At 33.3% G+C, this 134,008-nt stretch overlaps 8 protein-coding genes across 16 annotated transcripts in view; 3 read left to right on the plus strand and 5 right to left on the minus strand.

Moving 5' to 3' along the window:
- LOC108338085 (F-box/LRR-repeat protein 15) overlaps window positions 1-6,233 on the plus strand; it is a 10,231-nt gene extending 3,998 nt beyond the window's left edge. Inside the window, exons 11-17 of the mRNA XM_017574779.2 lie at window positions 160-312; window positions 605-765; window positions 837-1,035; window positions 4,492-4,949; window positions 5,229-5,292; window positions 5,700-5,786; window positions 5,908-6,233. Coding sequence (XP_017430268.1) covers window positions 160-312; window positions 605-765; window positions 837-1,035; window positions 4,492-4,949; window positions 5,229-5,292; window positions 5,700-5,786; window positions 5,908-5,988 — 1,203 coding nt within the window. The 3' untranslated portion in view covers window positions 5,989-6,233. The remainder of the gene's footprint in view (window positions 1-159; window positions 313-604; window positions 766-836; window positions 1,036-4,491; window positions 4,950-5,228; window positions 5,293-5,699; window positions 5,787-5,907) is intronic.
- Window positions 6,234-7,737: 1,504 nt separating this feature from the next.
- LOC108336996 (uncharacterized) lies at window positions 7,738-8,181 on the minus strand. The gene has a single exon (XM_017573434.2). The coding sequence runs from the start codon at window positions 8,167-8,169 to the stop codon at window positions 7,837-7,839; it is 333 nt and encodes a 110-aa protein (XP_017428923.1). The 5' UTR covers window positions 8,170-8,181; the 3' UTR covers window positions 7,738-7,836.
- A 1,210-nt stretch (window positions 8,182-9,391) lies between these two features.
- Window positions 9,392-9,900, minus strand: LOC108337896 (uncharacterized). Its single transcript, XM_017574490.2, has one exon. The coding sequence runs from the start codon at window positions 9,825-9,827 to the stop codon at window positions 9,522-9,524; it is 306 nt and encodes a 101-aa protein (XP_017429979.1). The 5' UTR covers window positions 9,828-9,900; the 3' UTR covers window positions 9,392-9,521.
- A 21,682-nt stretch (window positions 9,901-31,582) lies between these two features.
- Window positions 31,583-40,019, plus strand: LOC108338441 (LRR receptor-like serine/threonine-protein kinase ERECTA). Its single transcript, XM_052880416.1, has 27 exons — window positions 31,583-32,285; window positions 32,937-33,075; window positions 33,152-33,223; window positions 33,319-33,390; window positions 33,477-33,548; window positions 33,642-33,713; window positions 33,804-33,875; window positions 33,965-34,036; window positions 34,112-34,183; window positions 34,268-34,336; window positions 34,438-34,509; window positions 34,624-34,695; window positions 34,826-34,897; window positions 35,120-35,191; window positions 35,269-35,340; window positions 35,423-35,494; window positions 35,700-35,771; window positions 35,848-35,919; window positions 35,994-36,065; window positions 36,142-36,213; window positions 36,625-36,693; window positions 36,790-36,861; window positions 36,953-37,026; window positions 37,201-37,326; window positions 37,638-37,985; window positions 38,392-38,762; window positions 39,010-40,019. The coding sequence occupies exons 1-27, from the start codon at window positions 32,210-32,212 to the stop codon at window positions 39,379-39,381; spliced, it is 2,940 nt and encodes a 979-aa protein (XP_052736376.1). The 5' UTR covers window positions 31,583-32,209; the 3' UTR covers window positions 39,382-40,019.
- An 8,344-nt stretch (window positions 40,020-48,363) lies between these two features.
- On the plus strand, window positions 48,364-88,763 carry LOC108337462 (myosin-15). Of its 4 annotated transcripts, XM_017573994.2 has the most exons (38): window positions 48,368-48,714; window positions 48,790-48,936; window positions 49,832-49,977; window positions 50,083-50,239; window positions 50,349-50,407; window positions 53,997-54,153; window positions 54,321-54,470; window positions 54,589-54,725; window positions 63,631-63,777; window positions 63,869-63,970; window positions 64,784-64,841; window positions 64,964-65,065; window positions 65,590-65,627; window positions 65,712-65,838; window positions 65,926-66,099; window positions 66,252-66,383; window positions 66,749-66,858; window positions 67,913-67,973; window positions 68,073-68,250; window positions 73,879-74,084; window positions 75,296-75,415; window positions 75,505-75,603; window positions 76,024-76,245; window positions 77,364-77,503; window positions 77,612-77,723; window positions 77,848-77,895; window positions 77,977-78,066; window positions 78,993-79,163; window positions 79,337-79,489; window positions 80,462-80,638; window positions 81,969-82,109; window positions 84,654-84,724; window positions 84,833-84,932; window positions 85,001-85,057; window positions 85,146-85,202; window positions 87,182-87,262; window positions 87,350-87,432; window positions 88,219-88,763. In XM_017573994.2, the coding sequence occupies exons 1-38, from the start codon at window positions 48,595-48,597 to the stop codon at window positions 88,340-88,342; spliced, it is 4,554 nt and encodes a 1,517-aa protein (XP_017429483.1). In that variant the 5' UTR covers window positions 48,368-48,594; the 3' UTR covers window positions 88,343-88,763. The 4 variants fall into 4 exon arrangements, with proteins under 4 accessions (XP_052736282.1, XP_017429483.1, XP_017429484.1 ...); XM_017573995.2 differs by lacking the exons at window positions 48,368-48,714; window positions 48,790-48,936 and having other exon boundaries at window positions 49,840-49,977; window positions 50,100-50,239; XM_052880322.1 differs by lacking the exons at window positions 85,001-85,057; window positions 85,146-85,202; window positions 87,182-87,262; window positions 87,350-87,432; window positions 88,219-88,763 and having other exon boundaries at window positions 48,364-48,714; window positions 84,796-84,930.
- An 851-nt stretch (window positions 88,764-89,614) lies between these two features.
- On the minus strand, window positions 89,615-91,438 carry LOC108337464 (protein OXIDATIVE STRESS 3 LIKE 1). The gene is made up of 2 exons (XM_017573996.2): window positions 91,098-91,438; window positions 89,615-90,295 (listed from the first exon to the last, which is right to left on the minus strand). The coding sequence occupies exons 1-2, from the start codon at window positions 91,301-91,303 to the stop codon at window positions 89,776-89,778; spliced, it is 726 nt and encodes a 241-aa protein (XP_017429485.1). The 5' UTR covers window positions 91,304-91,438; the 3' UTR covers window positions 89,615-89,775.
- A 9,671-nt stretch (window positions 91,439-101,109) lies between these two features.
- LOC108336391 (fatty-acid-binding protein 2) lies at window positions 101,110-107,175 on the minus strand. 3 transcript variants are annotated; one of them, XR_001832857.2, is made up of 11 exons: window positions 106,428-107,175; window positions 105,901-106,123; window positions 104,275-104,350; window positions 104,076-104,178; window positions 103,700-103,768; window positions 103,037-103,073; window positions 102,867-102,941; window positions 102,728-102,779; window positions 101,852-101,896; window positions 101,493-101,748; window positions 101,110-101,247 (listed from the first exon to the last, which is right to left on the minus strand). XR_001832857.2 is itself a non-coding variant. In XM_017572830.2 (10 exons), the coding sequence occupies exons 1-10, from the start codon at window positions 106,895-106,897 to the stop codon at window positions 101,651-101,653; spliced, it is 1,248 nt and encodes a 415-aa protein (XP_017428319.1). In that variant the 5' UTR covers window positions 106,898-107,175; the 3' UTR covers window positions 101,306-101,650. The 3 variants fall into 3 exon arrangements, 2 of the variants coding, with proteins under 2 accessions (XP_017428319.1, XP_017428320.1); XM_017572830.2 differs by lacking the exon at window positions 101,110-101,247 and having other exon boundaries at window positions 101,306-101,748; XM_017572831.2 differs by lacking the exons at window positions 101,110-101,247; window positions 102,728-102,779 and having other exon boundaries at window positions 101,306-101,748.
- A 2,962-nt stretch (window positions 107,176-110,137) lies between these two features.
- Window positions 110,138-117,639, minus strand: LOC108338451 (guanine nucleotide-binding protein alpha-2 subunit). 4 transcript variants are annotated; one of them, XM_052880772.1, is made up of 15 exons: window positions 117,053-117,639; window positions 116,656-116,716; window positions 115,860-116,034; window positions 115,695-115,767; window positions 114,914-114,951; window positions 114,738-114,827; window positions 114,496-114,573; window positions 113,605-113,712; window positions 113,397-113,498; window positions 112,810-112,865; window positions 111,714-111,848; window positions 111,288-111,381; window positions 111,073-111,132; window positions 110,912-110,991; window positions 110,138-110,641 (listed from the first exon to the last, which is right to left on the minus strand). In XM_052880772.1, the coding sequence occupies exons 3-15, from the start codon at window positions 115,944-115,946 to the stop codon at window positions 110,464-110,466; spliced, it is 1,179 nt and encodes a 392-aa protein (XP_052736732.1). In that variant the 5' UTR covers window positions 115,947-116,034; window positions 116,656-116,716; window positions 117,053-117,639; the 3' UTR covers window positions 110,138-110,463. The 4 variants fall into 4 exon arrangements, with proteins under 4 accessions (XP_052736732.1, XP_017430833.1, XP_017430834.1 ...); XM_017575344.2 differs by lacking the exon at window positions 116,656-116,716; XM_017575345.2 differs by lacking the exons at window positions 116,656-116,716; window positions 117,053-117,639 and adding an exon at window positions 116,909-117,024.
- Window positions 117,640-134,008: the final 16,369 nt, after the last annotated feature.

Below are 134,008 nucleotides of genomic sequence, written 5' to 3' on the forward strand. Positions count from 1 at the left end.
TTTCATGTCAAATTATGCCTTTCAACTTTTCTGCTGGTTGCACTTGTGAGAGATTAGTTTCCTTTGAATTCCTTCTTTTGCTTATAGCTGATTTTATTGGTGAAATGTTTGATTTTCTTTTTCCTTTTTTACTGAACTTTGGTGTTTTACTGGATTTAGAGCTTGACTTCGGTTCGGTTCTTCAGCACCTCTTTGGTCAGTCTTTCCCTTGCTGATTGTCGGGCAATCACTACTCTGGAGCTCACATGCCCCAACCTTGAGAAAGTCATTTTGGATGGTTGTGATCATTTAGAAAGAGCATCCTTTTGTCCTGTAAGTTGTATTGATTTCTTAGTTACTTCATAGATTTTGGGAGTTGAATTTTTTTAATTATGCTTTTTTAATTTGATCATTTAACTATATATGTTAAATCTATAATTGAATATGAACTTTAACATTAAATTTGCATGTGGATTTTGCTGTTTCATGCTTTAAGAACAAGTCAAGTTTGTGCACATTCCAGTCAAAGGGGATGCTTTTGGTTTAAGGCTTGGGACTAGATGCACATAGTAATGTTTGTGGTATGTGTGATATAGTTGCTAAATTCATTACTTTATCTGCTTAGGTTGGTCTTCGATCTCTCAATTTAGGAATATGTCCAAAATTAAATATACTCAGCATAGAAGCCACGGCTATGGTCTCACTTGAGTTGAAAGGATGTGGTGTACTGTCTGAAGCATCAGTTAATTGTCCTCTCTTGACATCTTTGGATGCTTCATTTTGCAGGTGAGGTTTCACTTGTTATTTGCTTTGGCATTCTGCTTGTATGTGGACTGATGTTTATGTTTTTGACACAGCCAACTCACTAATGAATGCTTGTCTGCAACAACTGCCTCTTGCCCAATGATTGAATCATTAATATTGATGTCATGCTCATCAATTGGTTTGGATGGACTGTGTTCTTTGCAGCGGCTCCCAAATTTGACCCTACTTGATTTGTCGTATACCTTTTTGGTCAATTTGCAGCCTGTTTTTGAGTCTTGTACACAGCTAAAGGTTAGAGTTGCTATTTATTTTCGTGCTTGTAATTTTAGCTGTATTTGATTTGTTAGAAGTGTAGTGAGAGTAGAGTGGCACCACAATGCACATGCTGAGGGAAAGGATAGCCAATTTATAAACATCTAATGAAAATGCAGTGCAGAGTGTGCGCATGTGTCCTTTGTCCTTGAATGTTTATGAAATAATTAGTTGGGCTCATTGTCCTCTTCCTTAAATGTGAATCTATTTTTATTTACAAGACAATTTTGTGACTTTAAGTTGGACTTAAAATTCCCCTTTTTAATATGGTACTGAAACCTATTTTGGCAAGTTTTGTTGGGCCTATCATGCTATTCAATATTGGACCACCTATAAATATTTATTCTTATGCTTGAGGAGTGTAGTCCTTGGCATTGATGTTAGACATGTCACATCAACACGTGGTCAAATTATAGTATATAAAGGCATCTCCATTGCAAGGGTTATATTCAGGCTCATAAGTTTAAGACTTGGGTATTACAAGACCTCCTTGTTGACATATAATTTAAGATCCTGAGTTATTATAAGAATAAAACAATATATTTGTGTTGGAAATATTAACCACAACATAAAATATTAGTTAAAGTGTTGGTTTTACAGGACTCTTCCATTAGAATAAAAGTTACAAGGGGTCTTAAAAGTGATGAGACACAATAAGACCCACGAAAAGTAAGTTAGAACCTCTTATAATGACTCTTGCAACAGAGATGACCTAAGTAAATGCTAATCTCATCTTACAAACCAAATATTTTTGTCAAGTTGAGTTAAGCTTAAAGTTTACCTTCTAATAGTAATAATGAATTCAGTTCATTGTCTTTATACTAAAATGTAATTTCATTTATTAATAATAAAACAAAAGTGTGATATTATTCTGGTTTACTTGCAAGTTGCAAGTATAAAATAGTTGATATTTTGGGTGCTGGGTATATTTTAGAAACCAGATTACTGTATGATCATTAAGTTTTTATTCTTGTTAAGATGTCCAACATTGGATTGGAATATAAGAGGATGCTCCTCTTAAATCAAGTGCAATCCTTTTCCCTTAATCTATCTTTTGTGAATGAGTCAGATTTGGTCCATTTGAAATTAGTGTATCCTCATTTTATATTGTTAGAAAAGTTCACTTGTGTCTGGTTTCAGGAAAAGTCTTCAAAGTATTATGTAAGTTATTTTTATGTATTATGAAAAGCCTATGTATGACCAAGTTATCCTAGTCGGATCCTGCAGTTTTATCCTTCTTTTGTACATCATTTTGTTGAAATGTATAATCTACAGTTGCCAAGTGAATATAAGCTCAAGCCTTTTCTTTTATTCAAATATTCAAGTTGGTACTAAAGCAAGTTTGATACTATTGTCATTGTCCTCCAATGACTTTTTTCTGGCAAACATCAGTTCTTGCTAGTCAGCACCCTGACAAACCTATTCATGTGCCACCTTTGCATAGACTCTTTGTGGCGTGTGCATCACTGCAGGTGTTGCGTTGTCATCAGAGCTTCGACATGCTGCCACAAGCAGTCCCATTGCTTATCTCTGGTCTTCTCTGGTCCTATTTCAAGCCTCCTTGCATTTTTTCCTTTCTTAGGGTACCTGTTTGGGATTTGTGACTTGAAGAATATCCTTTCTGTTTTTTGTGTTACAAAATTACCTCAACTGGCCCAGTCTTCATTTTTGGAAGCCCCACCATTATTGTAGGGAAACTAAATGGCAAAAGTCATTTGTCATAGTTTTTCCTTCGTAAAATTATGATTCCTTTGGTCAGGCTTAACATGACCATTTTAAAATAGAATTTAACGAATTATGAATTAGGAACAAGCTCAATGGAAGGAACATTACTTTCAATTATGTGTTGTATTGTGGAAACAAATATTAAAGACTTTCTTACCCATCCAAACGTGTTTATTTTGGAATGAAGGCTCAATATTTTGTCTAATGACATTCTGTTTATATGATTTTGTTCAAAAACTGGCCTCATTCAAAAAGATTAATCATATTAACGTCTGTTTCTCAAGACTAATCAGTCATTGTAGAGCTAAAGATGTTTCAAGAAGCTAAGAGAGTAGTTTTACATGGTGCTTTTGATGGTTTGAATTCAAAATGTTATCATGTTCATGATCACATTTTTACCATTGAAGGTGTTCCTTTCATGGAAAATTTAGTATCAAGGATTCTTAATGTTTCTACTTATAAAAAAGGGTGGATGAATCTTGAATCTGTTAAATCTTTGGCAATGGTGTCCACTTTGTGGAAGGGGGGGAGGTTGTGGAAATTGAGGAGGACATGGTGGTAGATATGGTTGTCCTTAGCTCCCGTATGTAAGAGAAAGGGTCATACTTGGAAAAGCCGTTGCTCCTCACACGACTTTCCTAGGATGGCAACAAATGTTTCCAAGTTAAAGAAATCTAAGCAGCAGTTTTCTGAAAATGAATATCAGAAATATCTTCTCTTGAAGTCCGACAGCTAAGTCCAACCATCTTCAGCCCTTGGTGTTTCACCATGTATTTGTCAATCTATGGGTTGTCAAGGTCCATGGATAATTGGCTTAGTTTTTTCTAGTCACATTTCTGGCAATGGTTCTCTGTTCACCTTTGTATCTTCCCCGTCTTATTCCTTGAGCAAATGGATCCAAGGTTGTTTCCCAAGGAGTTGGAAGTCTCCTTTTTACCTAATTACATTTGAAGTACGTCCTCTTTATTCCTAATTGTCCCTTCAATATTGCTGGTGTAGTACGTATCTAAACTTGTCTATTTTCATGTCCTTTTTCAATGAGATCAAGAATCAATTTGGAAAAATAAATTAATTTTCTTGGAGTGACAATGATAATGAGTATTTTATTTTGTACTCTTTTTTTATCCTCAGAAGGGATCTTGCATCAAACCCCCCGTGTCTTCATATACAGCAGCAGAATAGAAATATGAGAAAGGAAAAATGGACATTTAGTTAACATTGCACGAGCCTTGTTACTTAATGCAACTCTCCCAGTGCCCCATTTGGGTGATGCAGTTCTCATTGTCTACTTCATCGTCTCTTGAAAATAAGATTCCTCATTCAATCATTTTTCTAAATGAACCATTACTCCATGTACCTCCTGTGTTTTTGGTCGTACTAGTTTTATTCATGATGTTTCTCCAGGTATAGCTAAACTTTATGCAAGGGCAATGAAATGTGTTTTCCTTGGATACTACAAGTTTGCTGATGATGCAAGTATGAGACTAGAGGAATAATTAAGCCTAATTTGTTTTATTTTGTTTTGTTGCAACCTGCTAATTAAATAATAGAAATTGCATAAAATAATTATGTTGTTGAATCAAATTTAATGTTATTGTAAATACAATATCTTCACTGACTGTATTTAGTTGGCAATAAAATTGTTAAGTTACCTTTGTGTATTTATTCTCTTTGCCATTTTCTGATTGTATGATTCCTTATTTCTTGAAGGTATTAAAGTTGCAGGCATGCAAATATCTCACTGACTCATCACTTGAACCCCTCTACAAGAGGGGAGCTTTACCAGCACTTCAGGAGTTAGACTTGTCTTATGCTACACTGTGTCAGTCTGCTATAGAGGAGCTTCTTTCTTGCTGCACACACCTTACACATGTCAACTTGACTGGCTGTGCCAATATGCACGACTTAAATTGGGGATGTAGTCGTGGGCATATTGCTGGTGTAAATGTGCTATCTATTACAAGTTCTTATGAAAATGTCCATGAGCTAAGTGAGCAACCCACTCGACTACTGCAGAACTTAAACTGCGTGGGATGTCTGAACATTCGGAAAGTTTTCATTCCATTAACGGCACATTGTTCCTGTTTGTTGTTTTTAAACCTTTCTCTATCAACGAATTTGAAAGAGGTTGATGTTGCATGTCTCAACCTAAGCTGGCTTAATCTAAGGTATGGTTGGCTTTAATAAATGGGTTGATTTCTATCCTTCTCATTATCGAATGTGTGTGAGTGAGTAGATATATATGAGTATTTCCTTCTCTTGAAAAATACTCTCTTGTGTATATGGGATTGCCGTGGACCCAGGATCTCTTGTAGACTGTATATAGATAGACCTCTGTGAAACTGTAATATAATTATGTTTCAATAAGCGGTCATGCTTTTCTTTCGTATCTGTAGATATATTATATCTCTCCTAACAGTTATTAATGTTTAAACTTTTCTATTCAGCAATTGTTACTCTTTGGAAGTTTTGAAGCTAGATTGTACAAGATTGACCAGTCTATTCCTCCAGGTAATTGTTTTTCTCTTCCAATTGAAATAGACTGTTGCACTCATTATATATTTAGTTCTTGCTGGGAAATTTTATTCCAGCCGTGCTTGAGTATGTTTAGGTAATGTATCTTAGGTTTTATGCATTACAGCTGTCACAAACTATCATGTGAATATTTTCCGTTGTGTGGGATCTGTTTTTAGACTGCAAGCATTTTCAAAATGTTTGCATGCAGGGTTGGCCCTAGTCCACTTGAAATTAGGCACGAATGGAAGTGTTTGGGCGGAGTGACATGACAAATGAAAATTCATCTTAAATTTATATTAATTCTAGCAACACATCTATTGATTCATTACTGTAAACCATAAGTTGCTTGCTTTATTAAATGTACTAACTTTTTTTGATGGAGTGGTGCTTCGATGTTTTAGTCTTGCAACATTGACGAAGAAGCAGTAGAGACTGCTATATCCAAATGCACTATGCTGGAGACTCTTGATGTTCGCTTCTGTCCAAAGGTGATAGCGATCAGCAGTAGCGTGTGCACTAATCCTTAATTAGTTTTATCCTATTACCCATTTCATACATGATGGAATATGTTTCACTTTTATTCATTGTTATATTTATTGTGCTTTACAGATTAGCTCAATGAGCATGGGAAGATTGCGTGCAGCATGTCCTAGTTTGAAGCGTATATTCAGCAGCTTGTCAGCTTCATAAACATAACCGAGGATCTTCTATTTTACTAGTGGTTTTCACTTGAAGTGAAGACACACTTGGTAATAATAAATCTGGTTATTTCCTCAATGTGTTGTAAATGGTCAACTTATTATTGTTTCTGTATGTTTGTCATATATAGAAATCAGGTTATATTTTTCGGATTGTTGTAATAAGCTGTCGTTCCTATACATGAGCTCTTGTAAATTTTACATTTCAATTTTGTTGATACATATTTTACTCTAAAATAGTCTAACCTTTTTTCTTGGTTGTAAATAGGTGATCTGATCCTTTGCCATAGTATTTCATCGATTATGCTGTAAATTGTTCTTTCATTTACTGACATTTGTATTTGGAAATACGCATGTTTTTTTTCTGGACCTTGCCTTAGACAACTGATGTAACCCCTCCCCTTTCCCCAAATAAAAGGATATTGATTGTGCCGTGTATTCTCTTAAGTTTAAAGTTAGTGTAAATGCGAGATATGCATTTTTCTTCTGGACTTGGTCTTAGACAAATGGTGTAATCCCTCCCCATTCCCCTAATGAACGGATATTTGTTGTGTTGGGTATTCTATCAAATTTAAAGTCAGTGTAAATATGGATAATCATCTGTATAGATTATTAACGGATGTCACAAACAAGTGCTTATCTGAAAGGGCAATTGAGCTCCATAACCACCGAGGCCTAAACCCCAACGCGAGGATCATTCTTTTTATCTTCAAATTCTATCCATGTGAAAGTAAAGGTGGCTTGAGAAACTGGCAGTGATATCTGACAATACGAAGCCCTCCCTCACCGTGTAATCAAATTCCCTTCAGATTACATAATTTATGATGGTACTTCTGACAATACTCTAAGTTCTCCTTTCGCCCCGTCTATGGTTCAGAAATAGCAGGTATGCATTTTCTTGATGTAATTCTCGATTGTTTGGGATGCTTATTGTGTGTTCGCTATGTATTTTATCAATTCTCCTCTATGAAATAATTAATGAGAACATGCGTTGAAGGTGGATCAACTGGCTGCTGGTTTGTGTATTCTTTAGCGGTAGTGTTGCCTTTTTGGAGTGGTGCGGTTAAAATAACAAAACATAGTTATTTTTGTGGAGCTAATGATAAGTGCAGCTATGCTCATGATTGACCAACACTAGGTAGTAGTATGTGGGTGGTAGGATGTAGCTATTTCATACTTTAGTTATGGTTGCATTTAATTTTTAGTTTGTCGTTATAATTTTACTGAAATTGGATAGATTACTACCTAAGGAGAATATTTTCCTTATTGAAAAAGAAATTGTCAGGACATTCAAGCCAATTGCTTCATATAATTTGTGTGTACGAAATTTATGATATGGACTTTTTGCAATTCAACCTTGCAAACCTTTTGCAGATATCATGCACGTAGGTGGATATGTCAACACTAGTAAGATTAATTTATACTTTAGTTTTGGTGTTTTGAGGTTCATTCATGGATATCTCCATTATTTCTTCCTTTTCACTCGAGCGTCACTTGTCCAAAAATGAAGAGGATGATGGGTCAACTAGGTGTTGTTGGAGACTCGGCCCGTTAAGAAAAAGAAAAGTGTATCATTATCTTTTAAGAACAAGCCGTTAATGAAAAATTTGAGTAGTTATAATCTTAGTTATTGAACACAAATATGCTTTGGCTCCTCCTGTACATTCTTTTTAGTGTATTGAGGTTCATTCATGGAATATATCTCCATTCGTGAATGTACTAAATAGTAAACACAGGATGATTACTCGCCAAATATTAAGCGGTTTCGTATATTTTTTCATAAACACGACACAAAGACGTTGCTGCATATCTAACTACATAGTTGGTTCATGGTATCTTGTTACACAGACGCTTTACACTTCAACACTAGAAATAGGACTACAAGAATTAAGACAATACCTCCAGAAGAACCACCAACTCTATGAATCCAGTGGCGATCAAACCTGGTGAAGTTGCGATCAAGAAAAGCCGATAAAGCTGTGGCTAAAATCAATACAAAGAGCAGCAAGGGCAACAAAAACGCAAAGTTTATGGATTGCTCATCATCTAATTCACTCTCTGCTCTGTGGTCTATATAGAGAGGAGAAGCCACTGCTAGAACCACCAAGCTTATGGCTGCCACTCTCTCATAAGACGAAAGTCTGCTCCTTCTCCTGCTTTCTCCATCTTCCATTCCGAAGGTAGATGATGAATATATCACCTTGGTTCTCTCGGGGCTTACCTTTCTTATGCTAAAATGTGAATGTGGTGAAGGGAATCCTGCTTTTCAAAGTAAACATTAAATGGCATTGGATGCGCTCAACTATTCCTTTTTCATTCGATTAGCCGAACCAAAATATGTCCTGTTGCGTCTCTAGTTTTTAAATTTACCACATCTACAGACCGTTTTGCCATGCTCTGTTTCTATTTATTAACAGTTCAATCAACGCGTATCTGTATCCTGTATCGTGTTATTTCAAAAGGAAAGGATTATAATGTGCACTCTTCATTCATTTATATGCCATCTGGAATGAGTACATATCATAAGTTATATACTTATTTGATGCATGAGAATAGAAGATAGATTTTTGTGAAAAGCGAGGGAGACTCTTACCTGCACGAAGGAACCTCTTAACTCTAGAAAGAGTGCGTGTCTTGCGAAAGACACAAGACAAGGATTACAGTGTATGGATGTGAACAAGATTCTCCACTGTAAAAGCTCAATATTAGGTGGGGCTGCAATATTTTGTGGAATCTGATACTCTTTGGAAAAAAACATAGTTATTCAAACTGAACTTTACATAATTATATTTATATATTTGGTCAAAAGAGTTTAACAAAGTTGGAGGGGATGCTTGAGGTGTTGTAAATATCCTGATGTGTGTTGAATTCCAACAGATAAAAAATATATATTCGTGCATCTTTCTAAAAATATTATACTCACGCCTTTAATAAGATGTTGATTGAAACTTTCTATTCAACTCTTGCAGAGAAATGTATTATAATATAACACGGAGAAATATAAAAAAAAAAAATGATTTTCACATGAACGATCTTTTGGTGGGAAAAAGGTGTTTTTTTATGAAAAAAGTTTTTCATTTTCATTTTAAAATTATTCTTTCTAACCAATAAATAACACTTAGATATTTTTTGCAAGCTTTTTTTAGTTTTGAACATTTTTATTTAAAAGGGTCTTTCTTTTCTTTAATAAACAAAAAAAAACCCTTAAATATTATTGTTACGCAATCATTCCACTCTATCATGGTAGGGTTTTGCACAATTTTCCTCATTTACAGGGACGATCCCTGACAAACAAAATCAAGCATCAGAGTTAACTTTGCATGAAAAGAATGATAACTTAGAAGTAGCTCCTCGGGTAGTTTTGTCACACTTCCCTATCAAAATTGAAATTCCACAATACTTTACATTACAACAAGTAGCATTAAATTATAACTATTACAGTTAAAGAACAACACCAAAAAGAAACATTTATTAAGGAAGTACATGAAAGTTTTATGTTTGACAGTAACATCTGAGTATGACATATCAGTCACCACCAGCATCTGCCCCAGATTCCCCCATATGCCCATTTCCACATCCATCTTCATTGCCACTCATTGACATATGAGCTGCACTTATCACAGCAACACTAACTCCTGTATCATTGCTACCAACCATGCTACCTCCATGAACATTGCTGTCACCACCATCACCAACAAAACTTCTTGGATCACACCCCTTTGTTTTCACCTTGTAATTAGGCTTCACATGTTTCTCCAAATCTTCCACTTTGCTTTCCTTTCTCTTGCTGTGCCGCCCTCTGATGCAGAAACAGATGCTTTTGCTTTTCATGTTTGGAGAAAAAGTTTAATTGATAATGGTTTTGAGAAAAATAAAAGAAACGAAAACAGACCATGCTGCCAACTTTCCTTCTTCCTCTTTCTTATAACAAAAACGGTGCCTAACAACCATTATTCGGTCTTATAATAATACTTTTTGATAGTTCTGCTTTTCATGATCCGAAAGTCACCAAACTAACTACCATTGATTATTACAGAATCTAACTATCTTCAATTTAAAAATTTACATCATTCAATCAGTAATCAATTCTTAAATTTAAAATTTCAGTTTTATTTCATATGAATTTAAAAAGTATATATAATATGCTAAACTAATTTCTAAATTATAAAAATAAAGCAGAAAAATTATAAAAATGTAATTTTTTAAGATTTCCATGTTGACAAAAAACTTACAAAACTAGTTTAAAAAAATACCATTAGAATTAGACATCACAAAGAATCTTCTGAATCATTATATTAAAATATTCTTAGTTCTTCTTTACGTGTACATTGTTAACCAGTTACACTCTATTTTAATCTATGAATTTTATCTTTTAAGAAATTCTTATTCTGCATTAATACTGATATTGGTATTTTTTACATATTTGGCATTTTTAATGTATAAGAATTTTTTTCTCAAAAGTTTTTAAACAATCTATTCATCTAGAATGTTTTAAGGGTTAATTTTTCGAGCACGTTTTAAGGGCTATTCATTCTAGCTTACGAGTTTCGGCCGAAAGTTTTTTTTTTTTAAATAATGATAATTTTTTGACATCCATTAAAATAAAATAATTATTTAATAATTTATTATATTCATATTTTAATTATATATTTTCTATTTTTAAAATTAAATTTATATATTTTTAAAATAAAACTGTCAAATATTTATTTTATTTTAATTAATGTTAATGTGTCATTTTTCACTGTTTGACATCTATCTAAAGCCATGTGGATAAAAAAAATGCTTTGTTTTCTTAATCCCTGCGAACACCAAACACTATATCATTGAAGATAGAAATCGCATACCATATTTTGCGTTAAAAGTTTACAAAAACACGTGAAGCACGTGTATTAATATAATAAAAAAAAATGCTAGTTGACATATTTTGAGTTCATTTTTTTTTAATTACAAAATTCATATGAAACTCAAAATACTTTATTATTAGTTAAAACTTTTTTAAATTTATAAAATTATGTTAGCCTCTTTTGTCTTATTTACTAATCATATAGTTTCCAACAAATTTTAATCGATATTTTTAACACTCTCTTTTAGTTTGTCTATTTTACCATAAGTTTCTTCAAATTCGTTGAGTCTGTAATAACTTATTTAGCCTCATTTATCTAACAAGCTTTAAAATAAGGTAGAAATTAAACATTTATTTTTTGAAAGAAAGAAGATGCAAGAAAGAAAAAAAAAAGAATATTACGTAAACCTTTGATCTGGTGCTAAACGCTGCGTTGCATGGTGCATGGTGCATGGTCTTGGTATAAAAATGAACATTATGATACCATCACTTAAAAGTTTTTATTTAGATAATTTATTGTAAATAGTTTTTATTTATTTTGTAGTAATTTTTTAATTAAAAGAGTAGTTAAGTTTAAAAAATGATTAAATTAAAAAATATGGTTAAATTTGAGAAAACAATCACTTAAAAAATAATATTGGTAAAATAATTATTTTAATTTTAAAAAATATGTAAAGAATAAAATTGAAAAATAAATGCGTATATTAAAAAGAGTAATCTTCTTTATATAGGTATAGATATAAATGTATTATGTATTACTTTTATCTACGGTAAAATACTAAAAAAATTTATTTTAAAATAAATAACTAAATTTCATTAAAAACTGAAAATACAAATTTCAATATTTTTTCAAAAAGATAAAAGTGCAGAAAGAAGATTGTTATTACATTTTGTCTTGGTATAAAAAATGAACATTTTGTCTTGGTATATACTCATAAATATGCACATTTTTTTGTTTTCCAAAACTATATCAATGAAAGTGAACCATTGACATAGATGTTTTATTTTACACTCTGGAACTATCATGGGTGTTTGTAATGCAATGTTTCAAGGTTAAGACAATGATTAACATATATATTTGTAATAATTATACTTTAAATTTCTTTGTTTTCATGATACTTTGAATTCTTCATTTTTTAAATGGAATAATTTACAGTTTAAATTTCCAAAACTTAATATTTCAATTATTAGTTGTACTAGATCACGTGGTTTGTTTTTGCTTTTCTTATTAAGTACAACAACTTGTTTGATTGTTCAATGGTGTTATAAAAACCTTATAAAACTATAACGTATCATACGTATCATGCTATTATTCAATTGAGGTGATTTTATTAGAGATTTTGTATCTTAAAATTCTTGAAAATGATTACTATTTATGATGATTTTGGTATTTTTTATTTTTGTTATGGTAGTAAATTTTGTAATTGGTAATGTTAGGTTACATTCTGTATTTATTATATGTCTAAAAGTTGTCTCATTTAACTTAAATAGAGATAGTTTTTTTTTAAATAAAAAGAATATAAAAAAGTAGATGGTGGACTATGTCGAAATTTTGAAAATTGGTTTCTGAAATATGATTCTTTGTTTGACAGTTAAAATATTTGATTGAAAATTTATGGTTAAAAAACCAGTCCCACATTACTCTTTTATTTTAGTTTATTTTTTTCTTTGTTTTCTATATTTAAGAACATTATTATTTTGATGTATTGATTTATTATAAATTCTTGTTTGCATATTTGGTTTGACTCTTATGTATCGTTATATAATTTTAATGGGGTTTAATTGAATAACTTTGGTAGGTTTTTACTTCTCATGCTAAGAATTATTCCTCAATATTTTAATATTGGTATTTTGTCTTGTGATTATTGTTGTTACTTTTTATTATTATTGCTTGTCACGAATTCTTAAAAGTTTAGGAAAATTATTTTCACTAAATACTTTGGTATTTTTAGTTATTGCATCATTATTTCTAGTAATAGATAAAAACATATAATGAAACATTTTAGAGATACAATAGATGAACATAATAAAATAAATGAAAAGATTTTGTTCAAATTGTTCTTTTTGGGAAATTTTTTAAAAGGTCGTTATGCTTATTACTAAACTTATTGAAGAGATAAAATAGAATCAAAAGTGGTATCAAGGCACTTGGTTTGAGATTATATTTATTTGCTCAAATGACAGTAACAAATAAAATATAAGTAATTTAAATGGTACAAATTATCGTTTATGAAAAGACGGAACGAAAAACTTGTTGTTTGTGGAGAAAGTAAATTTTTTAATCTTTATTAGTGATAAAGAATGAGATTTGGAACACTAACATTTGTATGATTTTATTCAACACCATGTAAAAGATAATATTTATAATCGTATTGTTTATAAAAGATAGATCTTTATATTATAAAATTTATCTATTCATCTTTGTTTAAAGCCTTGTAATATTTTTTTCATGTTTTTATTTATTTTGAAATAGTCCCTTTGAAAAAAAGTGAAAAAGAAATTACTTAAAAATATCAGCAATGAAAAAGTTATTTCAGGAACCCAAAATATCAGCAATGAGAAGTTTTATAAGGATAATTTTATAGACTAACAGCTGGATAAGTCAATTCAAGAAGTTTTTCTTGTCAAAAGAAAATGGCTTTGAACAACTTTATCAGGACCTGTGTTGTACGCAAACGAAGGCAAAAGCAAAGTTACAGTGAATCCAACAAGAAATATTAAGTGAAATGCATCTGAATTGGAAGAAATAGAGTGATTAAACAGCCTTGCTAGAAAATAGAAACTCTTAAGTACAGTGAAGAATCATGGCACAAAAATCTAATTAATATAAGTCAGAAAAGAGTTGCATCCTATAGGGACTAGGGGACCACTCTTGCTTAAATGTGTTTCTTGCAGAATCAGCCAACACTTCAAAAGCAGAATTCTTCCACCAATGTATTTCTGCCTTTCAAGAGCTTATATTTATGGATATGTTCTCATTAAGATTCAAAGATGGCATAAAGTATCCATCTAGTCATGAATTCGCAGCATGTTTTGTTTCTTCAAGCCATTACAAATTTAATACACATCACATACACTCAAGTTTTAATGAGCTCAACCTGCAGCCTCAGGAGACACACAGTTAAGTTTCTCTTCTATTTTAATTGAGTTAAATCTTACTTTAACTAGATAAAATCAAAGAGATTTATATTTCAAAGAGAAATTACTGAAAAATTAAAGTATAAATCTAAGTATATATTGAGTAGAAATGAAAAAGTTAAGTAACATGTAATAGAGAAAGTAGTATCAATCTTTTATTTATATATTTTCATTAGTGTTGTAAGACATGTCACACTCCTACATTTCAGACACCATTCATGCAATGTCGGATTGCCCTTTTGTTAATTGTTCCAGAAACTGGTGCCTCAACTGTGAAAGCTGTGTTTAAACACTTTTTAACAGAGAAAAAAATGAAAAGAAAAACTTTTAAATACAAATTTATCAGAAAAATAAAAAAGGATATTTTACTTTTGTTCTAGTTCTATTCTCTTAATCGGCACGAGAGAAAAAATAGAAAAATGGAAATGAAAGAAAAGGTGAGATAATATCAGAGCAATACAATGATAATATAACCTGCAGTTCCAATTTTAAACAGCTAGCTTCTGTACTGATATTTAAAGATGATCTGGTGGAGCACCAAGTATGAAATTGCCTTAAATGTATCAGTCATTGCATGTTGCTGAATTAACTCTCTCAATACTACAGCAACTTCCTGAGCCTAGAGCAAGGTAGCAGAAAAATTCTCAGTACAGAAAAGGTTCATTCATTGCTTAGTGTTTGATGAAAAGTCCCCACACACTTCATGGTACCAAGTCTACTCTGAAAAGTTCTGCACTTAGGGTTGTTCAGAAAAGTATTAATGGTCCAAATTCAACCAAGAATCTATTATAAAATCTCAACCATTTTCAATAATCAGTACTGCAACAAAAACCAAAGAATTAAGGTTTTGGGGTCTTCTGCAACTACACTTGCAGCAATTTATGCACAATTTTATAGGTGTAACAGAAATTTGAGAGATTAAAAACGAGGCAAAACAAGAATGTTAGAATATACCTTAGAACATAGCTACTTGTGCAACAATCAACAACAGCACCTTTCTTCATTATAACATCCTTCATAGCTTTGCTGAGAGATAACACTGTGTTTTTCTCTAACTTGAATCAAATTGTGGTTAAATTTTTAACTGAGATACTGCAGTGTTAAAACAATTCCAAATTCTGCACATGGAATGGTGTAGTTATTAGGATTAGCTCCAAGTTCATGTGTTCACGTGCTCTCATTTACTATCAAATTTTTAGCTAAAACAATCATTCATTATCAAGTATACATTAATATACCTTGAATTTTCTGTTACACTTTTTTTTATGTTGTTCTTGGGACTTTCAAGTATACATTGATATATATTAATTCTAATATTTTTTTAAAAATAATATGTTAAAATTAATGTATACTAAGACATAACATAAGGACAACACCATAAAAAAAACAACCAATAAGAAATCTAGACTTTTTTTAGTCTCATGCATGACAAAAAATCATAAGTGCAATGTATCTTGTCTCCACTACCAACAAAAATGATGTAAAATTAGAAAACCTATATTTTGACACTTAAACAATCAAGAAACGTATTTCAAGAATAATATGATGATTAGAAAAAACAGATCTTTGTAATTATATTATAAATGAAACAAAGAAAGTAAAATAATGGATTTATATTGTAAAATTATTGGCTTGTGTGATTTGTAGCTTGGTAATTGTAATATTTCTGAAATTCGGGTTGGCGGTGGAATCCGAACCCGAAACCAAGCCCGTGCCAGTGAGAAAACGTTGATGTGGCTGGGATAGTGACTAACGTGAAAGACAACGTTAAATTGTCACTCTTGTTTTGGCAAGAGTAGGGCCTGTGGGGCCCGGATGATGTGATTGGGCCGAATGTGATGTTGGGCCTATGAGTACCTCTAACCGCCTGTTCTATTTACTTAGTACCTACCAAGAGAGGTTGTGCAATCAATACAATCAATTATTGTAAAAACTTACGTTTTTATTTTCTTGTTTTCAAAACAAAAAAAAATAAGTATATACTTATAATTTAAATAATACTCCTCCTCCTAAGGTTTTATATCGAGGAACTTGTAATATATGAATTAATTTATCAAATCATTATAACTAAATTAGTTTTAAAAAATTACGTGAATTGGATTTTGTAAGTTCATTTGACATACTCGGGCTAAAAAAGATGCATGAATACATACACAAGACATCTGTATTGATAATTTGAACTCTCACGTTAAACATTGCTAAAGAAAGGAGAAATGTATTAATTTTAATAATTTCTCATCATTTGATATTATTCTCTTTATGTCACGATTTTTCAATATTGCATTTATTGACTTATTTTGTATTAAGATGACATAAGTTGGAGGTAGACATAACTAGTATCTATTTATTATTTGTGTTAAATAAACATTTTATTACTGCTCTAGAAAATGTCTTTTTTAATGAGATATTTATAGATATATAATATTTACTAAATTAGTAAACTTGTAAATAGAATACTATATTCATTATCTATACCAGTGAAACGTGTGCATTTATGTATGCGTGTACCTTTACTCTATGATGATAACAAAATAAAAAATGATTTTCCTAATTATTAAAATAAAAAAAATATTATTTAATTTAAAAAATAGTTACAAAATTTAGAGGATAAAATAATTTATATTAATAAAGATAAAAATGTGTACACCAAACGGTTAGCAAAGAGTTATAAAATACAATTGACTTTTATGAATAGCTATATCATACATACTATAATACATAATTAATATTCATTTAATATCTATTATAGATTTTACCTTGTTTCTATACTAAATAAATCATCATGCAAACTACTATTGCTAAAATAACCATAAATATATCAATTTCTCCAATTCGTAATGCTAAGAAAATATTAGTAATTTTTAATAAGACTAAGAGTGTATTGCTATGTTATACATATTTAATATTCACTTTATTAAAAAGAACTAAGAAATAAAATAAAGATGAAATTGGAAAGAAAGATATAGATCCTTATAAAAAAAGTTGTATGAATGAATTGAGGAAGAAAAGGTTAGGAAGAAAAAGGCAATGGCATGAAGGGTTGGTTGTAAAGGAAAAGAAAGCATAACCTAAGTTGTTGATGTTCCATGTTTCAGAAAAAACTCAATCCCAAAAAACATGCTCTCAAAGTTATTGTCTCGTTAAATGTCTCTCTTTCCTTTCTTCCAAATCTCACTCTTATGTTCTCATACCATAAGAATGAACACACCTTAATTAGAAATGATTTTGGGGTGAATTTATTAGAAATTAAAACTGCATTTGCAGTTGAGAAGGAAGATTATGGGACCCAAAAAACCTTAAATGTTGACATTTAATGGGCACGTGACTAGGAACAATTGTTGTTGAAGGGGCCTTGTGGGAAAACGCTTTGCATGTGATTGTTGGGCCACATTGACAGAATCACAGTGGTATATGATTTTCTTTTTTGATTTTGCTAACCTTAATAATTTATATTGTTTTTAAGAGATTTGAAAAAGTTAATAATAATGATCCTAGGACGTAAGAATAGGTTGTAGGGAGAAGATAAAGTAGAATTGGTATGGTGTTCCCCACCTCATTTATAGGGTTTAACTCTCACCTAGTAGTAAGTCACCATCGTCCATCATTGCCTTTTTAAACATATCTATGCCTATCTTTCAAAAACACCATTTTCAATATTTTTCTACCTCGCAAATTTTTATATTAATTAATACGGTTTATCTTTTATATTAATTAATTTTTCTCCTCTGGTGTTCAATTACCAGTCATGGTGGTTAGGAGATTTATACTTGTATAGGAAGGAATTTTATGTCATTTAGATTCACTCGTTAAGAAGTTAATGACCCTTATTTTTTATTTTTTTTATCCTTTTATTAGTTTAAGATCTTTTTCATAATTGTCGGTTCTTTTGACTTTTCAACATTTTTTATATCTCATATAATTCTTTAGATATTTTTTGGGGTATTGTCAACATTTTCATACTAATTGGTCTAATGTATTCTTTAATATCTTCGTCAACCTTGCATGTTTATAGACTCTCAACACTAGCTTTGACATGGATAATTTTTCCTCTCCTTCATTTTACGATTACTTGTCTTAAGTATATGAAGAGATAAAGTTTAAAGTTTACTATTTTTAAATTACAATTTCTCTAGAACTTAAAATTATCTTTTCGTTTTTGTAATTTGTATTTTCTTTTTCTTTTTCTTGTGGAGTCATATCATACGAGGCACTTAAAATTGTTCAATGTTGTTTTCTTTTTTCTAAAAATAGTGATCGAATAATTCTATACTTTTTCTTTTTTACTTCAAACCTTCTTTTCTTTTTTTATGTGATATAGATTTGTTACATGTACGATCAATTTAAAAAACAACAATATATGTTAGTATAAATACATGGCAGTGTGTTTATTTTTATTAGGTTTTATCTTTATATAATAACATTTAAGAATAAATCCTTAGATGATAGACTCATATTGAATAAATGTTCATCATATAAGGGAAGTTATCTAAATATAACTATTTGCACTCGTGAAAAAATGTTCACTTAAATGGGTAATTTGGTAAATTCAAAACTTTTTTTAGTAAGAATTTAATGTGATTGGATTGAAATGTTGAAATTCTAATGTGTGGAGATGAATGAAAATTTACTTAATTATGCAACTTTAGTTAATTTTTTTTAGAGTTCTTGATATTTTGTTTTGATTTTGAACTAGTAAAGTAATTTTTTTAAGGAACTTAATTTGTATAGAAGAACATATCTAAGTAGAATAGAAGAATTTACATAAAATGATTTTTTTTTCAAGATCGAAAGAAATTACTTTTGGTAATAATGTTATTTTGTATTTTTTTTAATAAATGTATATGAGCAACGAGTGTTCATGAAAGGCACAAGTAATGACATTTAATGTTGTTATAGACGTCTAATGTTTAAATGTTCAATTAGTTTCTAGTATGATGGTGTTAAAGGTTCAAGTAATCTAATGGTAATCTGAGTCTGAAATGTTCAATAATGTGTTATGGCTTCTTTTTTTCACGACAATTATTTGGTTAGCTATTTTGTTCTTCTTCTTAAAAGTATTAAAATTTAAAAGTAATTGTATAATTTGAATAATAATTATAAAAATTAAAGAAAAATCCAATAAATGAAACTATTAAAAGTCTAGATATAGAAAAAAAATACACTTTACAAATAGTAAATTTGTAATTCACAAAAAAATCCTCATAAATCCTTTACTCTCTCTTTATCCCACACATAATTTTTTCACTCAAAACTTTATCTATAAATCATCTCAAGCCGCTCATCAAATACACATAATCCTCACAGATAAACTCAAATAAATAATTTTAAACAATAAAACACTATAAAAATAGTTTTTTGCGTCCAGGTAGAAAATTCATAGTTATTTACAAATTCATCAGTATGTTTCATTTTACCTGGTTGTTCAGTAAAGGTTGCATATGCAAAACCCATCGTAAATTGGCTCTGTTTAAATAGTGAATGAGTTAGTTTATTTATGCTTAAAATTCTTTCAAGTGGTTTCTATATTAGCAGAAATCAAATCAATGCTTGTTTGTTTACAATAAAAAAAAATATTTTCTTAAAATAAAAGTGTTTAATCTGATTTTTTGTTCACATGTGTTAAAAATGGTATAAAAGTTATTGTTTTATTTAAGAAAAGCAGTTTTTACTAGAAGAATATTTAAAGAAATGGAAAGAAAAAGGGGCAAAAATAAAAAATAGGAGTGTGTTTGGGTAAAAGTAGGGATTGGAGGTAGAAAGGGGTAACCTAATGATGAGAGGTTTTGTTCCTAAATAAGGAGCATGACTTATTTCAGGGAACAGTAGAGGGATTAAGAAAGGTCTTTAATGTCCCACTTCACCACCCATGTTACAACTACACAACAAAACACTGTAACTAATACTAATAAATTATTTAAGCCATGTTGTCGTGTTCTTGGATAAGGGAATTTTAGTTGAATATGTGTTTTTCTTGGTAGATATCGGTTTAGGTAAAATGGTTAGGAAGAGAAGGAAAGAGAAAAGCATGGAAACAGGAATCATCATCATCAGAGATATCAGACATTTCACCTTCCCGAGGTCAATGAAAACAAATTGTGTTATTATATTATCATGTCTGTCTTCTGCTACTCCTCTCCCTACTCTGCACTTTTTTCATCACTTCATCATAGCCTTTAAGCTTTTATATTTCAAAACTTCTACCATTACTTTGTATTAATAGATTAATAGATATCGCTTCCAGAATGGTTCCATAACAAAGGGTACAGTAACTTTAATAAATAATAACTTTTTTTTTAAAAAAGGTAAATTTTAAATAATTTTGGTATTGTTTTAAAGTTTCAATTCTTTTCTATTTTATATTTTAATAGGTTTAAGTCCAGATGTTTTGAAACATCATTTAATAAATTAAAAAAAAAATATTATTTTTTTTAAAATGATTATATTAATTATTTTTTTAGTTTAAATATTAAAATATATCAAAATTTAACTTTAAATAACTTTAATAAATAAGAATTAAATAAATAAATAAATAATTATAACCTTATTTTAAAAATAAAATTCCATTTTATTTCATATATTAATAATTATATAATATATATATATATATATTTAAATATATAATATGTTTATAATATCTCATCTTAACATTGTAAAACTATTAAATGAAATATTATAAAGATAACAATTAATAAGAAAATTTAGAGATTTCTTTTGAGGAAGAAATTAATGAAGATTTAACGAAGATTAGTCCGTTAACAATTTATGAACAAAGAACACCAGATCATAGACTATGACCTATTGATATTCTTCACCATATAATCCCCTTCTCTAATTGAGATAAAGTGATTATTTTTAAGCATTAGGATAATTTTCAGTACATCAATACATTACTCTACTTGGAAAAACCATTAAGAATTTCACCTTAGAAACTCTTTTCAAACCATACTTCAATACATATGTATTTGCATGACCATCATAATATTTAATACATATTACCAAACAAACCTTAAAGTATCAATATATCTACCATCCATAAGAAATAAAAAAAAAGGAAGTGAAAACTCAAACTATTAACAGGGCGTTTAACGCCAAAACCTGACGCTCAATGTCATACCTGTAGTATGCAAGTGGCGCTCAACACCCAAATACATTGTTCAGCGCCCAGAACTCAGAGAGCTCACTTACTTTGTGGCGATAGCGCTCAGCGTGCTGGAGCCCAGGGGCTTATGGGTTTGATAGTGTTGAGCATCAAACAGGATTGCTCAGCGCCATACCAAATGACAATAACTTGTGTTTCTAGTTTAGGTACTCCTAAGACATATTCAAATGACCACTATTAAAATATTTCACTAGTGCAGAATTGGCCTTTAACGTCACCCCGTAGACGTCGGACCATAAAATAACCAACATAAATTATTGACCGGTAGCATTTTCGTAAATAAGTTGGGCATATAGACGTCGGTTAGGGGGGTCCCCGACGTATATAATGTTATAGACGTCGGTGCCCCTCCTAACAGACATTTACATGTCTGACAGGTAGATGAAAAGTTCTTTTTTTTTTCCGCTATATAGACGTCTGATCCCGCCATCTCGACGTCTATATACGATTATCGAGTCGGTCCCCTGTCACAGACGTCTATATGCCTGACAGGTAGGTGAAAAGTTGTTTTTTCCGCCATATAGACGTCGGAAGACGTCTAAATGGCCTGACAAGGTAGGTGAAAAGTTGTTTTGGACGTCGGCTCCCCTTACGTCTGACGTCTATATACACCGCGAATATTAATTTTTAAATCGAATGAACGTCATATTAGTGAGGTCTCCGACATCTAGTCGAGAATAGACGTCGGGCACTAGGGGCACCGACGTCGTGATTCCTGTTAAATCAGAAATCGCGAACCCGCGGTTACGCGCACTTCATCATCTTTCTCCTCGCCTTTTCTCTCCGCGACATTGCATTTCCAGGTGCGTTTTATCTCTTTTTAACTGTTTAATCTTACTTTTACTCTGATTAAATTAGTCTTTGATGGATTATCTTCCATTTGAACCGATTAAAATGAGTTTTTGTTGTGTTTTGGTGCAATTTTTCTCGTGTCTTTGGGTAACGTAGTAGCACATTCTCCCTTTGCTAGTTTCCTCGTAAGGAAATCTTGCGTCTTTTGGATGTCTTATAGTATTTCAACCCAAAACCGAACCTGGGTCTGTGCCTAGTTCTCATGTCACCGTATTCGTTTTCATTGCCGGTTGGAATGGAACTAGGCAAGAACCCAGATTCAGTTTTCGGTTGAAATGCCATAAGAGATCCAAAAGACGCAAGCTTTTCTTATGACGAAACTAGCAAAGGAAGAAGGTGCTACTACGCTACCCAAAGACATGAGTTGCAATAGACGTAGGTTAATGCCATGTCCGACGTCTATAGAGCCCTTAGACATCGGTTTTGGTGTAATCCGACGTCTATAAAGACGTCGGACTCTGACGTCCCATTAACGTCACCCATAAAGACATCGGATCGAGATCTGACGTTAAAAGCCCAAAATAATATACGTTTAAAGCCCTTTCTGCACTAGTATTTCCACGTCATTAACTTTAATTTTTAAAATTGAAATTTGACATGTCATTTTATCTCAGCGTGCCATGCAATGAAGAAGCAAACAACTCATTAAGTTTTGGCTAGGGGGCAATTGCACCATTAGATTTTTAACGTCGTAAGCAAAAAGGACTAACTTGAACCATTTTTACACAAATTGAGACATTTGTAAACTTTGTTTAAAAGGTAGGACCACTTTGAACAAACGTCCTCATTCGAGGGACCAAAATAGATATTAAACTTAAAATTTAAAACATTACATATATGATAATAAAATTAATAGATGAAAACAAACATACAAAAGAAGAGAGAAATCTACCTATGTAGAACCATCTAACAACTTATCTGTTTCACCCTCACCATTAGCTAGAACAATTGTAAAGACTGTTTCCCTAAGCTCATATCGGTTAAGATAATCATCGTAAAAGAGAAAACAACATATAAACAAACAACACAAAAAGCAAGGGTAAGCCAGAATACAAAACAATTAATGATATATATATATATGAACACTTAAACATTATACACAAGATAAACATATCACACCAAAACAACCAAACACTTTATGCATGACAATACTTTGATTGGATTGTCCGGACTTAGAATGAATGTCGAGCTATGACGGGCTGTGTACTTGTGGCGGCTTCTACTGCTTTGCAGAGCCACAGTCAATGAGTTTCATCCTACCAGACTCACAATGTTAGTCTGTTCCACATCTTGGATCATATTGGAAGCACCCAAGATTAAGACATTCTGCTACTCTCACCACATGTGTCAATCCTTTTTATTTGAGAATGAATGACCATTAGAGTGTCAAGATAACCCCCAACACTAAACTCCATGCACTCAGACTAATGATACTTGAAACCACACTATGAAGTTCCACCAAGGAACTCACTTCCACACTTTTGAAACCAATATATGAAATCATTGATCATACATTAAAGAACTAGAAACAACCCTACAAGTCATCAAAAATCACATGAAACCATTCCATATACATCAATACACAAGAAACAATCCAAGAAGAATCACTAAACAACACAAAAATCTCTTTAAACTCATACTTACAGAAGTAGCGCTCAACCCCATAAACTAGTGCTCAACGCTACAGCCACTAGAATCCTGACTCTCATCCCCAACGACACTGGAAAGTAGCGCTCAAGTGTCATGATAAAGGCGCTCAACACCATATTAGAACTTGAAACTATATTTTTATGACCTTGGGCACATCCTACACCACTCCAACTAATCCCTAGAACCCTATTGACACTGAGAAAACTCAAAAAACACCATTCTAACTTAAGATTACCACTTCAAACCAAATCAACTTCTCAAAGCTACCCAAATTCACTTTTACTCTTTTTAACACCATTTTCAATCAACCAACGGTACAAACAAGTCATAAATAACTCTATGACAAACCCCAAATCATCTTTTTTACCTAAAACCTTCTAATTCAAAATCTTACCCATCAAAACCCATAAAACTAGTTCCAATTCAAGCCAAATTCAACATACTAAAGAGTCTTACATAAGTTTCCTACCATTTTTAAAGTTCAAACCAGTTTTAAATCAGCTAAGGATGGACCTAAAAGTTTTGTTTTATATCATACTTCCTTTAAACTTTCACCTATTAAAACCTTTAAATTAAACCTAAAACCTACCAAAACCACTACATTGACCCATACCAATTTTTCTATCAGATTTTTACCAACTCAAGGTGCTAACAAGTTATAATTAACATGTAACCAAACATGAAACATCAGATTTCTCAATCCACACCCTATCTTGCAAACTTGCTTATTAAAACCTCCCATTTTCAACCGTAAAACCTATGTATTTGATGACTCCTCATTCCTTAAACCCTGCTACTAATTTCAGACATCAAAACCACATTATAACATACAATTCATGGTCATAAAAACATCCAAATCATATCATATCATAATTAAATCATCTAATAACCAACCACGCATATTGAAATGAACTAACCCTAGCATGTTTATTGAGATTATACTAAAATCAGTTTAACATACATACAAACACCAAACTTACATCATAAACATAATTTAAAGTCAAACATCTAGCTTCCCTTACTTCACAAGAAATTGTCTAACTTTAAAAACGCCTCACCAATTGCTTGAAACACAAGGAAAGTCTAGAAACACCTACGAAACATCAAATTGAAAAAGGAAAGAGTTCTTGGAACCTTAGATTTACCAAGAAGCTCAAAGAAAAACACAATACACACATGCAATGAAAACTTTCATGCATTGACTCGATTAAAGAGCAAAGAGCAAAAAAGAGCTGAAACTTACTTGCTCTATTGCAGAAACTGATTGGATAGAAATGTAGACCTCGATGTCGTGGTCGATTAGGCAGCTCCTGATCGTCAAAGAAATGACTAAGGAGTTAGAACTCTTAAAGAGAATGTAAATAACTCTAGAAAAGTTGTTTATAAAAAGATAATATGTTTTAAAACAATGAAACTCGTTTATAATAAAATTATTTATAAATAAATCATTTAATATTAAAATAACAAAATCTTACTATTTTAAAACTATCATCACTTCTAAAATATATATTTTTTGGGTTTTACAACAAAGAGTTTGGTGAAAGTGATTAGATAATATTATCTGTAATACAATAATATTTTTCGTGTATTTTTTTTATGAACAACATTAGATTTGTTTATGGTTACAGAAAATTGAATTGTAATTATGAAGTTTTCTTAAAATTGATTTGGAAAATAATTATTTTGAATTTAGCTAAATTACTTCTTCGAATTCCTGCAATTTATTTTAAAAATAATCAAAAAATAAATTAATCATGCGAATTGATATTTGATTAATTAGTTCAGTAAATTTTTTTATAAATATAAAAACTTGATTATTCAATTTTTATTTGATAAAAAATCATTTTCTAAAACAAATATATCTTTTTTAAGATTTGACCTCTTATTAATACTGGAAAATAAGACATTTGCAAGTTACTAATGGGATATGTATTTAAAGTTTTATCTTTTTCTTCTATTTAGAATCCTACAATACATGAATTGTGTGCATATAACGATAGATTTTTGTGAAGGATAATGTATTGTTGATAATGAAGATTATGTGTTTGAGTGTGATTTTTTTTTTAAATATAGCTTTTTGATAAATTGTATTAATAAATTTTTTATATCTCGTATTAGTTTATATTTTTTTTTTCATTATAGATATCAAAACTTTATTAAAAGAACAAAATAAAAAATATAAACAATATAATTTTAGTTGAAAACTTGTCATGTATTATATTTGTCCTCCCATAATTATTTATATTTTGTATTTTATTTTTTAATAACATTATTCATGTATTATTTGTTTATGGGTTTGATTTGTTTTCCATTATTGTTTATATTTTGTATTTTATTTTTTAATAACATTTTTCATGTAATATTTATGGAATGAAAGCATCTTTATGTATTTTGGAGTGTGAGCATAAGATGTCAAAACACACAGTGATGTCTAAGATAAACTTTTGAATAAAAAAACTGTTATGTGTGAAAATTCATTTGTTAAATAAAAGTATGAATTTGTTAATATATTTTGGTTTAGTAGAAATAAAAAGTCATATTATTTTGAAAAATCACGATAATTTTGGCTACATCGTTTTAATATAAGTCTTGCATTTTTTTATCATGTTTTTAATATTTTGTATTTTTTTTTGTTCAAGTAATATTTATGGAATGAAAGCATCTTTAAGCAGGTTGATCTTCTCATAATCAAAGTTTTGATGAGAGAATATTGACTTCATTTGGGAGAATAAGAAAAAAAACATAAATAATTTATATTTAATTTAATCAAATGTGAGCTTACATGTATTAAGAGATTTTATTTATAGATGTCTAACCTCTTTACACTTCATAAGACAAAAATGTGAGACTAATGAAGAATGAATATCACTCATATGAGCTTCTAAAACCAATGCCCCAAAGTACATTATTTTTAACTTATTATAAGTAATGTGGAATTTCATGCTCAAAGCCTTATTATAATGTCTATGATAAATTTGACAATGTATTTAAGTTTTTAAGTGAGATCATACTAAATTTATGATAAGTTCGACAAATTATATTTATTTTTTAAAAATTATAAATAAATATATTAAAATAAAATATTAAATTATTTATATTATTTTGTATGAATTTTGCTAAATTAATTAATTTACCAACAACACAGTAATTTTCTTGAAAATATGAAAAATTTTAAATTACGTATATTTACAAAAATAAAATAAAAGACAGTGCAGAATTAATCTTTAACATCACCCCATAGACGTTCGTCCACCAAAATCTCAACGTAAATAATTGACCGGTGGCATAAATGTAAATAATTGAGTGTGTAGACGTCCGTCCTGGAGGGGGCTGGACGTCTATAATATAGTAGACGTCCGGCCCCTCTAACGGACGTTCAAAAGGCTGACGGGAGAGTTGAAGATTCAGCCTTTTGAACGTCCGTCCTGGAGGGGGCCGGACGTCTATATATAGTAAACGTCCGGCCCCCTCAAGGACGGACGTTCAAAAGACTGACGGGTTCAACTACCCTGTCAGCCTCTTGAACATCCCTCCTTGAGGGGGCCGGACGTCTACTATATATAGACGTCCGGCCCCCTCCAGGACGGACGTTCAAAAGGCTGAATCAATCAACTCTTCAACTCCACCAGTCAGCCTTTTGAACATTCGTCCTGGAGGGGGACGGACGTCTATATATAGTAGACGTCCGTCCCCCTCCAGGACGGACGTTCAAGAGGCTGACAGGTTCAACTCCCCATGTCAGCCACTTGAACGTCCGTCCTGGGAGGGCGCAGACGTTTATAATATTATAGACGTCCGTGGGAGGGGGGCGGACGTTCACTAGTGCAGAATTGGCTCGTTTCAACTCCCCATGTCAGCCACTTGAACGTTCGTCCTGGGAGGGCGCACACGTTTATAATATAATAGACGTCTGTGGGATGGGGGCGGACGTTCACTAGTGCAAAATTGGCTCGTTTCAACTCCCCATGTCAGCCACTTGAACGTCCGTCCTGGGAGGGCGCGGACGTCTATAATATTATAGACGTCCGTGGGAGGGGGGCGGACGTTCACTAGGCTGAACACTGAACGTTTCAACTCCCCATGTCATCCACTTGAACGTCCGTCCTGGGAGGGCGCGGACGTCTATAACAGTATTAATATTGTAAACGCGAACCCGCGAGCAGTTACGCTTGTCTTCCCCCCGCGAACGCTGTCTGCGCCATTGATTTTCCAGGTGCGTTTTCTCTCTTTTGGACCGTTTAAATTGACTTTCAATCCGATTACATTGCTCTGTGATGAAATACCTTTGATTTGAACCGATTAAAAATCGTTTTCGGTACGTTTTTTTGCAGTCTCTTGTGTGTTCTTGGGCGGATTCTTTGATTGTTTTTGGGCTACGTTTTATGTCGTTCCCTCCTCGATTTCCCTCTCTTTGACTGTTTTTGGGCTACATTCTTAGGCTGTTCCGGCAGTGCACAAACGGACGTCCAACCCCCCAGCCCCTACCGCTAACAATACAGCCAAGTAGACGTCAAGGGTCGAGGCGCCGGACGTCTATGTGGATGTCTATATAGACGTCCGGCCTGACACAACGGACGTCTATATAAATGTTCGGCCTGATATAACGGACGTTTATATAGACGTCCGGCCTGACACAACGGACGTTTATATAAACGTCCGGCCTGACACAACGGACGTCTACATAGACGTCACCCGCATAGACTTCCGTTGGAGGTCGAACGTCAAAAGTCCTACATAACGGACGTCTATAGCCCGTTCTGCACTAGTGAAAATCTGATGGTAAGATTTCACTACATCATTCATTAATTAAAAAATTATTAAAATAAAGTAACATCAGTATCTAAGTAAAAGAAAAATATATTTAATATCATATGTTTTTGCTTACTTAATTCCCTTTTAAGATTTGAGTTGTGTTAAAGTAGGATTTATATGTGTATATTAAAGAATCGAAAACTATTTTAGATATTACAAATTGAAATGAAAAAAACAAAGTCATTAAAATAATATTTCAACACCTCTTGCTAAGCCAGTTCATTACTTGATTCACTAAAAGGAATTAACTAACTTATTTTATTGGCCTTCAAAACTACCAACTACTATTAACTACAACATATATTAAGAATGTACATGGATTGAAAACAATTAATGATCATTCACAAAATGCAAATGCTACAAAATAGATGTTAGTACGGAAACATTTAACTCAAAAGATAAATCTTTGGTAAACATTCATACTTTATACACAAGTTATGAATAAAATTACTCTTTCCAATTGTACTGATAGGTCCTCCCGGCATAAGACACGCCCGCCCAGTAATCCGGACGTCCGCCAAATAGTCTAGGACCGTCCGTCCTTAGAAACTGGACGACCGTCCAAGGACGTCCGCCCAGGAATGATGACCGAACGAGCGGCCAACCATCTGAGAGGTGGACGTCCGCCCAAGGTTGGCATGTCCGCCAATGTGGAGCGTCCGCCAGTGTGGAGCGTCCGCCCAGTGTGGAGCGTCCGCCAATGTGGAGAGTCCGCCCAATGTGGGGCGTCCGCCCAATGTGGAACGTCCGCCCAAGAGCTGGACGTTCGCCCAAGACGTAGGACGTTCGCCCAAGGACTGGACGTCCGCCCAAGAGCTGGACGTTCGCCCAAGACGTAGGACGTTCGCCCAAGGACTGGACGTCCGCCCAAGAGCTGGACGTTCGCCCAAGACGTAGGACGTTCGCCCAAGGACTGGACGTCCGCCCAAGAGCTGGACGACCGCCCAAGGATTGGACGTCCACCCAAGCAAAGGACGTCCGCCCAAGCAAAGGATCGTCCGCCCAAGAGCTGGACGCCCACCTAGGGTAACATCCCTGACCGACCATCATTCCCAACCGACGCACTTCGCTGATTACACGGTTAAATGCTAATGACACATTAAGTCCTTAATAAAGATTAAGGTATTATTGGGCCGTTTCCAGGCCCCCAAAAGGTAAAAGCCCATTACGATCAGTATAAATAAAGGTCTCAGGTATGATTTCTGGACAGATTGCTTAGAACGCAACTCATGCATGCATTATTCAATGCCCTGTCATATTACTGACTTGAGCGTCGGAGTGCCTTTAGCAGGTACCCGGCCCCTCCCCAACTGGGAGGGTGGAGCAGCGCTAAGGAGAGGAAGGACGCCCGCCCGGTTTGGAGCAGAAAGCGAAGGATCATCCGCCAGGAGGGGAGGACGCCCGTCCAGCTTGGTGCAGAGAGCGAGCGTCCGGATTGGAGGACGTCCGCCCAGTTTGGAGCACAGAGCGATCGTTCATCTTGGTGCCGCCCGCCAGTGAAGCTTGCTTCGGTTCGTGATCGCTCATCCGCCCGGCTCCAGCATTCGCCATCAGTCGCCCGTTCGTTCATCTTCGTCGCCCGCCCGTCCGCCATCGCCAGTAAGTTCGTGAGTTTTAGCATGGTCCGCCCGGATCACAGCCGAAACACCAATTAAACGCCATCTCATATAAAAGTATCATACTGATTATACGAATAACAATCATTCAAAAAATCCTATAAAACACATTTTAAAATTTCAAATTAAAATAAAATAAAATTATCTTAATTTATTAGAGTAAACAGCCTCACCACTTTTATCAATTTTTTAATCTCTGTTATACAAATTCAGAAACAACTCTCCAATTTCAAACATCATAATTAAATTACTAAACATTCAATGAGTCCTTAAAGTCTACTATATATGTAAAGAAGTGTAATAAAAGCAGTTCCGAAAGGGGATTTGTACTGATTACAGTACTTTCTCATATAGAAATAAAAACAGTAAATACAATTATGCAGAAGAAAAAAATATTAGAAAAATAATCATATTATTAAGTGTCAAAGATTATTTTATTACTTGATATGATCAGTGAGTTAAGTAATGTTTATGTGGGGCTATCCAATATCCATATATTTTTGTTGCTGGCTTACAAGAAAAAATCATAATCTTCTTTGTTTCTCTCTCCAAATTGGAACCACAACTAATTAACAAGAAACAAGAACAAGAGTGTGTTTTTAACAGTTGAATGTCACTATTCAGATAATTGTTTGATAGGGACATGCAGTAAATTTTGTCACCTTTTCTTTCAACCTTTACCTCTTCCTACCTTCCCAATGTCAACATACTCTGCTTTTTAGACCAAAATACTTTTATATTTTTTTTATTATATACTTTCTTTTTTCCATTAACTTCAAAATTTGATGAAAACAAAGCACTAGAGAATTCCTCTGAGCAATCACAGAGACAGTGTTAAACCATACACAATTAATACGAGAATGCATAACCACCAAACAAATTAGATAAATAAATAAGACGATAAGAGAGAAAGAGAAAGAGGATTTGAGATAAATAGGAAAATTAAATAAATTGAAGGGAGAAAAAAAAAACATAATATCATGAACTTGAATCCAATGCTAATGAGACTAGCAAAAAAGAAAAATCCAGAAAGAGAAAGATGTCCCTGTCATCTCAAATGGATTGCACTACTCATTGAAAATGACATATTTTATTCATACTATTTATACTAGCTTATTAATTAGAAAATGTAGAAAGAGTTTATCATTAATAGTTTAACCTTTTTATTTTAAAAATTGAACTTTTTGAGTGTAAAAGTTTAGTATTTTAGATTTTAATTGGGCAAATTAATATTTCAAATGTAACGGTCGAATGATTTTAATCTTCCCTATCATTATATGTATGGAGAACTGAGATTATGTAAGCATAGAACATGAATAAAAAGTGTAGTAAAGAAAAAATTTTGAAAGATGCTTTTTTTATTTATTTTGTTAGTTGATAAAAACTATATGAAATAATGTAACAAGAAATCTATATCAGTGTCCCCAGTTCTTACATACATGACCCATTTCCCCATAAACTCTTGCAGATAATGCAATAGCAAAAACCACACAGAAAGTGACCCCTGGGAATCAAAAGTTAAAACCAATGGCACAGCATAGCACAGTCTACAGTGTTTATTTACTATACGGCATAACACTACTGGCATAACAGTTAGGAGGAGAGAGAGAGAAAACGAGTGTAAAAAGAGAGAAAGTTAGGAGGGTGGAGAGAGAGAGTGTGTGTGCAGAGTGTGCAGGTTTGTAGCAGAAATGGTGGCAGATGGTTTTAACTTTATGTGTGAAATAATTTTCTTCTATCTCTCTTTTTTTTTTTTGAGTGATTTTTTTTCTCTCTCTCTTCTCTTTTTCCTCCTGCATCTTGTGTTAGGGAGTGATGTTTGTGGCAGAACGATGTGATTGCACAGCCAAAGCTGTGGACTTGTTCTGTTATATGCAAATCCAATTGTAATTGTAATTGTAATTGCATAAAAAGCTTAAGAAGGGTGCACAGAAGAAGAATACAAGTCTCAAACAAAACCCATCTTACAACTACCTTTTTATCTCTAGCCACAATTAAGTTGAGTGGTGCTCAGTGTCACTAGGCGTAAGACCCTTTTTTGTTTCTGTTCCCTGGTTCCTTGCGTATGAACAAGAGCTTGGTGGTGGTTGTGAGTGATTTCATGGTTAGGCTCGTGTGAAGTTGAAGTCCTGCAGTTGCTGCCATGGCATTTCGATTTGGGGTCCTCATTTTGCCTTTGCTATTTTGTTTGAGTGTTAACTCTGTGCAATCTGATGATGGTGAGTGTTGTTTACAGTTTCAAGTTTCTGTTTGTGTGTTTGGATTCTTTGGCATGGCTATTGCTGTCAGTTTTTATGGGGAGGGAGAATGGGAGCTTAACAATGTTGAAAGTTGTTGTGGTTATGTAGTTCTTAACAGAGAGGTGTATGACTTGTGAGTGCCATTGTTAGTAGCCTATTACCCTTCGTGTGTTCTTCTCTCTCGTTTCATTTTCTTGGTGAAGGGTGTCGGAAAAACAAGTTTTTTTTTTCTTTTTCTCTTCGCAGACAAGCATGGCACTTCCTCTGCTGTTTTCAGTTGGTCCATTTATTTTTAAACGTCATCTTTTGTCCCGCGAATTTTGAGTTTGACTTGGTTGCTTTTGGGATCTTTTGCTTCTTTTAATTCTGTTGTCTATTTTTCTCATTGGTGGAACGAGTATGCTACATCTACTACTTACTTATGCTTGGTTTGCATGTTTCACATTGTAGAAATGAATTTTCGATAAAAATGAGGTTTTGTATAGCATAATATACTAACTTGTGTAGAATTCAGTGTCTAGACAACGAGTTTACTGATGTTATAAGGAAGGACTTGACTCTCCTTGGCTTCAAGCTTCTAACTATGTTCTTCATGGTTTGATGTCTGGACTTTGGATATTTCCATTGCAGGATCAACGATGTTGGAGATAAAGAAGTCATTCAGGGATGTGGACAACGTTCTATACGATTGGACAGACTCACCATCATCAGATTATTGTGCCTGGAGAGGGATAACATGCGACAATGTCACATTTAATGTTGTTGCACTGTGAGTTACTTTGTCCTTGTACATCGTATATACCGGTTTTCTTTTCTCTGATCTCTTACGCTTTTATTTTTTGCAGCAATCTTTCTGGATTGAATCTTGATGGGGAAATTTCACCTGCAATAGGGAAGCTTCAGAGCTTGGTCTCTATGTAATTGTTACTCTCCTTCGTCCGTTTTTGGTACAGTGATGTAGTTTAGGCATTTGTATTGTCTTGCTTATGCTTTCTTCCTTTTTTCTATTTAGTGACCTGAGAGAAAACAGGTTATCGGGGCAGATGCCAGATGAGATTGGTGACTGTTCTTCATTGAAGAACTTGTACGTTCCTCCCTTGAACTGAGTTCAGTTTATATTTATACCACACAGCGACTTACTTGAAACTTTGATATTTATCGTGTTTTCAGGGACTTGTCATTTAATGAAATTAGAGGGGATATCCCGTTTTCTATTTCTAAGTTGAAACAACTAGAGAATCTGTGAGTATTTTATGGCATTTCCATTCAAATGAAATTTTTTATCCTGGGAAGAGGTTATGACAGGTTTTTGATTTTATGTAAATTGTATCTTAGGATTTTGAAGAACAACCAGTTGATTGGACCAATTCCTTCAACTTTGTCTCAGATTCCTAATTTGAAGATTCTGTAAGTCGTTCTTGTATTTCTCATTCCTCATTTCTCTCTTATTTTAGACTCTATAACTGACTTTCTGGACTACTGGAAAATGTTTTATAGAGACCTGGCTCAAAATAATCTTAGTGGGGAAATACCAAGGCTTATATACTGGAACGAAGTTTTGCAGTATATGTGAGTATAAACAATTTGCAAATGAAATTGTTATTTCATAAACTTAGTGTTGACTTTTTTTTTTCCTTCCTTCCTTATCCATTTGATAGGGGCTTGAGAGGGAACAATTTGATTGGTTCACTATCACCAGATATGTGCCAGTTAACTGGGCTGTGGTATTTGTAAGTTGCACAATCACTGTCTTTTATAATCAAAGCTTCAAAAATGTTTATGCTTGTCTTTCTCCTTTTTTGTAGTGATGTGAGAAACAATAGCCTGACAGGAAGTATTCCGGAAAACATTGGCAATTGTACTACCTTCCAGGTTTTGTATGTAATCCAATTGCATGAAAGGCTCTGCCATACTTGGTCTTGTTTTCCTTTTACCTTTCTTATGTCTTCCGTTGATGCCAGGGATTTATCCTACAACCAGCTAACTGGAGAGATACCATTCAATATTGGATTCTTGCAAATAGCCACTTTGTACGTGTTGCATGAATTTTTTGAGTTCTTACAAGCATGAGATTTGGCCTTTCACTTTACTTGTCTAGGAATTTCTTGATAGATTTTCTTAAATTTGGTAGGTCATTGCAAGGCAATAAACTCTCTGGACATATTCCATCGGTGATTGGTCTCATGCAAGCACTTGCTGTCTTGTAAGCATTGTTTGATAGTAATTTCTAGAACGTGACTTGGGAAATTTGATAATTGACTACGTTTTCTCACTGATGCTCCTTTAACATTGGTTTTATTCCAAATTTCCTATGCAGAGACTTGAGTTGTAACATGTTAAGTGGACCAATTCCTCCTATCTTGGGAAATCTGACCTACACAGAAAAACTGTATGCATAAGCTAATGGTTTTACATTTACATCTAATGGATGACTTTGATATAAATTGTTCATATCAACAACTATGTGAAAGCTTCTAGATTCACTTCTGCGTTAAGCACAATTTTTTAATTGTTTGTAGATACTTGCATGGAAACAAGCTGACTGGCTTCATTCCTCCGGAGCTTGGAAATATGACAAAACTTCACTATTTGTAAGTTGCTTGAGCAAGTAGTTGCCACTCAAATTATTTCAGTTGATTTTGAACTTGGAAACCTTATATATGGAATTTATTTTATTGCATGTGACATTATGTTTTACCTAAATTCTCTTTGCAAAATGACATACTGCCTCAAGGCAGTTCTTGTTAGTTCACTGGTCTCAACTGGATGGAATTTTATTCTAGAATTAACCTTCTATGATTTTCCTATTGCAGAGAACTGAATGACAATCATTTAAGTGGACATATTCCCCCTGAGCTTGGAAAACTTACTGATTTGTTTGACTTGTAAGAGTGGTTACCTTGAAGTGTCAATTTTGTTTGCTTTTTCTGTAAGTTTTATGAGTCACCCATCATTCTTGCAGAAATGTTGCTAATAACAATCTCGAAGGAACAATTCCTAGTAATATTAGCTCCTGCAAAAATCTCAACAGCCTGTAAGCAACTAAACTTGCACTAGTACTTTGTTACAATGTAGTTTATCTAATGCGTTAAGGTGACACTTTCATACCCTTTTAGCAATGTGCATGGAAACAAGTTGAATGGAACAATTCCCCCTGCTTTGCAAAGCTTGGAGAGCATGACCTCTTTGTAAGTTTCACCTTTATACATGAGCAACATTTACCTTAATGGACTTGCTATTCTGTTGTTTTCTTCTTTTAATGCTGTCTTTCCTATAAACACGTTGAAGCACACGCCAATTCCTGCAAGCACACTTAACTACCATGCCTCAACCAATTATCCTTTTGTTTAATTGGTTATTATGGCTTCATGACATTGTTATGGTCATCCTCAGGAATCTTTCTTCCAACAATCTTCAGGGTGCAATTCCAATTGAACTGTCACGGATTGGTAATTTGGATACGTTGTGAGTATGAACTATTCAAGTTATCTCTTTGCACCGACATCTTTAAATTTGTACTAAAAAATTATTTCCTCCACAGGGATATTTCAAACAATCATTTAGTTGGATCCATTCCTTCTTCCCTTGGTGACTTGGAACATCTTCTGAAGTTGTGAGTTAACTGCGTAGTCATGTTTGGAATATGGGCTATTTCTTCTTACTGATAGCTGATATTCATTTTGTTAGGAATCTAAGCAGAAACAATTTGACAGGAGTTATTCCAGCAGAATTTGGAAATCTTAGAAGTGTCATGGAAATGTAAGCCATTATAAAGTAAATATTATTTCTTTGTTGTTGTTTTCGTGACTGTTATTCTACGTGATTCTGTCAACAGTGATCTTTCAAATAATGAACTCTCTGGCCTTATTCCTGAAGAACTTAGCCAGCTTCAGAACATGCTATCATTGTAAGCTTCATTTGCATCTTTTCCAATTTTGTTTCATATTCTAAAATGCTTTTGTTAACAAATTATGTATTCTTGATGGTAGTTTTATTGTTATGGGTAATCTCGTGCTGTAATTAAATCTGCCTTTGTATTTAATTGCTCATAAAGATGTCAAGGTTTTGAATCTGCAAATGTGACTTTGGAATTCTCTTTACTTTGGGTTATATTGATTAGTTGATAAATTTCCCAATAATTAGTTATTCATCTTCATCTAACTTAAATATAGACTTTTGTTTTTGTGTAATAGAACTTAATAGCTTCAAATTAACTGTGTTGTTTTTCACATGTCAATATGGTGGATGATTATTGACTTTGGTAATTGTGCTATTAGATTGATATTTATAATTATTTTTGGTTTCAAATGATATGCAGGAGACTTGAAAACAACAAATTAACTGGTGATGTTGCATCACTTTCGAATTGCCTTACTCTCTCTGTGCTGTAAGTTTAGCTTTCAAATTAATGATTTTGTTGAGATTTCTAATAGACAATGTCTCTCTGGCCTAATAAGTTGAAGTTTTCTTGTGAATTTTTTAGTAATGTGTCCTATAACAAACTATTTGGTGTTATCCCCACTAGTAACAACTTTACCAGGTTTCCCCCTGATAGGTGAGTGTCATTCACTGTTTAAATTGTCTTTATCACCTTTTAAGTTCATAGACATGTTCTGGATTCATGAGTACAACCTTTTTTCTTTCAGTTTCATCGGAAACCCTGGTCTTTGTGGTAATTGGCTGAATTTGCCGTGCCATGGTTCTCGACCTGCAGAGCGAGGTGAGCTGTTGCACTTTGCAGGAATTTCCTGTTGCTTTTATCTTTCACAATGCATAGAAAGGAGGTCAAAAAGAGATGCTGTGTTATCTCTCTGATATTCTTTTATTCAATAGATGAAAGGATTTTGGGTTTAAATTATGCAGAATAAGCTAATCTATTTTATTGACTGTGCAGTTACATTATCTAAGGCAGCCATTCTTGGAATTACTCTCGGTGCCCTTGTGATTCTTCTAATGGTATTGCTGGCAGCTTGCCGACCACACAGTCCTCCTTTTCATGATGGATCACTTGACAAACCAGGTACTTATCTTTGTTTCATCCTCACATTGTAAGTTGTAGCCTTCAATCAGCATAGGTTCAAAGAGCAAGCTGGGTTTTTTGTAGATTTGAGCTGTCTATAGATACTTTAGTGTACCTAACCTTAAGCCAGCAGTGCGAAAAAATCTGAAATTGATTGGATTGTGTAATTGTATGCATTAAAGTTTACATGCCAACTTTTAACTCTATTGGATTTTGTAAGGTTTATAATCATCTGGCAGTATTTTATTGCACTCTACCCATTGAAACATAATTTGACGAGTTACTGACTTCACGAACTATGGAATTGACAGTTAATTACTCGCCTCCAAAACTAGTGATTCTTCATATGAATATGGCACTTCATGTGTATGAAGATATCATGAGGATGACAGAAAACTTGAGTGAGAAGTATATAATTGGATATGGTGCGTCAAGTACAGTTTATAAATGTGTTCTCAAGAATTGCAAGCCAGTGGCTATCAAGAGGATCTATTCTCACTATCCCCAATGCATTAAAGAATTTGAAACTGAACTTGAGACTGTTGGCAGCATTAAGCACCGGAATCTGGTCAGTCTCCAAGGCTACTCTTTGTCCCCTTATGGCCACCTTCTGTTTTATGACTACATGGAAAATGGCAGTCTGTGGGATCTTCTTCATGGTAAATACAAGCTATATCTTTTTCTAGTCTTTTGTAATGCATAGAACCCTTCATTAAGAAGTAGTCTCAGCCAGAATCTCCTCTTAAATAGAAAATTACTTTATAAAGAGCATACTGATAGAAGGTGTATGACTAAGTCATTTATTGAAGTTTCTTGTTTCATGTGAGTCTTTCAGCTGTATTCTTTTTGGTTTGCTGCATACAGCTTGTAAATAATGAAATATATAAATACTGTTAGAAGAAGAAACCATTAAGCCATTGTTAGAAGGTATCATAATATCATATAGTGCTATCTTACCCCGTAGTTTTGTTATGGTAAGTAGGTTTCTGCATGCCACATTACTAGCCTGATCACAGCGTCAATGATTCTATTACGTATCTGGCTTACTTGTGTATCTGTTTTCAGGACCTACTAAGAAGAAAAAGCTTGACTGGGATCTGCGTCTAAAAATAGCACTTGGAGCAGCACAAGGGCTTGCATATCTACACCATGATTGCAGTCCTAGAATAATCCACAGGGATGTGAAATCATCCAACATTTTATTGGACGCAGACTTTGAGCCCCATCTCACTGATTTTGGCATTGCCAAAAGCCTCTGCCCCACAAAGTCTCATACTTCTACTTACATAATGGGCACAATTGGCTACATAGACCCTGAGTATGCTAGAACTTCCCGTCTTACTGAGAAGTCTGATGTGTACAGTTACGGCATCGTTTTACTTGAGTTGCTAACTGGAAGGAAAGCTGTTGACAATGAATCCAACCTCCACCATCTGGTGAGTCTACTACACATTTTCATGGGCTTAGGTATATATTTTGGAAATCAATGACAACATTCTATTAAGAAGATTACTTAGTTAAAAATTCAATTTTGATTGAGAACACCAAATACACATCCATGGAACTGCACTTATGATTCAAGATTGCAAAATCTAGTAGCTATAAATAACTGTTAACTTATTGTTAACACTTGATTCTTGTCTGTCTTGTTCACATACATAGCAATGGCTCATGTTTGTGCAGATTTTGTCCAAGGCAGCAACCAATGCTGTAATGGAAACAGTTGATCAAGACATTACTGCCACATGCAAAGACCTTGGAGCTGTGAAGAAGGTGTACCAGCTCGCTCTATTATGCACAAAGAGGCAGCCAGCTGACAGACCTACAATGCACGAAGTGACAAGAGTACTTGGGAGCCTTGTGCCATCAAACACTCCTCCAAAACAACCAGCTGCACCACCTCCTGCTCCAAACCCATCTGCCAAAGTGCCATGCTACATGGACGAGTATGCAAACCTCAAGACTCCACACTTGGTGAACTGCCCCTCAATGAGCACCTCAGATGCACAGCTCTTCCTCAAGTTTGGAGAAGTAATCTCTCAGAACAGTGAGTGAGTGAGTGAGTCATGAAAATCAAGTCCAACAATTAATCATGTATATTAAAACCCAAAAAAGAGAAAAAAAAATGTGGGATGAAGGGTAGGTACAAGGTAATGAAAATGTTTATAAAAGTTTTAGTACTAGCTTTAGCCTTGTTGATTTGAACAGGAAAAAGATATGGATGTATGAGCACCACAATTTGAAAGGTGAAGTGGTAACCAAATACTTGTACTTGTTTGGTAGCACACAAGGTTGCAGAAGTAAAAGTTAAGGTTCTGGGGCCAATGTGCAGAACGTGGGGTAAGCAAAGGTCTTAATGGTAGGGAGAAGAAGCATTACATAATCTGTGAACATCAATAATGCATCGATTCTTAGCTGGCCTGGTATCAGTGATCTGTCTGAGTGCTGCCAGTTTTCTGCAGAGTCCATCCATTACCTCTTTTATTACCTCAGGCCATTTGTTCAGTAAAGTGCCATGAAATTATTTCATCAAATTTTGGGTCATTGGCTTCCTCTGCCAGGGCTCAGATATGCCATTGGTTTCCGTGCCATGTTGACTCAAAAATGTTTAATGCGTTCAGTGTCATCAATTGAACAATTTTCACCGGTTGAAAAATGAATGCAAGCTCTGTAACTTTTTCTTGGTGGTAAAACATTTACAGAACTAAAATAAATAGCATGGTCTCTGGAATATTCAAGTCTTCATTGATGATCTTTGATGGGTTTACCTGAAAATTTAAAATATCGTGAGGCACAATTGATTATGTAAAGAATATTTAATATTAATTAACCTGAGCTTTTAGGTAGCTTGAAAACTTTAGGAAGTTGCACTGTTTCTGTCTCTCAGGTGTTGCCTTTTGAGGTGTCATGAGTTTGAATGCATACATTATCTTATAGTCATGTTTCTGTTTCGGTGAGTTTAAATTATGTTAATTTATTTTTTAAAAAGTGGTATTAATTTATTGTGTACTCATGTTGAACCAGTTTTAATTTTCTTATTTCAGGTAACTTGACACCAATTGTTAAATTGTAATTGTTCTGATATTAGTTCTTTATAATGGGTATTGAAAACTGGGTTTAAGTTGAAATGATTTTAAATTTCGGTGATAGTGTTAGAAGTTTATTAGTAAATAGTTTTTAACTTCTTTACCAACAGATATTTGTATATTGATCCAAACTATTAAATTCTTTTTAACATTTAATTTCCTGAAATAGAAATGCTCGAAACAGAAATTACGTAAAATTAAAACTAATTCTGCAAATGTTCAAAGTCTTAAACACAATTGAAATATGTACTTTATAAATTCCAAATGGCGTGGGCGCTGTGATTGTGATTAATTCTATTCAATGGACAAAAACCAAAAGTGGGTTTTTACTTTCCGAACCTCTATGTTTGCTTGTACACCTTTATGATTGTGAGAGATGTAAAAGCATCCTTCCTTGCTGATTGTAAGAAAGTTTTTTAAATTCAACCATTTAAAATTTAAAAGTTAAATATTGTATTTTGAATTGTATAATTTAAAATGACATTTTTAATATTGTTTCAAAATCTGAATTATGTAATTTAGAATTAATTTTTTTCAATTAAAGATTGTACGATCTAGATTATTAAACAATGTTAAAAGAATAATTTTTTAAATTATACCATATAAAACACAACATTTAATTTTTTAGCTTTCAAATTATGATATCTGGGAATTTTTTAAATAACTCAATACTAAATGTTCCCAACCAAACCGAATCGTATGGAAGAATATTTTTCACATTTCTCATAATTTGTGATAGTGTATGAAGAAAATATAGAAATATAAAAAGTAATAGCCAAAACAATGTCGAACTACTTTTGTGTTTTATTTTTCTTAAAAATTCGTTATACGGTATAAGTTTATAAATAAGATTAATTTAAATAAATTTCATTGAAATTAATTTTACTCAAGTTAAAAATGGGTTTTTTTATTTCTTTATTATATTGGTTACATTCAATTATTACACTTGATTTTCTTATGTTTTGACTTTTTTAAGGAAGGAGAGAAAAGTAAATATAATGGTAAATGATAAATAAGAGAAAGGAAAAACAGTGACCACGATAAATTATAATATTTTGAAAGAAGAAAGTGAAATAAAATAGTATAATGCATAATATTTTTTTTCACGTACTTTTGTCTATGTTTTTCTATAACTTAATACTTTTAATCTTTCACTTTCTTTTTTCCGGTTATTTCAACTTATTTTAAAAACTTGTATCTATTGTATTTCTTATTCCATCACTACCATAAATACTAAATTGGAACACAAAAATTTACTGAAAAATGAAAATATGTTGGCAATGTATCGAGAAAAATTATTGATGAATTTTGATATTTTGCCTATAGAAATTTTTGTTGGTTAGTTATTTGGATAATTGTGGACCAATTATCTTTCAATAAATTTTCCATCGATAAGGTTGTCTCAATTGTTTATTGATGAATGCGAATTGTTGGTAATTGAGTGAGAGAATTCAAATGATTTCTATATTCATAGGATATGTTTCATCCATTTTTGAGTTTGCGAGCATCCCTAGTCTTCCCCTTTCTCAAATTTCCAAAATTCGCCTTAAATTCTTTTTTCCTAATGTCCCAATTTCCCATACTTCATTCCCCCAACTCAATATGGTCTTCAAAATCTCAACTTTGAGTGAGCTTTTGGCTTTTGTCAAGAGTGATTACAAGTGTGGACATTGACGTCTCTATGTTGGATCTTCGGGGATATTTGATGGTGATCTCAACCGAGTAATCTATTCGCAATGCCTTGTCACCCTCGTTGATCATCGTTGTGTTGTTGTAAGGAACAAAGACCGTCAAGGTTGTCCTAGTGTGCACAACAACAGAGTAAGACTTCGTTGACAATAGTGATTTGGTCGTGGCGATAATGGGTGACGTTCTACCCCCACTTTGGAGGATGGTGTGCAAATGTTTTATGGTTTTCTTCATTCCATGTAAACTTTATCATTTTCTTTTTCCATTTTTCAATAATGGTCATCCTTGTTGGATGCCCTTATTTTATTCTTTATTTTTCATTATTGTTCTTGGATCTTCTATAGTTAGAATCATTACATATGTTGTTATCTTTCTTCTTTTCTTTTTTAAATTGACGTTGTTTGTAAAATTTAAATTTTCAAAATTTGCTAAATCTTGACAGTTGTTTTAGGCATGCTTTGGTGGTTGGAACAATAAGGTTTAAGTTGTTATTTATGCTGCTTTTTGGGCTTGAATTCTTAGTCTAGACTACAAGTTTGAGTTGTTGTTTTCATGTCTTTAAATGCTTAAAATGTTGCTTGTTGTGTGTCTTGGTATACTAAGTCATAAAGCTACAAAATCTTGAGTTAAAATGTATGATAACTACATGTTTGAGTGTTTCTATTGATATCTACATCCTGACTATTGATTTAGGCATGCTTTGGTGGTTGGGCAATAAGGTTTGAGTTGTTATTTGTACTACTGTTTGGGTTTGAATTGTTGGTCTGAACTAAAGGTTTAAGTTGTTATATGTGCTGTTGTTTAGGCATGAAATTAAGGTCTAGACAACATGTTTGAGTTGTTGTTTTCATGTCTTTAAATGTGTAAAAAGTTGCTTGTTGTGTGTCATTGTTTATTAAGTCATAAAGCTGCAAAATCTTGAGTTAAAATGTATGATAGCTACATGTTTGAGTATTTCTATTGATAGTTGCAAATGTAATAACGTTGTTATTAAAGCGATCAAATTAATACTACTTATATGTAACAAATTTAGTATTTTTTAAGAAAGTAGCCAAAAGATTACTATAGGTAAAGATAACCCAAAGTCGTCTCCTAACAAACATGAAATTGATTCCTAACAAGTTAGTCGTTATAAACACTATACACTAAAAGCGCTGGTCAAATAAAATAAAAAATAGTATAAAGATATTAAGATAAACAAAATAAATAAGAGATTAGATAAAATAGTAATAAATGAATGAAAGAAATTAAATTTGAAAAAAGATAAAAATAGATAAAAGTAATAATAAAAAAAATAGGTTATTTCCATTGCTTTTTCCAAATAAGATTCATCATTGTTTTTCTAAAGATTATTATTATTGATTTTTTTGTCTAAAATTTCAAATTAATTAATGTCTCGCTTTATAGAATTTGATTGAGCTTTGAGTCTGGTATTTCTGTTGATGAAATCTCTTTTATGATAATGTAATCTTCTGCAATTATCTTCTAAATAACTCATTTTCCTCTTGAGGATATATTTGGTTGTTATGGATATCTAGAAAGATTTAAGAATATCTTGCCATATTAAATAAGATTTGGTAAATAATACTTTTTTATATTTACTTATATAATTAAATAAGATCATTATTTTAAAATATCAACTAAAATATATAAATATATATTTTCGTTAAAGTATCTTTCATCATAAATATTTTTTAATCATCAAAACATATTTTTGAAAAGAAAAAAGAAAACTACATGGTCTAATTTTTGTTGCTCATTCCCTATTCCCGACTTAGCCAAAATTTCTTCACTTTTTCATGTTTTTCTTGCCTTCTTCATGTAATGTTTGGTTTGAAGTTTTTTTGTTTTGATTATTTTTCATTCTTGAATTTACATTTAAGGTGTCATGAATCTTTAATCAATTTATTTTAACACCTCCATGAACTCGACTTATGCCTCAAAATATCAAAAGAACATTTATGCAATTGAAATTTTTTTTTTTATATATTTTTGTATCTCATGCTCAATAAACCTAAATATAATAAATCTTAATTAAAAAATTCTAAAAGCACAAAAACCAATCAAAAACCAATTTTTGTTCACTTCAGCTGATTTAACTGTTGACAAGAGAATAGGAGCGCAGATTTGCGAGACTAAGTGTGTTCGTTTCTATGGATATGCAAAGAAGTAATTGTGTTGATTTGCGGGATATGTGTCTTTTTTATCACTCGCTGATACCATGAGATTTGGAGTGAATTGGTTTGCAATGTCATGTTTGCCCTTCTGAGGGTCGAGTATCCGATTCCAGATTTGATGTATCTGGTTCCAGTGCATTAAAGAAAAATAACATAGCCTTGTATTTGGTTCTCAGCTTTTTGTATTCGGTTCCCGTGCATTCGAAATAGAACACTATGTTTGTATTCGGTTATGGATCCTTTGTATTCGATTCCACTTTTTCGTGGCCATGGTGTACTGGATAGAATATTGTAGTAGTACTTGTGATGGATGATGAATGAAGTGAAGGATGTTAGGGGTAGGTCCTTAGAACATGCATGGAGATTTGGTCATAGGATGACACGCATATGCAGATGTTGACATGTGTTGAAATGAAGAATTAAGGTGGCAGAAGAGAATGAATACGTATACATGTGGTTGTGGTAATGATGAATATTTTTACATTTACTAAATTACAATTTACTAAAAAAAATAATTTCAATTTACTAAATTATAATTATTTTACATTTTTAAAATTAATTTTATTTTATTTTCTTTATAAATATTTTTACAATTAAATATAACATTAACAATTATCATTTTATATTACTTTTATAACTAGGGGTACTTTGGTAATCTTCAATTTTTACCAATTAAACAAAATTTTTTTATCTATCACATCAATCAAATCCTACACTAATTCTCACAAACTTTACTTTCAAATCCACTCTCACTTACCTCCAAATCCACTCAAATAAACAACAAAAAATTTACCCTCAAATCCATACACTCACTCTATCTCAAATCATCTCATCCAAGTGAACACAACATAAAGGATAAATAAGGGCATAAATTTGCATTCATCAAAATGCTTAATCATATTTCTAAGATGTTCATTTGAAGTTTTCATGCATTTGTCTCCAATGCTTGAATGTGTTAGTAACTTGCATGTCTTCATACTTTCATACTAAGAACTCATTATTTGAGTTCTTATTAATTAAGATTGGGGAAAGTAAGACCATGAATGTGTCTAAGATTGATATAGAATACCCTTCTTGCATGTGATCAGTGTCTGAGATTGTTATAGTTTAAAATAAAAAAGTCAATTGCATTTTAATAATGAAAAGTCCTAATAATAAGAGAATTGGACATTTTAATATCTTAATTCGATAAGAATGACATATCAAGTTCACAATGTGTCTACTTGATTAGTTTTATTCGCTCTCTTTGCAACGCCTTTGACATTCACTTATGAACATTACTATGTGCACTTTGAACTCAAGTTACACAATTTATCATTGGACAATGAGTGTTTTCAACATGAGTTTAGAGTGAACATAACATATGCTCGAAAGTGGATGTCAAGGCATTGCAAAGAGAGGGAAAACATTTAATCAAGTACATATATTTGTTCCCTTTCCTATGCATTGTCTTTTTCTTTTTCTTCTTTTACTACAACGGAGGAGCTGAAAAAACTATTACGGATGGAAACATTGGAAACTATTAGAGGAGGAAATTTTGCTTCTCTTATATTACCCTTTGTACGAGGGTGAGGGATGCTGGGGAAAATAAGGTATGATGTTTTAGTGTAAATTAGTCTTGTCGAGGCATAAATACAATATGTATATCGGATACGCCAATACACTTTTTTGAAAATAATAAGATAAGATACATAATATATGCATATTGAAAAATGTAGAAAAACTCCTAAAAACATGATAAGTATATGGTTACTATTGTGTGAATCCAAATTAAAATAAAATGTATTAAATATTTTCAACATAAAAATTTATAAACTTTTGTCGTCATAAATATATTACTAGTTTATATATTTGATACTCCATTGATAAGTATTCTCACAAAGTCGAATATACTCTGCAAAGACTTCAACTCCAAGCACTCCGAGTTCCAACTTGACACTTTAGGCTGAGATGTTTAGGTACTCATCTTTTTTAGGATACTCGTTTTTTTTAAGTTGAATGAGATTTTTTCCTACAGAAGACACTCTAATGCTAAAGTTAGCCAAGTGCATACAATAATAAATGTTGTAATCAATGAATACAATCATTATACCTCGTAAAAGGTGTTATTTGTACTATTGTTTATGGACCCATACTTGTTTTAGGGTTTAGGGTTTTTTAATCTTGTTTTAACCCTTTATTCTTATCATATTTTACTAGTATCAATAGTATGAGAGAGATGGTCTCCTTTTGGTTGAATATATTTGGACTAAATACATGATGGCCTAGGTAACTAAGATGTATTCAGTCATACACATTACTTATGCTAAGATTACCAATGTTTGCTCATACATGTGTAGTATAATAAGTTTTGATAAATTATCTTAAAATATCATATACAGATACATGTTGGTCATAGATATGTGACACAAATTGTAGAATTAGTGCATCATAAAGTACAATGTTAGAATAGCTTTGGGAGGGGTAAATGATGAATTTGTGTTTGAAGTCTCATATCGACTAGAAATAAGACACATTTAAAGTATATAAATGAGTGACCTCACATTATAAACTAATTTTGTAAGGTTAACTCAGACTTTTGTTGTTTGTTAAGTCTAATATTCTATCCATTGTGACCCACCCATTAATATATAGTTTCACAATTAATATCTTTATATGTTTATTTCTCAAAGTTATTGAATATATTATGTTGTATGTTTAGGATGTGGTAAGTGGTTTCTTGTTGCAATTTCAAATTCATTTTAGAGTTATGTTTGATAATAAATGATGACATCGCTTTGCATAGAAGCTAGACATGACAGCATCACTTTTATTTAAGTTAGCTTATGATTGTTTTTTCTAATTAATCATGAATTATTTAAAAAAGAATGATTTTAAACTTTTGAGTTTTGTCTTAGTAAATTTTTGATTGAGTCTAAAAGATTTTAAAATAAAAATTTTGTTTTTGTTTTTTTTATTCTTTATTAGTACTTCTACCATCATGGGCCAAATTAAACCCATTCACAAAGAATGCACCACGAGTTTTTAACTAAGACTAAACCCTCCTATATATGCATTGATATGCATTGGTAGTTGATATCTATTATAAAAAAAAGAAAATTAATACTGGAGGATAAAACATAATCCTATTTAAAATATCTTTTATTTGTCAAACATTAGTCAATTTATTAGCACAATAATTTCTTTTTTTTTTAATATATAAAACTCTAAACTCTATATCTCTTCTATAAAGACTTAAACAAATTTTTCCATATCTCTAGAAATTATATTTTGAGAAGAAAAAGATTTGCACATCAAAACTAAATCACATTCTAATAAAAGATGTGAGAATCTCTCATTCCAAACATACTGAATAGCATATATAATTCTCATAAGTTTGACATAAAAATTATAGGTCGACATCTTCCTCTTTGCTATCTCTAAAAATATCATCACAAGTAACCAAATCTTGACAATCTTCTGTTACATTATCAATATTCACTTTAATACAATGACTAAGTGAAAATTTCCGAATCACTTGTATTAAAAAACAAGAACTACGAGAACGATTTTGTCTAAAAAAAAATTTAACACCTTAAAATCATAATTGAATAGTAATATCAATATAAATTTGAATAACAATAAAATTATGAGAATAATATTTATGAAACATGATAACGTTACAAAATATTATTAAATAACAATTAAATTTAAAAACAGAAATAATCAACTGTATTAACTAAATTAAAAATCATTTTATATAATAATTATTAGTATATAAAATAGTCTTTATATTTTAGTATAATATATTTTAAAAGTTTTGATATTATACTTCATACTTATAAAAAATGTTTATACTTTATGTTTTAGAAAACATATATTACCAATTTTACAAAATATTATACTTAAAAGAATGTACTTAATGTTTTTAAAATCATTTAGTAACGTTCGTAAGGAATTTAAGCTATAATTTTTACCGATTTGTGTTTGTTCTTTTTTGAAATCTTGGCCTGAAACGCGACTGCAATAAATTTTGAACCGTAATGTTAGAGCAGGCAAGGAAAGTTGAAACGAGAGTGAATAGTCGAAAACGAACTTTCTCACACCAACGCACACTGGATGACGTGTCGTACCTACCGCTATATAAATACACAATCTGCCGGTTCCCATTTTTGATTTTTGATTTTTGACTTCAACAGCCTCCGCTCTTCTTCGAGCGGGAACACGACATTTTTACCTCTTGCGTCTCTCTCGCCCTATCTCCTTTCGCTGCATATATCTCTGCTCCTAGGGTTTTGAATATCCTCTTCCTTTTGCAATTCGCGGTGACCAACGCCATGAATCTGCTCCACGGCTCCAAGGTTTGGGTGGAGGACCGGGATTCTGCCTGGCTGCCAGCTGAAGTACTCGATTTCGACGGTAACAAGATTCTGCTACTAACTGATTCCGGCAAGAAGGTGAGCGAGTTCACGCGATGTTGCGAATTTGAATTTGGTGATGATTTTGGTAATTTGAGGAGGTTTTCTGTGCAGGTGTTTGCTTCCAAGGAGAAACTGTTCCCGAGGGATGCTGACGAAGAGGAGCATGGTGGATTCGAAGACATGACGCGGTTGGCGTACCTGAACGAGCCTGGAGTTATGTTCAATCTTCGAAGAAGATACGCGCTCAATGATATCTATGTGAGCGTTTGCTTTTGGATAGTCGGTTGATGTTGAATTGCCGTTGACTAGACGTTTAGGCTTTGACTGATAGATATTCTTATTATTGGAAAGTGGAGTGCTCATACGGAAGTATTGTTTTTAGTTTTAGTAGCTTTGAATTTCTCGAGTATGGTTACTTGATTGTTTGGCTTACACGTAAAATCAATTCCGGACAACTTGACGTGTGTATGAGTGTAAAACGCGTAGCTGAGGTTAATTAAACATATTCCATGACACTGAATTGCATGACAAGTGATAGCATGTAAGGTGGGTGATTTTCATGTTTTTTTAAAGTATTTGAAATTATGAATAGATATATGCAAATCCAGCACAGCACAACCCAACTCTGGACTAGGTTCCACCCTCACCAAGTCCGCCACAGATGATACACACCCTTAAACTTGGACAGCAAAACAGAAGAATGGAAAGATGAAACATCTCCAAACCTTTTGGTTTTCCGGCTTTTAAAATACTTGTTTTGGAAACAATTTCCAAAATTTATTAGAAATTTTGGTTGAGAAACTGATTACTGAATAGTGTAGAATTGTATTAATAATGTTCTTCTTGCCAAATAATAAGAAGGATATATAGACATACCCATAGTATATACTGTTTTGATATTTTTCATAATACATTATTGCTTTTGTTTATGAGGAGTTGCATTGATGATTTTGAGGAGTGCACTGTTTAATGATCACGTACTAGAATAATCAATTTCAAATCTATTAACTAATATAAATTAACTGCAGGGGATTTCAGTGAATGGACTTTTTTGATTTTAATGCATTCACAGTTGCTAATATAACTGTGAACCATTTTGATGTTTGTGGACTGTTATTTTGTGCTTTTTTCCTGACTTGTTTTTCTTTGTTAGACATATACAGGCAGCATTTTAATAGCCGTTAATCCGTTCACAAAGCTTCCACATTTATATGATTCCCATATGATGGAGCAATATAAGGGAGCTCCATTGGGTGAGCTTAGCCCACATGTTTTTGCTGTCGCTGATGCATCATACAGGTGAGGGTGCATTTGGTGTGTTTGATTGTATTTGCAAATTTTACCCTATTTGCTACTTGCCAATTTATGTTGTAAATTCGTGAGATTTTGTTGGTCATGATTTAGAGCAATGATGAATGAAGGTAAAAGTCAATCTATCTTGGTTAGCGGCGAAAGTGGTGCTGGAAAAACTGAGACAACAAAATTGATCATGCAGTATCTTACCTTTGTTGGTGGACGTGCTGCTGGTGATGATAGAACAGTTGAACAACAAGTTCTTGAAGTAAACAATTGTTGAACTCAATTAATCATGAATTCAGAGATATTTATTTCTAAGTTTCATCTGCTTTTAAATCAATTTGGGATGCTAATTTCGTTTTTACTTGATTCAGTCCAATCCACTTTTAGAGGCGTTTGGTAATGCAAGAACTGTTAGGAATGACAATTCGAGGTGAATTTTCTTTTCTTTTTTGTGTTTATAATTTTTTTCTACTCTCTTTCTTGCATTTTCTTTAATCCTATGCAATACTCTAGGTTATTTAACAAATAAGACTGGTTTAGTGTGTGGGATTTTAGGACTTGGCTCACGAATAGTATATCTCCTGAGCATCCTTAGCTTGGGTGAAATTTTATGGAAACAAATTGTTGAAGAAAACATGTTCTGATATCTGACATCTTTTTAATCAGTATCCCATCAAGGGGGAGTGTTTTGAAAATATTTCTTTATTTCTATTTTCTTTTTCTGTACGTAGTTCTTAGACTGATTGGCAGATTTGTTTTTTAGGGGATTTCTTTTGGTTTTATTCCTCCGAGTGCTTGTTTGTGGAAAATTATTTTGTTGGGAAGAATTGCCTTTTTTAGAACCCCTTTGTAAAAGGTGATTATTTCTCCAAAATAAGTTAAATCCAACATGCACCGAATGTATTGTATAATAGGGACCTATAGCTTGTAGTCTTGTACAATTTAATGTAAAGAAACACAATATTTTGATTTTGTGGTATTGCAGCCAATGCCTGTGAAAAGGCATCCATGTTATCTTATTAATTGGATGGATGTCTTATGTTAAAACTCATAAAAATACACACCTTATTGAAACTAAGGTCATCAGTTGAAGATAATTGTCTTTGGTGATAAGTAAAAAATTCAACATACACATGAGGTGGCAACCTATGGCAGAAGTTGTGGTGGACAAAAAGGAATATGTTCAAAAACAGAAAAAAAATAAATTAAGAATAACGTAGATATATATCAACAGCTTTCATAAACTAAAATTGAAGTTTCATAATGTCATCACATAAAGCCATAAACATAACAGTTCAGAAAAAAACCTACAAAAAGATAGAACCATAAGAATAGTTTTTTTTTTTTTTTTTAAAGAGAACTATAATTTTGAAACTTTTAAAAAAGAGCAGAACGCATAAATTTTTAATAGATGAAGAGCAAGAATGGCAACATAGTGTATGGATAGACAGCAAAAAGGGAGAGACAAGTGATGGAGAAAAAGAAATCTGAAGAAATAAAGAACAGACAAAGAATGGCAAAGAAAGAAGTTTAAGGAAGAACAAAAAAAATATTTATTGGTTGCTGGAAAATGTTTTTGGAAAATCTTGATAGAGATCAGTCCGCTGTGGTTAAGGTTTCTGGCGTGGGTGGTTACTGGAGAAGTCTAGTTGGACTTGCTTGGCAGCAGCAGCTTCAGTGGTTTGCAGGTGAGAGGAAAGTATAAATTCTAGGTTTCGTCTCTTTTTCACGATTTACCAGAGTTATGAGAGATAGGAAGCGCGGACTTTGAATATTGTCAGAAAGGGAGTTCTAAATAATGTTTTCTAAAATGGGCCAAGATCTAACCCTAAATCGGATTTTGTAAAACAAAACATCAAACCCTATGAATTTCTGCCATGGATGCTGTAAACTGCAGTGGCATGTCAGGAACTGTGATAACCAATGCCAAAAAGCTTCATATAGCAGATGGTAATGGAAGTCAAAACTTCAATGCCATACTGGTATGACATCACGTTAACAGTTTTTTTGACAACATTTGTTGAAATAACTCAACTCTCCTACTTCATGGTAGTTTTCCTCTTTAGCTCTGGGTTTGTACTCATGTCATGTTATCTTATCAATTGGGTGCCTTCCCTAATGTTCTTGTCAACCAATTACCTCATTCAATCGTGTCCTCTCTATGTTTTCATTTTTTACCCCTTCACGTCTTTGGGTCCATGTTTATCCATAATCTAGTTCTTGGCTATGCTTACTTTCAGCCTGCACTCATGAATGGTTTTCCTAGGTTATACTCTACGTCAAAGGGGTCATAAATGCTGCTGACTCTTCATCATATCTAATTTTTGTTGATATTTCTTTCCTTGAGTTTATTCCCTTCTGTCTCCATTTCCTTATCTTGAGTTTGTGTTCAAGTCCTATTCCTATTCCTATTCAGTATCATTCACCACAGCTGCCTCATATAATCATATTTCAGAAGATCCTCCTCTCTGCAGTATTATTTAATGATGGCTATGTTGGTAACACGAGGAATGGTGGTCATGCTTTTTCAAAAACGGCCAAAAACTAGACAGAAGGAATTAGACCACGTGGTTCGGAAAAGGGTTTAAAACCATAAAAGAAGCAGAAAGTCACGATACATTTCTCACTCACGAGTCATGATGCCTACGTCTCCTCCAAGCATCCAACCTCCCACACTTTGGTGATTTCCAACCTTCTACAACCACTGTCCTACTTTTGCCTTTGAACAAATTTTTCTTCGCTTTTTTGTTTTTTGTTTCGTATAATTTTATAAAGTTATTTTTTTTTACTTTTTAATTATTATTTTTGGTTTTCTCTAATTCTGTTAGTTATTTTTCTGCTCTATTGAATTATTATTTTTGTTTTCTTTAATTATTTATTTTCAATTCTGTTTTTTAATATATTTTTAACATATATACTTCTTTTTCTAATGCTTTTGCTAAATTATAATTATTCTATTTCTACATAATATTTAGAATTCCAACTTTTTTTCAGTTCTATTTACTTCTATTTTTTAATTATTTTTTATTCTGTTTATTTCTATTTTATAATTGCTTTGCTGCTTTTTCATTCTGGTTTTTAATTTCTTTGAACTCTTGAACTTGATGAAAATGAGGTTGTTAATAGTTTATGATATTTTTCTTAGGTGACATGATATTTTTTTTGAATTAATCCATATATTGTTCATACTTTTATTTTTTATTGTTTTCTGCTTTTTTTAGTGAATGTAATTTTTATTTTGTCTTCCATATGCTGCCATGCCATCCTCCATATGTGAACGGAGGATTTTTGTCTCATCGCCGTAGGGTGCCATTGAAAACACCACTCTTGAATCCTGTATATGTTTATCAGTGTTGGTGTCCTCCTCCATGTATGGGAGCCTCAATTACCGATGGAACTTCCCCAAATTACAACATAAGCACTTTATATGTTTTTTGCAAAGAAAAGAGCCCCAAACAAGATGAATTATATACTTTGAATAAAGTTATGTTCACCTATCCTGAAATAGTTTTCTTAGTTTTGTATTTTTTTCTGTCATTTAAAGCCTGACATTGAAAAAATAGAGGAACTCCATTTTTCACCATATTTTAACATTTTATATTCTTTTTAATTTGGTTTTTCGTAATTGTTATGTATATGAATATATTTATTTACATTTATAATACTTTTGTTTTGAAATGTCCATTCATTCGGAGATGTTGGCTCAAATTTCTCAGCCATATGGAAGTGAGGTTAAATATCCAAGTTAATAAAATTTTTAAAATTGTTTTGCACGTGTTATATTAGTGTTGGGGAGGTATTGATATGGGAATTCTAAAAGGAGTGGTTGAGCTTTATAACAATGAAATAGACTTTTGAATAGAAACATATTTAGTGAACTATTATTTTGGGTTGTTTTGACATCATTTTTGTTTTCTGTGCTAAACATATTTACAGTCAAGGAGTTGAATTTGTAATGTACTCTTCCATTTATATTATTGCTCATAGCCTCTCATTATCTCTATGTTATTTGGTTGCAGTCGTTTTGGGAAGTTTGTTGAAATTCAGTTTGATTCAAATGGTAGAATATCTGGTGCTGCAATTAGAACTTACTTACTGGAAAGATCACGAGTAGTGCAGATAACGGATCCAGAGAGAAATTATCACTGCTTTTATCAGTTGTGTTCATTTGAAAGGGTATTTAATTTCTTTGAGGCATACTATATTTTTTTGTTGGGTTGGAGTGGGGTTAGTACTGCAGCATAGTGCGATTGTTTGCATTGTGCGTGTGCAGGCTATGATTTTCATATATCATGGCCAGAGCATTAAGTGTTATAGTTTATAATTGGGATGCCTCATTTTAGGATGCAGAGAAGTATAAGTTAGGACATCCGAGTCACTTCCACTATCTAAATCAAAGTAAAATCTATGAATTAGATGGTGTAAGCAACTCAGAAGAATATCTCAAGACAAGGAGGGCAATGGATATTGTTGGCATTAGTCACCAGGATCAGGTGTAATACTGTTTCTTTCATTGTATTTCGTGCTTTACTGTATGCTTTTGTGGTTCAATGGACAGTTTTATTGATGGCCAGTGATTTACTAATAGTCATCCCTTCTTCCTATTATCAGGAAGCCATATTTCGTGTCTTAGCAGCAATTTTACATTTGGGAAACATTGAATTTTCTCCTGGAAAAGAGCATGATTCATCGGCAGTAAAGAATGACAAATCAAGATTTCATATGCAGATGGCTTCTGATCTTTTCATGTAGGTGATTTATATTTTGTTTATTATAATCTTATGGTCATAAAGTGAGTCATAACTAGGTTGAATTTCATTTGATTCAAGCATTTGCGCTCACAACTCAAATGCACAAGTTTTAAACCTGCAAACATTTTATGATACTGATTTATTAATTTCTGTTAGTATGATCGTGTATAGTATATATAGACAATTTATGCTACTGAAGTCTGGTAGAACAGTAAGTGAATGGAAAAAATTTTGTTAACATTTTCTATGCTTTTGTTCTGTGCAGTATTGGAGAAACGACAGGAATACCAATTGAATTGCATTATTGTTTTTCTTTTAAGTTGTATTATGGTCATAATATTATAGATTTTTTTTTTTGGCATTTCTAGCTGAATGGCTTAACTTTTTTTACTTTGCTATGTGTTATGAGTGAGTAACTCCTTTATCTGTTTTATTCTGTTAGTTTGTTAGAGCTGTCATTACCAGTTGATTTCCTTAAGTCAGTTAGCTTATATTTGTCACTGTCAGCAGTCATACCAAATAAATTGGATTATTTCTGTTTCTCTTTTAATATGTAATTGATGGTCATAATTGGCTGGATTGTTTGTGCTTTATTTTTTATTTTTTAAATAAGTGCTATTTAATAAAATAAACAAATTTCTGCTTTTTTTTTTGTTTGTTTATGTAGTCTTTTAAATACAAGCAGTTTTCTGCATACTTAAATAAGCAAGTCTTATTTTATTCTTAACTAAGTAAACTGGCCCCATATTGTAGTTTTTTTTTTTTTTTTCATTTCTGAACTGAATGGCTTAATTTTTTTCACTTTGCTAGGTGTTGTGAGCGAATAACAACTTTGATAGAACATGGAGGGGAGAGAAAGAGAGAGATAAGACACATGTTTGGCAGGAGTGATTTTATTAAACTGAACTCACTGAAAGAATGTGTATATGTATATATTTATACTACAAAGCTTAAACGCACAGTACAGCGGTACAGTTACAAGATGTACATTAACAACCCGTAAGAGTACATTAACAGCCCCCTTCAAACTCAAGGGAAAGAATTATCAAGAGAGAAATTCTTCACATTGAGTTTGGCACGTAGGAAAGCAAACTGAGTACAAGAAAGAGGTTTGGTTAAAACTTCTACCCATTGATCAAAACATCAAAGCACGTAGGAATATGGTGCATTTTGCATGTGCTTAGCCATGATGTCTCTTACAAAAAACACATCAATCTCCATATGCTTTGTACTGATGTGAAAGACTGGATTATGAGCAACAGAGATTGCACTTTGATTATCACATAACAGAATAGGAGTAGAAAACGTCATTAGTAATTCTGTAAGAAGTGCAGAAATCCAATTGCAGAAGTTTGAGCTAGACTTCTGTACTCAACCTCCATACTGGAGTGAACAACAACTTGTTGCTTTCTAGACCACCAAGAAATGAGATTGGGACCAAAGAAAATAGCTGCACCAGATGTAGACCTCCTATCATCAACATCATAACCTCAATCAACATCACAATAGGCTTTGAGAGGAAAGGAGCACTGAGGAGCAGCTTGAAAAAATGGAGACCATGGAAGATGGTACCCTTAAGATACCACAAAATATGCTTCATAATAGTCCAGTGAGACTCAAGAGGAGAGCCCATGAATTGGCAGATCTTGTTCACAGAGTTGCTAATTTCAGGAGGAGTTATAGTTACATACTGAAGAGCACCCACAATTGACTTGTATAATGTTGGATCAGAAAATAAATCAGCTCCATGTTTGGAAACTTTGCAATTGCTAACCATTGGTGAAGAAATAGGATGAGCTTCAATCATATTGGTTTTGTGAAGTAAATCTCTGATGTATTTGGTTTGAGTCATGATAAGAGATGAATCAGAATAATATTTGACTTCAAGACCTCTTAGATGTTAAGATGTGTGTTTATGTTAATTGGGCTCAGCCCATTCTGTATTAAGGACCTTGGCCCATATCTTACATTATAAATAAACTACCCTATGTGTATGCAAAACACACAAGGGAGATTTCTCCCAATCTTCTCCATTATTCACATGGTATTTAGAGCTTAAGATTAGTTCCAGCTCCACGGTCTCCGACACAAATCACCACCGCTGTCATCGTCACTGCCGCCGCCGCTGCCGTCGCTGGAGTTCTAGAATCGACCAACAACAACACCTTCGGAATCGTCTCGGCCGGGCGACTACCGTGGTGCAAAGATCGTGGCGAACGGACCACCCACGCACCGTCGCAATAGTTGCTGGCGCGTGGCCGGAGATTTCCGCCGCTGACCAGGACCGTCGTGATCGCCTCCTCACCCTCTTTCTGGATTTGTGGTCGTTGCGTCAATCGAAGCACTTTGGATTTTTAGGGTTTCTCCCTCTCCATGGCGTCTTTCTCGTCTACAAACACCTTTGTTGGTGGCTCATCATCTGATCCCTCAATATACACCAATTATGTGAATGTACACTTGTCCATTGACAAGTTAAATGGCACAAATTATGCAACATGGGCGTCCGACATCAAACTTTGGTTGAAGATTCAGGGGTACGTAGATCACATTACTCAAAATGTGACTATTGCTGCCACAGATGACACTTTTCGCTGGATGAAAATTGATGCCCAGTTATGCATTGTTATAAAGTCCACCATTCACTTCTCACTGAAACAAATGTTTCGATCATATGAAACATGTTCAGAAGTATGGGCACAAGCGAAGTTGTTATACACAAATGACACTCAGCGTCTTTATGGTGTTTGTCAGGACCTATTCATTGTTATTGGTCTGTGCAGTCCTGGTCTCATGGCAAAATATTTGGGTAAAGTTCATGCCCTCCTTCATGATTTTAATGAGCTATTACCTTCTGCTTCCACTCCTGCTGAAGAATTGGAACAACGATCAAAGTTCTTCATGTTGTTGACATTCTACGGACTCTCTGATGATTTCTCTCATGTCCGTGATCAAATTTTGGGTTCTCTTGTCATACCCAACTTTACTTCTACTTGTTCTGCTCTTTTTCGTATACTGAGCAAACCAGTCACTGAGACATCTCCTCATACTGATGATTCCTCAGTTATGGCTGCCCAACGTGATGATCGAAGTTGGTCTCGCAAGCCAGGTAAAGGACGTCCAAAATGTGACCACTGTGGCAAGTTAGGCCACAAAATTGATAGATGTTATGCGCTTCATGGACGTCCTTCTCGACCTGTAACAATGGCTAATTCTGATCCACCTCCCCGATCACCGTCTGCAGACCATCCTACTTCATCTAATATCGTAGAAAACCCTGCAATCTTTCACGAATCTCTCAGATGGTATGAAGATCGTTAGCACTCTAGTTCTACTATATCTACATCTGTTGCACGTACAGGTACACCTTTTGTTGGTCTGACTCACTTTCACTCCCTCGAACCTTGGGTCCTTGACTCGGGCGCCATCGATCATATCACTGGTAACAAGTCCTTGTTTTCTTCCTTGTCATGTCCGAATAATTTACCCTTGGTAACAATGGTCTAGAGTCTCATCTCATGGTGTTGGTACTGTTCATATTTTTCCATCCATATCCATTGATCATGTACTTTATGTCCCTAGGTCTCCCTTCAACTTATTGTCCATAAGTCGTCTAACTCGTGCCCTTAATTGTGTTATTTCATTTACCAAAGATTCTGTTTGGTTGCAGGACCGGAGTTTGAAACACATGATTGGCACATGATGTGAGTCTCATGGCCTATATCATCTCTGCCCTTCTCCACATGTTGGCGTAATTATGGAGTCACCATCCCTTCTTCATGCTCAGTTAGGTCATCCTAGTCTTGCCAAACTGCAGCAACTTGTTCCGAGTTTGTTGAAATTATCAAGTTTGTCGTGTGAGTCTTGTCAGTTAGGAAAACATACTCGTAGTTCCTTTCCTCGTAGTGTCTCACAACGAGCGTTGTCCCCCCTTTCATTGGTTCATTCTGATATTTGGGGACCTAGTCGTGTTAAGTCCACTTTAGGTTTTCAGTATTTTGTTACCTTTATTGATGACTATTCCAGATGTACTTGGTTGTTTTTAATGAAGAATCATTTTGAGTTGTTTACTATTTTCCAATCATTTTTCAATGAAATAAAACCACAGTTTGGGGTTTCTATTCGAACTTTACGCAGTGATAATGGCCGTGAATACATTTCTCAACCGTTTAAACATTTTATGGCTTCTCATGGCATTCTTCACCAGACCTCATGTGCTTATACCCCTTAACAAAATGGGGTGGCTGAGTGCAAGAATAGACACCTTATTGAAACAACTCGTACACTTCTAATTCATGGTCAAGTTCCCTCGCGTTTTTGGTGTGATGCAGTTCTCACTGCATGTTATCTTATAAACCGCATGCCATCTTCTGTCCTAGATAACAAAATCCCTCATTCTATCTTATTTCCTCCAGACCCTTTACATCCATTACCTCTTAGAGTTTTTGGGTCTACATGTTTTGTTCATGATTTTAGTCCTGGTCTTGATAAGTTATCTCCTAGATCTCACAAATGTGTCTTCATAGGATTTCCACGGTCACAAAAGGGTTATAAGTGTTTTTCCCCTTCCCTCAATCGTCATTTTATCGCTGTTGATGTCACTTTTGATGAATCTTTTTTTTGCTTTTCACATCTATCTTCTAGTTTTGTACCTCCACCTGCTACTGTTGATATTCCTATTTTCTGTGATCCTCCTTGTGATGCTCCACCCATTTTGCCTCCTCCTTTTTTAGACTCTCATTCACCACAGGATCGTCCTTCACCACCACCCCTTCAGGTTTATAGTCGCCGCAATCGTCTCTGTCATGACTCACTTCCAGTGCCGCCTCCTGTGTCTCCTCCGACTCCAGCAAAGGAGTCTGACCTGCCCATTGCCCTTCGTAAAGGTATACGTTCTACCCGTAACCCTTCCTCCCATTATACTATTCTTAGTTACAATAGATTATCTCCATCTTTTTACGCATGTCTCTCATCCATTTCTTATGTGTCAATTCCCAAGTTTGTGGGCGATGTCTTAACTCATCCTAGCTGGCGTCAAGCCATGCTGGATAAATTAAGTGCTTTACAGAAAAGTGGAACTTGGGAGCTTGTCCAATTACCATCTGGAAAGTCTGTTGTTGGTTGCAAGTGGGTGTATGCTATCAAGGTTGGCCCTGATGGTACAACTGATCGTCTGAAAGCTGGACTGGTTGCCAAAGGCTATACAGATTTTTGGTTAGGATTATGGTGATACTTTTTCTCCAGTGGCAAAAATGACCTCTGTTCGCCTATTCATTGCCATGGCCGCTCTTCGACAATGGCCTATGTACCAACTTGATATAAAAAATGCTTTCCTTAATGGTGATTTGCATTAAGAATTTATATGGAGCAACCGACCGGCTTTGTTGCTCAGGGGGAGTCATCTGAATTGGTATGTCGTCTTCGCAAATCTTTATATGGCCTAAAACAGTCTCCTCGGGCCTGGTTTGGTAAATTCAGCTGTGTTGTTCAACAATTTGGTATGTCTCGCAGTGAAGCGGATCATTTAGTGTTCTATCGCCACTCAAGTGCTGGATGTATCTACTTAATAGTGTATGTCGATGACATTGTTCTCATAGGAAGCGACTATCTTGGCATCTCTTAGATGAAACAATACCTTTGTCACCATTTTCAAACCAAAGATCTTGGCAAACTCTGGTACTTTTTGGGTATTGAAGTAGCACAATCCAACACTGATATTGTCATATCTCAGAGGAAGTATGCGTTAGACATCTTGGAGGAAACAAGGTTAATGAACTCTAAATCTGTTGAGACACCTATGAATCCTAACATCAAACTCCTACCAAATCAGGGGGAGCCTTTCTCAGATCTTAAACAGGACAGAAGATTAGTTGGTAAATTAAACTATCTTACTGTTACGTGTCTTGACATTTCCTTTGCAATTAGCATGGTGAGTCAATTCCTAAACTCCCCATGTGAAGACCATTGAGATGCAGTTGTTCGCATACTAAAAGTATATTAAAGGATCACCTGGAAAAGGTTTGTTATATGGTCCTAACAACAATACAAAAATCGTTTGCTATTCAAATGCTGATTGGGCTGGTTCCCCTTCTAATAGGAGGTCTACTTCTGGATATCTTGTCTCTATTGGTGGCAACCTGATATCTTGGAAAAGTAAGAAGCAAAGTGTTGTGGTAAGGTCCAGCGTAGAAGCAGAATATAGAACTATGACATCAACTACTTGTGTGGCTTAAACAATTACTTAGTGAATTGAAATTTGGAGATGTCACTCAGATGACACTTATATGTGATAATCAAGCTGCTCTCCATATTAACATGTTTTTAGTAATGGAAGGAACATGTAATAATTTGTTTAACTTCAAAAGAATGGTAGGATTATAAGGTGAGGAAAAAAAGAGGAACCAACAACACAAATATTGAAACTTGAACCATTGCCTATGAATATTTGATGGGGACTATCAAATTGCTGAAACTGTTTGATATTCTGAGATTCACCAATAACATGAAAGCTTGCCCCAGAGTCTGGTAATCTTTGCCTAATCATTGCCTATTGCCCCCTGAAGTAGTCTTTGTAATCATAATACTAGTTTGATTGTTTCCAGTACTACCAGACTTGAGATTTATCCATGTGTTAAAAGTCCTCTGTGAGCTAGTGGAGTATGGAATGGATTGTTGCGTGGCTGGATCAATGAAGCAAAGAGAATCATGAGGTTGATAAGAGACATCAACTCTAAAATGATAATCAATAGCAGTATGGCCAAATTTAAGACAAATTTGGCACTAAAAATTGGTAAATTTGCCACCGCAGCCTCTACCAAAATTACCACCATGAAAAGATGATCCGAAAGTGGATCTGGAACTCCACGACCAAATGAAGCCTGTGTATAATTCAATGAAGGGGAGACAAGATCATAACGATTTTGATGAGTTTCATGTCTATATAATAAAGCCTCAATTTCAGCAATGGAAGGAGGACATTTTTTGCTTTCAATAATGGAAACAACAGGAGCATAATTTGATGGTAAACCTCCGAGTACAGCATCAACTTGTTCCTTATGTCTAACAGGCATTCCAACACCAAGTTCATCAACATAACCTTTATTTTTAAGTAGATATTCCTATCTAGCCTTGGATTATAGTTTGACAGCGCGTATTGCAGTGTGCAATTGTTGTGCACGAGACTTGGTTTGCAATCCAAAATATTCATGAATTTGGTTCCCAGCTTCATAAGAATGTGTTGTGCCAAGCACACGTGACATGACAGACTTTGAGAGTGTAGATTGAAGCCAAACAAGATCTGATCCTAAACCTCCCATGCTTCATAATTAGGATTAACATTGTCAAGAGTTCTATCATGTTCAGTTAGATACTTAGAAGGAATAATAGGATTTACGACAAATCGTTGAAGTTTGTGAGATTTAATCACTGGTTCAACATTCTGCATCTAGTGAAGGTAATTTGTATCATCTAATTTATAGAATTGTATATGTTCTGAATGAACTGTGTGTCTATTGCAGACCACACATCATGTATTTATAGTGTAATACAAAATCAATTATAATAACTACATGTAATTAGTAATCAATCATCCTAATTTTCTAGATTATGTAACGTCTAATTTTCTAGAAATCTGTAAGAATTGATTTTATTCTAACACTCCCCATCAACATATATGTCATATGTACCAAACTTGTTATAAATGTATTCAAATGTATGATTGGGTTGGAGCACGGTTTGCCGGGTGGGAGCATGGTTGGCCAGATTGGAGCACGATCTACTGAGATGGAGCATGGCCATGGTCGGCCGGGTTGGAGCGGTTAATGAAGGCAACAGCCTGTGGACAACAGTGAAAGAGGTGCGATAGAGAACTAAAATTAGGAGAGCAGAACTAAGGTACTTAGACACAAGCGTTAAAAGACAAAAATATTTTACGGCGGGTGGCAAAGACAATGATAGAAGAAACTCAAAGAACCTGCTCTTATACCATATAGAATTTTATATGTTCTGAATGAATTGTGTGTCTAATGCAGACCACACAACATGTATTTATAGCATAATACAAAAATCAATTATAATAAATACACCTAATAATTAGGAATCAATCATCCTAATTAATTTCCCATATTATGTAATGTTATAATTTAAGGGTAGAATGATTCATCTTATTATGCTAAGAATACAATCTATATATACAAGGCTAGAAAGCTATTTTAGGAAGTATAATAATAGCTCCTAGACAACCATATCCCTATGATTCAGGGATATCTCCATCATATACTGTAATTATAATATGCTAAATAAAGAAACAATAAAACACAAATCCTGACAGAATGTAACATCTAATTCTCTAGAAATCTGTAATAGCTGATTTTATTCTAACATAATTTTTCAGCAATAGCTGTGGGAAAACTCGACGAAGTAGAGAGATAAAGGACATGTTTGACTGAAGTGATTTTATTAAACTGAACTCACTTAAAAAATGTGTACATGTATATATTTATACTACAAAGCATAAACGTACAGTACAACAATACAATGACTAGATGAACATTAACAACCCGTAACAAGTACACTAACAAACTTGCCACATGTAATCTATTACTTTGTTACGACTATTATTATCTGTTGATTTCTATTGTTCAGATAGTTATAACTCTGATTGTCTTGTTATACATGATTTTGTCAATTAGATGAGCTTTTGTAGTTTGTAAATAGTCAATGTAAACAAGAGCTCATCACATCAAAACTCTCTGTAATTGCTTGGGGTGCTGCAAATGATTGTTGTTAGTTGGTGTACCGACATAGTTAGGATTCCAAATAACAATGATACTTTAACACTTCCATCTTTTGATACGAAAATACAAAGTTTTCATTTTTCTATACATTTCTGCTTTTCTTTTAATAGGTGTGATGTAGACCTACTGTTGGCAACATTGTGTACTCGTTCAATACAAACTCGTGAAGGAAGTATTGTCAAGGCCCTTGATTGCAATGCTGCTCTTGCTGGCCGTGATGCTTTGGCGAAAACTGTTTACGCTCGTTTATTTGATTGGTAGACATGTGGTGAATGCAAAATTGGGATGTAGTTTTTATTATGCTTTGTTTAGAGTGACAAATTCTTTTTGTTTATCCTGTTTTAACAGGCTTGTTGATAAGATCAATATGTCTGTTGGGCAAGACATCAATTCCAAGATACAGATTGGAGTTTTGGATATTTATGGTTTTGAGTGCTTTAAGGATAATAGGTATGTTGGCTTTCAATTGTTTGTCATTTGTAAGACCTCTTTTCGTTTTTTGTGTGTATATATGGATTGTGGAATGTTATATGTACACAATTGACTTAATTTGAAGACCACAATATTTGTGAATTTTCTCCCGAACTTCACATGTGAGTCCATCCGAGAACATGAGAGAATTGATTAAGAATGAGTAGATTGAAGCCAAACAAGTCACATTTGATCATGAACTTCCCATGCATTATGATAAGGGGTAAGACAATCAATTGTGCAATCATCTTTATTGAGAAAATGTAGTGAGAGAGGCTACTCTGAGTTGCATTAAAGAGATGTTGAATGACATCGACAAAAATATCTTGCGTGTTTTTCAAAAACGAAGAACATGTCTTATACGATCTTATAATTTCTAGAACATCTTGTTCAATTGATTGCCATAAAACAACACTAAATTGGAAGTTTAGTTTCTGCAATTAAGGTTTTTCTTCATTTGAAATGGGCTAGGAACCATAACTCCAAGGATGCGAACTAAGATAAATAATTTTTTCATGTGTGTGTATATATATTTGTATATTTGTATATGTATATGTATAGTTACAAAAGGAGGCAAGACACTTACCTTAAACCCTCACCCTGAAACTGGGTATGTACAAAAGAAATAATAATAAAATAACATTACATTTCAATAAAAGGTATGCATGGATTGTTTTTCTTTGTATTCCCATTATTTGATTTGATTTCATTTGCTTGCTTCAATTTTTGTTGATTTAGTGATCTTTTCTATATGATTGTTTTTCTCATCTCAATAACATTCACCTCCAACAGTTTTGAGCAATTTTGCATCAATTTTGCAAACGAAAAGCTTCAGCAACATTTTAATGAGGTATCCATATATTATTGTATTTTAATTAGCATTCACTAAATTTATGAAATGTTTTGTTGTCTTAGTTTGAATCTTGTTGTTTTTCCTTCTCTTTTTGCTTACTGTCTTGTCATTATTTCCAGCATGTGTTCAAGATGGAACAGGATGAGTATGGCAAAGAAGAAATTAACTGGAGTTACATTGAATTTGTAGATAACAAAGATGTTTTAGATTTAATTGAAAAGGTTTGTATTGGATCTTTTAATATTTTTATTGTCTTTTTAGATGCAAATACTTCTTTAGTCTATGTATTGACATTGCTGTTTAGTATTGTTACACATTTTCATACATGATTGCTGGTTTCATGCATAATGTGTGGCATAGAAATCAATAATAATGGTATATGAGAAATTATGAAATACATGAGGTTAGAGATATGGAAATTGTAAGAAAATCTATATTAGGAAGGATGCTACTCAGCTATTCAGAAATTTGTCAAAATATAAACCATTTTGTCTGATCCTATGCCCTCTAGGTCTCATGTTTGGGTCTCTCAAGACCTTTTTTGTCAAATCAATACGCTAAGACTATCTTATATAGGGTACAGATAATCATGATTATGTCAAAATAAAGTAATATAGTTTCATGTGGTGGTGCAATGCTAATGTATGCATATTATTGATATATACATTGCTTTCTCTTGATTTCACTTGATATGTTTGCCTTTAGTTTCAGTTTCTTGTGGATTCATTACTGCATTCTTTTGCAGAAACCCATTGGTATCATTGCTCTGTTGGATGAAGCTTGGTACAGTTTGAGTTCTTCAATATGAATTGGTATATATTTATTTATGTAATTTCATCATTCATCCTGAATTGCTTCGTATTGCAGTATGTTTCCAAAGTCGACTCATGAAACATTCTCAACCAAGTTGTTTCAGCATTTCCGATCTCACCCTAGGTTGGGAAAGGAAAAGTTTTCACAAACAGATTTTACTATTTCTCATTATGCTGGAAAGGTGAGTACTAGTTACTGGACTTTCTCCTGATTCAGACACAAGTGACATTTCCAATGTTTAAGGAGATCGTCTACTGTTTTTATGTAGGTCACGTATCATACAGATACATTTTTAGACAAAAATCGTGATTATGTTGTAGTAGAACATTGCAATCTCTTATCTTCTTCAAAATGCCCTTTCGTTTCTGGTCTATTTCCTTTGCTATCTGAAGAATCTTCAAGATCATCATACAAGTTTTCTTCAGTAGCTGCTAGATTTAAGGTGCGTAGATTTCCATCTTCTAACTTGTGTTTTTTGGAGCTAGGGAGAGCATAATAAGACCAATTTGTTCAGGTGACTAAATGTATATATTTGTTAATCAATTTCGTGTCTTTGATCTTTTTTGGGGCCTGGTTACGTGTCTGTGTTCTCAGCAACAACTTCAAGCACTCATGGAGACCCTAAACTCAACAGAGCCTCACTACATACGATGTGTGAAACCAAATTCTTTGAATCGACCACAACAATTTGAAAATGCAAGTGTCATACACCAGTTACGCTGTGGGGTTAGTATTTTAGATGTTCTAAACCCTTTAATTCAAGCTGTTGAAAGAGATACAGGTTGCCAGCATGTCTATTTGTAAACTGTTATCTTGGGTGTTATCTAATCAATGTGGGGAAAATTGGTTTGTTAGCCAATTTCTTACTGCAGTACACAATAGGGTGTAACTTATTATTGGGCTCTTTGGGTTGTTGATGGTAAGGTATAACTTATTATAGTTTGTCATTTTTCTAACTACATGTGTGTTAAAGAAATAGTGGACTTGATTAAAAAGTTGTTTGAAATAAGATGGCTCGGCTTCACGTGCTTTACTTCCAGATTTACCACCCATTATAAAGTCTTTTTTGGCATATCCTATATTTTATTTAGGGTGTCCTTGAGGCTGTTCGGATAAGTCTGGCAGGTTATCCCACTCGAAGAACTTACTCAGAGTTTGTGGATCGTTTTGGGTTGATAGCTTCTGAATTTATGGATGGAAGGTGAGTTCATTAAATTAATTTTCAGAGTTACCTGTTAAGTATTAAATGGCTCCATAGCTTGTATTCCGTGATTTTCTGTGGTTTTCAAAGCTAACTCGTGAAGCTATATCTGCCAAGAAGTTTATTTTATTGGTCTTGTACTAGTAGTACTTGTACTCATTAGTATAAATGGAATTATTAGGTTAGATTTGTATAACACCTTCTTTAACATGATTAAATCATATCAATATCATCCATCTGATTGAGTATTCCTGTTCTCTGTTTTCCACTTCATATATCTGTTTAGATTATTTTTCTTGTATATTGCTTAGCAATTTGTACACCTGTTTATACATACAAAGTCTGATTCAATTCCTAATAATCAAGCTATCTAAGGAAACTATGGTTATTATCTAAGGAATAATATATATGTGTGTGTGTATATACATATTGTTAGAATAGTTTATATTATCTTGAGGAAAAGTTGTTTTTCTGTTGTGTCTGTATGTAACCTAGTTTCTTGGGGTTTCTGAGGAAAAGCTGTTTTTCTCCTCTTATCACACAGCTACATGAAAAAATCAGAGCAGTGGTTATCCTAATCCTGGATTTTCATGACTAGCAGCTGTGTGGCATTATATTTTCATGGAGAGAAAGTAGGAGCCTTGGATCCACTCGTGTCAAAACTGCTTGTGGTTCTCAAATTTGGTCCTAATTGACTAGTTACTTGGTTATTGGCCTATTTTTAAAGTAGTTCTATGGAACTACTGGCCCATCTCAAAGAACTTGCCAATCTGTTCTGATTACAAAATATAGCTTGTGGGCAATTGTAAATTTGTAGTTAGCTGAGCTGAAACTCAGATGAAAGAGAAAGAAATAGTAAAACTTTGCTTTAACATCTGCTTCTCATTTGGAGATTATTATTATCACATTTGGTAAGGAATTGTGATAAATTTGTGGTCAATGAAAGGATTTTATTTGTTCATGACATGGATTATTATTTTCTCATTGCATTCATTTGAATGCATGTGCAACAATTTGTGCTTATTTAATAAAAACTTTATTCTTGTGTTAATAGTTATGATGATAAAGCTGCAACTGAGAAAATTTTGCAAAAGCTTAAGCTTGAGAATTTTCAGGTATGCTTCCCTATGAAATGTGTTTTGCAGATATTATTCACCAATAAAGCGGGGGATGTACAAGTGTGTTAGTAATGTTTTTATTTTGTTGTTGTTCAGTTGGGTAGGACCAAAGTATTCCTCAGAGCTGGGCAAATTGGTATTTTAGACCAGAGACGTGCTGAAGTTTTAGACAATGCTGCAAAGTGTATCCAGCGCCGCATGAGGACATTTATTGCACATCAGGATTTTATAATTTTAAGATCTGCTGCGATTTCTCTTCAGGCAGGCTGCAGGGGTCAGTTCATCTTTCCTTATGCAGTTAAAACTGTATACTACTCTTGTTAACATGTTTCCTTTTCTTTTGCACTTGAGGTTGAGCCTTGGTGCAATTGTAAAAGTTGCTGCTGTGACTTGTTGGACATGGTTTCAAATCCTGGAAAAGTCTTTTCACTTGTGTGGGGCAAGGTTGCATATATCTACCCTCCTAAATCCTGCGAGGTTGGATGGTAGTGCACCTGGCCACATTTTAACAATGAGATGGTCATCTCTCATGGTATTGTATTTGTGTGAATTTACAGATTGTTATAAAGTAGTTATGAATTATATAGGATGGGTTGAATTTAATTGTATAATTTTCGATATTCATTAAATCAGTAAGAAGTCAATCCTTAACTTATTTCTTGCTTCCAAACGGTCAAGACATTTGTGCTTTCATTGGCTAGCTTCTGTTTCAAGTCAACTCGTTCAAAATTGTTAGAATAACATGCAATGCATATTTTATGCATTTTTACTATGAGATTGTTAGGTTTCTTGGGAACAAGAAACCAGATTTTCAGATTCAGTAAAGAAATAAGCACTCAAATCTTACTGCACAATGTATTTAACACTCTAATTCTGAAAAACATAACACAAGAAAACATCCAACAGCTTCCAAGGGAAGAAATTCCCTTCTACACAGGACAAGCCCTGTTCTGTAACAAAATACACTCCCACAGAACTAGAACACCCCCTCCTTAAAAGACAAAAACTGCCTAACTACTAATTAAAACTTCCCCTAACTGCTGTTTAAACTCCTCCTAACTACCCCTAACCACTTCATACTAACTTCTATGTTTTATTTTTTCCAAACTATCTAACAATTGTCTACAAACTGTCAAATACATTACATATCCTATCAGAGATGGTCTTCTCTCATGGTATTGTATTTGTGTGAATTTACATATTGTTATAAAGTAGTTTTGAATTATATAGGATGGGTTGAATTTAATTGTCTAATTTTCGATATTCATTAAATCATTAAGAAGTCAATCCTTAACTTATTTCTTGCTTCCAAACGGTCAAGACATTTGTGCTTTCATTGGCTGGCTTCTGTTTCAAGTCAACTCATTCAAAATTGTTAGAATAACATGCAATGCATGTTATATGCATTTTTACTATGAGATGGTCATCTCTCATGGTATTGTATTTGTGTGAATTTACAGATTGTTATAAGTAGTTCTGAATTATATAGGATGGGTTGAGTTTAATTGTCTAATTTTTGATATTCATTAAATCAGTAAGAAGTCAATCCTTAACTTATTTCTTGCTTCCAAACGGTCAAGACATTTGTGCTTTCATTGGCTGGCTTCTATTTCAAGTCAACTCATTCAAAGTTGTTAGAACAACATGCAATGCATGTTATATGCATTTTTACTATGAGATGGTCATCTCTCATGGTATTGTATTTGTGTGAATTTACAGATTGTTATAAAGTAGTTCTGAATTATATAGGATGGATTGAGTTTAATTGTCTAATTTTTTATATTCATTAAATCAGTAAGAAGTCAATCCTTAACTTATTTCTTGCCTTCAAACGGTCAAGACATTTGTGCTTTCATTGGCTGGCTTCTGTTTCAAGTCAACTCATTCAAAATTGTTGTTGGAATAACATGCAACGCATGTTATATGCATTTTTTTTAGGAAATAGTATATAAAGTAGCACCCAATAATTGTTTGCCTAGTAAATAGTCTCCGTTATTTGTGCAAATATTGAGCATATCATACACAATCAACTTCACCTAAGCACTTTCCTAAAAGAAATGCCTCCAGAATTTCCAAATTCTCTCCGTAATTATTACTGTAGGATTCAAGTTCTATATATAGAGATTAATGTGCTATTTCAAATCAATCAATTGAATACAAATATTCTTTCTTGATCAATCCTTTGGAGTTGATATTAGAGCTCCCTCCCGATCTTTGGAGCTCTGCTTCCGCATTTCTTCTTTATTGTCTTAGCTATGATTCTTTTTAGGGTTGCCTAAAGTGCACCCATTTCCTTTGACTCTTGGGATTGCTTGAAATGCACCAAACTTGTGGGTCTGTCACTGTTGCCCTAGTGGCTGCAGTTTGTCGGAGCCATTGTCCTTGTTGGAGTTGTCGTCAAACTTTTCGTCTTACTTTTATGTTTTATCTAGGAGGGGTTAAGGAATTCCTATACTTTGAGTTAGTAAGACTTTTTTGTTCTCTTCAATTGAAAAAGGAATGCCTATACTTCATGCTACAATTGAACGTCTAAAATCTCATGGAGTTTATCAGTAAGCCACCTTCTGGTATTTGCTCTCTAATCATGATTGGTAGGAACTCCATTTCCTTTTTAATGTTTCTAAAAATTTATGTAATGACTCTTGAGTTTTAGACTTTGGTGTGGCAGACCATATGACCCTTCATTAATCTTTTTTAACATCACATATTTCCCTTTCTAGTAACCACATTACTGTTGCCAATGAGACTCGTATCCCAATAATGGGATGTAGTAATGTTTCTCTTTTGCCATCCCTTACCTTAAAGATGTCCTTTATGTTCCAAAACATTTTAATAACCTTATTTCATTAAAAAACATACCGATGATCCAAATTGTTTTGTAATCTTTTTATCCACTCATTGTGTTTTTCAGGATCTTGTCATAGGAAGGACTTTTAGAATTTGGAACTATTGAAAAACAGGGAGAGTTGTAGCGCTTTAACAACTTGGGAACTAAGAATAGTATAGAGAAATGACTACCTGTTAGGAAGTTAAAAATATATGAGTGGAGGAATAAAGGAGGAATACCGAACGGTAGTCGGAAGGAAGGAGGGAACTATCGAACGGTAGCTGGAAGGAAGGATGGAAGCAGAGGCCGAGCGATGGCCAAAAGGAAGGAGGGAAGTACCGAACGTTAGCCGAAAGGAGGAGGGAAGTAGATGTCGAGCGGTAGCCAGAAGGGAGTAGTGAAGTATAGACCGAATGGTATCTACACTAATACCGAACGGTGGGAGGAAGGAGTGAACGGTGGGAGGAAGGAGTGAAGGAACCAAATGGTAAATACACTAATACCGAATGGTAGTAAGGAAACCTAGTAACTTGGAAGAGCAAAAAACAAAGTGTGGTAGCTAGATCTAGTGCTGAAGCAGAATTTTGAGCAATGGCCCAAGGAATATGTGAACTTTTATGGCTAAAGATTATATTGGAAGACTTAAGGATAAAGTGGGATGAACCAATGAGGTTATATTGTGATAATAAATCTGCAATAAGTATAGCACACAACCCAGTACAACATGATAGAACCAAACATATTGAGGTGGACAGACATTTTATCAAAGAAAAGCTTGACAGTGGCTTGATTTGCACCCCATGTGTCCACTCAAGGTCAACTTGCAGACATACTCACCAAAGGATTGAGCAACAGTAATTTTGAAAGAATTATATCCAAGCTGGGAATGGAAAACACTTATTCACCAGCTTGAGGGGGAGTGTCAAAATATATTTTAGGAAACTTTAAATATTATTTTGATGTATTTAATTTGTTATATTCCCTGTATCTTGTTATTATTATTAGAATAACAATCCCACAATTTTAGGGATTTGTTCCGTAGAATAGGCTGCTCATTCAATGAGCTCTTGTATATATATCCAATGCATGTAAGGAGACATATAATAGAAAATAATATATTCTCTCTCCTAAATTCAAGATAAACCTTTTGTTATTCTGTTGGGAGCTAGCCATTTTCTTACGTTGTGTAAACAGGTCTTGGACCTTGTTGAGGGGGATTAGGCTCCCGAATCGTTATTGCTTTTCGTTATACAATTACAGTGAATTTACGCATTTCCTTTGTTTTCTCTTGCTTGAATTGCCTTTGTGTGAGTGGGTGTTGTGAGAAAGTTAGGTTTTCTAACTCAGAAACCTAACACTACCTCTTGGCTTCTCGACATGCATTCTTTTTTGTCCTAGTAATACAAAACGTGCTCATCTCATCCTTTTGATTTGGTTCATTTTGATGCTTGGTGGCCTGCATCAAACTCTAGTATATTTGGTGTTAAATGGTTTGTCACTTTTATTGAGTTGTGTACCTTTGTTTAATAAATATTCCTCATGGAAGAAAAATATAAAGTTTACTTTATTCATCAAATTCTCGTGGTATGATAACACAATTTGGAAAGTCAATTAAATGCTTGCATTTTGATAATGGGAGAAAATATGTAAATCATGACATGCTAACTTCTTTTCCGAAAATGGTGTTGTTCATGACACAATGTAATGGTGTTGCTCAGAGAAAGAATAGGCATCCTCTTGAGGTGACACGACACTTCTTTTCCAAATGTACGTCCCTGAATCTTATTGGGGTTAGACTATCCTCACTATTGCCTATCATATTAACCAATCACCCTTTGGTTTTAGATGGTTTGAGTCCAATTGAGTCCATTTTTCCTTTTTTCCAATCGATCCTTTTCGCTCTAGTTTTCGTAGTCAGGTGTTTGGATGTGTTGTATTTGTCCATAGTCATATGTTAGTTCCATGTAAATTTAGATCCTAGAGTTTTTAAATGCATATTCTTTGATTATGCATCTAATAAAGGCGGATATTGTTGTTACCATCCTTTGAGTCAAGTTTTTTTACCTCCATGAATGTCACTTTTGATGAAATTTAATCTTTTTACATGTGTTCTCAACTTCAGAGGGAGAGTTTTTTCAAACTGAGTCTTTTGGCTCTTTGGCAATCTTGATTAGGAAGCTTGTATGGAACAATTACTATGTTTTGTTGCTTTAGGGGAATCATCTACTATAAATGTTGACTTTCCTACACTTTATATTGATTGAAAGTCACCTTGTGCTTGGCATGACTTGCAGTGAAAGCTGGCTATTTTGTTTTCTATCATGCACGTCAGGGATGCATTTACCTAATTGCCTATGTTAATGTTAATGTCATTGCTGCCAGGGATTAATATGACATTAGTTGCTTGAAGCAATATATTTGTTGAGATATTTAGATTAAGGACCTTGGTCGGCTTTGGTAATTTTTAGTTATTGAAATTGCTAAATCCAAGGATGGTTTGGTGATTTACGAAAGGTAGTATGCACTTGACCTCTTGGAAGAAGGTTGCTTTCTTGTTGCCAAGCCAATAGACACTCTCTTGTAATGTTGCTACTTGATCAAGGAGTGCGCTTAACACATCTTGCGAGATATAGAATGCTAGTTGGAAAACTCAATTATCTTGTTGTCATTGATCCAAATATTGCTTTTGCATTTAGCATGGTGAGTCAACTATTTGGATTCACCTTGTTAGGTGCACTGTGATGCAACTATTTGGATTCTTAAGTATCTTAATCGATTCTCTCGCAAAGAACCAAATCATAGTGTTCTGAATCTTATAAATTTGGTTTATAGGCGTGGCTTGAATATCTCATTTAGGGGAAACATAGTATCCTCTAATCTTGTGCAATGAATTCCATGTAATCATGCATTCACGGTATATTCTAACACTGATACAGTAGCACACTCTTTCTCTCTCCTTTCTCGATTTCTGTCTGTCTTCCCCTAAATTTAACAATTTGAAAATGCATTAAGTATGGGGATCACGCTAATATGACATTAGCTTGACTGCATCAGCTTTTTGTACTTATTTTGTAGGTCACATTGCCCGAAAGATATATGCTGCTAAAAGGGAGACAGCAGCGGCTATCTCCATTCAGAAATATATTCGAATGTGGCTTACAAGGCATGCTCACTTAAAACTGTATTTTTCTGCTATTATCATGCAATCTCATGTTCGAGGTTTTGTGACTCGCCAAAGATTCTTACATGCAAAAGAACATAGCGCTGCTACTTTTGTTCAGGTAATTTTTTCAAGATGTGTTATATGTGGTAGAACTTTTAGACGGTGAAAGTCATAGGCTGTGTCTTCATCACTTTTATAAAATAGACTTCCTTGGGTATTTATCATCCTAGTTTACAAATACTGTCTTTGTCCCTAGATGCAAGACATCATTTGGAAAATTCCTTGCCCCCTTTTATAAGATTCTTTTCTGTTTCTCTTGCATTAAATATTTTGATAAATACCCTTAACAACTGCTGCCATTATTTTCTCCCCCTCCATTAATTAAGGGTGACTTTTGAAAAATATTACAATTACAAATATAATGCTTCTAACTGATAGGGACTTGATTATTAATGGATGCTAAGTAGGCATTCCTTAACAACCAAGTTCTTATCATTAACCAAACTTACTTTCTTAACAGGTGTGAATTAAATATAAATGTCTTATATTTATGAGACGAGGGGGAGTAGTACTTTTGTTGTGAACCAAGATAATATTCTGTTTGATTTAAATTTTTCTCTCTTTACAATTAGGGTTATGCATTTATAAATAATAAAATACAAAGAGATGAGTCTAAGCCTGTTATATCTAATAGAGATTAATGTTTTCCTTGTGTGGGAAAAGGTTCTGGTCAAACAGCTTTTTTATTTATTTATTTTTTCTATCACATTGCACCTCTGGATCAGTGGGCAAATGTGTTGACTGACCCTGTTTCTTCTGCTCAGTTTTCTTCTCATAGGTAAATTCAATGTAAAGAGTTTTTCTTTTGAAATTTTTTTTCCTTGAGCTGTTAAGCTACTGCTAACAACTATCTCTTGTATCAATTGAATAAAGCTGTTCGTTATTGCTAACACCTATCTCTTCTATTGGAGTTTAGCTATAATTACTCTTGTAACTATCTTATTTCACAAGTTATTCAAATGCATTCAATTAAGTTAGGTTTAAAATTCTCTCTTGTTCAGTTTGTTTCACAGATAGAAAAGCTGCATGATAGCATTCTTGCAAAATATTGTATCATCCCTATTTAGTGGAGAATTCTTCAGAGGAGAACATACGATTTTGATCTCCATCTCTTCTCAGTCTAATAGTTTACAGTGCAATGGCACAATGAATTATTTTTTTTGGTTTCAATTGTTGCTGCATTCACTTTCACGCTTGCTCTTTGTGTCTGGTTACTTTGGATGACATTCTTCTGTTATATTGTTTTGTTGATCATACATAACATTGTAGGCCTATTGGAGGATGTCCAAGGTTAGGTCATCTTTCCTACGCTATCAAACTTCAATTGTGGCAATACAATGCCTTTGGCGGTGCAGACAAGCAAAAAGAGAGTTACGGAGACTTAAACAAGTAACATTTTTACCTTCAGAGTCTATGTGGAAGATCCCATCCAAAGTAGACAAATTGTTCTTATTTTCGTTTTTAAATGTCTTTATCAGGAGGCAAATGAAGCTGGTGCTCTTCGATTAGCCAAGAATAAACTGGAGAAGCAAATGGAAGATCTCTCATGGCGTTTACATCTTGAAAAGAAAATAAGGGTATTACTTCTAGAAAATTGATGATTTTATTTAATGGTTGTATATTATTAACTGAATCCTTGTGATACATAGGTCTTTTTGAGATATGAAGGTTTATTTCCTACTTCACATTCTCATACATATTTATGTGTTGTTGGTGCCAACATTCTATATATATGTATTTATATTTGGTTGTTATAAGCTGAAATGTTTTAGATGTCTAGCTGAGAATTTTAGCTAGTGTTTTCTGCTCCATAAATAAACCATTAGTTATCTTTTTTTTTGCTTGTTTCTTTGCTGGTTATATTCTATTTATTTTACTTTTCAACTTGTATCTGAAATTTGGACTGAATGTCCTACCTGTGATCAGGTCATTTATCTGGCACAAAGGCTTTGAAAACAAAATTATTGAACTTATCAAGATTCTGCTTCATTGTGCAGGTTTCCAATGAAGAGGCTAAAAAAATAGAGATTTCCAAACTTCAAAAGATGTTAGAAGCTTTGAATCTTGAATTGGATGCTGCTAAATTGGCAAAAATTAACGAGTGCAACAAGAATGCTGTTCTGCAAAATCAATTAGAATTATCAGTAAAGGAAAAGTCCGCTTTGAAACGGGAGCTAGTAGCAGTGGATGAATTGCGAAAGGAAAATGCTTTATTAAAGGTGCTTCATTAATGCTCAATGATATGTTCCATTAGTTCTGTTTGATTGTGATGGATAATAAATATTGGTTATTCTCACCATATAAATCCTGGGCAGGATTTTTGGAACTTCTTTGTGGGATGAATTCAAGTTTGAATAAGAGTTACATCAAATTGTTGTTTCACATTCTTGATTTTCTTGTTATACAATTTTCCATTTTTTTATTACTTACTGAGGCATGTTAAGTTTTATAGACCAGTGACATGGTTTATGAGATAGATATTATGATAAATCATGGAAGTTGGTATTACGAACTGTGAATGTTACGAGTAAGGTTACTAATTGGAGATAAGTTTATTGATGAACTGTATGAGAAAATCTGGATTTAAATGTCAAAAGAAGGGTTAAAGATGGAGACAAGTTTGCAAGATGTTTAATCATCGTTACTATCAAAGAAATTGGTAGAAGCATGGAACATTGGTTTTTGGATGGGCGGATTATCCTACGGTAGAATAGTGTAAAACTTTTTCATTTTTCTTGTTGAGTTTCCAAGGTTAAACGGAATGATACGGGTAATTGAAAATTTCCCATTAATTTATTTATTTAGTTTTTGTTTCTGTTCAAAGACATGAGAGAAGTACCACACTTGGTACCTTCTCCCGGATCTAAGCTTTTGCTTGTAGATGAGGGTTGAGGGTGTTTTTGGTTCTTAGATTTTTCTTCTAATATTATGAGAAAATAGAATCTTACCTTTTATCTGTTATTTTTTTATAGTAACACTTCCATGGTTAAGGCTGTCATTATGAACAAATTATCCGTACATCTTAAGCTGTTTGATGAATACTTATTTTTTTGTTTTACATCTAACCCTTTGGGCCTGAAGCATGTAAGCAAAGGCCCACCCTTGATCCTTGTTGTGGAATTTAACTTTTTTTTATCTATATTGAAAGGATTGCTTGTAATTGTGTGTTGTGTACACCTTATATTCTTATTTGTAAGGAAGAAGATATACATAACAAGGGACAAAATCAATATTTAATAATGAGAAATACCTTCTTTCATGAACTTGTTCGTTTGCTTATTTTCTGTTGTAAACTTTTTTATATAGTGTGATTCATTTCCCTTTCTTGGATTTCTAGGTTTCATTGGATGCATTTGAAAGGAAGTACAAGACCTTAGAGCTTGAGCTTATGAATGCTCAAAAAAGCCGGGATGAAACCATGGAGAAACTGAGGGAGTTTGAACAGAAGTGTTCTCAACTCGAGCAAAATGAAGAAAGGTGGTTTTTCTTTTCCCTGTTTTCTCATTCTGCAATATGATTTAGTTAATGCATGATGTTACACTTATTCCTGTAATCCTAGTTGATAATTATTTTTCTTTAATGTAGGCTTGAGGAAAAGTTAAAGAGTTTAGAGAATGAAAATCATGTGCTTCGTCAGAAAGCATTAAGTACCCCTTTTAAGAGTAACCGTCCAGGTTTTGCGAAGTCAGTGTCAGAAGTAAGTTTGTTTTGTCTGTTACTTTTGTTATTCATTCCTTATGATTATGTTTCATTTTTAGGTAAATATCTTCTTTAATAGCTTTGTCTTAGAATTGTTTTACATTTTTTTATTTCTGCTACAGAAATACTCTACTGCAATTACCTCTCACACTGATCGAAAGACCATATTTGTAAGCTCCTACTTTCTCATCTTCCTCTTTTGGAAATAATCATAAACAGAGTCATAATTATTTTAATATGCTCTTATTCAGGAGTCACCCACGCCCACAAAACTTATTGCCCCTTTTACAGTAGGCTTGTCAGACTCTCGTCGATCTAAGTTAACAGCAGAGAAGCACCAGGTAGATCTTGTTTAATTTCTGTTCTGGCCTAAATTTTACACCTTTAGATTTGACATCCTGCTATTTTAGTTTATCCTCAACCTAAAAGAAAAGAAGGAAAATTCATCTTCATGATAGAAAAATGGGAGGTACCCCCACTTTTGTTTTTTTTTCTCTCCTTTATTTATTGATTGGGGTGCTACATACGATTGTTGTCAATTGTTTTGCAAACATAGTTGGGATAAAAATTAACATTGGAATCCTTTTACACTACCATTTTATTGAAGAAAAAGAAAACTGTAATTGAGAGCTAGCGTTGGAGTTGTGAGAACAAATAGCTGAACATGCTGTGTGAGAACGGGTAAAAAATATTTCTTGGGCAGGATCAGTTTATTGAAAAAAGAAAACTGTAATTGAGAGTTAGTGTGAGAGTTGTGAGAACAACTAGCTGAAGACGCAGTGTGAGAAGGGGATAAAAAATATTTACTGGGCAGGATCAATTTAGTATTGAGGTAATGTAGTTATAGGAATTTATACTAGTAAAGGTCATTTTTTAATTGTTGCAATTGAATGGAAGCAAAATTTGATTGTGATGTGGAAAATGCATATCGCTTCCAAAAATTTCATTAATTGTCTGCTCCAATCTTACTTTACTGGTTATTGTGGGTTTGATTTTTGTGGTTGGAAAAATTGCTATTGGTCCTGGAACATTCAGTGTTTCAACCATCCTTTTGAGAGAGAAGTTCAGTGACAAGGTAGAGTCATATTACCTGTTTGAAAAATTGAATAAGTCAATTGACTTGGATGAAAATACAGGAACAGAATAAAAAATTGTGCAAAATGAAGGTGAAAAAGTCTACCAATCTCCATAATAAACTAGTGTCTGCAACATGTTTCTAACTATATGATTGTGCACCTTAAGTTGATAGGTACCTTATGTTTTGCAGGATAACTATGAATTCCTCTCCAAGTGTATAAAAGAAAATTTGGGATTTAAAAATGGTAAACCTATTGCTGCTCGTATTATATATAAATGTCTGCTTCATTGGCATTCATTTGAAAATGAGCGCACAGCGATTTTTGATTCCATCATCGAAGGCATAAATGAGGTTCTAAAGGTAAATTTTGTGCTCTTATTCTTAAAACTTGCTGTCTATTATGTTTTGTTGCTTGTCTCATACAGAATTTGTTGTTATTTCTATTGTGTATTTTCTCATTTATAGTCCAGTACTGAATTAGTAGGATATGTGTGATTATTTTATGAAACTTATCCGAGTGCATTCTACATCAGGTTAGGGAGGATGACATTATCCTGCCATATTGGCTGTCCAATACCTCTGCGCTTCTATGCCTTTTACAGAGGAACTTACGGTCAAATGGTTTTTTAACTGCCACTGCTCAGCGTTATCCTGGATCTTCTGGTTTAACCAGCCGGACAGGACATGTGAGTTGTCTTGCTGAAAATTTGAATTCTTTGTGTATTACTTCCACTATATATGTAATTTTCTGTGACTACATCTCTATAGTTTAAGTTGCATTTCGTTTTGACTAAATTGTGGGCTGCAGTGGATGAAAATGGTATAGAAAGATAGATAGGTGACCTGCTACTTGAGATTTAACTTCGAGCAGTGTAACTAGATTTCACAGTGCAAAGTGGCTGATGTAGCAGAATGGTAGCTTCAGCAAGGATTGTGGATACTTGACATTTAATTTATAGCTTATATATCTATAAATGCTTAAAAATAAAGTTGCAGATTTTAGAATAGGTATTGAATATAGGTAGTAGTTGAATTGGAAAACTGTTACATGATGTACCTATGAGTTTTACCTAACTCTAAACCTAGGACTCTAGTTCTGGCTTTTGATCTTTGCTCTTCCCTCTACTCTTTGTATGAGAATTCTATCAATCTAAATATAAAACAAAAGAGAGGCGTGATCAAGCCCTCTAAAATGTTGTATCTTTTATGTACCTGAAGTTGGTATATCATATGAGCAGGTTAGTCCTGCGTTGTTGGTCTCAGTCTCTAGTGTAGCATCCGCCATCTTTTGCTGTTGGTTGTCGGCTGCTGTCTCATTCTTCTCTATGCATTCATTCCTGTACATTTTATTTTCTTTTTACTAGGAATGTGATTGTTGTAAAAAAAAGGAGTTGAGAATGTAATTAGCATGTAATTAAAAAAATATTTCTTTATTTCCTCTCATTTCTCAAGTGCTTTGTTACTAACCCAGACCTAAATTTAGATTTAAATAATCAAAGGAAGCTTTGCTATTGGTGTTTTTCTTTTTTGGATGATGGGAGAAAATTGAGACTAAAATCTGGGAAGCGTGTTGGTGTTTTTCATTTTAGGTTGGTTGTCATAGGTTCCCTGCTTGTTTTTGTATTTTCCCCTGATTTTAGTTTTGGTGGTATTTCTAGGGACCAAAATCTCCGTTGCAATTTATAGGGTATGATGATGGTGTATCACATGTGGAGGCAAGATATCCTGCTATACTTTTTAAACAACAGCTAACTGCTTGTGTAGAGAAGATTTTTGGTCTGTTGCGTGACAATTTGAAAAAAGAACTTTCTCCACTTCTGGGATCATGTATTCAGGTGCCATTTCTTACTCTTTGCTTATAGTCATAGGCTTTGGAGATGTTATTTCTGGCTAAATTACCTTGTCAGATGTTGAATTTGTGCTTTATTCTTGGTTCTTGTAGCCATATCATTAAGTGAATATAATTCTACGACAGTTTCTCAAACACCTTTTTCTTTTTCTGAGAAAGAGGGAGTTATCAAAATTTCTAACTAAGTTTGTTGTTTCCGGAGTCAGTTTGAACTGCTTTAATGTTTTCAGCGGTACCAGTGGTGCACCCATTTACTTCCAATCCTTTTTCCATATAAAATTGTTATATGTTGGATATTTTCTGTGATTTTGTTGCTGGGTGTGAATTCTTTTTGTTAAGGGTTTACAGGGGCACCTAGGAGTTGGAGTTTATAGTGAAATGTGAAGAAACAGTTATATAATATTACTGTTATGGTTGTGGTTGAGAAGCTGATTATCTTTTTGTACAATGAACCATGAAATTTGATTTCAGGTTTTGGTTTTTTCATTGTCTTTGTGATGGCGGGAAAGTCAGAAATGTGTTTCACGCCTTTTTTTTTTCTGACTTGAATTTTCTTCTCCCCACTTTGGAAACTAATTGATTGATCTCACCAGTCCTTCAGTGAATACACGAGTCTGCTGTTTAGTTTATGAAATATAGAAAGCTAATTCTATGGAAACAAATCCCTGTAATTATGGGATTGATTTTAAATGCATAATCTTAGTTTTAATAGCAAGATAAACCTGTAATAAAGATTAAAAATATAACAAGGATAAAATAACCGAAGTTGTTGGGAACCCAGAATTAAAAGGAGAAAGAAGAGTAATATTCTTTATTGAATAGACTGAAAAAAAACACAAAATATCTCTCCTTCAAGGATTTCCTTTTCACACAGGATGTCAATGATCCTGTCAACAATTCTCCAAAACATCCAAAAGTCCCCGCATACCAGGACCCCCAACTATATCTAGAAATATTCACTTATCCTAACAACCCGACTAGCAACTACTTTTTTAATATGTTTCCTTACATATGCTGCTGCAAAAACGACCTTATCCTTAAGGTTGAAGTCTAACAGCTGGTCCTTAATTGTTGCAACAACTTCCCCCATGGCTGCCTCAAGGCTTCCTTTCTGCCCTTGAATTAACCCTTGTTGCAAGGCTTGATCTCCCATCAGCAGATTCATGAAACTTAGGGAAGATTCATCAGATTTGGTGGCCTTACTTAAAATCCTGCACCATTTTACATTTTTTAATTATCAAATCTTTTATTTAAGTGTTCTACCTTTGTTTATTTTTGTTTATGTCTAATTTTATAATTTATTGTTGTTTGGTTAGTCACCCAAAACAGGACGAGGAGTGCAAGGGGCAAAATCGTCTAGATCTCCAGGTGGGATTCCCCAACCATCATCTGGTGGTCAGTGGGATAACATTGTCAAATTTTTGGATTCTCTCATGAGCAAACTTCGTGGAAATCATGTACGTTTTATATGTTTTCAATGTTCTTTGACTTTGTTAATGTGTCTGATTCTTTGTACACATTTCTCCATTTGTTGTATTCTTTTACAGTGCATCCTTAATTTCATGCACTGGAGGGTAAGTTTTCCATGTATATTTGTCGTGCACCTTTCATTTTTTCTTGAAATCTTCCTTTCCTCTTTGCTAGTGCTCTACAAACTAGGAAATGGTAGTGTAATAAAGTGAAGCTTCATGTTGATAGATGCGTTTAGCTATTATATAATTTTCTTTTGACCGATGAACTTGTATGTGATAACCAAACCAAAGCAGCTCACGTTACGTCCATTTTAATAGATTGGTTTCATATCCAAATCCATTGTTTTTGTATTTTATTTCCAATTCCATTACTTGGATATCACTTCAATATTTATTTTAAAATATTCAAAATCATTGTTCATCTAAAGACATCGTTTGGTCTGCACATTTTTTCAGTTGGCCTTGGTTGGGTAATAATCAACTTGGCCTCAACCAAGAAGTCATTTGCTCAACTTAAATTGGGTTGTCGTTTTCATTTTTTTTTTCTGTTGTTGACTCGGTCTCAACTGGGGTGTCATCTGCTTGACCATAATCAAGGTCAACCCTTAGCCAGGGCAATATTAACTCAACTAATTTGAAACCAAATTTAAATCTTAACTATGCTCCAAACAACTAGTTTTATAACCAATTTAAATTGGTTTCAGGAATCCTAACCAATTTTGTCCTTTTTTACATGGATGTGGATTGGGTCAAATTAAGGCCTTTTTGGACAGACTTCTTCATAAGCTCTTTCTTAGAGAAAAAAAAAAGTAAAGTTAAAATTAGTTTATGCTGTAGAAACTCTCATATAGCTTCTCTAATTTTTTACTTTTAACTTGTACAAAGCTAATTAGCTTATGCACAATTCAGATCCATTTTTCCCCGTTTTTCTCTCTTAAAGGCCTTATGGAGAAGTTTGTTCAAACATACTATATCAACGATATGTAAAAGAATAACTGCAGATATATGAATTTTAGTCTTATTTGTAATTCAGTTTTCCCTGGTCTTGTACTTGGCAATTCACTCTACAGTCATGTGTCAGATAACTGGCATCTAAGGCTCTGGTCAAATCTGATCAAAAGCTGGAGTGAGCCAGCCAGGGGGCAAATAAAAAAACTTCTCCTTCTTCCCTTCTTTTGTGATGTCCAGTCTCTCAGTGGTTTCTTTAACCCTATATCTTTTTCTATTTTGAATGATTGGGAATTTCACATTACCGTAATCAAATATTTCATTCTGCAATTTGCTTCCCCCTTTATGTATTCTACTGACCTTCTATAATCTATATTTTATTTTTTGTGGTTTCCTGAATACCTACTGAGGAAGAAAGTATGCAAGGAAATTACATGTTGAAATTTGAATAAAAGTCTGTGATACTGCTGTTCAAGATGTAAGTTTAGCAGGAGCTGTAATAATACCGGTCTTTAGGGGTGAGAACTCAAGACCATACCATATCAAGAGTCACTTCTTGGGTCCATCATACCATGACAGAGTAGAGTAAATTCCTATTTCCTAGTAATGTGACTTAAGCTAGAATGGAAAAATTACAATGGAATGATCAGAAGTTGGGAACTAATTTTGATCATTTTATATACTGCTTACTGACAGAGTGACTAGCTATTTGTTGAGTTCACCACACCATATAATTGGAAATAGAGGGATGCATAAACCATAGGATGGCTTGGAGGTTTTGTATGTAGATTATCAAGTTCTTACATCCTAGTAAAGTGAATCAAGGCAAAATGGAAAAATGAAAATGGAATGATGGGAAGTTGGGAACATAATGTGACAAATTAATATACTACATCTTAACAGAGTTATTACAACTGTTTGATCAATTGAAGCTTTGAATTGACAATTTGGCTTCTATGTCAAACAACAATTTCTAATCAACATGCAAGTAGTAAATTCATTCTAGTTGAATCAAAATACAAATGATGGATTGAAGAGGCTATTTTTTGAATTGTGAACTGTTTCGTATTGTAAATCATAAGATTTATAAGCATTAATATTAAGAAGTGGACTTTAAGCTTAATTTAATCCTTTGAAACCAACTTGTAAAGTGAAGTTTGGACTTGATATAAATTTGTCTTATCTCTAATAGATGTGGGATTTTAATCACACTCCCCTCATGCGGAGACATTCGCATATTAAGTATGTAACTAGATATTTATGGGTGATTCCATGGTGGTCGAATAGTGGGTGGGATGATAGGTTCAACAAACAACAAATTTGCTATGTTTGACTTTTAAGCGCTCTCATATTAAGAAGTGAATTTTAAGCTAATTCAATCTTGTACTTATTTCTATGGTGAAATTGTACAGTTTGATGCATTCTACATGTTTATTTTGTGGTTTGTAACATATGTAGTACCTCTTGGAGTATAAATAAATGATGACTTATGTAGTTGTGAACATAACTGTTCTATTAGTGTTAATAAGTTTCAGCCATTCGGGGTATCTAACATGTCATGGCTAAAATTTCCATGATCAGGTCCCATCCTTCTTCATCCGTAAACTAGTTACCCAAGTGTTTTCCTTCATCAATATTACACTCTTCAACAGGTAAAACCCATGATTGTTCTTGTTGCTAAAAGTCACTAATTTACTTTGTTGCTGATTTTTCCTTTGTTCAGCTTTTTCATTTCTTTTTAAACTTCCATCGCTTTTTAGTCTTCTCTTGCGTCGGGAATGTTGCACTTTCTCAAATGGTGAATATGTGAAGTCTGGTCTAGCAGAACTGGAGAAATGGATTGTTAATGCAAAGGAAGAGGTAGATTGACATTGTTTATACTTTTGAAATTTTAGCTTCATGGGTTACTAAGTACTTGTGAAATGCAGTATGCAGGGACATCCTGGCATGAGCTCAATTACATACGACAAGCTGTTGGGTTCTTGGTATAAAAACTGTCCTACTTTGGTTGGACTTGAATGGTGTCAAATGGAGCTGCTATCGCTTATATATACTTTCCTTTGAATTATGCAGGTAATACATCAGAAAAGAAAGAAATCTTTGGAAGAGATTCGGCAAGATCTTTGTCCGGTATGATTGTTATATTATGAGACTGCCCAGTATGATTATCATATTCTCTAAAATCTGTTGTTGCAATGCTATGTATCCAACTTTAGTCTTTCGTGTATCAATTTTTAGTTATCATTCTAGATGTAATTTTGTGTTACAATCACGATGTTCTTGAGCCAGTGTTGTTTTACACAATAAAGGCAGGTAGCAAAGCAGAGAGAATAAAATTCTTAAAGAGAAAGAGTATGAGTTGATATAAAATTTTTTGTTATTATTCTCAATATGGACTGCCAATTAAAATACATTTATAATGCTTACAGTAACAAAAAAACTAATTGAGATACTTTCTCCTAAAGTTTAGGAACATTTATTTTGACTAGAAAACCTTATTCAACAACTGAAACAGAAAAAATAAAGCAAATAAAGATGCCACGTGTTGTCTGAAAACAAACATCTAAGACAGTTATTTCTAGTAGATTAGACGGGTAGGTGAAGCACCTTACATGCGAGTTGCGAGTTAGGGTATAAGAAATTTGATGATATGAAAAGCTATATTAATATGATAGGACACTTAAAATAGATTACTTTTTATGAATTTGTAGAGAAGATTCTATCCCTGTTATACTCACGTTGATAGGTATGAGAATGCCGAAAACAACTGTGTTTACACATTTCGTGAGATCGTAATGAAAGAACGAGGATAGTGCTGACGCTTCAAGATGCGCTCCTTTTTTGTCCTCTTACTCTGCTTTCGACCTGTTACTCTTCCCGAGAAGACAAGTCTAATCCATGCTTTTCCTGTGGGCCCACTGTGCATAAGTGTAAATTTTTTAGAAATGGTGAACATGTACATTTTTCGGTTCATTTCTTTTTCTGTTGTATTTCACTATCCACCACTGGAGACTTTCTGACAAGTATTTTGCATCCGACCACTGCCACCACTATCATTACCATGTGCAACGATCAACTTTGGTAGCTTGTGTCCTTTGATAATTTTTTTCTCTTCGATCATTGTACACTCTTGCCATCACACCCTTTGACGCTTCAGTAGTCATTCTTCTGCAAGCATGTTTGCTTTTCAGTATTTGTTGTGTCTCCAAGTGTTTTTTCTCTTTAGTAGTTGTTCCCATTTTTTTCCTCCTCTACAGTTGTTGCACTCTGAGCATTTTTTTGCTATCCTTGTTATGCTCTCCGGTAGTTGCTATGTCTTCATGAGTATTTTTGCTCTACGGTAGTAGTTGTACATTATGACCATTTGTGTCTTCTAAGTAATTTCTTGCTCTCCCGCAACTGTTATTAATAGAATTAAATCAAATTGGTTACCGAGTCTTATGCTTTGAAAACATTTCTTTTTTCTTTTATTTATGGATCATTAGAAAGTTTGCGTAGTTTTTCCATTTTGTTTTTATTTATTATTTTGTGTGGCTTATATAAAGGCTATGTATTGTATTGCTGAGATGCGTAAGACAATACGTAACATTCAATATTAGTTTGTTCCTTTCTCCTCTAAATAGTTTTATCAGTTATGCACTCTGAGCATATTTTTTTACTTTCCAATAGTCACGTTGTCCTCTAACCTCTAAGTTGACCTTATAATATGACTTATCCTCTTTTGGCATCCACTATGTGCCACCAGCTCATCAGCATTTTCACACACTCGCACCAAATTGATGTGTGAAGATTTGTCATTATTTACTTAGTCGGATCCAACAACATGTCTCCAGATCTTGTGTTGATGACATTATTTTTTATCTGAATGGGCTTGTAAGTTACAGCTTGAGAGAGTATTAAAAATAGTGTAGTTGATCATATAAATCAAATAGCTCTACTGTAGTTTAAACCAACAGAATTCATTATATGCCTTTTCAAATTTTCTCTTCTCAACAATAAGCATACGTTCCAGGTCCTGCCTGTGTAAGGATTTGAATACAAAATTCTTGATATACAGTTCGTCCATGCATATAAAATTTGGAAATTAAGCTAATGCATTTCTTCATCAGGCATTGACAGTGAGGCAAATCTATCGAATCAGTACAATGTACTGGGATGACAAGTATGGAACCCAAAGTGTGTCCAATGAGGCAAGTTTTGTTCTTAATTGATTCAAAGACAAGTACTATTGTAGTATTGTACTTTCTTGAGAGTTCTGAACAATATATGGTAAACAGGTGGTTAGTGTAATGAGAGAAATTGTCAGCAAGGACAATCAGAACCTGACCTCAAATTCCTTCTTATTGGATGACGATCTGAGGTACACTACCTTCTCCCATCTAAGTTCTTTTTCACTTGTAGCATTGTATGAATCAATACGATTGATTTCCTTGCTTCTGTGTTTTTCTGGCCAGTTCTTACTTGAATGGGACTTCTGAGTCTTATTCCAGTTCTTTTAATTGAAATTATAATACCGAGAAAAGGCAAGGTCTTCTTTTACGTTTTTTTATAAAAATGGATACTTCTTTTTTACCAGCTATTTTATCGTTAAATGAAGCTTAATATGTATGCCAAGCAGCACAACTCTTATCTGGTGTACTTTGCAGTTCAGTCGGTTGCATTTTTACTTCTTGCCGAATAAGCCAAAATATTTGTCTTGTAGTTTATTTAGAATTTTCAATTGAGTACTGTGACAGTCATGGACGCTAAAATCTAATGCTTATCAGAATTACTGGCTCTTAGACATTTCCTATACTTGACCCCGCGAGGAATAATCAAAACGAATGCACGCATAACAAAATGCTGATGTGGCGTGTTGGGAGAGAGAGAAATATGGACTTTATTCAATTCAGTTAGAATAAAGAGGAGGAAAGTATGCTGGTCATTGACCGCACCTACAACTTCAAAATTAAAATATATGGATAAATTTGCGCTACTCTACAACTTCAAAATTAAGATGTAAACCTGCATATAGGTCGTGCATATTACAAAAAAAAAATTGCGGGTGTGATTCCTTACACATTCGGAAATGGAAATTTAAAATTGCACCAAATTAGTGATAAGGAACTGTATTTTGTCTTATTTAACCTTATTGTTTTTGCTGCAGCATTCCTTTCTCTGCTGAAGACATAGATATGGCTATCCCTGCCATAGATCTTGATGAGATTCATCTTCCAGAATTTGTGTCCGAATATTCCTGTGCTCAGTTTCTTATTTCACATCAGAAGTAAGTGGTCTACGATTTCATGATCGCAACAACTGACTGTGGTTGACAGTTTGGTTCAATATTTCGTCTCTGGATTTTGATGAGAATGCTAATACGGTATCTACATTGGAAACACAAGTTTCTCTCACGTTCCAGTGTGCGCTTGCTGTATATGATGCCACAGATAGATGAGTGATTATCTTGGTTGATTGTAATCTCCCCCTCTAAATTACATATTCAACCAACGTTTTGTAATTACCCGTAGTATATAGATGACACTGCAAGCCTCTATTATTTTGGCTCCCACCCACTTAGTTATATTTATTATTGATTTGATGTTCTATTTTATGTAGGTATGCAATTGTAACTAGGCTATGACCAAAATTAAATTTCATTCATTCATGTAAATATTAACACCATTTAATGTTGCCCATTCGAGTTCTAAATTTAGTTTCACCTTGAGCAATTTGTTTGTGTTTTGAAGCACGGTGCGGAATTTCGTGCCATAAATGCCACTAATTAAACCTATGTAAAGGGCATGATTTTAATCCAATTGGAATGGAGATGATCATTGTTTTGGTTCTGGTTTGATTATTGCGTAAATTGGCAGCGAAAGCACACAATTAGTTCCTTTTTTCAATTTTACTTCCTGTATAAGAAACATATAAGGTTAATCCATCCTTTATCTTGTGGTGGTTTATATTTTTCGAACTTTTGCCAAAATGAAAGAAGAAAATTTGTGGTACTTTAATTTAATATAGCTTAATATTCTTTACATATTTGTGCTCAATTTTCATTATTACACAACGCCACAAGTAATGGAAACAATAATAGAAATCAAATGAATTAGTTGCCATTCATCCTACTTTAAAATATTTATGCCTCGCTACCAATACTAGTAGTCAAAATGGTGATTTTAAAGGTTACGTATAGGCTGTAAAGTTCAAAATTTAAGAACATATATTTCAAACAAAAAATCAAATTCAAAAAGAACAATTTGTGACTGTACATTTAATAATTGAAAAATAAAATATTTAAAGAACCGAGGCCATTACTACAAGATGTTTCTTTTGGTTTCAACTTTCTATAAAATTGGCAATGCCACGAAAAAAATTTATGTTAAGTTTTTTTCAAGGGTTGGTAATTGCCCTTTGTCACTTTGGCCTTTGATCGTTCTGTCACAATTCCAAGTACGAAGTTTTAAGATGACCATTAACTATGATATATGTGTTGATTTACCATTATTACCAAAGTGGGAAGCAGAAATGGGAAGCAGAAGAGGGAAGCGTCAGTGCTCTGAGGGCAATCCACATCATATCCTACTGAAGTTAGTTTGAAGATATCGTACGCAAAGACATGTTTTCTTAACAACTTGTTTCCTCCAACAAATAGGAGAGCAAGACATTCATTGAAATAAATAACCTAAATAGTAATGATAACACAGCTTTGTTGTCATCTTTATGATGGATGAGCTGTTTTATTCCCGATGGAGGTACTCGAAATCTTCATGGTTGCAGCAATGGCACAATGCTGCTGTAGATCAGCCAGGGAAAACGATCTCCAGGAAGAGAGATTTTGCAGCGAAGGAGACGATGGGTATGCACCAGAAGCCACTCCATTTCTCGGATGAAGAGGTGGTAGTAATGATAACGATGAGGACGATGGTATCGAGTTTGAGCTGGAACCAGAGTCTTCACTTGTAATGCTACTATTGCTCTCAGAATTATTCATGGCAACAGCAAAAGCCAGAGTGCTCCTACTCAAACTGATTGGTCTCTTGCAAATACCACCACCACTAAATCTTAGAGGGTAGCTTCGATTCTTGTCCAAAGCGTGATTCAATGCCATAAAACTCCTACGCCTCCTGCTGTAAGCATTCTCTGGCTTTGCAATGTCTTTCACTGAGGGGGAAGATGCAGCATCAGCCAGGGTGGTGAATGACTTTGACTTGCCATTATAAAACTTTGAGATGCTTCTCCTGACAACCACAACTAATTCATTAATTCCAAACATCATTTGAAATAAGACAAACAACAGATAGATGAAATGTAAGCAACCAGACATTTGTCACATTAAAATTATTTGAAACAGGCTACGTTGAGGGAATGTTTGGTCTCTAGTACCTAAGAAAAAGGGCTTTCGACAAACAAACAATTTGGCCATTTCCATACACGAGAGATCTCCAATAACTTTTTCCTTTTATACCTAAATCTACAGATGCACCTAAAACATAACCCACTCAAAAGGGCATTCAAGTTAAATAGAAATTGTCTTGTTTAGGACAACTACAAGTGACCTAAAGTGTTCTAAGAACACCATTTCAAAATCTTACAACAATTTCATGGAAGACCAGATTCAAATCCAACACCCAAAGACGCAGAAACTCAATGGACAAAGAAGAAAACAAATCAATACAACTGACAGTTTGGCATCCCAGTTCAACTATTTTCCCACAAAAAATGAACATTTCCAACTACTCATCTTCACCTTCAGCTCAATATATTTTTATCTTATTTCTCCTATTTTTATTATATAGATCACTACTCTCTATTTTTCTTTTCTTCCTTCCCATCTCTCCTATTCCCATTCCAATTTGGGTGGATGCTTATCATCTCAGAAAAGAAAACAATAAGCATACAAATGAATCCACTTAACAAAGCAAACAAAAAAAAAACTAATATTATAAAAATAAAAAAGAAGGATCTAAATCTAGTATCATTGGAAGAAAAAAAAGCACCGATCAAAAAAGAAAAAAAAAAGACACGGACATGTAGTTTTACCTTATTGGAAGAACCTCTTCCAAAGTTTCCATAGCATGCAAAGGTCCACGGTAGGCACTTTCCACCTCGTTTTCTCCTCCCTCCACAGATCTCTCCGAAGACACGTCGCTGTTCCTCCCGATCGACGACGACGACGACGTACTACACTCCTCCGCCGCCGCACCTCCCCCCGGCGCGTCCAACAATACGGCGCGTGTCATCATCATCAACTCGCCAAAGAGAAACAAGAACAAAAAACCAACCCAACAAAGAGAAAGAGAGAGAGAGAGAGAGAGAGAGAGAGAGAGAGAGAGAGAGAGAGGAGTTGGAAATGGAATGGATAGACACAAGCACACGACATAGCAATCTTTATAGATTGTTGGCGTATTTATAATTTCGGCAAGAAAAACTGAAAAGGTAATTGGCTTCTAGACTCTTACGTGTTTCTTTCTTTATTTTTTTTTAAGGTTAAAAATGTTGTGGATAAGGTTTGGAACAACGTTGTATGAATTGTTTTGGGTTTTTGTATTATTTTTTATGTTACTTGGCCTTATCCTCTTCTTCCACTTCAAGATAACAAAACGTTTTCTTTTTTTTCTTACTTGGAAATGAGCTGTAAATTTCTACCCAACGGCTTCATAAGCCTCTTATCTACAAAGTCAAACACCTTTTTCTTAATTTACATACTTTTTTTTCATAAATCGTTAAGGATTCATTACCTGACTTTAATTTTCGTATTTTAAAAATTTTATAATTTTCATCCAATTCTCTATTTTTCATGCCGTTATTGTGTTTGTTTTGGACTAATTAAGTTCTAAATTTAACCCGTTCTTTCTTTTTATAGTATTGTTAAAATACTTAAATATAGGTGGATGTGTGAATATGAAACTCAAATTATTAAAAAGAAGTTATGATAATCGCATATTGGGAATTAAAAGATGGTTAAAGTTATAATTTTCTTAGTTATTAACTAAATTTCATGAAAATTATTTGGTCCATTTGAAATTGAGTTTAAAATTGTTAAATAAAGTTTTGAGTTTAATTTTTCAAAGATAACAAAATTTAATTAGAAAATGAATATACGAGGGGTTTTTGTATAGGAAGTGTGTATTGATAAATTCATATAAATTTTTGAATTTTTAAAACAAAATTAATAAAAAAATTATTCAGATTGCTGAGGATTATATTATGTTCAATATTACAAAAATATCATATAATGTCATTGTTTTTTGTCTTTCACGTTGGATTTGAGATCAACATCCACGTCGAATTTAAAAAATTAAATTCGACGTTAATCAGATTGACATCGAATTTTGTTAATATTCGACATTAAGCAATTTTTTTTTAAATAATTGTAATTATTTTTTACAACTCTAGAAAACCTGAAAAGTAAAAAAACAACAAATTTCAGTTTTTGGTATTTTATAAAGCATGAACTATGAACGTGTAGTATAGTATCAACAACAAACAACAATAACAAACAACAAACAAGTTCAATCAAACAATAACAACAACAAACAAGTTCAACCAAATAACAACAAAAAACAACAACAAACAAGTTCAACAAATAAGTTCTTCAAAACAAAAACGAAAACGAAAATTAACCTTCAAAAGGTGGGTTCGTCGGAATAAAGTGTTTTCATCAGTGAGAGAGAAAGCATAATGCGCTTATGAAGAACAAGAACATGAAAATAATCGGTCAAAACAACGAAAATTATACATAAAGTAGTTAATTAACATGCATTTATATCAAATGAATGAAAGATTACATGTGATGGTCGTGAAACTTCGTTCGAGAAAAAGTTTGAGAAGAGGAGAGGATCTTGTGCGCTAAGATAAAGTGAATGAATTTTCAATCTCCCGCTCAAATTAAAAAGGATAAACTTTTGGTTGACAAATAATACGTTGAAGCTCCTACAAAATTATACGTCGAAGCCCTTACAGAATTCGACGTATTATTTGTTGTTTAAAAGAAAAAAGAAAAATGAATTAAAAAGGGTGACTCTTTGGCTTCTGACCGACAAATATTACGTCGAACCCCTACAGGATTCGACGTACTATTGGTGGTTCAAAAGAAAGAAGAAAGATAATGACGCATTGGTTTAAATAATTACCATCATAGAACGTCGAATTGAATGGGGGTTCGACGTTCTACAATTGCATTTATTTACAAAAATGTCACCGGTCATTTTTAACGTTGGTTATTCCGTGGTTGGACGTTGAACGTGTGACGTTATATGTTGTTTTTGCACTAATGCTGGTAACATATTGCATTTTGATGTAGAATATATTTAAAAGTAATTATCTAATCAATATTTATATAACTATTTATATAAGAAAATCATATTTTTGGAATTTACCAAAAACACCTAGTATGATATAATGACATATGTCTAGTTTTTTTTTAGTCATTCGTTCGTTCAACTCCTTTTTCCATTTAATTTTTTTTGCTTCTTTTTATTTTTTTAACTTACATTACTAAACCCTAAATCTTTCATGTTCTTATTTAGTTATCATGATCTTGAAGTTTAGGTTCAATATGCATTATTAGGTTCCAACTTCTTCTTTTGCAAAGTTTGTTCTTCTATTTTTTTTAGTATCAATTTGAAGGTACAAGTCTTCTTTAATTACATTTCTTTTTATCTCATGATTATGAAAGAAATTGTTTTAGCTTGTTAGTATGTTGTCTTTCTTAGTTTCGTTTTTTAGTTTTCATAGTAAAGATTTTTAGCTATTGTTTGGATAGGATGGCCAGACTGATCGAGATGAACGGACTGACCGGGATGGACGAGTTGACTAGGATGGATCAGGTTAATTGGATGGCAAGGATGGACAAGTTGATAGAATGGTCGAGATTGAACGGGTTGACCGATCTAGCCAGGCTAGCCTGGATGGCCAGGATGGACGATATGACTAGATGGTCGAGATGGATGATATGATCGGTTAGACGAAATGGATAGGTTGACGAGATATCAAGATGGACAATATGAACGGGTTGACGAGATGACTAGGCTGACAACTGGACAGGTAGGATTCCAAAATCTATGAGCATAGTCTTGGCTTTCTGACCGTGACCATGTTTATGAAATTGAAAAATTCAAGAAAGTGTGCAGCTTTTTTATGACTTGAAATCTTCATCAGTAAATGCTTTTTGCTTTTTGATTGGAAATGAATGTATTAATGAAATGTAAGTATTAGTTGCTTCCATTTTGGTGTTTTATTAAGCATGTGTTTTTGTTATATATGTATTTTTTGTTTCAATTTATTTTGTGAATTATTTCTTGGTATTGAGGATTTTGTTTTTGTGTCAGACATTGATATTTTGTTGCGACAGTGATTGATTTAAGAATGTGAAAATGTTCTTTTAGCTTTTGCCTTTATGAAAGACTTTAACAATGACTTTGATACCATGTTAAGAAGTAGACTTTAAACCAAACTCAATCCCATAAAAACGGTTTGTAAGATGAGGTTTGCACCCACATGTATACTCTAAATTAGCCTTATCTTTAGTCGATGTGAGATTTTCAACACACTCCTCTCGCACTGAGGTATATACATCTCGTGCGAGGGATTAGACATTAATGGATAGTCCAATAGCAAGTGGAACAATGTGCCCAACAAAAAACAAATTTTACTAGGATAGACTCTAACAATGGCTTTGATAAAGAAGTGGACTTTAAACCTAACTCAACTCCACAAAACTGGTTTGTAAAGTGGGGTTTGCACCAACATATATATATATATACTTTAAGTTGATCTTATTTCTAGTCAATGTGGAACTTCCAACATAGCTTATGTTAGATTGAAATGTTGTTATAATGGTGAGGTATTTTGTTATTGATGAGTGTTGGTTGATTGTTAGAGACATTTTGTTTATAATTGTTTCCTCCCTCACTCATTAGTGTCCTTAATGAACTTATTTATTTCTTATCCTTTGACAAAGTTATATCTGAAACATGTTTGCAAGTTTTAAGCTATCATGTCTCTCCCTATGGTGATGATATTTATGTTTTATTATTAATAGTTCATTAATATTTACTACACTATGGCTCTTCATGCATTTTTTGGTTATGAACCACATTCAATTTTGTCATTGAAGTTATTGCATAAGTTGACAACACATGTTTTGTCTTTTCATCCTTTTTTGATAATTGAAATTTTTATTCTTTTACATATAATATTATAACTAATGCCAAGTTATATTCTTTTTATTCCTTTTACGATCACTAACATGAAATGTGGCAAGTTGACTTCCCAATAACACTATTAAGGTGAAAAACATACTATGATAGTTATGAATTCTCAATTTTGTTTCAACATGTCAGGTTGGTATCTTTCTTCTTTATACTATCTCAATTCTTCTTTCTTTTTTGTGATGGAAGAATGATCATTTTTGCTTCCTAAATTTGCATAGCTCAACTTTATGATAATATTTTAATATTGTAATTGAACACTAGCAGGATGAAGGAATGATCGGGATGGTCAAACTGACGAGATGGTCAGAATGGACGGGATGGACAAACTAACAGGATGACCGAGATGGATGAGTTGGTCGGGATGTACGGGCTAATGAGATGGTCAGGATTGATCGGTGACAAGATGATCAAGATGGACGAACTTACGATCTGGTCAGGCTAGTCAGGATGGACGAACTAACAGGATGAACAGGTTGGCCAATGTGGTCAGGTTGACCAATGTGGTCAGGTTGGACAGGATAACCGGGATGGACTTAATGGACGAGCTAAGAGGATGGCTAGGATGGAAGGGATGGACATCCTGACCGAGCTAGATGGGTTGGACAGACTGATTAGGATGGATAGGCTGACTGGATGGACGGGGTGAACGGGATGGACGGACTGATGGGATAGCCGAAATGGATAGGTTAATTGACTAGACAAACTAACATGATAGACGGACTGACAAGATGACTGAAATAGACGGGCTGGCCAAGATGGACGGGCTGACAGGATGGACAAGCTAACGTGATGCCTGAGATAGACCGAACTAACGAGATGACTAAGTTGTAAAGAATAAGGTTCTATTTCACTTCATGAAAACCAAATTAAAATAAAAAAAAATAGATAATTGATTTTAAAATACTTGTGATATTATTATTGTTCGAATGTGTGACTTTACGTGATAAATAAGAGTATAAAATAACTTTAAAGTTAAAGTTAAAGTTGAGTTGTGCTTAACATTCACTCTATCTACGATATATATAAGGATGATACATAATATATATAATTGAAGTTTGTATTAATTGTGTTCTTAACATAAAATAAACTATAAAGTTTATGAAACTGTAGTTTAAGATTATGGATAACTTTTAGTTAAAATTTAAGGTAGTAATTAAATTCCAATTACTATATTTAATATGTTTTCTAAACAATAATACTATTAATTGTAAATAACTTACGCATAATAGTGCTAATTAAATTTCAGTGTTATTTCTAATACCATTTAGTTTAAATTATTCATTAGATGTTATTTGACATGTCAATGGTCTTAGGGTGTTTTTAATATAAGAATACCATTTAGACATTTCAAACATGATAAACTATTTCGCAGATCTTGCAAATTTGAAAATTATCTAGAAGAAACATGAAGCTAGAATTTTCAAACTTTTATATCAGAAAAAAAAAATCTCTATCGAAAGAAAAGTAGGCATGGAAATAGAGAGTATATTCACAAATATGATTCTTTTTTATTTTTTGCATAGACATAAAATACAAAAGAGAAGATAAATTATTTGTGTTCTTCTAATAAATTAATACATTGTTTAATGCATCATAACATCCATTTTGACGAAGAAACTTTAACAATTTGACAATTTGCGTGAAAACATATAACTTCATGAAATAATTTTTTAAAATACTTTGAAAAAACCTTGAAAAGGATTTTTGCTTAAAAAAATTAAATTCTACATTTTGGGATAAGGGACAGAAGCTTTTTTATTGTCATAAGAAATGTTTATGGACTTCAACAATGATTAACTTTAATAAAAATTAATAGTCATTAATATTTTCTAATCACATTTTTCTCTACGAAGATAAACTGAAATCCAGTATTCTATTTAAAAAAAAATCAAAACTTATTGCCCCAGTATATTGCTAGATAAAGATAGGGAGAACAACGTTATTATTTGTAAAAATAATTGAAGGTAATCAATAAATATAAAATCATATACAATAATCATGCTATCAAAGCACATTACAGGTCTCCACAATTATTTGGAATTACAAATAATGTGTAGAATAAATACCATTTAGGTTTTGGTCGGTAGGATATAATATATATATATATATATATATATATATATATATATATATATATATATATATATATATATATATATAGAGAGAGAGAGAGAGAGAGAGAGAGAGAGAGAGAGAGAGAGAGAGAGAGAGAGATAGAGAGGAGAGAGAGAGAATGAAAATAAGTCAAGTAAATGAAAATAAAATATATTCAAAAAATAACGAAGCTCAAAATAGTTTGAATTATTTTTAAACAAAATTTTAAGTATATATTTACTTTTAGGATTTATTTTCATGTATTTTATTAATTTTATCGGGACCATAAAGAAATAGACTTTGAGTATTATTGTTGGAAGAAACTTTACTCCATGGAACAAGTCTCGTCCATGTATTACAAGGAAACAGAGATTCAATAAATATACAAAAAATGAAGAAACTCAAGAATCTATTCCTTCCAAAACAAGGAAATTCTTGTCTGAAAAGCACGTTCCAAAATTTCCAATTTTTTTTTTATTTTAGAAATTTAATTCTATATATTTTTTATTTGTGGAATATAACGTTGGATGCAGTGACGTAGGAATGAGATAAGGTGGTGAGAGTTGAAGCTTATCCACAACAACGATAAAAGTGAGGTGGGGTCCACATTTCTACAAATTTAATGATTCCTAAGATAGAGAAAAATATTTGACACGTAGTGAAATAAGCTTTTAAGAGAATACAAGTTTTACATTTTAAGGTATGTTTTTTAAATACATTATATATTATTAATTATTATCTTGTTGTTACTTTTTTAATTTGCATACTATTAATTTAATATGTGACTATAATTACACGGTCAAATTATAAAATATTAAAATATAAACTTTACGTTGGTATAACTTATTCTAATGTATAATTTTGATATAGAGATTAATAATGTAAAAAGTTTTTATATAAAAGATAGATTAAGTTTGAAAATATGAGTTATAAGTTAATTGTTTAATATAGCATCTAATGTTGAGTCATAATTAAGACGGTAAATTTAAAAGGGGAATAGAAAATATTGTAAAAAGAAAAAAAAAATAGGAGGAGAAAGTGACACGAAGGTGAAGGACAGAGAATACACATCATTTCATGATATTGTTTTTAGAGTGTTAGCTTCCTCCACCACCACCAAATACTCATTCCACCACCCCATACTTAATTTGCTCTTCCTATAAAACGGATGTCAACATCCGTTTCACCTTCAACAGATATTGACCTCCGTAAATGGATGTTGACATCCTTTTACATATTTTATATTTTATTTTATTGTTTTTATTTTAAAAAAAAAGCTTCAACGGATGTAGTCACATCCGTTTAATGAATTTTTAAAAAATATTTTAATTATTATTTAAATAATAATACATAAATTAAAGGTTTAATAGGTTCGGAGGTCCTTATATTTGTGGGTTCGTTTCAATTGGGTCCTCCAATTTTGAAAGTGATCAATTTGGTCCCTAATTTAACAAAATTGAGTCAATAATACCCTTTCCGTTAAATGTAATGGACGACGTTAACTTTTTAAACATGTGTGGCATGTTGAGGCATCCTTTTATTTGCAGGTGACATGGTTTTATTTGAAGGATGCTTCAACATACCACATGTTTAAAAAGTTAATGACGTCCATTACATTTAACGGAAAGGGTATTATTGACTCAATTTTGTTAAATTAGGGACCAAATTGATCACTTTCAAAATTGGAGGACCCAATTGAAACGAACCCACAAATATAAGGACCTCCGAACCTATTAAACCTAAATTAAATTAATAATAATTATTTTATTAAATAAAATAATATTAATTTAAAAATAATTAATAAAATAATTTTAAAAAATTAAATAATATTTATATATTAATTTAAAATACAATAAATTAAAAATTAAAAAGAAAAAAAAACTTCAAATGTGGTCACATCCGTTTTAATAAATTTTCAAAAAAGATATTTTAATTATTATATAAATAATAATACATAAATTAAATTAATAATTATTATTTTATTAAATAAAATAAAATTAATTTATAAATAATTAAGTAATAATTTAAAAAAAATTAAATAATATTTATAGATTAATTTAAAATACAATAAATTAAAAAATTAAAAACTAAAAAAAAAGGAAAACTTGAAAGCATGTGGAATGTCGCCACATGACACATCCATTTTAATATATTTATAAAAAGTATTTTAATTATTATCTAAATAATAATACATAAATTAAATCAATAATTATTATTTTATTAAATGAAATAAAATTCATTTATAAATAATTAAGTATTAATTTTTAAAAAATTAAATAATATTTATATATTAATTTAAAATACAATAAATTAAAAAACTAAAAACTAAAAAAAAAAACTTCAACAGAGACACATCGTTTTAATAGTTTATAAAATATATTTTAATTATTATTTAAATAATAATACATAAATTAAATTAATAATTATTTTATTAAATAAAATAAAATTAATTTATAAATAATTAAGTAATAATTTTAAAAAAATTAAATAATATTTATATATTAATTTAAAATACAATAAATTAAAAAATTAAAAAAAAAAACTTCAACGAATGTGGTTCATCCGTTGAAGAATTTTTTCTTCAACGAATGTCGACATCAGTTTAAGAAAAGAAGTGGGGTGTAGGATATTTTAAAATATAAATGATAGTTTTAGAATTTAAAAAAAATGTGATGGTGCAGATAATAATATGGAATGGTGTAGGGAGTAACCCTCACGTTTTCGTTTGGTTTCAACACGTGTATTTTTCAACACGTGATATCGTTTTCATTTGGTTTCTATACTCGATTTCCATTGCTTTTTAATTACACAATCAGGATCAACAAAAATGCTTTTCAAATTTTATTTAAAATTATTTTATCAATTATATGTATAAAAAGAAAGGAAAGGAATGACTAAAACGAAATTAAAAAGTTGGAACATTAATCAGTAATCCTAGATGAGTGAAGAATGTAACATTTTCATGTTTCGTGAAAGATCTAAAATATGTTAACATAATTTATTTAGATATATAACACATATTACATTATATTTATTTAGAATATACTATCATTGCACACTAAATGTATGAATGGTAAAACGATCACATATGCATACTTAGATGCTCCAAGAACTTAGTAAAGACTGTTATCAAAATATATATACTTTTTTTTAGTTGTTAAATATTATCCAACATAAAATTTAAATTATTATATATTAAAAAATCAACTATACTGAAATTTAAAATTTTAATTATTTACCTATAAGTGAAAAGTTTTGGTTTTGCATTGTTTAGTAGAAAGGGAGTTTAAATTAGTATGGAATTGAATCATCAACTAATGGTAAATGAATGGTTATGTTACCTACGCTTCAGTCTTCACGCTCCCTGTTGGCTACCATATGTCAACCTACTCCACGCTCAATGACGCCTCTTCCTCCATCAAGGCCCAACTCAACTCAACCCCTCTATTGGGTTTCTCTTTCACATAATAACCAGCTTGTTTTGGCAATTGCTTCTTGCACCTCATCTTCACCTCACATGCTGTATATCAAATTATTGATCTACTCAAGAGAGTTCATTCATGCTGGTAAGGAGTCAAATAAAATGACTCATTGTCTGGCCAATTGTGGGACTTGACAGTTTATACTATTCTTGTTTGGCAATGGCAACGACCTTCTCCTCCACTCCAAACAATTCCATTTCAAGTTTGGTTTGGTTGATTTGTAATGTATAATGACAAATCATCAGAAATCGAGAAAACGAGTAAAACAACAATCGTTCAAATATTACACCTCAACAATAACACATTACAAGCGACATTATCCAGCCCAAAAATAGCCATAAAATCAACCTTGTGCTAAGTCAACCGAATCTAATCGCTGCTGAGTACAACATTTCCCAACTGTGTCAAACGGGAAATGTTAGTTGAACGCAAGGTGACATAACTTATTTGCTTGAGAAAAGGGGTAAAAAGATTATATAAGCGTTTTTTCCTTTCATTCTCTAAAAGGACTGTACATCTAACACGAGGGATAACATCGAGACGATGAATATAATGATAAAATCAATTGGAACAGAAAATTTTCCGTGAAAATCCAAATTAAGCTATCCTAAAGACTTCTATTCTATGATTTGAAAAGGACGAACCTTGAGAAGTAATGCCTGCAAATGACTTTTTAAAGCGGGTTTAAATCAATTTCAAGAAACCACTGCTTCTAGTATAAGTTAAGGGTATATGCCATTTACCCATGTCCAATTGTCCTTTCTAAAAGTAGGACAACCAACTGGGTAGAAAACGAATCTTTTTAGCACCTCCTAATGATACTCGCTATGTTCGTGCCGATCTCTTTTTTAGTTTCTTCGCACACAGGAACATCTCCAATGTACATGTCAAAGAAAGCCCCTATAAGTTAAAATGATATCATGAGCTCAGTTTCATACTGAAGATAAAAGAAAAACAAATTCAAACTGATGGACTGCAAGCACAGGTATTTGAAATGACTTACGGCACAAATCTTTGCTGTGGACACTTCCTATCTGATTGTCACCAACTGCACAGGTAAAAAAACGAACACTTCAGTTCACACAACACAGAGAAAAGACACAAAACATGAGTTTAATCACCGTTTTCCCAGAGGCAAACAGTATAAATAAATTTATTTTCAGTAGTGCTGTCAAAATGGATTGTAACCCGTGAGTCAACCTGGCTCACCACGGGTTTGAGCCGGGTTAGATTTGAAAAAAATATAATTTTTTTATGCGGGCTAGTTTTCAACCCGGCTCACTTAGAATCCGACTCACCGGGTTGAACCCGGGTTGACTCACCAACCCACCTAATTTAATTTAATTATTTATTATTTTGTGTTTCAATATTATTAGTTAGCATTTTTTTATTATATATATTGTAGATGGTGATAAAGAAGATATTTCAAGTCAGAAAAATATTATAGATTTATCTATTTAAGACTCTAATATTATAAAGAGACAAGTGATACAAAAATTAACAATATTAAAAACTTATTTGTTCGTCTTTTGTACATGTTTTTGGATTACGCTTTGATTGTATGATATTTTTTTTATTTTGAATTGTCTTTAGAGTTTAACATTATTTTAGAGTGCCATTTATTTAGATTTGAAATAAAAAAATTGTAATTTTTTATTTTAAAAAAAAATTATAATTAAATGAGCTAGTGAGCCAACCCGTTTAACACACCAACTCGTGGTGGGTTGAGCCGGGTTCGAAGCTCGCTAATAAGTGAGCCGAGTTGGGTTGGCTCACTAAGTGACCAACCCGTGGTGGGCCGGGCCGGGTCGAGCCGGGTTACCCGTTTTCACAGCTCTAATTTTCAGAAGTCAAATACGTGTTGAAATATATAACTCACTTTTAGTGATCAGACGCCCATCAACTGTTTGTTTGAACTCAATTACTGTTCCCTGCAACATTGTAATATATCTAATGTAACCCTGACATCATTAGTAATTTAGTAAACCAGAAAAGAAACATACTGATAAATTATTTACCAAAGGTATTGAGATATTCTCTTCGAAGTATGAACCAAATGTCTCTAGGCAATGAAAGTCCGTGGAAGGATTTGTCTGACCAAATATGGGGTTCAAAGGGCGTTAAAACTAGAACTAATACGGTGTTAAAACAACAAAATAAAAAACATTTTCCTACATAGATAGAGTACCTTTACTAATCGAGCTCGAAGTGATTTTTCAAAAGCACTGTAATAAAAAATACCAAAACAAATCAGCAGCATGTTGCTTTACCATGTACTTTTATAATCAATTGTATAGCCTAACATCTCTATAGTAAGGCAGCACCTGGTAGGATGGGCTCCAGACCCAAAATTAAGTGGCCAAAAAGATCATATCGCATGGGACTAAGTTATTTTAATTATTTAATATCCTTTTTATTCCCTAAAGCTTGATGATGACAATTGTATGGTCGTCATCCGATTAGGTTAGTTGTAGAGTTATTGTTCTTTTGTAATTTGGGTTATGAAGAAATGAAAATTTTGTAATTAGAAGAGAATCACACCAGGTTTTTTTATAAACTCGTCCTGTAGTCCCAAAAGTTACTCAAATCTAAATTAACTAAATCATTTCTAATTCAAACACGGTTCAGCAAATTCTTAATGGGAAAAGGAAAATTACTCAGTATTGAGACATCGAGATTTGTACAACAGCAATATGCAAAACTGAGATTTGGACAATTTTATAAGAGACAGAAGAAAAAGAAAACAAACAGAAGAGAATATTTCTTCAAAAACAAAGGGAAAGAAAGCCAAATCTAATTGTGAAAATATAATTTTAAATCACACTTTTCAGAAGATAAAACTATTACTTACTTTCTCACACTGTTAATCTTCATACCCCTGCAATTTACAACAAGTCTAACAGTCATGTTGATATCCTCCCTGCAATGGTAGAAAACAGAAAAGTTCCGTCAAATTTAAGATTAAATTCCATAAACACGAAACCAACCAATTGCTTCTTTAAGTTAGCAAAGCTTAGAAGTAGATAATATTTATCTAAATCCAGCTTCACGATATCCAATTGATTAAATCAACTTAGTTATAAATTACCGACAATGTTCATAAAGACCTTCCCAAACTTTCATATGTACTTTATAATAATCAATGCAGGACTAATTTCCATCACTGATAAGAAAAATCCTTCCCCAATAACATGTTATAGATTTATCAAAGATATGATGTTTGAGACCTGAGAAGATCCTGGTAGAAGTCCTGATGGTTATTCAGTTCATCAGCAGAAATTGATGCATATTTTGGCCCCAATTTCTTACAGAGGGAGTACGGATGAATATCTGTTAAAAGACCAAGAGTTACAGAAAATGAACCAATAATAATCTTTGTCTGTTCGAAAGGAAGTAGAAAATATTCAAGTAATCAAGAAAGCTTACAAACTCCAAAAGCATAGACTTTCAGTGACTTGATTTTAACAATTGTCATGGTTCTGGATCCTGTTCCAACCAGGACCTGAAGCAGATTTAATTGATCAGTTTATCTAAAAAATATTAGGTAAAAATGGAATCTCAACCAAAGCATGTAATACCATAATAGGCAAATAAATTAATTCAAAAGGAATTGGAAAATAGAAACAAAAAAAAAATTACAAGATCACACCACTGACAATACTCGGATACTACTTATACTACTCGGATACTCTTACACCCAAGTACCTATTCCGTAAATCACCACATGTGGCTCATGGTTGAATTTTGGCTTACAGGATTGAAGTTGGTGGATAATCAGTTATCAGTTATTTCCACAATTATAAGTCAGTAAGTTCAGATCCTTCTTCTAACCCTCCCTCTATCAGTCTATAAACCGTAGTATAGCACTGTCATTTTCATTTCTTTTCTTCTTTCTGCATATTTTTTTTATTTCCTCAAAATATATATCCACAATTTTCCATCATTTTCCCTCAGCCTTTTCCATCAAATCAATTTCAATCATTCTCAAAATTCTATTTCAAATCTTGTTATATTTTTTATTCATGATTTACATTTGCGATTGTTTGTATCACAATGTAATGATCTTTGGTGACTTAAGATGCCCCAAAGGTAAACATCAGATCCTTTTTCCAATTCACTCTGTCAGTCCAGAAACGATAGAATAGCAGTGTCATTTTCATCCTTCTCATTTCTTCTTCCTGCATCTTTTTCATTTCTACAGAAAATAAACCCAAAATTTTCCTTCATTTATCCTCAGCCTCTTCCAACAAATTATAAAATCCTGTTCTATTTCTGACTCATGACTTACATGTAGGATTGGTTAGTATCAGAATAAAATGCTGTTTGGTGGCCTACAGAGCCCAAATGCAACAGACCTAACAATAAATCTAGTGAAACTTATTTCAAATAAAAAATTTCAGCTCCATTTCACTTATAATTCTAGCAACATTTGTTTTTCTTGGGTCATAAACCATTGAGATACAGGAATAAGAATATGCCTAAAGAAAATTCTACTAAAACTTCTATTCAGCAATGAATTTTAGATTTTCATTCTCGTTAGCCAATTGTGACTACAGCATAAATAGTTGCATTTTTCAATTAGTGTTCTTTATATTTATTAACATGAGATGCATTGTTCATCCCAAAAGTTGGAATGCTACACATCCTCCACCTGGGATGTACTGCATATGGTTCATTGTTGAGTTTAGTTAGTTCAATAGTGAAGTTTTATCTATAAGCTAAAATTAGCTTATGTATAATTTATTTGTGGAAGTTTTCTCATATTAGCTTCTCCAGAAGTTAATTTTTAATAAACCAACTTTTACTTATAAAGAAGTCTATTTTATTTTTCTTTCTTAGTCCTATAAGTTTTTATGGAAAGATTTACCTGAATAGTTCCTACGTATTTGATAGCCAGCATTTTTTTTAACTACTAGACATCAATCATGCAAAAATCTAGCAAAAAACTCTTAACTAAAAGTGTAAAAGTTGCATGGAGCACACAAAACCCTACGTACAAAACAGCATAAGGCCCAAAAGACCAGAAGAGAACTTTGCAAACAAAATATTAACCTCAGAGTTGAAGCCAAAATCCTTCTCTCCAGCAAATATATTGTCTAGAACCAAGGGAAATTCAATGCCAGTTTTAGGCTCAACTGCAGGTTTTGATTGGTTCAACTCAAGATACGACAGGAACGGACACCCTTGGCATTCAACCTCCTTGGGCACTTGGTCAATGGTTCCATACATTTGCATATCAGGACTCTGCAATGGGCTAGCTAGAACATTCGATGACCTATATGCAAAAAAAAATAAATAAGAAGAAGAAGAACAAACTTACATTTCACAAACCGAAGAAAGAAAATGACAAGCAAAGCTAACCTATGCTTGAATTGAAGAATAGAATAAATTACAAATCATCTTAGGTATCATTTTTAAATTATTACTAAAAAATCCAAAAACTTAACTCATCATCAGATCCTGTAATTGAATTGCAATGTAATTAGCAGTGCATTTTAATCAAATTCTAACCATATTTCATCTAACATATCCCAGAAAATCAATAAAATTAACATCTCAGTTTTCATAATGTTCCATACAAGTTTTGAAAAGGTGGAACCAACGCTGCAGCCAGCGACAGAATAGGTAACGACCGAAGCCTCTTCGCTTCACTCCAAATCATCTTCATCGCCAAACTCGATATCTTCCCCAACTTTACAGACGCAAACGATTTCCTCTTCGATCGAAACGGAAACCCGAACAGACTCACATTCGTCGCCACGGCCTTAACCTGCGCACTACCAAACCGAGGAGGAGGAGGAGGTGGAGGAGAACCGCGCAGGGAACACGCCACATTGAAACTCGACGTGCGTGAGAGCCACACCAGAAACGCGCCGGCGAACCGCGACACGTGTCCCAAGGCTTCTCCGATCGCGAAACTTCCAGGATTGTTGGCCAGCGAATGCATGCAGCGCGAGCTCAGAGAATTGCGGAGCATGAATGGCTCCAAATAGGTGAACACTTCGGGATCCGAGTACAGCGACGGCAGCCAAACGAAATCGTTATTCATCGCGACGCACAACGGCGATCAGTTCAAGAACCTGCGAAGCGAGTTCTCGCGGCGGCGTTTGAGAGGGGAATGAGAAAACTGAAAGGGAGAGAGACAAAAAGATTCTGTTTGGTTGGGATCGGAGAATAATTGAATGCTGAGGTTGGGCTTTTCGCGAGTGGCGACGTGAATTTTGGCGTTGTTGTTATGTCTGAAGGAAGGAAATGAGAGAGAGAAAGGAAAAGGAAAATGGAATTAAATAAGAGAAGGGAATATGCTTTGGACAGGGAAAGGGGAGAGAAGAGAAGTCAAGGAGGATTCAACCCAAAAGCGATCTTTAGAGGGTAAAAATGGAAAAGGTGGAAATTGTGGAGTAACTTTTTGTGCTTTCGAAAGGTGTGAATAGATAGCAAAAATATTTCTTTTTACACATAAAATATGCTAGGGATAGATTGTAAAAATGGATATTTATTAGTTATGTATAATAGGTATTTTAATAAGTTTTTATAAATGGGTGGGATATAATATCATATTACTTGTATTTATGGATATTTATTAGTAAAAAATTAAAATTAATTTATATTTTTTAAGTTAAATTTAATTAAAATTAAAATTAATTTATATTTTATTATATTAAAACTAATTAAAATTAAATTTTAATTTATATTATGTTTTATTTTATAATTTTATTTAAATTTTATTTTAAAAATTTATAAAATATATTTTTTAAATATATATATTCACGAATTTTAAAATATCAATAAATATTCAATAAATAAAAAATAACAGATAAATAATTTTATCACGAGTGAGTAAATATTATTTGTATCCTAGCATGAAAAATTATCAGTAGACTACTATTGTAGCATAAGATGATCTTTGAAAACGAGAGAATGACGTTTATGACCTTTAGAATCTCTTTCTATAAGTCATGACCTGGGCAATTAATGGCATCGATTGAGGTCGGGTTCTTGCTTCCGGATACTCTCTAGTAATACTCAATTTATTGCAATTATTTTTTATTAAAATTTTTTATTTATATTCAATTTAGACTGTGGTTTTTTTTAGAGACTGGATCATTTCAGGAAGAGGAAATAGATTATTGGAATATGAATAAAGAATAAATCGGTGTTATTTGTTTTAAGAAATATAGAGAAAAAAGAAGAAATATTTAATAAAGTTTATAAATGATGTGACAAATAAAAGTAAATTTAATACATGATAAAATTATATAATATATTAAATAAAATATAAGTAAAATTTAATATAATAAATGATAAAATAAATTTAATAAAAAATAAAATAAAATTAGTTAAAATTAATTTAAAATATAACTTGAATGACATTTTATAAAAAACAAATTAATAAGTATAATTAATTTAAAATAAAATGTGATTGATTAAAAATAATTTCAATTAAATATTAAATTATAAAAAAATAATAATATTATTAACTAATTACTTTTGTCATTATAATTTTGTTAGTATTTTATTTGTATGTTATATTGTTTTTCTGTTTAATATTATTTTTATTATTATGATTATTAGTTATCTTTTATATATATATATATATATATATATATATAAACCATCATTAATTTCAGTTAAAAGTCATTTTTCATCCTTTTCAAATATTATATATCATTTACCTAAAAAAAGAACAAACATGTCATTCTCACACATCTTTTCATAAATAATAAATCCATTAAAAATAATACAGCCTAATTAAAAATAAGAAAAAACCATTCAAATAGTATTATAATTATTAATTAATTAATAATAGCATAAAGTCGTGTATTATCTATCTGGATGTTTGGTATTTTTTTATTACTCATCTAATAAATTTATATATATATATATATATATATATATATATATATATATATATATATATATATATATATATATACTTGTGATTTTTATTATATAAATTAAGATAATTAAATATATTATTTGGTATATATTATATTATGAGGTTTTGTTTCTTTTTCTTATTTTATTTTTCTTAGATAGATGTTTTTCATGACAAATTTTAGATCATGATTTTAAAATATTATTAAAAATGAAATAAAAACAATTTTTATATATTAAATGAAAAGTATTACCATATATTGTTATTGTAGTCTTTATTTAACTTGTATGCATCTTTTTCATTACTTTTCCTGAAAGGGATCCAAAATCACATTCCCACATTATGCTTTTTATATGAATTCGTGTTCCATCATTATTATTTTTCTTTTCCTTTTGAGAAAAAAAAAATCTATAAAATCGTTTTAATTAATAATAACGTTATCTAATAGTTTGTATCGAAACATTATTTACGTGTTTAACGTGTTTAGCGTGTCATTATTTATTAACTTTAGAACTTTTTTTTTTGTTGAAAAATTAGGATCTCTTGACAATTTTTTTTCATAAAATCATTACTTATTTCTTAATATTATCACGTTTTTTGATACTATTTAGATCAACCAATTAATTTAAATGGTTGAACTTGGAAACACAGCTCTTCAAGTATTAAAGATATACTCATCACATATGCAATATTTTATATTAATATCACGTATGCATTGTTTTATATTAATATCAATATTTACACTTTATTAACAAATTTTGTATTTCTCCTGTGTATTTGACTTTTGTATTTAATTATGTAGGGACAAGTAGAAATGATAGCGCAAAAAAACACCAGGAATACAAAAAGAAAAATACCACGTCAGAATAAAACTAAAATTAGCCCTTGATTTTGTGATACACAATTAATTCTAAAGAGTAAAAGAATACAAAACAAAAATAAAATAAAATCCAAACTATTATATAAGTTTATAATATGGTAAAAAATATTTTCAATAAAAGCATTGAAAGAAGTTAAGAATTATTTTCAATAACAACACAAATTTCACTGATTGTTTAAAGGATGTGAATAATATAAAAAGAGATATATAATTAGTAGAAATGAAATTATTAAAAAGAATTTTACTTAGCCATTGACCAAATTTATGTTTGTACTATGAAAGATGTGTGCAGCAGGGAAACAGAACACAAGTCATGTAAGCAACAGCAAAACAAAACGCGTACACGTGAATCACGTGTTAAAACATTTCTCTAACATGGTAGAAAAGAACATCAAGGCCGACCAATGGTGGAAACAAGAATTCAAAAGCAAATGAACATAGGTTTGAATTCAGAACTCCACAAATCAGCAACATCTCCTAATTATTTACACGTGTGCATGGAACATGCATGCACAGCAACACAACACAAGTAGGAGGCAAAGTATGATCCCTGACAGAAATATGAAATATATCTTTCAATCTGTAAAAACATGATCACAAATCATGGTATCATCAAATCTTGAAACTTGAGTAACAAATTTTGCCCTTTGAAGAAGGATGTGGAGATCAACTACAAGGCCCTTTTTCTCCACTCACTCATTCATTCATTCAACAAGATTAACTTGAAAATACAAATCAACAAATCGATTTTAATATTTAGTATACCTGACCCCTAGTATACCCAAAATCTGATCAACTCTTCAATGTTAAAATATTGTGTTTGTTATCCCTTTTGGTGACATATATGGTTCACTGTTCATAACAAGCCAGCCTCAAAGAGATTTCTCCGCCTCAAAGTCTCATCAACAAGCTTGAAAGTCTTCTTCACAACCTTCTGATCAAGGGCAGTGGTCCGGTAGATCTTGAACACACGATCTACACGATCAGGAGCAGTGTTCTGGAAATATGATTCCTCAAATTTTTTCTTTACAAACCTGAAAACAAAGTGTATCCAAAGTCAACTAGTTGTTTCGGTCATGAAAAAGTAATCATCAAGTGCTTGGAATTTCCTATTTCCCCTTTCATATTATGGTTCTGATGGAAACACAGCACGACCAAGATTGTTTTGGCTCATCATGCAGTACAAAGCAGTTACACAACAAAGTAAGAATGCTGAACTTGAATGCCAGAGATAAACTATTTTGGCATGTTTCTTTCAGCAACTTGCATTATTCTGTATGCCTTAGTATAAAGAAGCTGCTTACTCGTATGCATGCTCGATCTCTTGTTTCCCTGTTGAGACAGATTGGTAATCTTTGAACCATTCACATACACTAAGAGGGACCTGCACAATGCAAAACGTTAGAGATTGCAATGGTGATAACCTCTCCAGCAAGAATGTGCAATATATTCAGATGGTTCTTACTTTCAAGATCTTCTTCTCAAATATGTCAAACTTGTTTAAGAATAACATGAAGGATGTTTTCTGCGTACAAAAGAGAAGGACATCTTTATTTGCTAAGATAGGTAGAAATGTCAACTCATGAAATGTAAAATATAAAGGAACCAGAAAAAGAAAAGGTTGACATAAGAAATTTCTTAGTAATTGTAGTAGAAAGTTAAAGGTAAAAAAAAGGAAACCTCAAAACATGGTTGCTTCAGGACCCACTCAAAAAGTTCCTTAGTCTCCATCATTCTGTTTCTGTTTTCATCCTCAAAAAGTGTTTGATCATACCTGAAGGCAAGTTTGATGTCAATACCTTTTAAGTTTATAATTCCTCTTGCCAGAAATATTGGAAGAATGCAAGAACTTTTGTTAGTCCTAGCACCAACTATTTTATGAACGGCGTGTTTTTATTAGAAACTAAAGCAAACATACATAGCAGGAGTACAATTTGTGGATTCATTCATTTAATTGAAATGTGTGAATGATAATCAAACAACTACTGAAGAAGTGACAAAGTAATACCAAATAGTATGTAATCATATATGCAGAAATCTTGTGTTTTTGGAAGTTGACAATGTAAAATTAAAATTTAAAATTAAGAGACAGAAGGAACAACATACTCGCTAATTGCAGCACAGAATATTACAGCTGAAACTCCTTCAAACAAATGGATCCACTTTCTCCTCTCATTTCTCTGGCCACCAACATCAAAGAGTCTATAGACTTCACCGCTTTTCTTATTTTCCCCAACAGGGCTATCAAAATGGCAAAGATATATTAACTAATGTTATTGAGTAATTTTACACTGTACGGCATATTATGTTAAGGAAATATAAAAAAGTGACTGAATATCAAGTACATATGTCAGTCACCAAGCACACTAAGACAAGCATAACAAAGATCATTTGAAAAACAAAAACAAAAGATACAATGCAACCAGATTTTGATCATTTTTAATCATTTAGATGATATGAGAAGGTGGATATGGATATCATGTTGTCTGGACAAGAACAGAAAATAACATACAACCATGAGCTAGCCAATTATAGCAAAATGTAAGAACAATGCACTAACTGTCAAAAGAACTATAGGTTTAGGATAACAAAAGAAAGGAGAATTAGGCAGCTCAAAGTATAGATTGAAAATTGATGGCTTATATAATTTTAAGTATTACTTGAGGGCCATCATTCTAACAATGTCCAAGTAATAATAGTATTCAGCAAATGCTGAACTCTTATGTAGTTTTTTATGTCCTCTTTGGAGAATATTGTGAAACTTACATGGAAAGAGTGCAAAAATAAAAAGTCATTTACCACTAAGTGGGATAAGTTACGTTGATCAAACTTTGCAATTGTGTTGAACAAGTAGGTACAAAAGTCATTTAGATCTAAGTCTGTCTTAATGGTTTCACTAAAACCTTTTATTGGTTTTCTTCTACCTCTACATATTATCCCCGCCATTTGATAAATTCTTCTTACATTGCTTCTATTTGTCTTCTTCTCACAAGACCAAATCATCATATAGAAGATTCTATCATTTTATCCTTAATAGGTGCTACCATACTTTCCCTGATGCATTTGTTATCCGAATCTTGATTTGTGTTTAAATATAGAGAAATTATATTGCTACAAATTAATGCAGGCGATATATCTTCATTCTTCGTCAAAAAGCACCACCAAGTATAGTAAGAAGTATCAAGCCAAACAGCATGTTTACCTGAACTGGATCTCTACAACCCCAGTGGTACGCACTCTAGCATACAAAACATCCTCCTGCAGTTGTAAAAGAGTGCGAAATTACAATAAAAATTATGAATGTACAAAATTTTGGTGAACTTCTTCTGAGATAGATCCTCTATTTTTTGCAGAATAGTATGGCGACTATATACCAACAAGAAGCAAAGTAGAACATAAGTTATTTAAGTACAAAATTAAGTTAAGGAAACAAGGCCGGTCAGAACAGGACTACATACCACTAGTTGTTTTTCAGATCAAGAATGACACCATATTACTTGATCTTTTACAAATTTGAAGCAAATCTTCTTTTTTTCAAACCCATTTTAAACAAATTTTTATCAGTAATAAAATAGATGCATATGTAAGTCGGACCTCTTAAATCTAACTCCAATAAAGTAAGAAGAGAAATAAAAATAATTTGGGCCTTCAAACCCAAAACATCTAGAAAATAAAAACTACTAAACCAACCAAGAAATAGATCAGATCTGTAATGTACCAAGGGCAGATAAAAATAAAATTATGAATTAGATTTAAAATCTATGTAAAAGTATGATAGACTTTGGCTACCTTTGTTGGAACATAATTTGCATCAGACAACCTTTGCAAATTTTCCATGAAATAATCAGTACAATCTGGAATTTGAAGCTCACTACCACGGGCATATGTTTCCTACAGAAAGTAAAATATGTGATCCATAAAATAATTAGATTATGCCAAAAAAACAACTATATAGCAAGAATTAAGTAAAAGAAACCAAAGTATGACATCTAGCAACCTGAATTGCAGGATCCTTCCACAGATTTTCAATTTCCTGTGCAAGTTCCTTGGTGAGATATGGGTAATCAAGCCTTCCTCCAATATCTGATAACTTTTCCCCAATTTCCTGACAGAAAAATTAAGAAAGATTCATTTGGATTTAGACAAAAATCCTGTCACAGATCACTATCCAAAAGATGAAGCTGTTGGATGAAGACTGGTGAATGGTTTTATATTACTAACATGCCTCTTCATGCAATACCCATTTGGGCTTGAAGTATGGATGATGCACAGGTCCATCTACCTTGTGCCAAAATTTCAGCCTTTTATCAAAAGAATGGAGATGACTAAGATAAAACTCTAAACTTGTAGACACTTTGATATCTCAATTATTCCATAAACTTTAGTTATGGCCTAAAGACCTATGAATTGCTTTATATTATACTTCTAATAAATAATTTGCTTAATTGAACTTTTGGTTCCCCAAATATCGGAATTGTGCAACTTTGAGCTCCCAAATTCCAATTGCACAAGTTGGGGGTCCTTGCAGAGCCATACTTATGTCAATTTTTCCTCTCTCAAACATTCATCTGATTTTACTATTATATTGGACAATGTCATGGTAGTTGACATGTTACCTAACAGTGGCTTAATTGCACATTTGATTGCTAATGATTGTGGCTCCAAAGGTTCTAAGAGTGTAATTAAGTCATGTAAAATGTTGACCATGTTAGCTGACACATCATCGACATGTCCTCATCTAGTGCTACATTAGCAAAATATATTAAATACTTAATTGAAAACTGATGGAGGAACTAAATTTACACAGTTGCAATACTTTGAAGACCACATCCTAAAATTCTTGGCCATATCGTAGTAGAGGATCATAGAGATGGTGGCAGTAAACTACCTTATTTTCATCGGATAAAACATACTTGGAAAAATCAGTATCATTCTGGGAAAATTCCTTTGATCCATCATGCAATAACTGTATAAACACATCAAGTACATATTAAGGAAAACAATATACTCAACTACCTCCAGTAAAACTCAATTCACATAAAAACTTTTTCAAACTATAAGCAGTGGACACTGCAAACTCTGTATTTTAAAGAGAAAAATAATTAACACACCCTTTCAAGTATTGCGTACTTTTATTGTCTGATACACATTAGCATGGATGACTGGTAAGTAGCTTTTTAGTTCTGCCTCGTCAAAGCCAGTTTGAAACAAAAGTTTTATCTGCATAGTACAGGCAAACAAATAAATATCAACAATCAAGCAAGTATGTACGAAGCTAAAACAAGGACAGCAATGCTTTTTCTTACCTGCTTAAATATTGTGGACTTCCCTGACTCTCCAGCTCCTAAAGAACAGAAAATTCAACACATATAAATAAGTCTAGAAGAAAAATAAGAAAAGCAACTAAGGAAGAAATTAAGCACTTATTGCATACATCATACATGATTCAATTAAATGAATGGGAAGGTGATAGACCACTAAACTAACAGAAGAAATCATCCAAGATATCCTGTTTAATGAGTTATTCCAAATCTTAAAGGTCTGATCCATGATCATGAGTATACAAATTATCAAATAGTTTCCAGAACAATAGAAACTAAAACACTTTTTGCAACAAATTTTATCAAAAAGAATGAGTGCTGGAAGGATTGAATTACAACTTGGTCATAGAAGCTCTAAATTATAGTATCATGTCAATCACCAACTACCCCAAAAGCTTGAGATATTAGATGAAGGCTCGCATGATTTTATATCTCAAAAGCATATTGAATTATGAATTCTGTAAAGCTTAATCAGAAGATAGACAACCTTCATTTTTTTAATAGTAGAAGACCTTAAACTACAGAGTTTTCAGGTTTTTTCATATCTCGGAGACAAATAAATGGTAACATATGTAACAGTGAATGACACGTCTGGGACCAAGTGTTTTTTGTAGCACTCCAATCACCAGCAGATACTAGGTACAAAAAATATTTGTAATTCCTTCAAATATGGTAGCATCATCAACACTTATACAATACTTGATTCCAAGTGTGTCTAAGCATACATGCAAAAGATATATAAGAAAACTGACTGAATAAATTGTACCAAGTAGTAGAAGTTTCTGAATGTGCTTTTCAGCCTTTGTTTCCAATTCTATTCTTCTTTCAATCTCTGCAGTCTGCAAATTCACACAAATTTATCAAATTAAAAGCTATGTAACACTTTAAGATTAAGACCTTAAAAAACATGTACTTTTTTACTATTATTGACCTGTGCGTTTTCTTCAGCATCAGCATCATTATAACGCCGGTTTCTGCTACAGAGTAAGCCCATATTTTCTGTTACACAAGACAGCATAGAAGACGACTAGTCAAGCTCCACCAGAAATCACTGAGTTTCAACGTCCGTCTCTAATGAGTACATGCATTAACCGGCTTGATTTCACCTAACAAAAAAACTAGATAGTGTCAGCAGCCAAAACAAGACAACCAGAAACCATCATCCCTGCAACGGAAGATCTTAAGTCACTTCGTAAGTTGGTATTCCACTCAGCATAATAAGACAGCTGAATGAAGTAAAACAGACTCAAGCACAGCTTGACTGCAGGTTGACTAAAACCTATATGTGCCAAAATATTTGCCACGTTATATTTGAAGTTGAGAATATTATGAATAAGTTATTTTCCCAAAAGGCCAAATTGCCATTTTGAATGGACAATAGGAAATTCTCCACTTTTCACAATTGGGAACAATTTAGTAATCAAGCAGGAATGAAGTACGAGAGACACAAAGGTCCAAGGTAAACAGCAATGTACCAAGAATTTCACCATACATCCCACAAATCAGATAATCTTACAAGTACCCCCCATGTTGAGGACAGGGTTATGAAGATAACTAAGATACCTAGGACTGACAGAATTTTACATGAACCATTGTTTTACTGTGCCTTAAGACTGTTCCTTTTGGGTTTAGCAAAATAATCAAGTCATAAATCTCTGATGTGCTAACGCCCTCCCCTCCCCAATTCATAGACACAAGAAGAAAGCAATCAATTCATTTGGGCATACACTCATTTTTCCTTTCTTGCTTCTATTAACGTTATCATTGGTCAGCTAGGCAGTGACATACCTACAAAAAGAAACAAATCAATTTCTTCCAACTTAGCAAGAAAATTCAGCACCTCAAATGCTACCATTAGCATGCAAAGTCCAATCAACCCATCAAACTTAAACAAAACAAAAGAAAAATACATTCCAAAATGATACACAAACCAAATGCAAGATCAACACAACAACAACAACAAAAAAGAAACAAACCCACATCTCGATCTGAATACGCAAGTGCAGAATCAATTACAGAAATCTCCTCGGCCAAAAGAAAATCCAGTTCATCTCAATTTAACAGGAAAAGGAACGATCTTTAGAGAGAGATTGGGAATACAACAGAGAAAAACAAGAGGGTTACCTGAAAACAAGTAAAGGGTTTCTCTTTCTTTAACTTTTACTTTTTCCTTTTTCTCTTTGGCAGAGTTGTGAAAGTGCAGGCTGAGATATGCCGCTAGATTTGGATGATGCGTTGGTGGAGTTGAGAGATTGAAGCTAAAAGGCAACAACTTCAGTTGGTTTGTTCATTGCACATAGTGTAGAAACCAGAAGATACATGACTCTAGTATATAAAAACAAAACAACCACACCAACAATAAAGAAAAACTAGTTTTTGTTTAGTTTAAGGTAATAAAAACAATAATAGTAGTGATAATAATAAAATAGTGGAATATAATATAGTATTAGTACTTGGGGTGTGTGGGTAATAATGGGTACAGAAAAGAAGAAGTACTAGTGTGTCATAGAGAGACAGGGATGAATATGATATGAAAAAAAGGTGAAGCGAAGAAGACGAAGAAGAAGGGAAGGAAACATAGAGATTAAAGAAAAAAGAGCGCCGAAAGCTGCTAAGGTTTCTTCCTCTTCTTTGGGTTCAGTTCGGTCAAAGACAGAAACAGCGAGGCCAGAACGACTACAACACTTTTCTATGTGTCTTCTTGGGAAAATACACTATCCCCACTGTGCATAGTTATAACCTTCACCGTATAAACTAGTAACATGTTTTAAGAATTTTTATACAATAAATAAATAAATATATATAATTACAAATGTTTTTCAAATATGTTTCTTCTTTTTTTATTATTTTGATATAAGATAGGTCAAGAGAAGTCTTTGAGTATGTTAAAAAAACTGTTAACATAATTTAAAGAGTTAAATATATTTATTGAAATTTATTTCTGTTTTAAATTTTTATATTATTTGGTTCAATTTTTTTAAAAAAATTAATGGTTTTTTTTTAGATAATTATGTTAGATATTTATTTACTTGGTAAAAAAATTGAAGTTGACATTTAAATAATATAAATGATTCAAAAGTTAATCAGAAATGCTTTTTTAGTATGTAACAAAAATTAATGTAATTGAATTATGAGAATTATGTTGATTTATTTTTTAAAGTTTAAGAAATTGTATTAAAATTTGGATCGAATTATAATTTTAGAAATAAATACATATTTAACTTTATTTTAAAACATTAAAATTAATATTCATTAATGTATTTGAAAAGTTTAGAAGAAATGAGGTAAAAAAAAGCAATAAATTTTTTAATCAATCAATAAGGATGGATGATGAATAGAGATAAAATTATAGTATAAATAGAAATGTTTTTTTTAAACATAATTAATTAACTTGGTATACGTAGTTATGTTATTTATATCAAAAACAAGAAAATACACTTTTGGTGAAGAAGTTCTCAAATTAATGTAAATGTTATAAATGAAAATAATTTGATATAGATAAATTTTCCTACATGATGTTCGATGAAATGTGATAAAGAAATAAAAGAGAATGTTTAGACAAGTATAATAATTAAACAAAATCTTGAAGTTAAGTTTATAAAATAAATGTGAAAGGAAAAGATTAGATTGCACTTTATAACCAAAGCTTATTGGAAAGGAAATTCAAAGTGAAAGGTCAATTGTCTTTGTTTTTTGAACTTTCCTTTTTCTTCATTTTCAATATTTTCTTTACATGCTCGTTGAACCGACCATGTTTCTTTCTAAATTATTTGATGCCAACTTATTATTAAATCATTATTTCTGTCAAAGTTTGACTATTTTTTGTCGCAAAAATTCCATTCCCTTACTAACATGGTACGCTAGTGCGGCAAAATTGAAATTTATTAAGTTTTTTATTTGGCAATAAATTTATTAAGTTTGTTTCTATATTACATATAATGAAATACTATTATGAGTTTATTCTTCAGTTTCAAGTAAAACATGTGATAATTAACAATACCGAATAAGTCACAGAGTAATAAGAAATGGTAACTGTCAGGACCATTAAATTCAGCAGAGGGTGGAAGCCAGGTGTAGGTGTAAGGATTTAGAAATTCAGAAAGTGGAAGACAGGTGTGTGTAGCTGAGTGGCCGATCGATTTTTTACGGTAGTATATAAGTAAAATTTTCAAAACTTCGAGCCACTTTCTGCATGCACCTCTTCTCTCCAAACTTTCTGAGTTTTTCTCCTCCTTCTCTCTAGAACTTCACACGTTCTCTTCATTTGATCAACAATCAGGTGGTGCTTGAGTTTTCTTGATGTCAAAAGCTTTCTTTCGAACCGATCAAGTGGTTGTTTGAACTGGTTTCTAAGATTTTTGGTGGTGAGCAAGTTTCTGCATTGAGAACTTTCTATCTAGTTAAGAGGTAAGGGAAGCTAGTTAATTTAATTATGATTTACTATGTATGAATATGTTGTTTGATGATCATGCATGTGTGTAAAAGTTAATGAATTGGTATTCGCCATTGTTGGACGTGTGCATATGTGGATAATTTGATGTTGGCTTGATCTCTGTGTATTGTCGAGACCTGTGAACTGGTTTAGAAGTTCTATAGAGTTATGCAGAAAGTCGAGCGCTCGTTGTTGAACGCTCGGTCATGTCAGTTAATTGGGCTTAGCGGTAATCGATTTCGTAGTGATATTCTGTCTTAGTGTTGTTCGGTTAATATTGACGTTCAGTTTTAATTGTACTTGTTTTTTACCTTAGTAGTCTTCGAGTTGGTATTATCATTCGTTCTTAGTCGTACTAAGTTTATCGTTCATTATTAGTAGTATTATGTATTAGCGTTCGGTTTGGTAGTAATCGATGGATTATAACATTCGGTTATACACTAGTATTCGGTAGTCATAGCGATCGGCCCACTCGATCATATGATGGTTTTCCGCTCGACTATGTTCAAGTACTTGGTCATTAACTGGGTTTGGTCTTTTTAGTCTTACTCGTTCATGACCGTTCGGCCTTAGGTGTGTGGATGGTTTCTTGTTAAGCGTTCGGTCTTGTACTAGCAGTTATGCTAATGTTAGCGCTCGGTCTTGTACTAGCAGTTATGCTAGTGTTAGCGATCGGTCATGTACTAGCAGTTATGCTAGTGTTAGCGCTCGGTCTTATACTGACAGTAATGCTATTGTTAGCGCTCGGTCTTGTACTAGCGCTCGTTCTTGGTAGTGCTCGGTCCCGACTAGCGCTCGTTCTTGGTAGTGCTCGGTCTCGTACTAACGCTCGTTCGGTCGTACTCAGGAGATTGTGTTGTTGTCGTTCGATTTTCTTCTATGAATGATTATTTGGACTTTAAATGCTAATTTTATTGTTTGGCTCTGATTGCTTGAGATAGTTGTATTGATCTATTGTGTATGTGAAATTTTATTGATATTCTAATAAGGCATATGTTTCAAGTAATATGGAAGAGAATTCCAAGGAGGAATGTCTTAGTGAAAAGTGTATTGAAGTGGTAAAGTATGAATATGGACAGTGAAATTCACGGAGTTCATCCTGATATTCTGATGATTACCAATTCTCAAGTAGAGATGGGTAATGCATTGTGTGAGAATGGCAGGAGGTCCTAGCCCATAGGTTCTTGGATGAGTTATAACGGACTAACCTTGGGTGGCAGCTAATGGTTTTCCAGTTACTACACCACCCGAGTGTATGAACGGCCTCAAGCTACATATTCATACAATTTGGATGGTCAAGTCAAGTGTTCGGTTTATACATGAAGTATAGTGTTCAGTTTGTATATGCTTACTGTATTTGTTTTGGTATGTGCTAGTGTTCGGTTCTGCATTGGTTGTACTTGTATGAAATGTATGTATGTTTGCACAATTAAATTACATTAGCTTACCCTTATTTCATGTTTTGTCCATGTCCCCGTTCGGTTTTTTTTCTCTATGATCACCCTTTTTGGGTGTGAGGAGAGGGGAAGGAGTATACGTTGGGAGTTTGACGACGAGAATCCTGCTGTTTAGATTATGACCGTTCGGTCATATTACTGTTTATAGTTTTTGGTTGAACCGTTCAATAGTATCTTAATCTTGTATTACCCGATCAGTTAGGTGTATAGTTTTGGAATGGTGTAGAACTGCTGTAAAACTTTAAATTTTATGGTTATTTTAGGATAACTGTAATCTTATTATAATATTTATAATTGTGCTACAATATTATTATATGATAACTCCTTTATATGGTTTTATGCTATATATTTTTGGGATGTTAAAGTAACTAGTGCATGTTTAATAAGTTTTGGATAAATACGTGTATGTTTAGATACATTTTTAATAAATAATTTTTGATAAAAAAGAGAAGAAAAATATAAAATAGTTTCTTATGGTAAAATTAATTTAGAAAATAAAATATAAGAAATTTATATTATAAAAAAAATTTACAAATTAAATTTGTCCATAAATTATTTTTGGAAACAATTATTTTATTTTTTTCTTAGTTTTTAAAAAATATTTATACAAAAATTTATCCAATATGTATAAATATATAAAATATTTATGGAAACAAATAATATATTTATTTGCTTAGTATTTTAATATATATAGAGAGTCCCCACTCAAACAAAAAACTTTAACTGACCTTTCGACATAAACTTTTAATTTAGAGTGTTATTAAATAAAAATAAATATTTTTTACAATGAATTTATAATTTTCAGGAATCAAATATATTATATTTGAATTGTTTTAATTTCAAAATGTTTAATTTTTAAAATTAATTAATTCTTTTAAAATATTTAGATGAGATATTTTAAGTTTATCGAATTTAACTTGTTATGTTTTTATAAGGTACTGTTATCAAATAATTCTTGCAACGTAAATTGAAATATAATTTTTACAAACATGATCAAAATTAATTACTATAAATTCATGTAAAAATATACTATTAACATCCATAAAAAAATGTTTCATTGCTATTGGTAAAAAAAAATAAAAAAAGCTTTACGGTTGACATATCACAATAATATTAATTAGATTCTTTTTTCTTTTATCAATATGATAAAAAAATCTTAACTTACATTCTATAAAAGGAAAAATAGCTTCATTGTGTTAAAGAAATTATATATTTTTTTGTTAATTTTGTTTAAAATGTCATCGACTTTTTTATAATTTTTATTCAATTTGATCATTTTCTATAATGGCGTCTAAATCATTAAAGACATTGTATCTATGTGAGTTATGAGTAAATGAGTGTAATTTTTTCACATACGTGACAACTTAAACAAAGAATGTAGATAGGTGGTATTTCAAAGTGATTTTTGTGGTGAAAGGCATTTGACTTTGTTGTTAAAGGGGAGGTGCAAAAGCTAGATCACATTCGCGTTCAATTTAGCTTGCTTGTTCGTTGAAATTGGATATGGAGGAGCCTAGGTCAGGTATGTGTTCTTAATCTGAGAATGCATTTGTGTATTGGGGTATTAAGGTTCGTTGAATTGAATTTTGTTTGTTTTGAAATTTCGTGTGGTTTTGATTTGGAGAAGTGTGTAAAATGTTATTTTTGGTGTGAGTGTGTATGGGTTTGGTGTTTAAAATGTTGTAATTTTTCTGTAGTGGTCCCATGTCAATTTTCAGTGTTGGGATTCGTATCCCAGCTTTTAACTTTAAGCTTTTTTAGTGGTCTTTTGTCGGTTTCCATTTGCAAGGTTTGATTTGGGATGTGTGACGACAGATTTGAAGTTGTGGTTCACCATGTTGGTTCACCATGTTAGTAAAGGAGGTTCCATTTAAATATATTGGTGGGAAAGTTACTCATTGGAACGCTGGCCCCGACAAATGAGTTATTTCAAAGTCTCCAGTGACGACACCAAAATTTGTTGGTTGCAAAACCAATGACAAGTGCTTCGGTCGCAGCGTAACAAGTGATAAATATCGTTATCTCCCAAGGGACTTGTGCAACACTTAAAAACTCTTGCATTCTAACTCAATTAGACCACAAAGTTTTCAAAAACACAAGAAACTCTTTTTGGTATTTTCATCAAATAGTTGGTGTGCAAGGAAATGTAACATATTATTTACAAATTGTTGAGGCTAAAGTTCATCCACTTCAGTCTCACATTCACAAACATCTCAATTTCATAATCAAGTCAAAATCAACTCACAAACATACTCAAATCTTATCCCTATAAACTTTGAGCCTATGATAACTCATCAAGTTCCAATTCCTTGAATCATCAACAAGCAACCATGCATTAAGTTCAAGAGTCTTAAGATTACTAATGAGTCATATTTTATCTCTAGATACAAGTTTCATCAAGTATTCAATTTCAGTTTTAAGTTCAGGTTATATTTTTCAATACATCAAGAGTCATAAATCAAGTCATGGGTGATCAAGCCACAACAAGAATTAAGCATAAAAATCAAATACTAACTTTGAAATGGAAAATCATATGCATTAACATCACAAAATACATAAGATTCAGTTTATTACATCTAATACCAATAAATAAGAATAGTCCTCCATGGTGGAGGGTTTTACAAATTGAAGAGATAAGGAAAAAATTGAAACCAAAGAGAGATGCACGCCCTTTCCCAAGGTTCTTGGCAGTTGCTTCATGTTCTAATTGCGCCTCCCCTTTGCATCTACACCTCCAATTTGTGACCCATATTCCTCCTTAACCTCAAAAAGGGGGAAAACCACCATGGATGAAGGAGGAAACCTAAGCAAGAGAGGGAAAGCTTCCCAGGACTCCAAACAACCTCCAAAAGCATTTCTCAAGCACCCTATGTGATTTTATTTGTGTGAGAATGAGGAATTACGAAAACCCCAACGAAAACATGACTAAATATCACTTTCATGTATCAAAGTTGACAGACTCGCCCAACGACTTCATTCTCGCCCATTAAGGCCTAAAAACTAATGTTCTCTACTTCTAACTTGTTGGGTGGGCCATTTTTGCACCTAGCGACTCTAATATTGTAGGTTTAGGCTGTCAAACTCACCTAACAAGCAACTAGCTCGCCTAACGACTCAACTTGGCGCCCAATTGGGCGAGCCATTTTTGCACCTAGCGACTTTAATATTATAGGTTTAGGCTGTCAAACTCACCTAACAAGCATCTAGCTCACCTAACGACTCAACTTGGCGCCCAATGGTGATTTTTTGGTTGTACGGGGGTGGTCCATGGAAAAATAACCCTACAAGAGAGTCTTTTCTTCATGTTTGCAGTCTTGGGTGCGATTCTAAAGCCCCTGAAGTGACTATTTGTCTAAAAATCATTCTTTTTTGTCCAATCATGCTTTTTTGAGTTTCAATTTGTTTTCATCCACTAGAAATGCTACCTATTTCCATATCTCACACTATTAGGGGTAAAACAAACATATATTAACTAAAACACAAAAACATAAAAACACACTAAACTTGGGACAAAATAAAATAAAAGTTATGAAGGAGTTGATTTATTCATAAAAGTATACACTTAAAAACTCGTAAAATCATCGGTTATTCACAAAAAAACATACAAATTGAGAAAAAGAACATAAATCATCTTACTCTTTTGCAGAAACTGATCGGATAGACCTAAAAATCTCATATCAAGAATTATTTACGTGGTCTCTAATATTCAGACAGATGGACAAAGAATTAGAAAACTTAAAGAAGCAAAAAGTTTTTAGAAATTTTTTTTTAAAGAAATAATGTATTTTTTTAGATAATAAAACTCATTAATAAAAATTTTATTTATATTTTTAAATTTTTATATTAAAATAATTTAATCTCAATATTTAAAACACTCTGTCACAAAATTTTCTAGACTCTTGTATTACAATATTTCTATTTTAATGAATAAGTATATTTGATACCTCTGTATAATTGAAAAAACAATATTAATAACAATAAAAAACAATATTAATAACAATAATTATATAAAGAAACAGTTAATAATTACTCAATATTCTTAATGATTTATAATAGGGTTAAATATGTTTTTAGTCCCTAAACTATCAAGCGATTTTGGTTTTTGTCCCTCTTTCAAAGTAAGGTACATTTTAGTCCTCTTCCTTAAGGAAACTTTGATTTTAGTCCTCCAAAATTAACACCGTTAAAAACCAGCTGATGTGGCTAACGGTGTTGTGACATATCATCTTTTTTTTCTGACACTGAGTCAATCTTCTCAGCTTTTCTGCCACGTGAATCTTTCCCGCCGTCAATGCCGCACTGCCAACACAATGTCACGCCGGCCAACCACCATGTCCCGTCGGCCAACCACCATGTCGCCGCCGCAGAAACCCTAGCCACCGCCATCCTCCAATACACACCTCCACCATCAACATCCAGACGTGAGCAACCTCATCATGCCACCACCCAACGCGAGCAGTGCCATTACGAGTTCAATCTCTCCGCCACCACTCTCCCTTCATCATCGCGAGGCCGCCATCATCCTCTAAGAAAACGCAACAGTTCAAAACCCAGAAAACCCCAAAAAACCCAGATCCTCAAATCAGAAAACACAGCAACCCAAAAAAACCCCAAATCAAACCCAGAAACTCAGAAAATTTCTTCTTAATTTCGTTTTGGATTCCCTTCCTTATCAGCAGCAAAAATCAAATCATGACCCATATCAACAAAATCCAAAATTGCTGCAGCATCAACTGATCCTCCAAAACCTATTAAATCCAAAATAGGTGCAGAAGTAATTGGCGAAGACAACATCTTTGGGAACAGGGGCGTTGGGCAAAATGGCTGTGTTTTGGGGAGGAGTAGGGACATGTTTGGGATGATCGTCGATCTCGACAAAGACGATGTCAGTGGCGGAGACAAAAGCTGCCGTGGTGGCGGAGGAAGGAGGGGAACTCACCGGAGGCGCCGTTCGGCCTGGCGATGAATTGGTGAACAATTTTGATTACTGCTTTCTTAGTTAATGAACTGACCGCGTGCTATGTTTCTTTGTTTTGCAGAATCAGTCATGGCGGATGACGGTGTTGCCAACGGCGGCGTAGATGATCAGTACAGTGAGGAATCAACGACGAAGATCAAAGTATTGCAACGCGAACGCGATGAATTAGTGAACGAGAACGCCACGAGGAAGGAGGAGATCAAGAAGCTGACGGCGGAGTTCGACATTTTGCAAAGAGACAGCACGATGAATAGCAAGAAGATCGAGGAGATGCAGCGAGAGGTGGCGTAGTCGCGCGACGCGGCGAAGGCGGCCAAGGTTATCGTGGTGAGGGCAGCGGACCTGGAGACGGATGTGGCGAGGCTACAACACGATTTGATATCGGAGATGGCTGCGGCGGAGGAGGCGAGGGCGAATGCTTCTGAATTGAGGAAGAATTTAGGGGAGAAGAGTCGTTGGTTGAGTCTCTGGAGAAGGAACTGATGTCTTTAAAAAAGGTGAAGGCAGAGGGTGAGGTTAGGATTAGGGATTTGGAGAGGAAGATTGGAGTTCTGGAAACCAAGGAAATTGAGGAAAGGAACAAGAGGATTAGGATCAAGGAGGAGGAGATGCGGCGGTCGGTGCGGATCGAAGAAGGAGACGCTGACATTGGCGACACCCCCAATGGCTCCATATGCCACCACCGGCGAATCTGGTTGGAGTGGACCGTGATGGTTCCTCTATCGTTCCTAATGAGCGTTGCAGAGATTGAAAAAGGAAGGGAAACTCCGGTGGCTTCCCCGCGGCGACAACAAGCGTCAATCACACACACGTGGCAAAAGTTAGGAAGGAAAACTGTGAACACACGTGGCCAAACGTTAGCCAGATCAAATTGTTTTTAACGTTGTTAATTTTGGAGGACTAAAATCAAAGTTTCCTTACGCAATGTTCGCTTGAATAGATTTTACTGTTCAGAAGCGAATGCGAGCGATGAATTAAGAGTGAGAAGGTGTTCGTTTGTGCAGATTTGTGAGCGACGAAATGATGTGATTTGCGAGATGAGGTTGTTTTTTTCATCCCGCTAAAACGAGGAGATTTGCGCTGATTTCTTCACAAATTACGTGTGTGCCTCGTGATTTTTTTAACTTCACAGTTTCGGTGTGCAACGCTCTTAGCCCTGGCTGGCGAGATTCTCTGCCATTGACACAACCATTCAAGACGAAGAACGAGGTTGATTGCAGCTTGATGTTAAGGACAACTTGATTCATGAAGATGAAGTTTACTGAAGCAGCAACGCTTGAAGAAGAGGTGGTTCATGGGCATGTATTCAGTTCCACGAATCTGGTAACCGGTTACAGTGGTAAGATAACCGGTTACAGTGGTAAGAAGAAAATGAAGATGAAGTTGTATTCGGTTCCATCACGCGTATCCGGTTCTACTCCTTCAAGAAATTGTAGAGAAGAACGTACTCCTTCAAGAAATTGCAGAGAAGAACGTATTCGGTTCCACGTTCTTGTATTCGGTTTCAGCTTTGAAGAATGCGTGTGCAATAATCGGTTCCCCCAACATTCTTCCTCCCTCGTGCATGTCTGATGCGTGTTGCAGGCTGATGCGATTTTGATGATGGTGGAGGTTGGAAGGATACAACGAGCATCCATGGTGGATGATGATGAAGACGAAGCTGATAGGGATGGTGGAGGTTGGAAGGATATAGCGAGCATCCATGGTGGATGATGATGAAGACGAAGCTGATAGGGATGGTGGAGGTTGGAAGGATACAGCGAGCATCCATGGTGGATGATGATGAAGACGAAGCTGATAGGGAAATGGGGACCCAACTCTTAAAGAAGACTTCAATGACCACTTATTTTTAGTACGTTTCATGATTCTAATACTACTAGAGTTTTCTTTTGGGAGAAAATCTTTTCCCGTGTTAGTATACTGGATACAGATGCAGTGAAAAATCCCTAATTATGATTTCAATGAAGAACATTGTTGGTTTGGATAAGTTGTAGTCTGTACAGTTGATTTTGATTAAAAGTGAGTTTCGGTGATTTAATTATATTTTAGATTATTTATTTAAAAAGTAATTTTGACATGATGTTTTTTTAGATATTGTTAAAACAAAATCTTTCTAATATATAACTATACAAGAGGATATAGTTTTCTTATTTGATATTTGGTTGCTGAAACAGTAACATGATGTTAAGTTAAATAATATTCATGTAAACACATACAAATCTCGGATTTACTCATTGCGAAAGGTAACAAAAATTATAATTTTTTTACTTTTTAAAAATTAATTTTAATAATTATTTTTAATTTTTTATTCTTTATAAAAAAATTTACAATTAAATATAACATTAATAAATATCATTTTATATTATTTTAATAATTAAGGGTATTTTGGTAATCGATTACAACTCATTGGTAAACAATTACACGAACAAAATCCTGAAATCTTGAAACTTCTGCACCAAAAAATACACCTGTAATCGTTTACAGATGCTTGGTAAACGATTACACGAACAAAATCCAAGATTTGTACAGAAACTTGTATTGGAAGAGTCAGTTGTGGTAACTTGGCAAACCTTTCCCTAGACATGAACAGCCAAATAATTTTTTCCTTTTCATAAACATTTTTACAATTAAATATAACATTACAAAATAACATTTTATAATACTTTTATAACTAGGGGCAATTTGGTCATCTTCCCTTTCTACCAATTAAACTAATTTTTAAAATCTATCACATCAATCAAATCCTACACTAATTCTCATAAACTTTATTTCCAAATCCACTCTCAATTACTCACAAATCCACTCAAAAAAACAACTAAAAAATTACCCTCAAATCCACTCAAATCCATTCAAATCATCTCCCCCAAATTCCCCCAAAAGAACACACCCTTAGGCTGTGTTCGCATGAACAGATTGTACTGTTCATGCGGATTTGCAAGAGATGAATTGTATCAAAACCGTGTTCGCTTGTGTGGATTTCTGAGGATGGAAATGGTAAGATTTGCGGGATCCAGGTTTTTTTTATCACTCGCTAAATTGAGAAGATTTGCAGTGATTTAAAGCGAAAAGCCATTTTTGTCCTCATAAAATATGATAATACCAAGTGCTAAAAACAATTTTATTCTGATATGTTAAGTCTATATTTCATCTAGTGCAATGATGGGTAATATGTAGTAATGCATAAAAAATCCACACATAAGGAGTATATACTGTGGCTGACCGGCTTTGGTGGGTTTTCCATTCACGAGTGCACATAGGCCTTCACTTGGACAGCCCAAGTTTGTAAGTTTGGCAGCCTTGACTTTTGACAGACAAACTATGGCAGTGGCAGCCTAGCAATGCAGAGATTCGGTTCTCTGCTTCTTCCGTGCTTTGACACAACTATACACAAAAGCATTCACATGCAACACAGGAAAGATTCCTGGCCATACAGTGTTTGCTTTGAATTTCAAACAGGATTGAAGAAGACTGTAGACCATTTAAATGTGTTGGTTGGTGCATGTTTGGTCTGTGTATTAAGAGCGAGCTTGATGGTCTGTTATGAAGGAGTGTGAAATATATGTCTTTGTCCTTCATCCTTCATTCTTATTGAGGTTGTATGTGCTCGAGATATGTCCCTTATGTTGAGTGCATTGAAGAGCATAACTTCATGACATTCATGAGGTTAGCTGTCCCTTCAAGTATCGGTTGGCAAGGTTTGTTTAATATTTGCAGGTTGGAGGCATCTGATGCAGAAGACATGATGAACGGACAATGTTGTGTGGTGATGTTGGAACGTGGGTGCTTTCATTGTTGATAATCAAGATGCGTTCCGTATGGGGAAGGAGAGGTTAAATGAGGAAGAGGCGTTGAAGATGGAGAAGTTCCGCATGTGTGCTTCGTGCATAATTTGGGATGGCAAAGCTGTAATCGGTTACTGAGGGCGTAATCGGTTACGCACATTAGTGAGAGGAAAGTATAATGGTGTAATCGGTTACCCAGAAATGTAATCGGTTACTGGGATGGTTTTTGCTTCTCCTATTGGTTTGCAATCGCGATGCCAGCCTTCATCGTTCTTCCATGGTTGCTCTCGGTGGCTGTGTGATTGTTTAAGTGGTTGGCGGTGGACGTTGTACGCGTGAAAAAGAAGGAGGACATGCAGAGGTTCATGGATGAGGCCGAGATGAGGAGGTCCACTAAATTGTGGAGTTTGGAGACTGTAGAAGCAATGCGTGAGGGAGCGTCTGATGCAGCAGTCCTTGAAGCAACAACAGTATGGAACATCAGTGTAACCGTTTCTTCTGTTTTTGTTGCAGGTGAAGGAGTTGTGAACTTTGTGGAAAGGCAGTCAAGGTGGTCGACTTTGGTGAAGCCGCGAGGATATAGTTGAAGTTGTTGTAGGAATCTACTGCTGTTACTGGATCTTTGTGCTACCCTTTGTGAAGGGACCGAAGGTTGTGCAAGGGTGATAGTGTTTAGGTAACTCAGTATCAGACTGGTTGGAAGGTTGTTAACCATTTTGTATACTGTTGCAGGCCTAAATAACAAGTGGGGTGGGTGGTGCATGGTGAAAGTGGTGAAAGCAGGAGTTTCTTTCTTTGCATTGTCATAATTTGGGGTTCATTTGGCATGTATGATTGAAAGCCATCCAAGTTAATTGATGACCCAGTTAGAAAAACGATTTACGATTTGGGAAGCTTTGTGTTGATTTGGTTGAAGGTATATGATGTTTAAAATAGTAATGAGTTGCCTAACTTTACAATATATTTACTATAATCCTAAATCTGTTGGCATGTTTGGCATGTTAGGTTCACGGTTTGGAAATTGATATTTGAATTTGGCAAAGATTGAACCAAATTTGAGTGGCATTCCATTGGAGGATCAGTACTGAAATTGTGTTTGGTGAAGCTTCAAGAAAATTTGATTAGTCTTCAAGAGGTAATTCTTAAATCATCTTTGAAGTAATTATAGTTTATGTTTATATATGAATGCGTGTTTACTTTTTTTTTTTATAACTCATATTGTCAATGTAATTTTGTATTATGTTTATTTAATGTGTAGTATATATTTAATGTATTAATGTATAATATTTATTTCATCAAAGTATATATGATATACGATTGTGTTAGTATATGATTGATTTATGTTTAATTATTATATCAATGATTTTAATTACAGTATGTATATATGGTTAAGTAAATATAGATGGAAGAATGTATAGATTTAGCATATTTGGACTGTGAAGATATAGATGACGATGTGGTTGGTGTAAACTTCAATATTATCGCGATGATACGTCAACAATTACAAATTACGACTTCATTGGGAGCACTAACAATGTTATGCATTGTTGCACACGCGTTGAATATCTTGAATATGTACTCGAGTAGTGTAAGCAATTACCTACCAGATAGAGACCGTCGTAGGGATCAATTAATGTCATATCTTGTGCATACTAATCGGTGCCGCGACATTATTAGGATGGGTCCAGAGGCATTTATTAATCTTTGTGAGAGAGTTAGATCAACTGGGTTAGTTAAGGACGCCATTCGGTCCACAGTGGAGCAACAAGTTGCTCAATTTCTTCATATAATTGGGCATAATGTTAAGAATCGAAGTGTGACATTTTTTTTTCATCGATCTGGTTCGACAGTTAGCAGACACTTTCACAATGTGTTGGATGCTATCTTAACTTTGGAATCTGAATTTCTAATTCAACCCTCAGGAAATGAGGTTCATCCATATGTCTTGAACAACAATCGGTTTTACCCGTACTTTAAGGTACTCATTTCAATCGAATTTGTAGATGTTCTTTGATCAATTGATGATAACAAAGTTAGAGTTTTATTGATGTCTTGTTATTTGTATGTTTAGGATTGTTTAGGGGCCATAGACGGTACTCATGTTCGTGTAAAGGTGCCAACATGTGATGCTCCGAGATTTAGAGGAAGAAAAGATTGGCCAACTCAAAATGTGTTTGCGGCGTGTGATTTTGACATGAAATTCACATACGTTCTTGCTGGGTGGGAAGGCACTGCATCTGATTCAAGAATTTTAAAAAATGCTATTGATGGAGATGATCCGTTGGTTATCCCCCAAGGTGAGTGTCTACATTGTCATGTTCAATGTAGCTTAAAGTAGTCACTAATTAACGATATATGTCAAAATTTGTAGGAAAATACTACCTTGGTGATGCTGGATTTATGTTGAAAAGCACAGTTTTGACTCCATATAGAGGCGTCAGATATCACCTTAAAGAATATACACGGAGAGGACAACAAAATGCACGCGAGTTGTTTAATCATCGACATTCATCGTTGAGAAATGTTATTGAAAGAACTTTTGGTGTGTTGAAGAAACGATTCCCTATCATTGGAAGTGGCACTGCACCACACTATGGATTGCAGACAATGATAGACATCATATTAGCTTGTTGTATCTTACACAACTTCCTTCGTGGTGTTGATAATGATGACTCGTTACTTGATGAAGTTGAGAATGAGTTGAATGAAAGGGAAGAGCATAATGTTTCATTATCTCAAGTTAGAGAAGAGGACCATAGGATTGGTAGTAGTATCAGGGATTCTATAGCAGATCATATGTGGCGAGAGTATCAAAACTCATAGTGATTGTCATGTATTGTGTTGTAATAGTATTTTGTGTTATGTGTATGACAAGAACATTATATTATAAATTGTAATGTTAACTTCTTACTATTTTGATTATGAAATAGGTATAAAATGAACAGAGGTAAGGCAGCCGCGATTCAGTCCTCTGCTCCTACTAGAGAGTTCATGAAGGGACAGAGGACATGGATGCACGTCTTCTACACTGTATGATTGAGGAATCACGAATCGGTAATAGGGTTGACGGAAGCTGGACATCCCAAGCATATAGTAACATAGTTGATCATCTTCATAGCGCTGGGTATGTCGCCATTACAAAAAATAATGTTAAAAATCGTCAGAAAGTCTTGAAAGATAAATGACGTGAGGCACATGACTTGTTTTCTGGATTGAGTGGATTTGCGTGGAACCCTGTTAGTATGACATTTCATGCTGAGGACGAAGTTTGGATGGACCTGATTCAGGTATTTATAAACATACTAACATTTTGTGCATTCCTTATTATACATAATATGAAGCATTTTTTCCACTTTTAATATTGAATCAGTCGAGGCCACCTGCGGCAAAGTGGAGAGTTAATAGCATAAAACATTACGATTTGATGGTGAAGTTATGGGCAGCTGACCGAGCTATCGGGAGTGGTGTTCGGACTGCTCGTCAAGCACGTCGACAGCGGGTTGGTCCTCGTGTCAGTGTTGACTTGAATCAAAATGTTGAGTACATCCCAGAACAGCCTCAGTGGGCGGGGTATAGAGACCCAACTCCACCATCACCTCCGTCATCTGTCGATGAATATAGTCCAGGACAGACTCAATCTGTGCCTTCCGTCCCATCCGGTAGAACTTCATCCTCACGAGGCTCCAAAAGGAAGGCTCCTATGGTCGATGTCATTGATTCTCAATTTGATAAGTTGACGACTAGCCTGGATGGTTTCGCAAATGTCCTAAGCTCATCAAATGTACATTTTGGTGTAATTTCTGATGCAGCCGTGCGTCAAGTGTCAGCAATGCAGGACATAAATGAAATACTTCGTTCCCAAACGGAGATCATTCGTCGCACCCCAAATTACACATATACAGAGGCGGACATTTATGACATGTTGAGTGCTATGAACATTGCTAATGAAATTTGCTAGAGCAATGTTATGATTTCTTATGTGGAAACCCCACATGTACGAAGAGGTTGATGGGACTGCTACCACATAAGCGGTGGAATAAATTATGTAAAATGATATCGGGCGGTGACTGTTAGGAATCTTCATCTCAAACTTACTTCTATTAGTATTAAATGAAATTCTGTATCAGTACTTTAGTTATCAATTATTATATTTGTATGGTCGATGTCATTTTGTAGTTCTGTTAATGGTTACAATGTATGACATTTGTTCTTATGCATTGTTATTATGAAATATAAGTAATATCTTATGATGTACTTTCATCTTGTTTTAATGAAATGATTTGTTGAAGAAATTATCAGATGGCCTCATCATCAACAAAAAGGCCAAGAAAAAGCCGTAAGGGAAAAGAAACTCTCACTGAGGCAGAAGATGCACCCCTTGTAAGACCATCTGTAGAGGAGCAATTAGATCAGCGTCGTTTTTTCACACAC

Source organism: Vigna angularis, chromosome 7 (genome assembly GCF_016808095.1).
Source record: "Vigna angularis cultivar LongXiaoDou No.4 chromosome 7, ASM1680809v1, whole genome shotgun sequence".
Taxonomy (NCBI): Eukaryota; Viridiplantae; Streptophyta; class Magnoliopsida; order Fabales; family Fabaceae; genus Vigna; species Vigna angularis.

Excerpts from the sequence above, each read along its gene's own strand:
- LOC108336996 (XM_017573434.2), bottom strand. The coding sequence starts at position 8,169 with ATGGAAGATGGAGAAAGCAGGAGAAGGAGCAGACTTTCGTCTTATGAG.
- LOC108337896 (XM_017574490.2), bottom strand. The coding sequence starts at position 9,827 with ATGAAAAGCAAAAGCATCTGTTTCTGCATCAGAGGGCGGCACAGCAAG.
- LOC108338441 (XM_052880416.1), top strand. The coding sequence starts at position 32,210 with ATGGCATTTCGATTTGGGGTCCTCATTTTGCCTTTGCTATTTTGTTTG. Across the intron at positions 36,214-36,624 it reads CTTCAGAACATGCTATCATT|GAGACTTGAAAACAACAAAT; the intron begins GTAAGCTTCATT and ends AATGATATGCAG. Across the intron at positions 36,862-36,952 it reads ACCAGGTTTCCCCCTGATAG|TTTCATCGGAAACCCTGGTC; the intron begins GTGAGTGTCATT and ends TTTTTCTTTCAG.
- LOC108337462 (XM_017573994.2), top strand. The coding sequence starts at position 48,595 with ATGAATCTGCTCCACGGCTCCAAGGTTTGGGTGGAGGACCGGGATTCT. Across the intron at positions 66,100-66,251 it reads CAGTAGCTGCTAGATTTAAG|CAACAACTTCAAGCACTCAT; the intron begins GTGCGTAGATTT and ends CTGTGTTCTCAG. Across the intron at positions 80,639-81,968 it reads TTCTGGGATCATGTATTCAG|TCACCCAAAACAGGACGAGG; the intron begins GTGCCATTTCTT and ends TTGTTTGGTTAG.
- LOC108337464 (XM_017573996.2), bottom strand. The coding sequence starts at position 91,303 with ATGATGATGACACGCGCCGTATTGTTGGACGCGCCGGGGGGAGGTGCG. Across the intron at positions 90,296-91,097 it reads GAAGAGGTTCTTCCAATAAG|GAGAAGCATCTCAAAGTTTT; the intron begins GTAAAACTACAT and ends TGTGGTTGTCAG.
- LOC108336391 (XM_017572830.2), bottom strand. The coding sequence starts at position 106,897 with ATGAATAACGATTTCGTTTGGCTGCCGTCGCTGTACTCGGATCCCGAA. Across the intron at positions 106,124-106,427 it reads GTTCCACCTTTTCAAAACTT|GTCATCGAATGTTCTAGCTA; the intron begins GTATGGAACATT and ends TTTTGCATATAG. Across the intron at positions 101,749-101,851 it reads CCACAGCAAAGATTTGTGCC|GGGCTTTCTTTGACATGTAC; the intron begins GTAAGTCATTTC and ends TTTAACTTATAG.
- LOC108338451 (XM_017575344.2), bottom strand. The coding sequence starts at position 115,946 with ATGCTGTCTTGTGTAACAGAAAATATGGGCTTACTCTGTAGCAGAAAC. Across the intron at positions 114,828-114,913 it reads AGTCCACAATATTTAAGCAG|ATAAAACTTTTGTTTCAAAC; the intron begins GTAAGAAAAAGC and ends TGTACTATGCAG. Across the intron at positions 110,992-111,072 it reads TTGAGAAGAAGATCTTGAAA|GTCCCTCTTAGTGTATGTGA; the intron begins GTAAGAACCATC and ends TGCATTGTGCAG.